This window comes from Ursus maritimus, unplaced genomic scaffold, assembly GCF_017311325.1.
Source record: "Ursus maritimus isolate PB19 unplaced genomic scaffold, ASM1731132v1 scaffold_17, whole genome shotgun sequence".
Taxonomy (NCBI): Eukaryota; Metazoa; Chordata; class Mammalia; order Carnivora; family Ursidae; genus Ursus; species Ursus maritimus.
In genome coordinates, this window is record NW_024424119.1 from 42,004,908 (window position 1) to 42,149,086 (window position 144,179).

Below are 144,179 nucleotides of genomic sequence, written 5' to 3' on the forward strand. Positions count from 1 at the left end.
ACACTGATATGTCATTACCTTTAAAAAAAAGTCTCCCGATCAGAGAAAGGATAGGGAGAGAGAAACAGTACAAAGACAATAAAGAGCCCTATGTTCCTACCTACAAACTGAGAACTAAGATTCAGTGGTTTTAAAGAATTTGCCTAAGGTTACAGAGCTATTTAGTGTGGCTGGTGTAGGGACAGTGATGTTTCTAAGCAGAGGAGGGGAGGGCAAGGAAGGCAATGACCTTTGGACTAAGTCCTCTCCAGTGATTCTAGGGTTGTTTCATGTTATGGAAGAAGAGATACAGTTCATATTTTATACTCTTCAAAAGCACTTTTTGGTGGAAAAATAAAAGGATACCTTCCATCTCTGGGCAGAGATTTCTTTTTCTTGAAGTTCCTGCAATTCACATATATTAACCTGTACCTGGTGAGGCAGTATCACCCATCCACTTATTTTTCCCAACAAATGTTTTTTGAGCAATTACTGTATGCAAGATTTTAGGTGCTGAGGATACAGTGCCCACTGAAATGACTGCCCTTTCATTTTTCCACCAAAAATGCTGTCTGCAACATCTCTAAAATCTCCCATTCAGCTCTTTCTACCCTAATGTATCTTTTTAAAAAAAGATTTATTTATTTATTTATTTGAGAAAGAGAGAGAGAGAGTGTGGGCAGGGGAAGAGGGAGAGAGAAAATCTCAAGTAGGCTCCATGCTCAGCATGAAGCCCAACGTGGGGCTCAATCCCACGACCCTGAGATCTTGACCTGAGCAGAAATCAAGAGTTGGATGCCTAACTGACTGAGCCACCCAGATGCCCCCTAATATATCGGAATTCACTTGTGAGTAAGTACTGCTTCTGGCCAACACATCTCTCCCAGTGCTCCCCTGCTCTTACCATCTAAGGTGGGACACTGCTGTTTCCCCCTCTCTGCCAACATTCTGAGAATCATCTGAATTAACACCGTAGTCAGCGCAATTAGACTTATTTAAACTCAGGAGAGACATGTTTTTCTCATGAAGTAGTGGAAAATAAAGTTAATCCAATTGCAGTCAGATTTCTAAAGTCAAGAACTGAAATGTCAAAGACAGGAAAAAAGTGTTATCCCCATGGCTACTGTGCTCCGAGCTAGGGATGACTCATGAGAGATTGTGTGTGTGTGTGTGTGTGTGTGTGTTTTATCTCCAGATCACTGACAAGTGTGTGTGTGTGTGTGTGTGTGTTTTATCTCCAGATCACTGACAAATTACTAGAACTAGAAACTTGAAAATTACAACCAGAAAATGTGGACTAATCTGAGATTTGAGTTCTCTTTGGGTGGTTTTGAAATTTTCTTGAAACATGTACAGAAGTAAAAATAAACTGCAGACATAAGGGTTCTTTTTCTTTTTTTTTTTAGTTTTCTGGTTTCCACCTTGCCATGATTAAACTATTCACAAGCAGGCTAGAAAGCTTTTCTGGAAAACAAGTTTTAAATTTCAAAATGTGAAATTTGTTAGCAAGTAAAAAAGATTTTTTTCTCTAAATCAAAAAGTTTATCTACTGAAAACAGTTTATATTTATTTCATTATTTCAAATCAGTAAGGAAACAATATATCAAATGAGGCATCTGGGGAATCAGTTTTAAAATACATCCCTCATTTACATGGTCCTCTCCTTACTGAACCAAGTTCTCTTTCCTTGTCTTCCTGGCTACTCCTTTAGTTTCCCACTGAATCTGGAAAATTCTTACCAGCCACCTTTTATGTGCCAGGCACACAGAATTAAAGAATTCTGTGGCGCTCTAGAATTAAAATTCTCAAGTACCTCATGATTGTACTGAAGAGCAGGTGGTGCAGCAATGGGGCAAATGCCAAGATGTGTGATGTGAGGGACATGATGAACGGACAGAGAAGAGCCTGTCTAACTCAGCTATTTGGGGGACTATGTCACAGTAGTGCAACTCATGTTTTGCAGGAGGAATAGGGCAGTCTAGCAGACAGAGCACAAGAGACTGCGGGCCACTGAAATTGTTCTACAAGTTCATGAATGCAGGACAGAACAGCACGGTTGGAACACAGGGCAGGTTAGTGAGCTGCGGTGGGAGGGGGGGCAGTAGGGAGAACAGTCAAGAAGAGCGTAGTCGACCATATGAAGGTTTTTACTTGTGACTCAGAGTGTGTTTTTTGTCCTCTTTGTCTTCTGATCTGTAAAATTAAAGTAACACAAACTGGCTATGTTTGAAGATAGGAAATAAATGTGATGTGTCCATGTAACTCAAATGACATGATACTTGCATGGTAAGATCTGTGGTTTCCTGGGGAGATTCTTTCAGTGTATTAAATATAATGATTTCCTGAGCTCTACTGAGTACTTCCTATATACCCAGCACAGAATCAGAGGCTGGGGAAGAGAACTAAGAGGTTGGGGAAGAGAACTAAGTTTCATTCAACGCAACATATTTATTGATCACCAAGGCTATGTAGACCATTATACTAAGGCATAGTGGGTACAAAGATGAGTAAGATACTGCCCCTACCTCCAGGAATCTTAGGACTCAAGGCACATAATAGAGGTGATGGAATGGTTCCGGTTCCTTCTATCACTTACGTCGTATGGTGAGCTTCTACTATATGAGGCTCATTGTAGTTGAAGTAGGGAAGAAAACACCCTTGTATCTACTGCATCATTTGCCATTGAACTACCTGTCTTCAAGAAGCTCATGTCAGACTGCCTAAATAATGTATATAAATAATAGAAACATAAGGAGAATTAGACAAAAAAGTTTTGTGAGAGTTTCATTCAGAGTAATTTGGACGGAGGGAAAAGGCTGAATATTTACCAAGCATCCTCTATAAAGCCAGTTTTCCAAATACAGTGTCACATTTTTCACAACCCACTAAAATAGACATCTTTATCTCCCTTTACAAATGAGGAAATGGCATAAAGTTGTTGTTAAACTTAAAGAATAACCTGCCCAAAGATAACCATTGCTAAAGGTAAAGACTTGAACGAGGCGTTTTCGGTTACATAGTCTTATTTTCTCCACTTTATCCAGGCTATGTGGAACTAAAAATAGCTCAGAGGAAGAAGTGGCATTCAAAGAACCCTGATCCTCACATTTTCATAAAGACACAGCCTTGTATCAGAGGCTTGGTTCTTCTAGTCGAAGCTGACCAATCAATCTCATTATCTGAAGAGGTCAGACTTGGATAGAAACAGAGCAGTGGACATTTCCAGACTTAGTATGTTCAGATGGTCTTGTGTGCAGACATGCGAACGCCATGGCATGAAATGTGTATGTGTCCTTTCTGGCTTGCTTGACATCATCTGGCGCCAGTCATATGGCAGGAACCCATTTGTAATCATTCCTATTTGTGTTTTGAACATTTATAATAACATTGGGTAAATGAATATTAGCCCATGCACATCATTCCTTGCCAGGAAATACATTAACAGAAATCTTCAGGACTCTAAGTACAATTTTGTTTGAGAAGACTTATCATAGTTTCTGGTATTAAAGATGTTAAGATTTGAAAGCTCGTGACATGACAGGACAGAGTGTAAGTGACTTTGGATGGAACGCCCGTCACTTAAACTGTGGACAGAACCAAGAGAGGCCTTGGCGAGAAAATAAACTTGGGATTGTAAATAACGCCTGACCTGACATTTCCCTTGTAGGGACCCCAGTAATGGGGCCCAGCTGCCAAATACGATGCTCCATTGAGTTATAAGGGAAAACAACATTTTTTCAAACTGATATTGTTGAGTTAGGATCCACGACTGAATGCCATTTGTTTTTGTACTTTATAACAATTCAAACCAGACTATTTAATGCTGAAGCCACAGAAAAACAAGCCCCACTGCCAGCCCCCACCCTTCCTCCCTCCTGATGGATCTATTCTTTTGTTCTCAAAATACAGGTTGGAAGTAGAAGCTGTTTACAGAATTTTTCTAATGGAGTTTGCAAGATGAAAAGCTCTCATAACTGAGCTTGAAGCACTAGCGATGCTTTTAATCAGTGTGTAGGATTTTAATTAATCCAGGTTGCTCCTTCTCCCAGAAGTTCAGGTGCAAGGTCCTATTCTTGCAGGGTGACTTCTGAGTGCGACTAAAAGACCCTTTCAGAAAAAAGGACAGAGAATGCAGATGCTTGTGGTGGGAGACGGAAGACTGGATTTTTATCTAGTTTCTGTTATTCTGGGATTGTGGCCTCATTGGCGAAATAAGGGGATTTGAGAAAGAATGACTTCACACTTACTGGCTATATAGGGTATTGTGAATATATGCAGAGATGTTTTGAATTGAAGCTTATCTATATGTACTCCATAATCACTGAAGTCAAAGGCTAATGTCATCGTCTGTAAATTCTACTCACAATTTTAGAATTCATACAGTCAAATCTAGACAGCTATACTTAAATGGACCATCTAGGCAATTCTGTTGCAGTGTCTTTGTTTGTGGAATAAAAGGATGGCCCTGGGGGTCTAGGCAGAGACTCTATGGATTCCAGGACAAAGTAAAAACTCCCTTGCTTGGCACCCAAGTCCCTTCATGATGTGGCCATCTGACAGCCCTCCAGATATACCTCCTGCAAGCTTTCTGCATATTCCCATGTCCTCAGTCTTGACTGCAAAAATCTATACTACTTTATGTTTTTGTACCTTCTGATAAGTTACTGCTTCTGCTTAAAATTTTCTTCTAAGTCAGAGCAACAAATAGCATGTTCTGTAGACACTGGCATTTTCTTAAGTGAAATCCATGGAGCACCAGTTTCATGAATGCTTTTCTGATGTGTTGAGCATGTGGTTTTGGGAGAACGGGAAGAGGAGCTAAGTCCCAATGATCACAAAATTAGGAAGAATGATGTTCATTCTACCAATCTCTTGAAAAACCCCAAGACAGAAAAGTATAATAAAGGTTTTGAAAATTCTTGAAAAAGAGAAATATACTTAAGCTAGCCTTTTCCTTTTTTTTTAAAGATGTATTTATTTATTTTAGAGACAGAGAGAGAGCTTGAGTAAGGGGAGGGGCAGAGGGAGAGGAAGAGAGACAATCTCAAATAGACTCCCCACTGAGTACATAGCCTGATGCAGGGCTTGATCTCATGACCCTGAGATGATGACCTGAGATGAAATCAAGAGTCGGACACTTAACTGAGCCACCCTGGTGTCCCTAAATCTACTATTTAAATAAGAACTGGCCTTCTCTGATAATGTTCTGGCCAAAGAGGGAGAGCACCATTTTGTTACTGCCAAATGGAGGTAAAAATCTAGGTTCCCCACTCGGTCCCTGTTTATAACCAAGACTGGAGGCTTATTATTACTGCTAGGCATGAATCTGGCTCCCTATGCTATTTCCATGGTAACTTCAGTGGGGGTGCCTTCACTATGCTGGGTGATGAAAGTCCTGCCTCCCCACTAGGCTTGCTCAGGCACTGTCTTGTGGGGAAGGGAATGATGGGTTGGAGTAGAAATTCAGGTCTCCCGTATGGTCCCGACTAGGATAGCTTTTCATTGGCTGGTGGGGATGACAGACCTTCTCTGATATCACCCCAGTCTTGGGTGTTAGAGTGTTTTGTTACAGAGCTGTGAGGGCAGAAATCCAGGCTGTTCCTTGCTTGGTTTTTATTGGCAATGGTGTGGGTGTGCCATACCTTTACTTGGCGTCTGGTTACTGTAGTAGATTGGTAGTTGCCTAAAATCTTTATGCCTTGCTTGTCTGTCCCTTTCCTGAGAGAAGAAGCTTCTGTTGGGGCCTTCTTTGTCTGTGTCCATTGGCATTTCCAGTTTGCTGGCTTCTTCATCTTCTAGTTTTATATATATGAGACAAAAAGAAAACCCAGAGTATTCATCATCCTATTGTTCCTTTGAGTGCTAAGGTCTCTGGCCTGTCTGCCTTCTTATCTTCAACTTTCAGAATCTTACGTGTGTTTTATGTACAATGTCTAGAGTTTTTAGTTGCTCTAATTAGGAGAAAATTGGGTCTAGTTTATCTTACTGGAGGCGAAGTCCTTTATCAATAATTGTAAACTGTCATTTTGAATGCTTACTACCTATCTCCAGGCACAATATGATATTCTTTTTTTTAAGACTTTACTTGTTTAGAGCAGTTTTAGGTACTATGATTTCTTTGTGTACATTATTTTATTTTGTCCCTATTAAACACTGGGTGAGATATCATTATCTCAATTTAATGGGTGAGGCCTGAGGTTCAGAGAGGATAAGGAACTTACACAAGCAAAAAACAAAGTCAGGATTTAAACCTAATATCTTTTCTTTTCTAAGCTGACTCTTTCAAAGTCATGCTGTTAACTCAGCTCTACATAAGACCATTGGTCTACCTCTGGAGTTTTTGGAATTCCTGATGACTAAAAGAGAAACTCAGAGAGAATAATAAAAATGGTAAGAAATCCAGGGATCAGGACACATGAAAGATAACTGAAAGAGTAAATATTGGAGAGAAAAGACTGTGTGTTCACACATCTGAACAACTTTCAGATGGATGACACATTTGAACTCTTCTGCAGGTCTCAAGAGAACATGAGCAGGACTAACGATTAAGTGTTGCAAGAATCCTGAGTTCAGTTTCATTAAAGGAAGAACAGTTACAGACGTCTAAAATGAAGATAGATTGTTTCTGGTGGCAATGAACCCCGATCCCTAAGTGAGTCCAAGCAGGAGCTGGATTAATGTCTTGTGGCTGAAAAGTATGTAGAGGTTGGCGGATATGACCTCAAAGCCCTCTCTCTTATAGCCTTTAACACAGGGTCTGCTATGTACCAGCTATGTGATATCGGACATATTACCTTTTTCTAAGCTTAACGTTTCTCTTCTGTAGAATGGGGATATCAATTATACAAGCTTCACAAGATGATTAAGAGGACTGGATGAGATGGTGGGTGTAAAGGGTTTAGTGCTGCTCCTGCCACGTAGAAAGCATAATGATGATGATGGTGGTGGTGGTGGTAATTCTGTGGGTTCCAAGGGTACTCTAGGTAGGTTCTTTGAAGGGCTCACATTTTTTTATAGAGAGATAGGTTGAGGAACTGATGAACAGTCTTAAATAATAAAAATAGATATAAGTAATGAAAGTTTTACTATACCCTACCTATTTTGAATATTTTAGTATTCTAGAACTGACCTGAACTTATCATTGGTACTTAAGATGTCTTGCATTTGGAATACACCCCTGCACAGAGCAAGTACAAAATGAGTAGCTACTCATTTATAGATGTCCAGTTATATGATAATTCAAGTTCTTCAAAATTTGTTCATCATATAAGTCAGGTAGATTCTGCCTCCACATTACTATTTGATCTTTGGCAAGCCTGTTAATATCACCTTGATTCCAACTTTCTCTTTCACAAAAGGGTGAGAAAAACTGCATCATTCAATTGGCCAACCTCTTTTCTTCCCACTGTGTGTTTCAGAGTCGCCAATCAGGGGAATTCACATTATCAGGAAACCTGCACTCCAGCCAGATTCCATTCTAATTTTGTTTCAGTTTCAGAAGCAATGATTCATGGGCCACTGCCATTCTTGCTGGGATTCACTTTCTTAGATGAATTAGCTATTCCCAGCATTTCTTCTTGCAAAATTCCTGACCCTGTGGGGGAGATGTTGGTATTACTTATTTCACTTTCCTCTTGAGAGGAAAAGGCTATAAGGAGTTTGGGAATTGGGGTTGGTTCCCAATAGACACTTTCACACTTAGATCACTTCTAATGATGAAATATTTTCCAGACAATCTGCTTGAGCATTTCCATCCATTTAAGCACTGTAGGCATCAAAGAGGTGCCTGCTTCCTTCCTAGGAGCTTTACAAGAAGTCACAGCCTTCCAATGGCAATGGGTTATGCCTGGTTGTAAGAGCTGCTTTCAACCAACTCTGTAGGTCAGGTGGAATACATCTTTGGAGAAAACTTTACTGCTATTGCCTCTCCTCCAGTGGACAACACCAATGCTTCCCAGTAACTCAAACTGAAAATATTCCCCACTCTCTCATTCCTCACCATCAATTGGTCTCTATGTCCAGTCCATTTTACTTCCTAAATTTTTCTTTTTTCTTTTTTTTTTTTTTGAATTTTCAGCTTGTCTTCACTATGAACACTTCCAGTGGTGGACTACTGCTGGGACTATTTTACAGGCCTGGAATTCAATCCCTTGGCTTCACTGTTGAGTCTTGCTGTGTTCTTCATCATCCTTCACTACTTGATGAGGCCAACATTTCAGTTATAAATCCAGGTACAATCATTTTTGTTCCCAGGAGCAAGCAGCACAGTAGCCCAGTGAAGAGTGTTTAAGTAGCTTATCACCCATGAAGCATGCAGGGATTCTCATAATCTACCCTATTCTCCTTTGTCAATTTTATTTCTCTCCAAGAACCTCTTTGCACCCAAAGTCCAAAGCACTGAACTACTGGCATTTCATCAATACTCTTTTATTCTTCTGGGTTTCTGTATTTCTATTTTCTTTGCCTATAATGCCCTTCCCCTCAAAATCCCATACATAGCAACTCATACCATTTCACCATGAAGAACTGTTTTAACTCTAACTTTTTCTGTTATACCTTCCTTGATTACCTAGGTGATTTTCCCCCCTATTTTCTCATTGTGCTTTTATAAAAATACAGTATTATGTTTATTTTATCACTATTCCCTTACAGACTATGGACACTAGAAAGAAATAAATACTATCCTTTTCTCTTTTTATGACCAGATCTGGTTCTTTATTAATGTGTTAAAATTTAATAAATACGTATTTCTTTGTGGATACCTAGCTATCTGTTACTCAGATGTGAAAGCATTTTGAGAGAAGTGACTATGCTTTTTAAGAAGGTAACAATGCATAACTGGAGACTTTGTTGGTGGCCAGACTATAAAATTGCTAGAGGTTATAAAGGTTTCATTTGAAGGTTGATTCCATGCTACCCATGGGCTTGGGTTTTAGTAAACTTTGCTTCTATATAAAGTCCTGATTGAAGCAGATTAGTCATCAAGGAAGGATTTGTAACATTTATCATTCCATTCTGTTTATGACCATGGAAGGAATATTTTGACAAAAATATATAACCAGAAGAAGTTGGGCCAAGAGTCCACCATCCCTCCTATCCCTGGAATCCCAAGTGTAGCAAATACTACTAACAGTAGAAACAAAGCTGCATTGGGCCTTCAGGTAATGGGGATCTGGGGACTTGGATCACTCACACTGGGAGGGAGAGAGCACAGGTAACTGGAATTCAGGGCTACTGTCCCTCCACATGGTGACAGCACCACTAGACACTGTGTCTTGGTGGAGAATGTAAGGAATTCTGTTGTAGCCTTGCAAAGAGGAACTAATAATAGAGAATGAGCAATAGAACAATGGAGAATAAGGAAAGGTGGATTCTAAACATGACTGATGAGCAAAGAAAATGGCAACTAGAAAAAAAAATGAGGACTTTTTCAGGTATCCTCATAGAGGGTATTATCACGCACTTCCTGGTTCTCTTGAATTTCAATACCTAAGGAGAACAGATGCACTGTGAAGAACTCTCCTGCTTTCCATTGCTCCATCCATTCTTTGTTTTCACTTCCCCCCACCAGGAGATTTGGATAATTTTTCTACTGTTAACTCAAACCCATCTCTTCCATAAAGCTTCTCTGATAATATTCCATAGACTCTAATCCACATCATTCCCCTTCCTGGCACATGGGTCATGTGGTGTGGTTCTAGGAGCATCCACCCAAAAAAACACCTTCTCCCTTGTTAATTATATGAAACTGATAAGCTTGCTTGATTTCTCAGTAGCTCAAAAACTCTGACCCAAGTTTCAATGAGAAAATACAGATTCTATATCATACAGAGGTGCAAAAGGCTTATGTCATATCCTTTTCTGATATTTGCTGCGATAGAGGTGCCAAAAGGGAAAAAACAGAGCTGGACACTTGTTAAAGGTGGAAAAACAGATTTTATTCAAGCTACTGTAGTAGAGGAGAGAGTCTCCAGTATCGACTGAGCCCAACTCCAACTAAGACAAAGGTAACTAAGTTTTTTAAGGAGGAGGACAAATAAGAATAGGGACTATGGAGAAGTGAAAAGGAGAACCAAAAAGGGGCAAGGGGCATATGTGGAACTGGAAAATGAAAGGTGGGGTAGTATAGAATTGCTGAAAATGGTCTGATGGGTTGGGACAATGTACATTTTACAGTTCGGCAGCCTTGCATTCTCTCGAGCTAAGGCTCAGCATGACTGGGATCATCTTTAGGGACATAGCCTGGTACAGATGGAAGCCAAGTTAAAAATTTAGTCAAATATCTTAACACAGTGCTTGGACAACTCCTTTGTGCTGCATGGGAATTCACGGTTTGCAGAAGGAAGAGCAGAAAATACAGAATAAATAAGGGAGGTGTTATGGGGGAGGTATGGAAGACAGAATGGTCCCCAGCGATGTCCACATCCTATTTCCTGGAACCTGTGAATATGCTATAAAAGGGAGTGTCAGAATTAGGGGAGGTGTCATGACAGAGACAGAGAGATAGAGAGATCTGAAGTCTGAAGATGCTGCTAACCTTGGTGATGGGGAAGGGGCCAGGGCAAAAAGGAATGAATGTAGCCTCCAGAAGATGTATTAGGCAAGGAAACAGATTCTCCCCTACAGCTTACAGAAGGGATACAGCCCTAGTGATACACAGATTTTAGCCCTACGAGACTCATTTCAGACTTCTGACAGCCAGAAGAGTAAGAAAATTAATTCATGTTGTTGTAAGCCACTAAAGCTTGTTTGTGTTTGTGGTCATTTGTTACAGCAGCAGTAGGATAACACGAAACAATAAACATGACCCTAAAGCTGCCCATTTCACCAGTCCTCCCAAGCCCTGGCACCACATCCTGAGGACTGTGACATCCAGGGGACTGAAGGAAAGTGTGTACACTGGAATTCTTTCCCAGGAGCACAGTTTCTTGGTAGAGCAAGAACACGGTTGATATTCACTGCCCAAGAATGTCGTGGCATTTTGCTGTGTTGCTTGCAGTTTTGATATTAATAGGAATGATCTTAATGTGATCATCATTTTATCATTTGATTGCATTTCCTTGGTGAATTAAATGACTCCCGAACTCATTGACATTTAAAGACAGAGTGCACGCTCCCCACGTTGATGTACTGAAACAGGAAAAGGTTGGGGTGATTCGTGCAGAGAAAGCTCATTTCTAAGCTATTTCAGTCGTCTTTCCACATCTGCCAATAATCTCTCTTCCAAAAGCAATATTGGCTGGGGCACTGGAAGAATGTGCTAGTCTTTTCAGACAGGCTGCAAACTACCAGCAAAGTTTACTGAGCAGCCTTGTTACTAAAGCCACAGAGATGATAATTCTTTTCCCCCCGGGGAAATCATATGTTCCTCTTCATTGTTACTTCTTGCCTCTACTGCACAGGTTCCAGTGGTCAATGCTTAGCACGCAAAGTCCTAGAAACGTGGAACTGCATATTTTATCAGCTTCCCCCCTTCCCCCCGGAGTCTCCGTTCTGTTCTGTTCCCTACCAGACCTCATTCTTTCACATTGATGTAACTGACTTACAGACTCAGGTTTTAAGTAAAATGTCAGGGTGCAAATAATTGCCATGATAATTATAACTACTGGGAATAAAGAGCATCTTATGTGCCAGGAACTATGCCAGGCATTTCGCATTTATTTCATTTATTCGACCTGAGTTTTCATGTATTCAGTCTGACATTGGCTAATGTTGTTTGCACTACTGGTTAGAGCCAAAATTGGGCTTGGAAAGCAAGAAGCTAATATTCCTAAGAGCTGGTAGTGTTTCAGGAGAGTAATGTATGCTTCTGCTCTTGTTGCCCTAAGAAATAGGGCCATTTCCTTAGTACGGAGGCGGGTGAGCGTGCCACAGTTGGCATATAGAATGAATGATGCTCAATGTTTATTGAGGAACACATGTGCACACCAACAGTTTGAGACACCCTTTGTAGAATAGGGTTTTTAAACACATGGGAGTGTGAACTCTGGAATTATACTGTCCAGTGTGGTCCTGTCTCCACCAGTTCATTCACTCATGCATTCATCTATTAACTCAACATTTATTTATCACCATTCATGAGAGCATCCATGCCTCTGATGATTGGGGCTGGTATGGGAACAAAACAAAGTTGTTTCTTTCATGAAGTTTATATTTTGGTGAAAGAAACGGGCAAAAGCAACAACAACAAAATCCACTTATATAACATAGCCCGATGGTGATAAATGCTTAGTGGAAAGTGAGGCAGGGAAGGAGACCGGTGCATCAGGGAAGGGTTCTCTGGAGGCACTGACGTTTGAGCCGAGACCCAGATGAAGTGAGAGCAGCAGTCCGTGTTTCTCTCTGGGAGAAGAGAGTTGCAGGCTGAGGAACAGCAAGTACAAAGGCAGCCCTGGTGTAGTAAAGATTCTACAGCCAGTGGCTTAGGTTGGGTTGCCCAGATTCCCTTATAAATGATTCATTAAGGAAGTGTTCTCTGGAGGAACCTACAAGGGAGTAAGGAAGATACGGGAGGAAAGTGTGAGAATTCACGTAAAGTCCTGGTCTTAGCTTGATCTTTTCTGGGGATTATACTATACTTCAAGGAGCCAGGAGGAAATAACTCCTCTGGCCTCTGTCACGACAGGCAAGAGAGCCATATCCAGGTGCACAAAGGCAGTCCTCTAAAGGTCTCTGGGGTCATTCAGAGGCTATGGCTGCCCGAGGCTGGAGGATGGGCACAGAAAACCAACAGAGGGACTCAAGGGGACATGGGTGAAGCATCAGCTGTGGCCCCTAAAGCCAGCATACTAGAGCAGAGTGAGGAAGAATAGGGCATGAAAGCTGTCAAGGAGGTGGCGAGGGACCAATCATGGAGGGACTTCGGATTTTTACTTTATCGGTAATGGGAAGCCTTGAAGATATTTTGTGCCAAAGGGTGGCATGATGTGATTTACATTTTAAAAGGATCAGTTAAGCTGCTGTGTGAATCACAGACTCAGAGGAATTAGAGCAGAAGCACCAAACACTGTTAGGAGGCTGTGGTAGAATTCTCGGGGGATTATGATCTTGGATCTGCACTGTTCAACACAGAAGCCACTGGCCAAATATGGTTACTGAGCACTTGGAATAGGGCTCATTCAAACTGACATGTGCTCTAAGTGTAAAGTACACATCAGACATCAAAGGCTTGGTAGGAAATAAACAATGTACAATACCTCACTAATATTTATTTTGTATTGATCACATGTTGAAATGATAATATTTTGCTCAAATAACTGTTCAAACAAAATATAAGTAAATGTGTTAATTATGTTATTAAAAATATGTTATTTAACTGTTTCTTTTTTACTTTTTAAATGTGGCTACTAGAAAATTTAAAATCACGTGTGTAGCTGGCATTATATCTCTGTTGGACATCTTAGTCTAGACTCAAATGGTGAAAAGTACTTACTTTTATAGATATTATACAAGTAGAGAGGATAGAATTTGCTGAAGGATAGTATGTAGGGGTCTAAAAAGTACACTGGATGATGGTGACATTTTCCAAGATGAAAACCACTGGGGCTGGGGAGCATATCGGGGATGATAGCAACTGGAATTTGGTTTTGGTCGTAAGTTGGGGATGTCTAATGGACCTTGAAATCAAGTGATAAATGGGTGGTTGGACATGAGTCTGGAGTTCCTTGGAGAGATGCAGGCTAGAGACTTAAGTATGAGAATAGTTAGTATATAAATAGTTTTTAAAGCAACTGGACCTGATGCCATCACCTAGGGAGTGTGCATAAAGAAGAGGTATGTGGACTAAAGACTGATGTAGTCAATCTTTGGAAAGATTAGGAAGTAGTGGGGATCTTAGAAATAAATCTTGCTAGTTGTCTGAACTTGGTCAATTTCCCTATTTACGGCTTTGTTTTATTACATATAAAAGGGGCCTAATAATAGTACAAGCTTCATAGAGTGGATAAGAGAAGTAAAGGGATAATCTATATTCACACCTAGCATAGTACCTGGCAAAAACTAAGATCCTAGTACTTCTTAGTTATTGTATTATTCTCCCTTTCATAGGTGTCTTACTGGATTAGTCACCGGTAGCAAAGAACTCTCCAATTCTGGGGCGTTTGTCTGTTTTTTCTAGTTTGGGAAAAATTAATATTTTTGTCTGCCCACTCTGGGAGGCACAGAGCTAGGTACCATGTTTACCCCTCTGCCTCTGCTGCCATTTGGCACTTTTTCAGATGCAGACACCATATCTAGACAGGCCTGGAATGGTATCAGTGGGAAAGCCTGCTTGGTTTCTTACAAGAACTAGAAGGAGAAGATTCAAATTCAGGACCTTGAGCCAAAGAGGTCCAGCACCGACACTGTTATGGCTGGAGAGGCAGCAGAAGTATTTTCTTGGTTGGCCCAGGAGAAATACTAGCCTAGTTAGATAAGTATCCCAAAGGCCCGTCCCTGGGATGCTAAATTGGTGAGGTGGGCAAGAGGGCGCACACTGGAATGGAGATCACCTAGGGCAACCCTCTATTGGCAACTGCAGTGCGGAGAATAAAGGCTGCCTAAAGATGTCTATGTCCTAATTCTCAACGTCTATGAATGTAGTATCTTACACGGCAAAAAGGACTTTGCAGATGGGATTAAGTTAAGGATCAACATGGGAAGTTTATTCTGGATTATGCTGGCAGGCCCAATATAATCACAAGGGCCATTATAAGAGGGAGGTAGCAGTTGCACAGAGAATCAGATGTGAAGACGAAGCTGAGGTGAGGAACAGAGAGTGAGAGGGGTTTGAATATGCATGCCTCCGGTTTTGAATAGAGAGGGAGAACTCAGTCCTGCACATCTTGATTTTAGCCCATTGAGACCCATTCTAAACTTCTGAGCTATGGAACTCTAGGATAATACAGGTGTGTTGTTTTAAGCTACCTAGTTTGTGGTCATTTGTCACAGTGGCAATGCAAAATGCAGTGACCTTTAAAAGTCATGGGCTTTGAGTCATAATTATGGTGAAATTGAGCCCACCCAGGACTCAGTTCTCTAATAATCTCACAGATCTGGAGCACAGCTAAGGAGAAATGAAACGAAAGGCTTCACAGCCATTCAAACAAATGGTATTTATAAACTACACAAAAGCCCCCAAACTTTCCTGGTGCCACAGGCCATGCACTGCTATTTTAACAAAAATTCCACCAACTTGGCCTGCCATAAAGGAGAGGAGGCATCATGTTAGAAACAGGGGGAAGAGTTGCTCAAGGAAAAATATTTGACAGCAGTGAAAGGCATAATGGCCCCCAGCCTCAAGTGCCTAAGGTGGATGGATGCGGAAGAACATCTCCCAGAGCTCATTCAGGCAGAATATTCCATGGAGGACTGATGAGAGCAACCACACACTACATATAGTAAAAGTAATAAAAATAACATAAATGCTTTTCTGAAGATCCAAGAAAACAGGGTTTTTTGGAGTGCTCAGGTACTCAAGAAAGAACTGAATATATTTTATAAGGTCTCCTGGGGGAAACAGAAAAAAATGTTAATTTGCATTTAAAAACAAACTGACCTTGTTTCTCAAAAGTGATAACCCTAATTAACCAAGAAGCCATGCTATGGGTATGGTATGGATGGCTTTCAGCTGTAATATGCATGTAAGCTAATGTATACAGATATGCATTAAGGGCTTTAAAGGTCTGTTTGTTGATGCTTGGATTTGGAATCGCTTGAGGGAAGAAAGCTGATAGACTGCAAAAGGTAGGAGGAATGGGAAATTATATAAATGTCGCTTTGTTCTATGTACCATGCATTATCTTTTGCATATATTACTTTACCTATTTCTCATTAATTAATGTGGCTGCCAATATCCTAGAGGCCTTACATAAATTGTCCCAGCTCATACTCCCCAAAAGTGGTATACTAGGGTTCAAATTTAGGTCTATTTGATTCTGAGACCTAGATGAATCTTCCATTCCATGGTAGAGCTGAAAAATATTCCTTCCCAACATTATCCCAGAAATAGTCCAGAATAAAATGATAAACTTCTGCCCAGGGTCAGCAGGTGTGTAGGAGCCTCTCTCATGGCCCATCTTGACGTATTTTAGACTGGAAAGAGGCCATGGACATCCAACCAACTCGCTTTACATGTGAGAGAACTGAAGCCCAGATGAAATTCTGACACTTCAGGTCACATGATTAAATGGAATGAGAAGTAAAACCCAGGATTACTGCTGTCCAGTACTACACATCACCTCTGCCACCCCTCAAATGGGGCATGTGTAAGGGGCAGAATTTTAGGACCCCATGGGTTTACATGGAAATTCAGGCATAATCTGCTTTGTAGAAATGAACTTCGAGGGAGTTCTAACCTGAGCCTTTTAATTTGACCACACTTCGTCGTGGGCTGGGCAGGGCTAGTGGGGACAGAGTTAGCTTCTGAGCGTTCATAGCTTTGCTTCATGCTTTTATTCCACGGGGGACAGGAATCCACAGGCAGGACGCCCGTATGGAAAGCACTTGTTTGCCTAGAGGGGTCTGTTCCCTTTGAACTTCTCTGGAGACTCTGCCCACATGTCAGAGAGAGCTGATCAAAACAGTAAACGAGGACCCTGACAAGTATTTTCAAAATTGCATGCAGATGTCTCCATTTCAGAGAATTGGAAACACAAATCTTTTTTGGATTGCTGTAGCAACAGGGGACAGACAAAACAACACGTTGCAAGAAGCTGTCCGGGGCGGTGCGGGGGGATTGATAGCAATGTGGGGGCGTGGGGCTGGGGGGTTGCAGAGTCTGGGCCAACATGTGCTGAGGCTGGAAATCCTGCCGTGGAACGTAGAGCTTGTAATCTAATGGAAACCACCGGTCTCTAGGGCACGTTCCCCTCAGTCTGAGCCCCGATGTGCGAATGTGAAAATGGGAAAGGCAGGGGGCCAGAAGTAAGGCCTGAGCTGGAAATGCTGCCTTTTTGGCTCGGTCTCCATTTGCCCAAACCAGCCCTTCAGATCCAGACCAGTAGAATACAACAATTCACATGTTCACAGCACTTTACCATTTGTAAAATGTTTTCCCGCATTTATCATCAGGGCTCTTCCTTTCACCATCTCAATTTAGCAAATGGGATCACGAGGGCCCAGGGACAGATACAGAGTTTGATTTTATTTATTTATTTATTTTTAAAGATTTTAGTTATTTATTTTTGAGAGAGAGAGAGCAGGAGCAGGAGCAGGGGTGGGGAGAGTGGGGAGGGGGGAGAGGCAGACTCTCCGCTGAGCAGAGAGCCCACAGGGACCCCACAGGGAGCCCAATGCAGGGCTTCATCTATCCAAGGACCCTGAGATCATGACCTGAGCCGAAGGCAGATGCTTAACCAACTGAGCCCTCTAGGCACCCCTAGAGTTGAGATTTGTTTCAGGTCACCCAGCAGAGCAAAGTCTTAACTTCATATTTGTTTGAATTCAAGGCCATTGCTCTTTCTACTTAGAACAAACACATGGAAGCAATGTTAAAATAGATTTTTTTTTAAAGAAGAAACTGGCAGGTAGTTTCTATAAATAAACTAATAAAATTAATAAGGAAATTAAGGGGAAGTAAAACAGAGAAGAAAATGATGTAAAAGACAGAAGTGACTATGCAAGTTTGGTATGAAAAGAAGAAAAGAATAGCAGGACTAGATCAGACTTCTTTTGGTCTGTTTTGGGGTTTTTGTTTGTTTGTTTGTTTTACTTTGTTTTGTTTTTAAATGAAATCCAGTTACCATTAGTTCCACCAGAGCCTTGGTGGAAAAAGTGTTTTAATGGTCTAAGCCGCACAGTTTGTCCTCTGGGGCAATTATGAAGTATATTATGGTAACAAAGGCTTTCCTCAGTTAAAGAGCAGCAACAGAGAGAGTTAATCTGGTTTAATCTAGGGTTTCCCAAATTTATTTAGCAGTATTAGCTTTCTCTTCAAAAGACCAATTAATATTCCATGGAATGGTATTCTCCAGAGGTCATTTTGGGGAGCTACGTATTAGGGAGTGAAAAAGCTTCCTCCAGGTTTGCCAAGAAGCTCCAGTATTGGTAGAACATTCTAAGGACTCCATATAGATCTTTCCACACCTGTCTTTAGCCAGCCAGCAAAGCCCAGAAGCTCAAAGATGGGGTCTATGGCTGGAGGGGGGGGGGACTCTCCCACTTCTCTCGGGCAAGGGAAACAGTTTCCACTGGAAACTGTGGAACTTCCAATTTCAAACTCTAAGTGATTCAGTTCAATGCCCTACAACCCAATGGAAGGGGATGTGGAAACTGATGAGAGTTTCTGACGTCTGGGCATTTGAGTCACAGGGACCGGACCTTGGTGCAGGGCCCTGTGTCTTTCTGCCCTGCATCTTCTTGCCCCTGCATCTCGCTCTGGATGTTCCGCCAACTGGGCATGATTAAATCTCAGATGTTGACAGGCGATGGGTGAAACAATTATTGCTCCATGACTATTCTGAGAACTTGATGGGTGGGATTAGAGGGGCAACTTGGTGTGGAAACTGTGCTTAGTCCAGAATAAGTTTGGGATGACAAAGCCATTTATGGATTTCAAAACGCCAGATGGACTCGCAGATGGAGTGTTTGACTGCTGGATGTGAGACCTCCCAAGATTCCAAGACAAGCAAAGGATGATTTCATCCCTTACTATACATCCAGCCATACACTGCTGGCTTGGAGCATCCAGTTTGAAGCCAGGGACAAGAGAGATATCCTCATTCAAGGTGGAATGGAAAGAGAACAGGAATTGGAGCTCAGAAGATCTGGGTTCTGCTTCTTTTTACTAGTTTATCTATGACTTCGGGCAATGACAGATTCAAATTAAACACACATTTATAGGATGCTTATTGGTGCCAGAAGTTTTCAAGATCAAAGAGGATACAGTTCTCAGATTCTGGATGATCACATTTTAGGGGGAAGGAAAAAAAAGATATGATTATTGTCTGAAGCAAAATATAAACCATTCTTTAAGGATAATAACCCAATCAATTAAAGAAGTTATGAAAAACTGGATGTGGTATCTGAGCTGATTATTAAAGGATACTGTCCAGTAGGGTCATCCGGGCCAAGGGAAGGGCAAAATCAAAGGGACAGAGGCTTGGATATAGTTAGAAACTTTGGGAGAAGTTGTGATCTGGTGGTAGGGTGTCATCGTTGTGATGGTACTCATTAATAAGTTAAGATTCTATGGAGGCATGGATGTGATGGGGAAATGGGAACCTCTGGGAAGTTTTTAACATAATTCATACTACATTTTAGAAAAAACTGCAATAAATTTCATATCTCCAGCCCCTGAAATGGATATTTTTTAAAAAATGCAAATTTCAGTCCTGACTGTCACTTTAACAAATGGTGGGGCCTTAGTCAGGTCACTTCCTTACTTCCCCTCTCCAGACTTTCGTCTGAGAGGAGAAGCTTTAGACTTTGGTTCTTTCCAGGCCAAAATCAACACAGCATAGTATCTGCTGTGGTCAAGTGGATAATGGCAAGTGAGTGACTCCCTTCTATTCCCCCTGGAATCATACCAGCCATCAGAACAAAAACCAATCTCTGAACTACTACAAGTCACCTTGCATATGGATTAATCAAGCCCAGAAAGCCAGCTCTACATTGGCGCTGTTCTTTTGTGGAGAGTGATGTCACTGTCCTCTCACCCACGCTGGTTGAGTTCTGGGCAGAGACAATCCCTGATAGCATCTTTTTATGACTCTGATGCAAAACGCATCTGCATTTTTGTTGTCCTTCAGGGACATGCTCTCATCTCAAGGCTGGATGTTCCCTTTTGAGCTACAGACTAAAAGTGCTTCCTAAATATTAATTGGAAATTTCACTGGTGGCTATCTACAGCAAAATCTTTTTCAAAAGGAATTTGTGTACAATTCCTTAAAATGTCATTGGATATTAAAGATTACTTAGTATTTTGAGGAACATCAGTGTTTAACTGTCTCTTCCAAGAACAAGAACCATAGTACGATTTTACAGAGGCTCACTGGCAAGCAAAACCCATAAATTTCCAAAGATTTTCATTGCCATTAGAGTTCTAATTTCCAAAATGTCATATGGAGCCACTGCATTCAGAAAACTCAAAGACAATGGTAAGGATATGCAACAACCCATGTGACCAAATCACTGTTTAGACTGGGCAAATTCCTTTTCTGCTCTAGATTTAAATCCCAAATTGTCATGAAAATGTGGGATTTAAACTAGGATTCAAAGCATGTGTAGGACTTGTGTAGAGACAGGTTCAGGGACAGTATACCTGACAGAAGAAACTGCAGGTTCAAAGATCAGGATGAGTCTCATTTATGTGCAGAGTACGGAAGAGAGAGAAAAATAGTGTGCAGACTGGATTAAAATCACGAATCCTGAGCATTAAACAAAAACTAGGTGTGAGCCATTAATTCAAATTCTTTTTTTTTTAAAGATTTTATTTATTTGAAAGAGAGAGAGAGAGAGAATACAAGCAGGAGGGAGGGGTAGAGGGAGAGGGAGAAGCAGACTCCCCACTGAGCAAGGAGCCCAATGCAGGACTCAATCCCAGGACCCTGGAATCATGACCTGAGCCAAAGGCAGATGCTTAACCGACTAAGTCACCCTGGCACCCCGTCAAAATTCTTAAATAACAGAATGAGTAGCTTTGATTTTTATTTCAGCTTTATTAGAGCTCCTCCATGATTATCAATCAGCTATTTTTGTGAGGTGGGTAGTATTATGCCCATGGTAAAGAGGGGGACACAGTAGCCAAGAGAGATGAATTGTGTCCAGGATCTACAAGCTGGGAGCGGTGAGGCCAGGGCAAGAGCCTAAGTCTTCAGTTTCCAGGTGTCTGGCCTCTTCAAACAGCAAGTAGTTGTTGCAAGTTCTGGTTTCAATCATCTAATACACTCTCAATGTAAACAAAGATTTTGACAAACAGCACTGAACCCCACAGAGAGATCCTGGCAAAATATACCCTGTTCTTCTCTATACACTCAACATTGTTTCTGTAGAGATAACATCAGCAGGAAAAATAAATAAATATAGCCTCCAGAAGTCATCCATAAGTCCTTCCAGAAGGCCACCTGAATTTCTGGAATGGCTCTGTTATTCTGATGTGACATTTATGAAAAGCAGTGTGAAGTTTATGGTAAGAAAATGATTTTATGTTTGCTCAAAGACCACCCCTTATTATTTTTTATTTTAAGAAAACAGACAGGAAAGCTCTGAGCATCAGGAGACCGAAATATATGGTGACTGAAGATTATTTTGCATTTTCAGTGTTTTAAATGTGCATAACTCTCCTCTCTGAGAATACTCCTTGGCAAGCCCTTGCCTCTTACAGAACAAATAACATTACAACGTAACAGTGATCCTCTAAAGAAAGGGAACAGAAATCATCCCAAACCAACCATCCTGGAATTCTTTCTTGGAGAACACCTAATCCCTAGAGTAGGTCAGATTTGATGTATATTCCATTAATTGTTTTCATGTGCTCCTAGGCGTGCTTGGTAAGAGCTCTTAAATAATCCTTGAGTACATTTTAATCAATATCTACTCTTCCAGAGGCTTTTAGAAGCTAGCAGTACCTTGATTGGTACATATACATTCTCTATACTTCAGAGAGTGTGTTGAAAGGTATAGAGTGTCCTGCAGTACTTCCCTAGGAGTAAACCTTAGCACAGGTACTGCCTGATTTCAAAGCTGTAGGATCACTGATTTTGCCAAATGCTAGCTTGAGGAAAAATGTTGAAGAATTTAGCAATCATATTTTAGAGTGATAGGTGGTAGGGAAGTCAAAGGCACCAAATAAGTTCCAAGTTATTGAACACTTTCATGCATTCTTTCCATAATTATCATCTACTGTAGATGCCCACAGTCAGACATCTCATTGGGTCCTGGAAATGGTATAACAGAAAAGTCAGGTGAATACTTGCCTTAGAAATTAAGACTATGGACTCTGAGAAACAAACTGAGGGCTTCAGAAGGGAGGGGGTGGGGGAATGGGATAGGCTGGTGAGGGGTAGTAAGGAGGGCACGTATTGCGTGGTGCACTGGGTGTTATATGCAACTAATGAATCATCGAACTTTATATCAAAAAACCAGGGATGTACTGTATGGTGAATAACATAATATAATAAAAAATATTATTATGAAAAAAAAAGAAATTTCAATCTACTGACCCAACCCAACCCAGGAATCTCTTTTGCAGTATTTCTGTTATGGGGATATCCTACATCTATTTGGATATTTCTGGAAACAAAGGTCCAACACTTACCATAATTCCCAACACATAGCTGACCCTCAATAACCTTCTTTTGATTAAGATTCAACTCTCATGGGGCTCCTGGGTGGCACAGCGGTTAAGCGTCTGCCTTCGGCTCAAGGCATGATCCCAGCGTTATGGGATCAAGCCCCACATCAGGCTCTTCCGCTATGAGCCTGCTTCTTCCTCTCCCACTCCCCCTGTTTGTGTTCCCTCTCTCGCTGGCTGTCTCTATCTCTGTCGAATAAAGAAATAAAATCTTAAAAAAAAAAGATTCAACTCTCATTTTATGTTGCATCCCATTAATTTGAACCCTCAAATAATTTTGTGAGGTGAGAATTCATTAGCCTTGTTTTGTTCTGTTTAAGATGGGGAAATGAAGATTATTTTTAAAAAATCCAAATTGTTCAGGTAAATAATCAAAGTTCCATAATGGAACTACTATAATGTGTTTAGCTGTGAGGATCAAATGAAAATAATGGAGCTGACATTGTTTGTAAAAGTGACTAATATTGTTTTATAAACAGTAAATAATGGGACTGAATTATTTTGTAAATACAAGCATAAGGACTTATCTATATCCACCTCCTGCTAAGACTTCATTTGAAACTTGACTTAACCCTCTTAAATTAAATAGCTCTTTTTCTATCAGACTAATGCTGTTCTCTAGCTATATTAATACATGATATGTTCCCTTCATAATCCTCACATAATCTCAAATTATCTTCTTTATTTACTCATTTACTTGATTTATGTATGTTCCTCCACCTCCCAAAAGCACACAACACAAGAAAGCTCCCCATGTGCAAGGATTTTTATTGTTTCGTTCGCCAGTGAATTTCCTGTCCTAGAACAGAGCCTGATTCCCTTTAGGAGTTCAAGAAAGCTTTGAAGAATGAAAAACTTCCCTGAATTCCTCAAGGAAGGCTTAAATTTGTGAACATTCTGTTTGTATACTTACGACATTTTTTTTCTCACTATAGACTCAGCTTCAACATGGCAAGGATTATGTCCCAATCATCTCTGAATCTTGTACCCAGCATGGAGCCTACCTAAAGTAACTTCACTCAGCTCATGTTTGCTAATGAGAGTATCCATCTTTCTGGCACATCTGAGAACACAGGCAAAGAGACTCAAACTGTCAATGAGTAGGCAGGCACTACCGTGGTAAGGAAGACGGAACAGAACAGCAGAACACACAGAAAGAGACAAGATAATGAAAGGGCATTGGGGTGACTGAAATCACCTCATGTAGTTCAGTTCCTTTTCCCCACACTTACTCCAGGGCTTTGGAAATTATGCTTGGGCTTTAGCCATTTTCAATAAATTATTTTAGTACTAGATTGCAGCAGACCTGAGAAGACTCCCCCCTTTTTTAACTCATCTGCTCTCCACTTTATTGAAGAGATTTTCATGTGGTTCTTATTCATTCACTGCAATGTTGTCTTGAGTATCTATCAAATTGCAGGCATTTTTGATATGGCTATCATGCAGTTATCAGAAAGGGCTCTCCAGAGGGCTTGAGAAGAGTTCCCTGACAGTACCACAGCCTGTGAAAGCCCAGAACTCTTGTCATAGTTGGTTAATTTCTGGGGGACTCACTGTCTCCCGTGTCACACTCCTGCATCCCCATGTGTGGTGTCCTGCTGCACAACTGGTTCTAATTACAGATCTGAGTCATTTTGTCAATTGTTGGGAAGACTCTTCCTCATATAAATGCATTTGTAAAGATTGGAGGACGTTTGAAGTTTTGGAGACACCTGTGGGACACCATCAAATGTACAACAGTGCAAAATGGGAGTCCTAAGAAAGGAGGGAAAGGAATAGAAAGATATTTAGAGAAACAATAGCTGAAGCCTTCTCGAATCTACACACTCGAGAAGCTCAACAAACTCCAAGAACGGTAAACACAAAGAGCCACGCATTATAATAAAACCATCAAAAGACAACGAGAGAATCTTGAAAGCAAGGAGAGAAGTAAATCATCATGTAGGAGGAATCCTCAATAGGATTAGCAGCCAATATCTCAGCAGAAGCTACAGAGACCAGAAGGCATATTCACGGAGTTGAAAGTAAAACAAACAAAACCAAACCAAACAGAAAACCCTATTAACCAAGAATTCTATATCTGGCAAAACCAGCCTTCAAAATGAAAGGAGAAATTAAAGACATTTCCAGATAAAGAAAAGCTGAATGAGTATGTCAGTAGGAGGTCCCCCTATAAGAAATGCTAAGCAGAGTTCTTCAGGTGAAAATAAAAAGGCACTAGACAGTAACTCAGGGAAAGAACGAACTCTGGTGAAAGTAACTACATGGCTAAATACACAGCATAGCCAAGTCCAATCTGGGGGCTTCTTCAGAGTTTGTCAATTTTTCTTTCATCTTTCTTTTTTTTTTTTTTAAGTTTATTTATTTAAGTAATCTCTACACCCAATGTGGGGCTCAAACTCATGACCTGAGATCAAGAATCACATGCTCTTGGAATGAGCCAGCCAGAGCCCCACCCCCTGCCGCCAGAGTTTGTCAATTTCTATTTTTTTCCCTGAAAAGGGGCTATACTTATTTCTTTGTGTACCTTGTAATTTGTGTTGCTGTTGTTGCAAACTCAACATTCTGAGTATTATATTGCAGTAACTCTGGAAATCAGATTTTCTCCCCCTCCCTAGGATTTACTGTTGTTGCTTGGTGTGGGCTGCAGTCACCCATTTGTTTAGTGACTATGCTAAACTATTTTTGTAAAGACTATTTTCCTTGTCATGTGTGGCTTCTAAAGTCCCTGTTTCATTGCCTCAGTAGTCAGTCAGACCTGCCAGAGATTTCCTAAAAATGCCTGGAACCAAAAGCCAAAAGCTAAAAGTACTATTTTGGTCTTCCTTTGCAGACTGGCTCTGAGCTGGAGCATTCCTTCAATGCTTTGCCAGTGTGTGTGCCTATAACTCTGCCCCAGCCTCCACCTTTTGCTTATGTAGAGTTCAAAAAGCAACCAGAGATGCAAGCCCAAAGTCCTCTCAGGACTTTTCAGAGTATGAATCCAGTCCTAGGCATGCACATTGCACTCTTGATCCCTGGTTTACACAGCAGACTCTCAAATCATTATATGCATGAGAATCTTCCTTCTCCGTTTCCTCTTGCTCAGGCTTTGGGTCTGTCTGCTGCTTACCCCATATGTCATCCCTCCCTCCAGGCAGCTATGGGTAATAGATCTTTAATGCTTTCAACAGATGCCACCAAAACTGAAGGGGGTGAAATAAGGGCAAGCTTCTAAAATGGTCCCTCAGAGAACTGCTAGGTAAGTAAAAATACACCATTATTTGTGGAGAAAAAAGTCTGTATTGTTTGTTTCACATTGTCCTAGCATTAGCAGCTGCACCAGAAATGTGGGCCCCTGTCCCCATGGCTGCCACCAAGCTGGGGAATGGAGGATGGTAGACGGGTAAGCCGAAGTACAAGGCTTTCTTACCAAAATCGAGCAGCCTTTCCTTCATTAAACACACGCCTGGTTGCTGTAAGATTTTTATTAAATTCCTGAGTTCTGAAAACATTTCTTCTGTCAGTGTTCACCAGCTTACAGGTTCACTCAGTGGAAGGATCAATTCTTGGAACTCCCTACTCTGCAATTTCTCATGATATTCTCAAAAATATCTACCTCTTGATTCATAATTTTCTCTTCTAAGAGTCTATCCCACTGATATACAGTGTACAAGGCAAAATGATGTTTTCCCACAGTTATTAACTGTGGCATTGTTTACAACAATAAGTGACTAAAAATAACCCCACATCCACTGGTGAAATTATGGTATATCTGCGAGATAAAGTGATTTATATCTATACAAAAAAAAATCCAGATCTCTTTATACTTATAGAGAAAGATTTCTAAGATATGCTAACTGAAAAAAGCAAGCAGCAGGACAGTGTATATAGTAGTTTATTTTGTGTGTAAATTAGGAGTGTACCTAGAAATTGTGTGTGCCTACTTTCTGTATATGTAGGATCCCTAAAAAATTAATGACAACAGTTATTTACAAAGGGGCAGTTTGGGGGTAGGAATTGTGTAGATAGGATAGAAATGGCAGAGTATCTTTGCATTGTACATACTTCATTAAATTTCTAAATGTGTGAACCACATGAATGTACTGATTACTCAAAAGACAAAGTAAACAGCCAATGACTTATTACCAGCAATATAAAATTCTAACTAGCATGCACCATCTCCAAGGCCACGCTGGATCACACCTCTGGTTCTGCTGCCTCATTTCCCCCCCATTACCTTCTGATGTAGCATGCTCCAACCACACAGCCAGATGGTATTTTTTGCCAAGATCCTAGAACTTTCCTAGTTCTTTCTCCCTCAGGGGTTTTGTACAAAATGTTTCCTCTTCTAGGCGTGTTTATTGCTCTGAGATTCACATGGGTCATATTTTCCCATCTTTTAATTCTCGAAGAGACTTTCCATTAACACTTCTGTCTGGGAGATTTTCTTCATCCCCAGCATCCTCTCTCAGAACCCTGGTTTTATTGTTCCTTCATAGTAATTACTGCAATAGACTAATACTCATTTGCTCATTTGTATTTCCCGGTTTCCCCCTACTGACCTCTAAGACATGCATCTGCCTTGCTCACTGTTGGATCTTGAGCAGTACCTGGATTAGTGTGTGAGGTGCACTAATATCAAATGGGTTGGGTGAATGAATAGGTTAAAGAGGTGGTAGCATATTCAATCCTCACATATGAGGGCACAATTTTTAAGATCACTTTCTTTGTTTCTTGGTATAGCTCCTTAGCGGTTTCATCCGTAAAATATGGCTACTGAATCTGCTGGTCCCCAAACCACCGGACGGCTACTAATTTCAGACTTCTCACAATACTCCTGACCCTTTGCTTCTACAACTAATACACATGTGAACTTGACCTTGTTCTTTCCCCTAGTAGACAGTGAGCTCCTGTTGCTGGCAAAACTGGCTCTGCTGCTGGAGTTGGAGACAGGCGTGACGCCAGTTGTCCTGAATTAGGGTCTCTTCTGACCCTGTTCTGCCACAGAGCAGCACGTAGTCCTGCGTCCTCGCCCCTCCCCTGTCTAGTCTGCCTGCAGTAAGTCTCTACCAATAGAAAACCATATTTGCATTTTTCTCTACTTTTCCTCTCATACAGGGTCCAGACAATAACAGCTTTCAAAACCCAAATTAAAAATCTGGGCCACACATAAAACCTCTGGAATCATTTGGCTCTGAATAGGGCTACAAGCATTGTCCAACAAACTGCTCAACCTAATGAATCTTAGGGAAGGCAAAAACAAAACAAAACAAAAACAGTTTAAAGTTAATACTGTTGTTTCCGAAATCCAGGGAGAGAGAGACCACATGGTTGTAGAGGGACAGGATTTAATTTCCTAGCAACCAAGCACAGGCAGGAGAGACCTGCCAAGCACCTCAGAAGACCAACATTCAGGATCCCACTAAAGTTAAGGGAGACTGGGTACAGGAGCACGCTGGCTGACACGCAAGAAGCAGTGTGACAAGACAATTTGAGACACACTGTCTTCTTTGCAGTCCAGGAGGACCCATCCCACTTCCCCTGCCTCTGGAGCTCCTTTCAGAATAGCCACTGAGGCATGCTGTTCACCGGATGGCTACTAATTTCAGACTCTAGAGACAACCACATCTAGTGCTCATGGCGCCCAGATGTCTTTTTGACAAGGTAGGATAGACCCAGTCATCAAGGGGGTGGAAATCATCACAGAATAGAATGGATGAGCCTTATGGACTTTGTCCAAGAGGTGGGCCTGCTTGAGACAAGCAGATATCTATTTCCAAACTGGCTGGCAACTTCTTTGTCTGAGAGTATTCATCTGGAAAGCAGCCCAATTCTCTGCCTCCCTACTGTTCTTTACAAGGAACTACAAATTCAAGGGCCTTGAAAAAGCAGAGGACCTTGAGAAAAGCCATCATCAATACTGGATTTTATGAAACGGCAGGAGCACAGGTTTTCGGACCTGACACATATACACATTCCAGAAGAGTGTTATTTCAAGCAAATAGATTAATTTTCTTGAGACTGTTTCTACACTGATAGAGGAAACATCTTTTTCATGCACTACTGGGAAGTTAAATTAGATCATGCTTACAAACACCTGACTCAGTGCTTTACAAAGCAATTAGCTATTTTATCCTTTCTATAATACACATATTTTCACAAACTCCTATATTTATTTATAGTGGATATTGTGAAATATTTCCAATGTAGATAAAGTGATAGATATTTGCCCCCCAAAAGGGGAGAAGGGTGTCCCCAGTGCCTCCCGAAGCTTCTAAAACTGAATTGCTGGCCAAGGCTCAAATTTCTATCTCTAAAATTTGACACCTTTTACACATTTTCCACTTCAAACTGATGTAGCATTTTAAATGAGCGTGGGCCATACAAGCATCAATCATAGTTCTGCTATCTTGAATTTTGGCATTTTAACCTTGTGGCAGTTAGTACCATCACAGGACACATCAAAAATGACACAGAATTCTCACCGCAGAACTGTGTAAAGGACTGCCCTTCAGCTTATGTTGGAAACCAACCTAACAATGATTAGATTGTAATTGTATTTCATCCAACACTCTAAATGCAAGAGGCAGGTGCATCCATAGAATTAGTCAATGAAAAGGAAATAAATAGCATTCCAGACAGAGGAAAAACATGTGGAAGGCCTATAGGATGGAACTGTCAACCCCAGGCAGCCTGATTCTGATTGAGTCCACACCCAGTCGTTGTCAGGCCATTGTCATTGCTAGGGCATCCATAGTCATTGTTAAGTCTCACTCTCCAGTGACATTGTAAGTCTGGATGCACCGAACAATGATAAAATGGGTTCAGATCAGTCTACTAGATGGGAATACTTGAATGTGCTAACAACTGGTTGTTCACACTCTGGAAGAGGCTTTGCTGGAGAGTCAGGGATGTTGATAACAATTCCCAGGATCTGGTAGCAGAGTTACAGCAGAAGTGAAGTATCATCCCAGTCTCTCTGCTGAAGAAACTTCCCAAAGAGTCAACTCCCCTAGCAGGTCTCTAGTTGCTTCCTTAAGTGCAAATGGGGATGGAGACTGGGTCTCCATTCGTTTTCAGCTTATAGTGCACTAAGGGAGAGACTGGTATGTACCTGCCCAGACCTCTGCTGGCTATGAACCAAACCTGGAGAAGAGAGAGAGCAGACAGAAAATGCCACCACCAGATACACGCATACAAACTGCAGTGAGCCTTTCAGACGCCATTTAACCTCCAGCAGCCACATGCTTTAGTACCCGCTCATCTTCCCCATCACAGGAAGAATGTCTTCCCAACTACACCGAGTCATAGCTACTGGTATCCAAGCAGAAGGTCTCAGATGCACTTTTACTTTGGAGCCAGCTGTAAAGAAATAAAAGCGAACACTTACTGTGTGCAGTGAATATGTGACAGGACTCGAATGAGGTGGCTCATTAGCGGAAGGACCACAGAACACCGCCATCGGACTGCACTGGGTTCAGATGATAGGCCTGGGTGTCTTTATCTGTAAATGAACCAAGTGATTATTTTCACTGACAAAGAAAGCAAAGATAGAGGAAGGGATCTGGGAGGAGAATAGCCAAAGATCAAAAGAGCAGAGCATGGACATTGTATATCATCAAACTAATAGGCAGGAATGCAGAGTCAGACACACTGGGCCTGACTCTGAACTCTGGATTCTACCACTTAGTGGTTTCCAACTTCAGGAAAGTCATGTATCAGCCTCCAGTCTCAGGGATTTTGGTGATGATTCAATTAGAAATTCTAAGTAGGACAAGGCCTACCACACAATAAATGATTCTGTTCTTAATATCCTTTTAATTTTTTCCACTTAATATTCCCCACTGCCCTGGGAAGTTAATATTTTCTCCATTTTTCAGATGGGAAAACTGAAGTTTGGAGAAGCTACATCATTTGGTAAAGTTCACACAACCAGTTCAGTGTGGGATTTAAAACCCGTTTTCTCTTACTTGAAAGCCCAATGTCCTTCATTATTAACATGTCACTTTTGGGCTCACATAACTGAATTGGAAAGCTGTGGATCTTTTTGGAGATTGGATTGAATTTATATTTTATGTGAAATGTCTCTGCTCAGTGGAAGGAAGGTGGAATGAGTCGATTTTCCTATTTCTAGAATTTAAAACAGACAGGCACAGTTCCCTGAGCCAGAGGAGACTTGGGACAGACAGACACATGTTTGCCTCAGAAAGAACCATCCTCCCCCCTAGGAGGGGCTATTTGGCTCATAGCCCTCTGATTTGCTGCCTCCCAGGCCTCCTGACCCACATTTACAGGAGAGAAAATCCCTGCCAGATCCCATTCCAGGGTCTGAGCTCCCCAGACAGGGTGAGATCATCCTTTCAGACCTGGCCTGCTTTAATATGTTGGAAGACGTCCTGAATGAATGAGTACGTAAATGAACAAGTGAATGACTCCATGGGAATCTATGAGCAGAGTCTATGTCAAGAAGCCATTTAAGCTCCTGTGAGATGCATTAGACTCCACAGAAGAGCAAAATCACTTATCTACCTCCTTGGTGCCAGGGTGATTCAGCAACCTGTATGTGGATTACCTCACTGACTACTGAGTTCTCCTTATTTCTGCCTTGTGCCTCCTTGGGAGACAGCACAGAGCTCAAATCTCTCTATAAACTACCTTCTGGGGATGTGTATTGTTAATGGCTAAAGAGAGACTAATGAAAATAAAAATGGATTAGAAATGAGGATGTGGTTTCAAGTCTATACTTCTTGGCTGTGTAATGAAAATAATGTAAGTTCTTTAGAGCCTCAATGACCTCATGTAATAAATGGGTATGATCAAAAAGATTCCTTACTTTGCAGTGCGTTGTGAGAATTATATAAGGCAGAGGACGAGAAAATTCTTTGTAAATGGAAACAGGTTTTAAGTCTGCCAGCTAAACTTCTGATTCACTTAACACTTTGGGCTGTGACTGATAGCTGTATCTCAATTTATTTAGTTATTGGCTTGCTCACTTAGTTTACACATGTTATTAAGAAACTGCTAGAGTCTGGGATTAAGCCTGGAAAGAATATCAGAATCTTTCCTGAAAACATCACAATTATGATACCGCCTTGGACTGTGAGATCCATGGGGGACAGGAAAATCATTTGATTTATTCTTGTGTCCCTACTCTGTCTGTGGCCCAACGTTAGCACTCAGCAATATGCCAGTTGCTTAACTGGTGTTCAGGATATATCCAAACAATCGATGTATTAAAGGCAGAACATCAAATACCTCTAGTCTGGTCCCCTCCAATCCATAACCCACATAATTGCCGGAATGATGTCTCTAAATGCAAATCAGATACATCTATGCCTTGATTAAGACCTTCCAAAGACTTTCCATGCTCCTGAGGAGACAGTCCAGATGTCTTTGTCTAATATCAGGCCCATAACTTTCCTACCCAAAGAGACCTTCTCCTGTCCGGTATGGATACTGCAGCATTGTCAACACTGCTCATAAATACCAGGGCATTGGTCCACTCCCAATCTTGTCTTTCATATCATATATAGTACATATATATGAAAAAACTTATATACACAAAGAGACGTGTCACAAGGAGTTGAGTCACACAATTATGGAGGTGCAGAAGACTCAAGATCTATAGTTGGCAAGCTGGAGACCCAGGCAAGCAGATGGTATAGCTGCGATCTGAGTTTGAAGGCCTGAGGACCAGGAGAGCAGATCTTGAAAGCTCTAGTCCAGAAGCCAGCAGGCTTGAGACCCAAGAAGAGATGATGTTCAGACAAGAAAGAATAACGTCCCAGCTCAATGCAGTCAGGCGTGAGGAGCTCCTTCTCACTCAGGCTTTTGGTCCCATCCACATTACAGAGGGTGATGTGCTTTACTTTGCCAACTCACATCTTAATCTCAGCCAGACATACACTCACAAACATACCCAGAATAATGTTTGACCAGATTTCTGGGCTTCCTGTGATACAGCCAGGGTGACACTTAAAATTAACCATCACAGGATATTTTTGAAAACAAACTTGTTTTGTGTCAGAGTTTTGACTGATGACCAGGATCTTGTTTCCTTCTGTCTCAAATTTTCCTAAAAATTAAAAGATACGTAGTATGTAGCCAAGCAGAAGCTGTTCTGTGGGACACCAGGAGCTAACATTTTCACAAAATGAAGAAAGTCCCTGGGAGACTGGTTTCACAAAATGAAAGGGGTATCTGAAACACACTGGTTCCTCAGGAAACATGAGGGATAGAGTTACTCATCACTGAAAGAATGTAAGCAGATCTTGCTCCACCATTGGAAGGGCTACTTTAGAGCAACTCTCAGTCACACGGTTCTTTTAACCCAGGACCCTGTCCAGTGACCAAGATAGAAGGTGGGCCTTCAGTATATTCCAGGGGCCACGTCTGCTTTGCTCATGACAGTATACCCGGTATAGTGCTTGACACCTTAATAATATTTGCTTAATGAAAGGTAGTGTCAATAAATGATTAACGGGCTCACCTGAAGATATTGTAGGGTAATATTTTTCTTCTTTCCCTCAATATTTGTATCAATACAAGTATTACACTCACCTAAGGGACTGACACTACTTCACTTGTGTCACACAGCCAGGAAGTAGGGGAGCCAGGACTCATACTTAGGTTCTCTGTCTTTCAATACTCACTGCTAACATAAAAACACTAATACATGCTGACCTATAAACAATCTGGGAAATATCTGCAATTTAACAATCTATTTTCTATATACAGGGTATTGAGAACTGTTGAGTCATGAGAAAATACATGGGGAAGGATGTAGAAGATGGGATTTTTATCCATGCTACAAAGAAAGAAACAAGCTCAAATGCTCATGTGTAACTAGTAAGCAAATCTGTCAATTCCAGTTAATACTTGGAATTCCAATTAATAATTGGTTTAAGTAAAATTCCAACTGATAATTTCCAAAACACCCAAGAACATGCCAAAGCCTTGCAATGTAATAGTCAACTGCTCATTATAAGCATCTCTTGCATCTAAAAAGTTAGCCATAGAAAAACTTATTAAGAATATAGACCTTGGCATCTGGGTGGCTCAGGCAGTTGAGCTTCCCACTCTTGGTTTCGGCTCAGGTCATGATCTTATGGGTCATAGGATTGAGCCCAGCTCAAGCTCCAGGCTCAGCAGGGCGTCTGCATGAAGGATTCTCTCCCTCTGCCCCTCCCCTCACTTGCATGAACTTCCTCTCTCCCTCTCTCTCTCAAATAAATAAACAAATCTTTTTTTTTTTTTTAAGTGTAGCCCGTAAGTGTTCTCATCACATTAAAAAAAAAAAAGTTAACTTTGGGCAGGGATGGATGTGTCAATTAACGTGAGGGAGGTATATATGTATGTATGTCAAATCATCACACTATACACTTTAAATACACACAGTTTTATTTGCCAGTTATACCACAATAAAGCTAAAAAATAGTTAGCCATAGGCAGAGCTTTGGAACGAAAGGGACAGAAGAAAGTGGTACTTTTTCTGCTAGTCACATCTTTCAATTTTCCTCTGGTTAAGAAAAATACCAATAGGTTGGGTAACTCAGTAGGAAAAGGGGAGTGCCACTTTGACTTAATATTTGCAAATTGCTTTAATGTTTACAAAATGTTTTCATAAGTGTTACCTTGCTCAGTTGTCACTACCCACTCAGGTGATTGATTTCCTTTCTACTAGGGGGAAGCTGAGTCAATACAGTATGAAGTGGTAGAGCTAGGATTTGAATTCAGTTGGCTGACCCTTGCTCCAGAGTTCTTTCTCCCATTCAGTATACGCCATCTTGGAAAAAGCAAGAGGAAATTATGCTTCTTTCTTTACTCTAAAACCTATTTTTAAATTAGCTTTATTGAGGTAAAACTGATATCCCCCCAAATGAACACATTTGTATATGTATAAAAATGTACACATCTATGGGTTTGGACATAAGCATACACCTATGATACCATCACCACCACCAAGATACTAAACATATCCATCACTTCCAAAACTTTCCTTGTTTTCTTGTGTCTGTGTGTATGTATGTGTTTCTTGGTAAGAATACACACTGCTGTTGAACAGCAGATCTTTAGAACTTAATCATCATGTATAACAGAAACTTTATACCCATTGAAAAACCCATCGTTTTAAAAAAATATTATTATGTTATGTTCTTCACCATACAGTACATCATCAGCTTTTGATGGAGTGTTCCATGATTCATTGTTTGCATATAACCCGGTGATGAGTATTAAGGAGGGCTCGTATTGCATGCAACACTAGGTGTTAAACGAAAAAACCCATCTTTAATTAGAGTCCAGCTGTCTGAAATAAACCCTGGCACTCTTGAATGGAGGTAAATCTATGTTTCTTAAATTACACAATGAAAATGTCACATCCTTACAAAACAATGGATTTTATCTTCTTCTAGTTAAAACTGATTTATTATCATTTTTTTTTCTTTAAGAGGTAAGGGCATGGGGAGGGGCAGAGAGAGAGAGAATCCTTTTTTTTAAAGATTTATTTATTTTTGAGAGGGGGTAGGGGAGGAGCAAAGGGAGAGAGTGAGAGAGAGAGAGTCACAAGAAGACTCTGTGCTGAGCATGCAGTCCGACATAGGGCTCTATCTCACAACCCTGAGATCATGACCTGAGCTGAAACCGAGTCAGACACTTAACCAACTGAGCCACCCAGGTGCCCTTAATTTATTAATCATTTCAACACATGTGTTTGAAGTCCACTGTGTGCTCATCTATGGGTTTGGAAGATATATTTATCAGAGTTTACCTCATTAGCTCTTAATTCAGTGCTAACCGGTGCTCTTCAGAGCCTAGCTGCCCACGTTCTGAGTGTTTTGAGATGAGCCAAATGGAGACCCTATCCTCCAGGCATAGTAGATGCTTGAAAGTAACTGGAGTGCAATGTAAGAACTGTCATGATGGAGGAGGAGTTGGAGTTAGGATGAGACTTTGACTTATGGATGTTAGGACAGGATTCTCAGGAAGAGTGATCTAAGGGGCTCCCCCAGGAAATCACAGGAAATATAGGTGGTTAAAAGGGCATCTCTCACAGATGGAACAATTTGGACAAAGATATGGCATATTGTGGGTCTTGGGAAACTCCAAGCAGAATGTTATTAAAGGAACATAAGGAAAAGGTAAAAACCCCGAGGCAATGAGATGAGGAACCAGTCATAACTATACCATAGCATGCATGTATAACAGAGTTCTGTAAGCATTTTTCCCAGAATCTTTCCACTGTTCCATTGGGAAACCAGGCTTTCTTTTAGTGTGAGGGAACTAATTTACGTGCGTTATCAGTTCTCCAAAGGGTGTTGGTGATCTTATAGCTGAGGAATGAAGAGATGTCAACGTTCTTTCCACCTAGCTTTGTTGGAACATTATTCCCACATTTAGAGAAGAGAGAAGAAAAAAAAATCCCATTGTTTAGCAATCCTGGAAGAGGAAATTAGTTCCACACTCTATCTTAGCCTTGCATTTACTTGGGATACTTTTCTTCATATGCTAGAAAAGGGGGAGGGGCACATGGCAAACTGTTCTTGGGTAACTGAATTGTTTTAGATCACCAAAATACTGATAGTTTTGTTTCAAATGGCTTCCCTCTACAAATTTGTAGAAATGCTGTTTTTGGTTTTGTTTTATTTTTGTTTTTCTTTGCCACAGAAGAAACATAGAAAATCATCCAAGGAGTATAACGGGAAGCCATGCTAGAAGAATGAAGAGAGCTTCAAGAGGTAGGAAAAGTCAGTGATGATCTTTGGCTAAACGAACCAGAGGGGAAGATTGTGCAAGCCATCAGGAGGCTCATGCTTGGGAAATTAGCTCTTCCTTTCATCAAACTCCTGGAAAATATTTAATTTTTGAAAACAAGTTGCAAGAAACTCAGTATTTCTGCCAGCAACTTAGAAAAACAAAATATTAAACTTTAGGGCTGAGAGGAATGTGAAAAGCCAGCCAGTCCAATCTCTCTCAGCGGACAGATAAGAAGAATGAAATAAAAGAAGTGGTTTGCTCAAGGTCAAACAGCCTATCTTCTCCACTCTTAACCTGGGCCCAATGTAGGATAGAACTCAAATGGAACTCCCTCCTGAGCTTCTTGCAATATGCTAATTAAACTATATATTCCCCCAAAACATAAATTACCTTTCAGTGACTACAGCAACAAAATTTTGAGAATGAGGTAGCAGAGGAGAAAAGAAGGAAAGAGAAGAGGAGGAGGAGGAGAGTAGGTGCATTTAAATTCCCACTTGGGTCAAACTAAAGTTGCTTGAGAGAATTTTTTCAAAATAACAGTAACTAAGACCCATCCCCGTTAGAAAGTTAGAGACATTCCACAATTTGTTCATCACATAACAAACTCTAATAATCCTTCATCTAGCAAAGAGGGTGGTCTTGGACTCATTCTCATGCAACCTGTGCTGAGGAATTTTGCTTGGGATAACTGGAATGTTTACAGGAACTTTGACCAACAGTGAGGTCTTGGAATGTAGTCTAAACATACAGAACAAAGATCTCACACTGGCATAGAAAACCAGTGATTTGGAGTTGGGAAGCTGGTGTTCTGGACCCTGCTCTGACACTAACACATTAGACAAGTGCCCCACACCAACCCTCTCTTTCCAGAGGCCAGGAATTCTATCTATATAATGGTAGCATTGGCCTTGGAGAACCTTAGAAACACTCTGTTGTTTTACACCATCATGCATCTACCCAAAGGATTCTCCCTGCCTGGAATATCACTATTCTTTAAAGTCATCTTTCTGACATCCTCACCCCCACTCTCTGCTCCATCCTGAATCAAGAGCTCCTCTTTAGGCCCCCACACCACTTTGTGCTTATTATTACCTTTATCACAACACTTTATAAAATATTCTGGACATTGAAAAGACATCAAATCATCCAATTAACTACCACCCAATTAAAATACACTTGAATCTATTTTTGTCACAGGATTTAAAAAATATCATCTTGAAATTACCTCTGCACCTAGCTCTCTACTTACTATCTTCAAAAAAGTTTAGAACTGAAATGGAGCTTTCATGGAGTTAATGCAATATGGTAATGAATGGGTCTTTCCTCCAAATTATAAATTGTCTTTCAGGGACTAAATGCAACAAAAAATTAAGGATAGAGTAGTGAAGCAAAAAACAGAGGTGGAGAGAAAGGACACATATCAGGAATAATGTTTAATTCATTCTCTGAAATTATTAGCACCAAACACCATCCCTGGTAGATGCTAAATATATATTTCTAAATATGATCTGAACTGCAGTCACAGTCAGGTTATCTAAAATAATGAGATTATAATAAAGGTTCAGTTCCCAAAAACCCAAGATGAAGACAACCCTTCAAGTATTCCTTTTCAATAACTTCAACGGACTTCTTTGCAACAGCTCCATGGCAAAGCCATGACATCACTGGTGGGGTTTGTGTCATTTATCTAAGCAATGTTTCAACTGAGCTCTCCCCAAACTGTAGCCAAAACAAGCTGTCTTATTCCCTGAGGCAATGGCCAAGGCTTGGAAACCCTGAGTGTACACACACATAAATCTCAAGGGGAAGAAACATGTTTAACCTTTAAAGAACTTACACATATTTCAATCTTCAAAGTTGTTTGGTTTTATGGTAAACAGGATAGGACTGTCCAGAGATATGTGAACATTTAGGGAAGGAGATGTGCATGTATGTGCTTTGGTCGAGGTAGTGGCATTCTTTGAAATATCCAGAGAGTTATGAAAGAAGACTCAGACATTCACAAGACTGCTTCTCTAGGCATGAGTTCTCATCAGTGAAAAAGGATATTTTGCATCTGCATGTAGTCCCATGATCCTAATGAGAGAAAAGGGAGTCCATTATCATTCTGTAAATCCCCCTACAGAAGAAAGAACCCTGGAATACAAACTGGAATTACCAAATGTTCCATTGACTTTCTGTGTGATCTCGAGCAGGTTGTTTTTCTCCTCTGGACTGTTTCCTTATCTGTATTTCTATAATTCAATGATAAAATATATTATCATACTATCACTTCCTCAAGGAGACTTTTTCTTTCTTCAGATTGGGACCCATTCTCTTGTTACACACTCACCAAGTATCCTACACTTCTCCTTCATACCATTTAGCACAATTCAAATAATGCATTTACTTGGATGGCTCTGCCTTTCATTTTTTAAGCCACTTGAAGTAAGGATTATATCTACTGTAGGCACCTTGCCTAGGATAGTGTTTGATTCATTGTATGCTCAATGAATATATGCTGGATTTCTGAATGAATGAGTGAATGAATGAATGAAGGAATAACAACTGCCTTTTTCCTTCCTTCATGGTAAGTCCTTCACTTATCTGATACTTTTGCTTTGGATGTCGTAAGTGTTAAAAATGCAGGTTTTGGAATTCAGCAGACATGGATTGGAGTCTTGTGCTGCTACTACCTTGACTGTGATCAGATTACTTCATCACTTCATTACTTCACTTTCTGCATTTACATATTACATATTACATATTACCCATCTCATAAGATTGTTATGAAGATAAAATAACAGACATGTTAGATTCTTGAGAATACTGGAACATAGTTCATTAAATGCGAACTATCATTACAATTTTATTATTTATTTTGTTAGAAATCCCTTGACTCTCCATTCCATTCCATTCTAGGTAAAATGCAATTATACAACCATAATGTCAAATTATTTTAAAATAAAGAAAAATGTGTAAGTGGAAACAAAATCAAACAACAAAAGATATTCATCAAAATCTCTTCAGCAAGAGGTGAAAGGAGAAGACCTCTTTTGAAATTGAAGAACCCATGTTCTTCAAAAACTGATAATGTGTTGAGAATGGGGATAAATGGTATACTTCTCCATAGTAACTACTCACAGTGTCCTCATAACTTCAGATCTACTAAAGTGAGATAGTGGCCATTTAAGGGCTTATTTTTGTCCAGAGAAAATGTGTGAGTGGTCAAACTCCATGTTAATTGTTGATGGGGACATACTGTACTGTTTGAAATGCAGTATATTGTTGACATTCTCAAAAGCCTTATCAGAACTATCAATCCATGGGAAGCCCTAGAACCAACTATAAACACATGAGAAATTTTATTATATTTAATATTTCTAAGCTGGCTAAATACAGCTTTTATTCAAGATGGTTTTATGCTTTCTACTTTTAGACTGCACCAGTCTGTGAACATAAAGTGAGGAGAAAATTAAATTACAAAACAAAATAAAAACCCTGAGTCTTATGTCTCCTTTTAAAGAACACTTAGATCTGGGTCTAGAAATGGATCAAAGTAGGGAATAAGACTTATCATTTATTTAGCAAACACATCATACCCTGAGTTCACTGGGAACATTCATGAATATCTCACTTAATCCTCACCGTGATTCTGAACAACAAGTATTACTATTCTCATTTCACAGACAGAAAGCCAAGGCCAGTGATGGGTATTAAGGAGGGCACATATTGCATGGAGCACTGGGTGTTATATGCAAACAATGAATCATGGAACATTACATCAAAAACTAATGATGTACTGTATGGTGACTAACATATCATAATAATAAAAAAAAGAAAAAAAGAAAAGCCAAGTTTCAGAAAGGCTAAGCTCAAGACTAGCTAAATAATTGCAGGACCCAGTGAAAATTAAAAATGCACGGTTCCTTGGTAAAAACTATTGGGAATTTCAAAATGGCAAAGGAGGAATATTAAACCAAGTGCAGGGACCTTCTAAGTGCTGGGTCTTATGTGACTGCACAGGACATATGCCCACGAAACTGGCTCTGGTTAAGCAACTCACCCAGTGTCACAAACCTAGTAAATGGGAGAATCAAATGTTAGTATTTAGCCATCTAAAAGCAAAGCCATGGTTTCTGCTCCTCTAAAACTCCCAACTCTGAAATGGCACCCATCACCCCATTTATTCTCTGCTTAGCTGTTTAGATTACTCTTGTTCTATTTGACAAAAAGCCTTTTGAATTTTCAAAATTTGATCTTTTTTTTTTTTGTAAAGGTTTTGAAGGTGCACTGATGGCTAAGTTGGGTAGTATCCCAATATACCATTTTCACCCTGCTCACTGATTTCCCAAGGTATATATTTATGTCAGCCAGTCCCTCTTGTGTCTTGGGCATGAATCAGATTGTCTCTGAGAATCAAAACCTACAAAAGACTTGCTCCTGGAAGCAGCCTCTCAGACAGTTATAGCTAATAAAATCCTTGCTGGATGTAAGTCACACTCTAGAGCCACACATCTTTAAAACAGAAGCGATTCGAGTGACCACTCAATCCAAATTTTATTTTGTAGTTTTTGTTTCACATCATTTTAATTATGTTTCACCACAGGTATGCTGAGACCCAGGTAAATCAATAAATAGCCCAAAGCCATACAGTAAACTAATGGCAACTCTACGAGCAGAATTCAAATATCTTAAACTAGAAACATGAGATTATTTGTAAAAAGTGAACAGTCAACATCTAGATCAACTCTCCCTCGATTAGTAAAACAGATTTTTCAAGAATCAGATGGTTTTGGAATACAGATAACTACTTTAAAAAATTCCACCGTACCTAACAGCCAAGACTATGAAGACCAGGCCTCCCACTGTACGTCTTTTACTCTGCAATGTGGAAAGATGCTGGCTGGGTCAGCTCATGTGGGGTGGCAGCCTTCAAAAACTGTAACATGAACCTGCTTGCTTGCAATCTTGACTCAGGTAGCCTGTGGGATTATACAACTTTTTCAAGACAGCTCAATATCTCTGAAATTCTCATTAACTGCTATTTGGAAAGATTTCAATTGCTGCAAAATAAACAAGACCTGAAAAAAAAGCAAGCTATCCCCTGTTCCTGAGCAAAGCTACCCATGCACACAGCTCCCTACCCACAAGAGACTGTATAGATCCAGGTAAAGAGTGGCTCATTGGATTTCTTAATATTTTATCTATTAGGAAAGCAAGCCCTGGGAATGTTTAAGATATATCTTAGTATCCTTTTCAGGTACTCTGCTATTTGGAGAAATGCCTTTGTCCCTAATGACTCTACCATAAAATGCAGACTGCATTCTCATAAGCAGCGTTGATACTAGTGAGATCGTGACTGCAGGCACATAGTAAGTTCATGTTGAGTTTTTTGTCAGATACCAACTAACGTTATGAACGTAGGAACTGATTACTTGGTTGTATCTAGTGGTCTATAATTTATACAGTGAACCTCAGGTCTAACTAACTCAGGTAAAGCCTCCTGGCAAACTACCTTCGTAAATAGTTACTGAGTTAAAACTATGCCAGCCCATGTGTTAGAATTCAGCTAGACAGTCCCAGAGAATCTAAAGCTCACCTCTTTACTATTCCCAGCACATAACTTCCCTAAGAGTTCCCAATGCTTCCAGGAAGCCCTCTGTTTTTTTTAACTCAGCATTCGACTGTACCATTCACTGGACCCTTGAATTCTAGATTGGTTTGGAAGATCATCTAGCCCAATACCTCATAAAGTGGTGTACAAGGGGGAGTAAAACGATCAACTTAAAAAAATTAGTAAAAAGCATTCAACCATGCAATGTGATAGAGTCATAATCTAAACCCAGCATTAACCCATTATTACTATAACCAAGATGGCAAAACTGATTCAACACTATAAAATCTATTAAGGTATTTTATCATATTAGCATATTTAAGGATAAAAGTAAATCTCAATAGATGCAGGAAAAAATATTCAATATAGGTTAACCTCTATTTGTAAATAACAATGTCAACTCTTAGGAGGACAGTACCTTTCTTTTTTTTCTTCTGATGCCCACTTCAGCTTTATTGAGGTATAACGGACAGACTGTGTATATTTAAACTGTAAAGTGTGATTATTTGATATACATATACATTGTTAAATGATTACAACAATTTAACTAACACACATATCACTTTGTATTGTTACCCGTGTGTGTGTGTGTGTGTGTGTGTAGTGAGAACACTTAGAACACTTGACCAATTTCAAGTATACAATATATTATTATTAACTATAGTCATCATGCTGTACATTAAGTCCCCAGAACTGAATCATCTTATGACTGGAAGTGTGTACCCTGTGACCAACATCTCCCCATTTCCTTACCCCCTACCCCTAGCAACCACCAATCTACTCTCTATTTCTTTGAATTCAACATTTTTTTTTGTTTTTGTCTTTTAGATTCTAAATATAAGTGAGGTTATATAGTATTTGTCTTTCTCTGGTTTATTTCACTTAGTATAATGTCTTCCAGTTTCATCCATGTGATCACAAATGGCAGGATTTCCTCCTTTCTCATGGCTGAATAATATTCCATTATATATAATATATATAACATATTTAAATACTATATTAATGTTATATAAATAAATAATTTGTTATATACTATAATATTATATATAATGTATCACAGTTTTCTCATCCATTCATCCATCCATGGACACTTAGATTGTTTTTATAGCTTGGCTATTATAAATAATGCTGCAATAAACGTGAGTACAGATATCTCTTTGGGATACTGATTTTGTTTCCTTCAGATATATATCCAGAAGTGAGATTGCTGGATCATGTAATTCTATGATTAATTTTTTGAGGAATGTCCATACTCTTTTCCATAATGACTGTATCAATTTACATACTACATAAGTGAAGAAACATGAAATATACATAGAAATATTCAATCTATTAAAGATATTGATTCTCTCCAAATTAATAGATTTAATGCAATACCAATCAACATCTCTGTAGAATTTTCTTGTGTGTGTGTGTGTGTGTATGTGGGAATGACAAGGTAATTCTGAAATATATATTAAAAGACAAGGAGAAACTAAGAAATTTCTGAAAGAGACAAACAAGACAGGGGAACTTGCCTAGGCATAGGGTATGACTTGTTTGAAGTTACAGTAATTAAGGCACTTTAGATTGATGGAATAAAACAGAAAGCTAAGTGATGGGACAGGCATTTACATAAAGATTATATGACAAAAATGACATTGCAGAACAATGAAGGAAAGGATGGATAATTAATAAATGGGACTGGCCACTGGAAAAATAAAAGGACATGTTTCCTCATACTATATGTAAAAATCAATTACAAAATTTAAAATCTTAGAAAAGGGGAATATATACATGACTTTGAAACATAAAAATATGAAAAAAGATACATAAGTACAAATCAAAAAGGGAAAGATTGACTAAAAGCTAATTACATCTCTTAATTTAAGAATTTCTGTTTATCAACAGCCATCACAAAGAGAGTGAAGATAGAAGCCACATGCTTGGAAAAGGTATCTGTGACATTTCATAGCAATCAAAAGTGTTAGTATCTAAAATATAAAGATTATAGAGCATGTAGCCACATGTAACAATGAACAAAGATGTGGACGGATATTTCACGAAAGCAGAAACACAATGAACAATAAATATTTGCAAAAATGCCCATTCTCATCATTTATAAAGGAAATGCCAAATAAAATATAACAATTTCATACCCTTGAGATTGGTGGAAAAAAAAAAGCCTAACAATATTGACTGTTGTAAAGGGCACACAGCAACAGCAACTCTCATATCATGCCAATGAAATTTAAATTGATCCAAACACATTGAAAATAAATTGATGTTAGCCACCAAATTTTAAAAACCCTAAATTCAGCAATTATATTTCTAGAAATATAGCCTAGGAAAAGCTTGCACATGTATAGTACTAGACATTCTATAAGAATGTTTCCAGCAACATTGATGTTACTAGTAATAAACCATGTAAAATTTCAAATTCCCATAGTCAGTAGAATGGATACTTTTTAGTATAATACTTACTCTGGAATATTATACAACAAAAATAAAGAAAAGTAAACAGTGCAATATTCAACATAGATTAATTTAAAAACATAAGACTGAAAGTAGTAACTCATGAGGAAATGCATGTAGTATGATTCCATTTGTGTATAAAACAGGTAAAGTAAACCGAGGCATATATTTGTAGAAAATCGAGTACAGAAAAACAAGGGATAGTTGATAAAAACAAAATTCAGAATAGTGGTTAACTCTGGAGGTTGGGAGAAGGATAATGGAATGCATATAGGGAAGGGCACACAGACAGCTTGAAAGGTTCTGTAATGTTCTATTTCAATTGAAGCTGAGTGGAGTAAACATGGTTGTTTCCTTAGTACTCCTTTATTCTTTCTATCTATCTATCTATCTATCTATCTATCTATCTATCTATCATCTATCTATCTATCTATCTATCATCTTCTATCTATCCTCTATCTACGCATATTAGATATATACGTTTTTCTGAGAGAGAGAGAGGTAGGTGGGAAGAGAGAGGGAGGGGGACAGGGAGAGAGAATCCCAAGCAAACTTCATGTTTAGTGTGGAGCCTGATGTGAGGCTTGATCTCACAATCCTGAGATCATGACCTGAGCTGAAATCAAGGGTCAGATGCTTAACTGACTGAGCCACCCAGGTACCCCTAGATACATTTTTGTATACAGCATATAGAATATTTCATAGGGAAAAAAAACCCCCAAAACTATTGAGTAGGAGCTTGTCAGCAAATAGAAAAATGATAACAGAAAATACAGAAAAAAGTAGTGTGAACAAAGACATCAACATGTAAAAAGCTTTTATGCATGTATGTACTTTTGAAGAATGACACCTACTTCAAGTATATGTTCTTGCGCTTAAAGTTTCAGAGTCAACTGAAAGCAGGTGAAGGCATCACTGGTTAGATATGTGCCCCTTTAGGACAGTCAACTAAAGATGAGTCCCCTTGTCTTGTTTCCCCCTTCCCAGATATCTAGGCATGTGTTAGGTACAATCTATATACTCTAATCTCAGGGGAAAGAGAACACCTTAAGAGGGGTGGAAGTGGGTTGAGGCCCAAGGAGCTATACTTTGTTTGAGGGAAGAACGTGGAACAAGATAAAGAACATCTTGCTCAGGTCGACATTAATAATGTGTCACCAGTTCTGACTGCCCTGCTTGGCACACAGTTATGCTCAATAAATATTTGGGGGAATAAATGAATGAATGGAGCCTTTGACAATGAGGCGTCCTGGGAACACGTCTCCTTTGTTAAGGCTGTCTTGTTCTCTTTTCTTTTTTTGGCTATTCTCACTGTGGCTAGAGAAACTTTATAACTTTTTTCCCCTTTTCTTTTCAGTAGCCAGTAGGGGTGGGAAGACTTGAAGAGGTCCAAGACAAACTGTGAATGGCCTTGATTTCCAATGGTCCTCACAGAGTGCTGACAGATGTCTGACATGAGAGAGAGATTGGAGAAGCTGCCAGCTGGGGCCAGGAGCCAACCTCCTTTTCTGAGGAAATCTCCATAGATGGCGGTGGGTCACATGCCACTGCATGCAAACCCTGGGCTCTTTCTTCCCTCTGCTTTACCCTTATTTGTCCGGCTCACGTCTCCTTCCATCTCCTACCTGATCATTCTCTTGTGCTTACGCTTCTTAAATGAGCCCTTTATGTGCCTTTGCTTGGGTTTATTTCCTCTTGTATTCTTTGGACCACTATTTCTCCTCTTGGCCAGGAGAATACACAAGAAACTGGGGGCATGGCTGAGGCAACATGACTTGATTATAAATCTCGTGCTTTTGAGAGTTTAATTTTTCCTCCTGTAGTCTAATTTCTCTCTCAATTTAGTTTCTTTTTAAAAAAAAATTATAATTATTCTTTAACAAAAACATAACGCAAGTTCATTATAAGCAAAATTCAGAGAGATATAAAAGATAAAAGTATTAAAATCATCCAGAGAGGGACTCCTGGGTGGCTCAGTTGGTTAAGCGGCTGACCCTTGATTTCAGCTCAGGCCATGATCTCAGGGTTGTGAGACAAAGCCCCACATTGGGGGGTCCAAGCTCAGTGGGGAGTCTGCTTGTGAATTCTCTCCCTTTCTCTCTCTGACCTTCTCCCTACTCATGGAATCTCTCTCTCTCCCTCTCTAAAATAAATATATAAATATTTTTTTAAAAAGAAAAATCATCCACATATTGCATGGTGCACTGGGTGTTATACGCAACCAATGAACCATCGAACTTTACATCAGAAACCAGGGATGTACTGTATTGTGACTAACATAATATAATAAAAAAAATTAAAAAAAAAAAAAGAAAAATCATCCAGAGATAAGAGTTGTTCCATGTATTTGGGGGATACTATTCTAGTTTCCCTCTGTTTGATTTTTACTATTATTTTTCCTGTTGGAAATTAAAGGTACCACTCATTTAATATTCTCCTTTTCTAGGTTATAACAAATATTGGAAAGAAAAACAAGGAGTCAAATGTGGGGTCAATAATAACAGAGGCTTCATAATTTCTAACTGGTGGGTGTCCGTTCTAAGGCAAGATTAGAGAATGTAGCTGACATCTGATGTTAAAGAGAGGTCCTCCTAATAACACGCTCACCATGCCTATGCCCTCAAATCCACTGTGGAAAGAATTACATCTGACTGTATTCACCTAGTCAGCTCTATGGAAAATATGCCTGCCTCACAAACAAAGAATGGAAAGCAGAGGAAAAAGGGTGAATAGTGGAACCTTGGGCTCATCTCTAGAAGGCTGACCCAAAGCACATCTGCAGGTGCTCTTAGCAGTCGGAAGCAGGAAAACCAAAGGGAAACCCAAGCTCTTCTTTCAAATCCATGAGGCACAGATAGGTGACAATTTCCAAAGTTTGGAACAAAGTAGCCTCATCCATAAAAACAAGTTTCAGTTTGTAGTAGGATCAAATCAGTTTGTAGTAGGAAGGATTTAATCAAAACAGAAACCATGCCAATCATTTTAACAGAGAGAATCTAATAGAGGGAACTGAAAAGGAAAAAGGGGAAAAAAATGAATAAATGAGATGATAAAGGAGTAACTGAAGGAGCAGGTACCAAGGTTTGAGGAACAAAGAGGAGGTTGGGATTATTCATACCTTGAAGCATAGAGGAGTGGTCTTGTGGGTGCTGGCCAGCTGGTACTGGGATATCAGGAGGCTGCAGAAGGAGCTTCATGGAGCTATGACTTTGATTTTCAAGAACAGCCTGGCTGGAACTGATCTTTCTAAGGGTACCAGACAGAACTGGTTCTTGGTGTGGGGGAAAGTCTGGAAACTAGAGCTAACTGCCGCTACACGGGGAGAAGTCACTGCTAAAGCTAGGCTGGTGAGAAAAGTTAGCAGTCCAGAAGAACAACCGCTTCATTCTCCTTCAGACCACGGCTGTTTCTAGAGCCTAATGGGAGGAGAAGTGGCAAAGGAGGGATATGATTTGTGAAGCCTAGACCCCAGAATCACAGGATGGAGCACAGATCATGGTTCTGGAGCAAAGACTCACTTAGAGATTGGGACACAGCAAATGGGTAGGAAGGTCAGTGTTTCAGCCACTCTGCAAAAACGGGATTGACCCCCACCCAACATGTGGCTGAGATGTAGAGACTGACAACATTACACACACACACCAAGGAATTTTGAAAAGGTTTATTATTCATATAATCAGCTTTCTGGAGGGAACAGAGCAGGCTCCTCAGCTGGTCTGAAAATGAGCTCCAGAGTACAGGAAAAGGCGACTAGCATGGGTTTGTTATTGTGACCCAGGAGCGGGCTGGGGTAAGCCCCCCCCCCCCCATGTGAACGGGGCTTTGATTGGTTTGAATCTACCAGTTGAATCTACCCACAGGAGGGGGCATTGGCTTTATTACCGACTTGCTCAGATACAGAGAAGACAGGGAGAGGGAAAGCTGAGACTTAAAAGCCATTGGCAAACATCAAAAAATGAAGTCAGATGCTTTATTACACTCAGAAAACAAAACAGCTACTTTTCCTCCTGAAAAGGCTGGAAGTGCTCCTGTTGGCAATCTTCACATTGAGAACATTTATGGGTACATGATGGAATGGGAGAAGGCGATGATTCTCTCTTCTAGTAATCAACTCGAATGCCTGCTGTATGTCACATCTGGGAACACAGACTCCTCATGTCATATATTCTGAGCATCTATCAGGTTATTCACTCTTCTTATCACACAGTAGTTTCTGAGAGCTGCATGCTATCCCATCTTTGGGTATTTGGATAAACTATGCTTTATACTATATCAGTTCCCAATTGACAGGCATTTCGATTGTTTCTGGGTTTCTTTTTATTTTTGAAATATGGTCTATGCTGAGAAGGCACTGATACAGCACAAGTATTTACTGAGCACTTATTAGTTGCTAGGCACAGGATTAAAAAAATAAGCACCCTCTGCCCTCCATACAGAAATGGCCCCACACAAACAGGACTGCGCTGTTGTAGCCAGAGGTAGAGGACAACAACCACAGGAGGCATTTGGTCACTTTTTCCCTTTTTCTTTAAGTAAATGATAGATTATGAATACATGCTCATTCAAAAATTTTAAGCTCTATCGGAATACATATGTGAAAAGTACAAATATCATGCTATGCTCACTGTCCTGAATTCCCATCCTTCTAGGCGCTGTGTGTTTGTGTATGTGCGTGTAAAAAGTACACACACACACACACACATACTCACACACTACATAGTACGTAAATATGTATTCATATAATTTGGAGATTCTTCAGATATGAGTGGGGCCAGAAAATAGATAAAAAGATAGAGGCATAGGTTACAAATAGTTTTAACACTTTAAAAATTTCAGTTAAGATTATATCTGAGGAATGTTCTATTTTTTGTAAAGGCTTCAGTGTTCTCAAAGGAAGAATCCTTGCAGATTAATATAACCTTTTTCCACTATTGGACATTCAGCTTTCCCATTTTTAATAACTACCAAGACTGCTACACTACAAGAACTTTAAAATAAATCTGAGCATTCTCCTAAAAATAAATTGCATCTCTCCTTTTCTTCAACAATTTTAACTTTGTTATAACCCCCCCCAAAAGAGAATACTGATTTAAATTCTCAACAAGTGTTATTCTTGAAATTATCTTGCCATGATTGGTTATTTTTTTATATTTAAAATATCTCCATTCTAATGGGGAAAATCTTTCATTCTACTGTTTTATTTTTAGTTCTTTAAACACATAGACTTCCTAATGTTAAAGATTACATTCATATTATCTGTTGATAAGACGATTTGATGTTTAAGGTGTAGAACAACAGAATTTTATTTCTTTGGCCTTTACGTTAGATTGAGCACAGCCTCTCTAACCACTTTTTAAATGACATTTTGTTTCCACAAAGAAAAAGCTAATCGGTCGAATAACTTTTCAAAGTGATTATTTATAAAACTTGAGAGCACTTCTAATTAAATGTAACACCCGAATTCACTACACTCACCTTTATATTTTACATAAAGGCGGGCCTACCAGGAAATCTGATGGGTTATTAAATAACTAGCTAAAATGGATCGAGATGAACCAGGTTGGGTTTGTATATCACCTGAGTGCCTCCATCTTTTTATGCCATTCTTTATTGGAACCTGACACTGGGTTCCACATGGGACTTGACCCCAGGACCCCAAGATCACAACCTGAGCTGAAGGCAGACACTTAACCAACTGAGCCACCCAGATACCCCTTCCTTCATTGATCTTTAAGGCAACTTGACATAGCCTGCCTTCTTAATCCTCTTCCCTGAGATATTGTTATTTTTTTTCCCAGACGAAGTTTGCACTTCCTATTACAGACTCCCATAGCATCTTGACTTCCTGCACTGGACATAACACTTGTATAATAATTTGTTTATTTCTGCTGCCTGTGCTAGACCCTAAGTCTAAACAAAAGCCATGACCATGTCTGATTTGTTGAACACTGTATCTCCAGCACATAGCACAAGGGGTGGTAGATGTCATAAACTCTCAAGTCTGTGATGAGTTATTGCTTTGTAAAAAGAAGCACAACTTTCCCTTGTACAGAAGTGTTGAGTTTTATTGAGCTGTTGTATATATTTAAAAGTACTGTAAAATTCCACTTACAATGTGGTAAGAAGCTTGATTTCAAGATAACTCACTTTTACATTTATGTAACTCAGTTGTCATTTGGATTCCCTACCTGAACCTCCTCCTTCTTCCCCCCAATTCCATGACCTATGCATTTCCATGGCTGTGGAAGTCAAAGGCCTACCCCACTATTCAACAGATACCCAGCGACTCATTCCTTGGGGCCTCATCTGCTCCCTGAGCTCCTTCTTTCCCTGGTCTCTGTTCTCTGGTAATTTGCATGATGTAAATCTTCATGAGAAACTCAGCCCTGTTTTCAGGAGCCACAAAACCCCTTTCACACAGGGCAACCATTGATCAGTGGAGTTCAGAGTTAGGATTCTTATCAGATTAATTCAAGAAATCAAGGACATCCACTCATCTTTCCTAAACTGCCTTTATTCTCTTAGCTTCTCTTACTCCAAAGAACCACAATCCATTCCTCCCCCATTCTCATGAGGAGCCATTTTGCCTTTTTTTTCCCCCTCCAAAATCCTGAAATCAGCCAACATCCAGACCCTTCGGATCTTGATTTCCATCCTAGATATGTATTAGGGAACTTTTGCCCAATAAAAGATAACTTACTCCCAAAGAAGAAACTAGTGCTAATTATTAGAACAATAACATTTTGTCAGACTAGTTACATTTACATATATTACATCTAAAATCTGGGCATGTTTACATATGTGCAGCTCAGTAATTACTGCTCTCTCTCCTTCCATAAACCACTGGGCATGCCTATGCTATCATTTGGAGAAAGCAGAGCTGGCTGGCTTCTCTTTACCCTTTCAGAATGTGAATCACAGGCAAGGTCCAGAAAACCATGCCCTGAATGCCACAGCAACTGTGAGAAGGGTGGATTTAGAAGCTTTGTGCTGAGAATTGCAAAAACAAAGAAGCACTGAAGAATGCAAGTATAAAAGTCATTAATTTTCAAACCAATAAGGACTAGTTTGGAATTTAAAAAAGCAGTTGTGAAATACAACAAATGTATGGGATACTTCCTCTAAACACACCAGAACAACTCTGCCATTTTTCCTGAACAATTGATGTAGGTAATTCAGGACAAGGTTTGTCTTAAAAAAAAAAAAAGAATGTTAACATTCCATTGAAGCATAACACAAACAGGAAAGTGCACAAATCACCAGTGCACTGCTCAATCCGTTTTCACAAATTGTGTGCACACCTGAAAGCAAGAGCCAGATGAGAGACGGAACACTGCCATTGGCTCAGTAGTCTACCTCTAATGTATGCTCCACCAAGGGTAATCACTCTCCTGGCTTCTGATACACGGCTTCTGATAAACTGATTTTGCCTGCGGTTGACCTCTATATTGATGGAATCATGCAGCATGCCCTCTTTGGGGTCTGGCTTCCTTAGCTCAACATTACGTTCATGAAATTCTTCCCTCCTATTTTTGTTTACTATCATCATCATCATTATTATTAGCTTCATAGTATAAATAGCATTTATTGAATTATAACATTGAATTCCTTATATTAGAATATATCTATCTTCTTTCTATTGTTTGCGTTTTTCTCTTTTTATTTAAAAAAATTCAAAACCACAGAAAACATAAATCATCTATAATCCCAATGCATGCACAATCCACTCTCCAGGCAGTGGAACTGACTTCAGTTGTGTCCTGCTCTACAGGTTCTAAATCCTAAATGACTTCCTCCTCCTCCTTCTCTCTCTTTTCCTCTCCTCAACATACTCCTTGGGTCATTCTCTGTTCAGTGAGATCCAGGATTATGAATGGTCCAAGCTAGATCTCCCTGTAGTTGGGGAACTGGAAGCTAAAAGAACAAGCTTCCTTCTTCCACCAGGACCATACAAACTGAGGGACAAGTTTACCATAGGAAAGAGGGTGCTGTTATCAGACACAGGGGGTTACAATCAGAATGGATGGGAGAAAAATATGGTCACCACAGTACACCATGCCCAGGGCACATTATGGCTAGTCTAGAGATGATGCCTTAGTTTGTGTCCCTAAAACAATAACCCAATGAGTTAGAGACAGAAGCTTTTAGTCAGTTCCACACCTGATGTCTAGATCTGAGGGATGTCTTTTGTTTAATATAAATACATTTTTAGCAGGATTTATGGAAATCTTGACATGACTCCAATTCAGTTGGCTAGGAAGTCAGGCTGGCACCATTACATCCACAGAAAGGAGCGGGATGAACTGTGTGTTATAGGACTAAAGCCCAAGTAGATTAGCTAACCTAGGGCAGCATCCTCAGCTTTGGCCTTGGAGAAGCCTCAATGCATGGACAGCTTCCCTGGATACCTGTGTGTCAACAAGAGTGGGGGCCTGGGCTTGTCTACTGGAGACATGCATCCAGGCTTTCCAGCCGGCAGCACTGCCAGCTGTACACATGTCTGACTACCCTATCTCATTAGAGCTCTATCTCTGAAAGATGACAGCCTTGATTAGGTGAGTGAAGGTAGGGAGAGAAGGAAGAATAATCAGAGTTTCCCTGGTATTACCATTTCTGGTAGCAGGTAGTCCTTCATTGGTGCAACTATTGCTCAGACTGCTATTTGCCCACATTTTCAGATAACCAGTTCAGGCTTTTCTTTCAATGGATGTTGTGTATCTTCTGGATGCAGAGAACTGGTAATATGTAGACCCCCTTAATACAGAGAGCTCTTGGTACTGGCTTGGAAATTTAAGTCACTGATCCCTGGGCATTTAGAGTAGAAGATTAAAATGAAAATTAGCTGTGTTAATTTTAAGAACTGTGGGATCAGGGGTGCCTGGGTGGCTTAATCATTTAAGCATCCAACTCTTGATTTCAGCTCAGGTCATGATCTCAGGGTCATGGGATCAAGCACCATGTTGGGCTCCACACTCAGTATGGAGTCTGCTTGAGATTCTCTCTCCCTCTGCCTCTTCCCCCACTTGTGTTCTCTCTCTCTAAACAAATAAATAAAATCCTTAAAAAAAAAGAATTGTGGGATCATACTATATTCAAAGGATGAGGAATACCCATTCATTCACATATCTGATAGATAGGGTAACAGTTAATTTTATGTGTCAACTTGGCTGGGTCGCAGTACCCAGACATTGGGTCTAACATTATTCTAGATGTTTCTGTTCAAGTATTTTATAGATGAGATTAACATTAAAATAAACAGAATTTGAGTAAAGCAGAGTACTGTCCATAATGTGGGTGGGCCTCATCCAATCAGTTGAAGGCCTTAAGAAAAAGAGTAACTGTTCCTGGGGAAGAGGGAATTCTGTCAGCAGACTGTATTTGGACTCAAGCTGCAATATCAACTCTTCTCTGAGTCTCCAGCCTGCCAGTTCACTCCTCAAATTTTGGTCTTGCCAGCCTCTACAATCTCTCTCCTTCCTATTTGTTCTATTTTTCTGGAGAACACTGACTCAGAGAGCAGAGAGAGTGCAAGCGAGCTGGCCTACTAAATACTCAAAACTCATCTAAGAATCCCATGAAGATCACTTCACCTCATCCTTAGAACAGGCCTGACTTAGGTACTGATATTTGTCTAATTCAACAATAAGCAGGAGGTAGAAAAATTAAATTCCTTGTTCAAGGTCTTATATCTAGTTAGGGGCAGATCTACATTCTAATTATGGGATGTGTGCTTCCAAAGTTCAAGCTCACTTCTCTATAGTGCCCCAATGCCTTTGAGGGAGACTCAACACACATTTGACTCTTACTCATTCTGCTTTACACCTGACCGTCCTGCCCACTTGCAGCAAGAGCAAATGCTGCCCACTCTCTCTACGCTCACTCACAACAACTCTGTTAACACCAGGGGCATTCTTCCCAGCTGCAACTCTGGCCTGGAGTCCGTTCACACAGCCTGGTGCTAATAGAGATTCCAGAAGCTCCTGGCTTCACTGACAACATCAGAGTCAAAAGAATGCAAAATAGAAGTAGTGAATATTTTCCAGAGGAAAATGGGCTTCTTGCTTAGCAGACCTTGTCTGACCTCTTGAGTAAGGGCAGAATGTGGGAATATGGCTGAGAGAGACAGAGCTGAGGTGCCCCAAGTTGCCATGGAAACATGGGCAGGTGTTCCACTGGAGAACTGTTAGATATTTCCTGGCCTCTCCCTTTACGTTTTTGCAAATTATCTGTACTCATCTGCTTAATGACTCATTTATTTACTCATTTGATCAGCATACATCATCGTCAGAAGCCATGTGTGGTGCTAGAGAGATGATGGAGAATAAGAAAACCCTGCTTACTAGTCACGAGAGTCTCCTTCTCTGGTGAGGAACACAGGTAAATAACCAGGCAAGACCAACACATTGTGATAGGTGTTATGAAAGAAGGAAATGTGCTACGGAGGCACAGGGAGGACACAGAAACAAATGCCATTCCATGTGTGTCTGGGAAGGCTTTTTGGAGGAGGTGACATCTAAGCTAAGACCTGAGGAAATGAAGTCTATAGTAATTGGGTGAGGATGGAAAGAATGGTTTTCTGGACGAACAGAAAATGTGCTAAGGTTGGAGGGCTGGATCTCAGAGAGCTCAGGATGGTTGCAAAGAATTCAAATGTGACTTAGGTGAGATATCCAGGGTGGGGCAGCATAGGATGAGTATTAGGAGGCCAAGCTTGGGGGAAATTGCCTGAAGCCAAATCAGCAATTTCTTGAAGTCAGATTCTGTAACAAAGTTGGGCTCAAGAAGCAATAAGGAGAAAAAAGGGGAAATAATGGAGATACAATTTGCTTTTCTCACCTGTGGGTGCTGGTATGAGTTTGCTTCCATTCCTCACTGACAGGCATCAGCTGTTGGGAGCTCACATTCCTCAGCTGTCAAACTTGAAGAGCCCTGCCTATGCATCTCAGAGGTGATTATGAAGATCAAATCAGTAGTGACCGGGAAATGGCTATGCCCTCCCTGCTCCTCCATCTCCTTGAGGTCTCCAGCTTAGGATGGAGAGACCCCTTGGTGCCCCAAGTACTTGGAGGCTTTATTCTCCAGAAGTCAAGATACCCTTTTCCTGACAGCGTTTCCCTGGAATATTCTGACTCTAACCCATTGGGCAAGGCCACCGGCCTCTTCTATTCATTCTGTTCATGAACCTGATACTCGGGCCACGTGAATTCCAAATCTGGTGTACAAAAAACAAAATGAAGCCAAAAGACAAAGTAACACGATTCGTCGGTTTGTCTGTCAGTTGGTCACCACCCCAGCACCACCAACACAAGGCTAATGAAAGAGGCCTGAGACTTGAATATGATTTCAGGCATCTGCACCTTTGCTCTCGCTGTTCCCACGGCCCACACTTCACCTTTCCGAGCAGTTTCCTAACTTTACCTGTACTCATTTGCAGGCTTCCCTCCCCTGGGAAGCCTTTCCTGACACGCTTGGTGGCCCCAGTTGGGATTCCTCCTCTAAGTGTCCACAGTAAACTATATCTCCTACATCACTTTAACCTCTAGGAACCTCTTCTTGAACTTAGAGTAAAAAAGAAGGATCACATGTTTTATTCTCTTAATTAATCTCTCAGATCCCCGTTTTCTTCCTTACTGTGTATTATTCCATTATCTTCAATACTGCACAGCACAGATTTTTTAGAGTACCCTTTCCCCTAAAAACTGTTAAAAATAAATAAGCAAAACAATGACAACAACAACAAACAAAACATGGGCTTATGAAATCCCTAAGGTTGGACTGACTTCAGTAAAGTCAGTCCAACCTCTAAAATAAAGAGGAATGGCATCAGATACAAAAGTTTTGTAAGTTTCTATTTAAATTCCAGTTAGCTAACATAATATTAGTTAGTGTGATGGTATAATACTAGTGTAATATTAGTTTCCGGTGTACAATATAGTGATTCAACACTTCCACACATTACCCAGTGCTCATCACAAGTCCTCTCCTTAATCCCCACCACCTATTTCACCCATCCCCCATTCACCTCCCCCCTGTCTGTCATTGGTTTTAATTGCCAAGTCTATTACTATGGAGATCCCTAACCGCCACTCTGATGGGCCATGCTGGCTCAACTTTCCCCAGTCTCGCTTGTCCAACTGCTGTGCCACCTGCCACGATTCTTCAAAGTTAGAGCGTGTTCACATCCTCTGAACCATGCTAGGCCAAGAGGCCCCCACCACTGGGCTCTCTGTTTGAAAAGTCCTCATGCTCTGTTCTTTCAAGTACATACCCAGATGTCTTGCAGGTTATCAGCCAGATCTGAGAACTGCGGTCAAATTGATCATGAAATCTGATATATCACCAACTTAGAATCCCTCTGTCCTTTTCTTTCCGGGAAACGACTTAAGAGAAAAGACAGGTTTTTCATGCATGTAGGGTCGGGTTGTCCTTCCCCAGTCTGATGAGGTTACACGCTCATCCTCCCAAGAGCCATGCTCTTAGTTTCCCAGCTCCCACACCTCACTCCCATCTCAGGGACTCAAGAGTGATCTACCTTTCTACTGATCAAGTGAATCCAATGTATCTATGTTTGCATCCATATTTTCAAGGTACCCTACTCTGCCCTTGCCCTCTTATTAAAAAAAAGACTGCTCTTTGTGAGTTTAAAGTGAATTCCTGGCATGTACCTTGGTGAAGAAGAAGAGGGAAAGAAAATTTCATCTCTGGCATGTGTACCACCACAATAAAATGTATGATTCTGTATTGTAATCATCTAGCTCCATGGCAGGACATGCAATTAACCTGTGGATTTGTTCGAAGCAGGACTCATATCTAGTTTATGTCCATAAGGTGCTACCTCTTATTTCTATCTATACCCACCATTTCTTAGAAGCTGCTGCAGAGCTGGAATCTAATGATTTACTTATTATTTAATGAAAGAAAGGTGAATTAATGTAATGACCTCTCCACTATCTTCTTTGAGAACCGCGCTCAAAATGAAAAAGGCTCTTTATCTGTGGCCACCAGAATTATATTCCTGAAAAAAAAATCTGACTTTTCCTTTGATAAATCCACTTACATGTTAGTCAGCTTTCTGGTTATCTTCTATTAAGAAGCAATAAACCCAGGATGGTCTAATAACAACACAAATAGATGTACTATTTACAAAGCCCTCTATAGAGTCCCAGGGTGGAAAGACCCACCATGAAGAAAAGCTGCAGTCTCCTCTTTGAAATACAGGTTAAGAAGGATATCAAAATCTTTAACACATATGTACCTACTTGTCGACAAGCAAAGTCGTGCGCACATGGTGTCCATAGGTTCTGGCTCTAGCTCTGCTGCCAACTCACTGAGTGACCCTGGAGAGGTCTCTGTCTCTCTCTCAGCTTCAGTCTCCCCTTTTCTAAAACACAGTGGCATGAACAGATTATCTCCATGCTCATCTGGAAAATTACATCCTTGTTCACCCAATTCCTTGAAGCTCGAATAGGCTGCATGCCTGTAATTACAGGTGGCATGTTGTTCTGACTTACAGGTCCTGCCCTTTACCATTTACCCTCAGGTGGCGACTTGGCCAGGGGACACTTACTCAATATTTGCCAGTATGTTGTATCCCAACCAGAAATGCAGTTATCTGATAGCTGGTACTTCGTTCTCAAAATCCTGAATAGTGGCCACTTACTGCCCCCTAGTGGTACAAAGAGGCTTCTACAGATGTCCAAAGAAAATGTCTCTGAGATGTGGACCGCACTCCTATCTTATCGTATGGATTAATGAACAAAATATGTAACATGCCGACACAGTGCCTGCTACCAAATAGCTGTTGAATAAGTGTATGTGCACCTATCTCTTCCAAAGGAAACTGGCCTCAGTTTATGGGTTTAGAAGAGCTTTTAAACATACTATGTTTGTAGAATAAGAATTTAGAGCACTTAATGCTAACAAAATCAACAGTAAATAATAGTATTTATTAAGTAACACCAAGAAATTAGAAGTGATCCAAGCAGAGAAGGGTTTAGTAAAGCAACTATGAAAAAATAATGTTCATATATTCATTCCTTCTTTTATTCATGATTCATGGAGGTGAAAAAATTGAGCAAGTATCACTTATCAGCTTCTATATGTCCAACGTTTTATGTTTCATTACATTTAATGCACAGAAAAACCTAATGGTGCAGGAGTCAGTAGCTTCATTCCACATAGGAAGAAAGTGAGGCTCAGAGAGGTAAATAATGAGCTGAATGTCCCACGGTTAACACATGGCCGCCCTCTAGAATTTAATCCCAGTCTATGCTGCTCCATGTCTTCTCCTAATGCATCACCTAGGCTTCTAGGGGTTTTAAAATGATTTCCTCCTTCTACCTGTTTTACAGATGGAGAAACTATGACTCAGAGAGATGCTATATGTCCAGTGGTGTGCTGGCAAGTGTTTACAAGCAGCTCAGGGTGGTGGTGGCAGCAGGCAGACTTAGAGTTTTTGCTAATTTCCATGCCTATTTTATTGAAAGTGGAGTTGGGAAGCAATGTGTACAATCGGGCACGTCACGGGTCTCAGGTCTTACAGCAGCATCTCACAAGTATGCACTGAGTACCATCGTGTCCTGGACTGATGTGAACAAGAGCTGAAGGGCCTGGGTCTGACTCCAGCTCCCTTCTGGTTTCTCGCCTGGACAGTACAACCTGAGAATGGCTAATGTCGCCCTGCTTACTGTCTCACCAACTGACCATGTTAGTCTCAGATTCCTCCTTTTTCCTACTGACTCTGGCTTCATGACATGAGGACATTAAATCCCAAGTGAAGTGGCAAGAAATTCATGGAGTCCGAAATGAGTGGCCATCCATCTAGAGTAATACCCCTAAGTCCAGAGAAGAAGTGCCCTACCTCCTGGCGTGGTTGCAGTCACCACCAGCCCAACCTCTGTAATATGTCTTATCCCAATGGACTGTGTGCCCCATGGTAGCAGAATGTTTGTCTTTTTTATACACATTGAACCCCCAGCACACAAAACAATGGACTGCTCCACTGTGGATACTCAATCAATACTTGATGAATAACTATTCTGGCCATTGTATTAAAATTTCACCATAAGGTGAATTCCTTACTACTCTATGATACTGGATAGCTCACTTAAACTCTCTGGTCCTATGTTCTTCCATCTTTAAAATGAAGGAAAGGTTAGTTGCAGGACTGTGGTAGAATTAAAATAATGTACATCAAGTGCTAGGTATACAATAAACAACAAAGAACAATCACTGTTTTTCCTATTAATATTATTATTTAGCCTTTGCATTTTCAAGATCCCCATAATGTAATGCAGGATGCCTGAGAGAGGTAGGTACTGATCATAGCACCTTATACACATTTGGTAGAAAATGTGACTTCATGTATCTCAGTTGATACTCATAACTTCTCTCTATTAAGGTAGGGGTCGAAAATTCTATTTTACAGATGAAAGAAAGGAGGCCTGAGCACTTAGTAGCTCCTGGGATTTTTTTCTCACCAAAACTTCTCTGCTTGGGTAACTATTCTGTGGTGTGCTTTACAGCCAAGTTTGTCCTCTTATTCGTGAAAGCTGAGATGTTGTCTCTCCTCCCCAAAGGGGCTTTGTCATTTCCCTCTGTGCTCCCACTGCATGGGACAACTACACCTACCATGGCAGTCAAGGTTGTCATTCATTCTTCCACTTGTTTAAACCAATTTAGTGACTGCCTTCTAACTGTAGGGAATTCTGTTCAGTTTTAGGTACATAGGTGCAGGTAACGCAGATAAGACTTTCTGCCCAAACAGAGCTCAGATCTAGTGAAAGAGCCAGGTATTAATTAAATAACCATAAACATACTGTATGGAAACATCTAAGTGGCTGGAATTGAGGTAGTAAAGGGTAGCCTGGAATTAGATTGACATTTTTTCTTTTTTAAGCAGAGGCAACATCATTCATTGTCTAGGAACAACAGGAATCCCTAAAGGGATTTAAGAAGAATAGTGACTTGATCAGAATTTAATTTTAAAAGAGCAGTGTCTCTGGTTTTCTGGTTCTTCGCGTTTTTGTTGGTTGGCTGGTTGTTTTTTGTTTTGTTTTGTTTTGTTCTGTTTGTGTGTGTGTGTGTGGTTTTTGTTTTTTGTTTTGTTTTGTTTTTTTAAAAGACTGTGACTATTTTCAATACTAGTTGAAGGCAAAGGTCATGTTCAGTATTCCTATAGCATCTAGCAAGGTAGCTAGCCTATAGCAGACACTTAGGGTTGTTTGCTGAAAGATGAATGAAAAACAGTAACAATTAAGATTTATTGGACATTATATTGGGCACATCTGTACATACTCTATACTCCTGCAGTGATCCATCAAAGTAGCCACTACTGGGCCAACTGAGAGCTTAGAAGACTAGCATACAGAGAGATGGTACCACTTGATAGGTGGTGAAGCCGAGATTCAAACCTGGCCTGGAATATTCTTTCATCCAGTTCTGTAATCTTCCTACAGCAATATGCCCTGACTCAGGCTATCCCCTGTGACCTCGCATGGAAGTCACTCAAGAGTGTAGACTCTTGAGTAAATGAAAGCTTTTGCTTAGTCTCCTGTCATTCTCAATTTTCCAGGCACTGGAGGTCATCCTCATCTGATACCTCTTCTTTTTAAAGAAAATTTACTTATTTATTTGAGAGAGGGAGAGAGGGAGAGAGAGAGCATGAGCAGGAGGGGCAGGGGGAGAGAGAATCTCAAGCAGACTCTGTGCTGAGTGTGGAGACGTGGGGCTCGATCTCATGACACTGAGATCAGGACCCTGAGATCATAACCTGAGATCATAACCTGAACCTAAACCAAGAGTTGGATGTTTAACTGACTGTGCCACCCTGGTGCCTCTCATCTGATACCTCTTCTGACACCGTAACCATTCTATCTGCTCAGGCATCTATTCGTCTTACTGTGGGAACTCCATCAAGTCATAATGGAAAGCCTCCTCATCAATTCCAACACCAGCCCCCAATATCTGATTATTACTGTGTTCTCATTTCTAACTCAGCTTGGGTCGAACAGCAGCGGCCCTTCATTTTTCCTTATCTAGTCATCAGAAGTCACCTATTCCAGGGTCCCAGAAGGTGACTCCCAGCTTGTAAAAGCAATCTACCCTACACCACTTTTTTCTGTTCTTCTTTTCTTTTCTCCAGCTTTATTGAGATAGAAATGACACGACATTGTATAAATTTAACATGCACACCTGTTGATTTGATAAACTTGTATGTTGCAGAAGAATTTTGTTAGCTAATACTGTAGTGTTAGCTAACACCTCCATCGTATCACATAACTACCATTTCTCTTTCTCTGGGGAGAACATTTAAAGATCTACCAATACCTTTCAAGTATAAAATATGGTATTATTAATTATAATCATCATGTCGTACATGAGCTCCCCAGAACTTCTTTATCTTATAACTGAAAATCTGTACCCTTTCACCAACATCTCCCCATTTTTCCTCACCCTCCCAGACTCCGGAAACCACCATTCTACTCTGTGTCTAGGTGTCTGACTTTTTTAGATTCCATGTACAAGTGAGATCATATAGTATTTACGCTATAGCATTTTGAATTCAAAGTGTTCTACGTTTTACAGCTCCTATTAAGAATTGCTTTGGCTGTTAGTAGGAGAAGCCCAAAAACGAATGTCACAAATAAATGAGGAGTTTTGTTATTCCTATATAACAAGAAAGCTGAAGGTAAGCAATCCAAGACTTCTAAGCAATTTCAAGATGCCAACAGGAACCCAGGCTCCTCCTGCCTTTTTGTTCAGTCCTTCTCTAGCATGTCTTGGCCACCAACATGGCTGAGCTACTTCCGATATCACAGTCATGACCTAGGCAAGAGGAAGGGGAAGGGCATAAAATAAAAGGAATATACTGGCTGACTCCTTTTAAGGACCATTTTCTGAACCCTACCAATAGCGCTGCTTGTGTCTGATTGGTTAGAATCTCGTCACATGGCCACTCCCACTTCATGTCTTATTTATTCGTTTTCCCAGTTTATGTTTTATTTATTTTTTTAATAATAATTTTTTGTTATGTGATGTTAGTCACCATACAGTAAATCCTTAGTTTTTGATGTAGTGTTCCATGATTCATTATTTGTGTATAACACCCAGTGCTCCATGCAATATGTGCCCTCCCTCCTTAATACCCATCACCAGCCTATCCCAATTTAAACTGGGTTCTTCTTATTGTCACATGGATGCAGTCATTTACTAAGTATCAAAGTGTTCCTTCTATATTAATTCATTTACTCCTCAGAACAGGACTTTTAAGAACACATGATGAATTGTAGGCATAAGGTAAGTTTTCTTCTGCCTTCTAGAGATATGGATGATGAATTGGGTCTTGAACAGATATAAACTGTTACTTATCCCAGTGTTCCTTCAACTAAGTTCTGCTTCCTCCCTCTGGCTAGGTCTTTAACAAAAGACTGCATCTCCATTTGGGATCAACATTTTAATTACACCATAATTCATTTTTTTTTTAAAGTGGAATCACATTGTCCCACAAAGCTGAGAACAAAGAGAAGCAGAAAATACCCCAAAGTACAAGAAGAGGATACAGGAAGCTAATCTCACACTGGGGATGAGGATGTTCTTTTCCCCCCTACCTTAGCCTCTAGGCCGGTAATACTTAAATGTACCCAACCGTCAGAAATCAGCTAAGAAGCTTTTGAAAACCTGTATTTCTGAACCCCGTCCAGTGTCTCTACTTTAGGAGCCTTAAGCTAGAGTCTGCTCTGCTTTTTATATGACTTTGGAGATCTCTGTGAGCCCCTCTGCTTGGAACCTGCTTTATATTTTCTGGATACATAGCCTTTGTCAGGAACACTCTATCTGCTTTGTGAATGCACAGCCCCATTGAAGCCTAATACCTGTGTGAGATAGGCAGACCTTGTTATTCCCATTTTTCAGATAATGTAACTGAGGCTTATCAGGTAAAAATCACTTAATTAAGGGCCCAAGGCTAATGGACGGTGTTTTCAGGATTCCCAATCAGGTCAGTCTGACTCTGAAGCCCATGGATTTTTCCATTCTGATATGCTGCCATGTCTGAGTCTGTCTAGCCAAGGAGGAAGAACATCCTTGAGGCATTCCAGAATCATTTCTCACCAGCATCCCCACAGACCCTGGGCTGACTAATAAATGCCTACACGAATCTGGTATCACTGATTCCCGGCACTCCTTGCCTCCCTGGTTTCCCCAGACCTGTTCCAAAGGTCCCAAAGGACTGACGAACGTCATCTACGCAGACAAACCGGGGGGGGGGGGGTGAGGGGGGGGGGGGGGGGGGGGGTTAAAGGAGGGCAAAGGGATGGGTGAGAATATGGAGCCAGGCTGGAAAATTAACGTTCCAAATAAATTTCGGTTGGCACAAAGTGATTTTTCCTTGGGCATTTTTCCTCTTCCAGTTTTGTAATTCATGTTTATTTTCAGTGAAATTCAGCCCATCTGTATCTGATTCATTCACACTTAATTCATCAGTAGACGGCTCGGTCACAGACACAGATTCCGATGTGCCTGTAGTGACGTGCCATGGAATCGGGGTCTGCCAGGAAAGCCTAGGCAAGGTGGCTTGTGAGAAGCACGTGGAAAAGCAGGTGAAGTGCTTTTGCTCCTCCCACCCCAATATGCACACCCCTCTCTTCTGTCTCCCCTCTGCTTTAGGCAGCTCTGATGATCCTCACAATTATTTTGTAACCAGGCTTGTACCCAAATCTCCTTCTCTGCTGGCTCCTTTTCGTCTGTCCATAAACATACTCACATTTCTCTCATTCTAAAACACAAAACAGACATGTTGACCCAAACAGAAAGATAACAAACAACAATGTCCTTTCCCACCTCCATTTACCCTCCAATACTTCCATACCAACTCATCAAAAGTGTGCACTCTCCGTGCCAGCCCCTATCCAGTATTTCTCATTCTTTTGTTCCATACATCTGCCTCCGGCACCTGGCTGAGACCTTCTAATGAGAGTCACCTTCTCTTTGCCAAACTCAATGACGATGTTCTGTTACTGTTTGATTAGTTTCTCTGTTGCATTTGCTGCTGTAGACAGTTTCCTCCTTCCTCACACTTTGCTATGCTGGTTTCCTCCTTCCTTCCCCCTCTCCTTCTTCCCTTCTTTTTTGGACCCACACATCTCTATCCATCCTTATTCATAAAAAAAATTACACAGACTGGAGTTTTTGGGACCAGAATATCTGGGTTCAAAGCCTGCCATGCCACTTCTAAACTGTGTGACTTCGGTCAAGTTTCTTAAGCATCTCTGTGCCTCAGTTTCCTTAAGTGAAAATCAGGGAAAATTATAGTTCTTACCTCATAGGGTTGATGTAGAGATTAATTTACTCTCCATAAAATTCTTCAAATAGCACCTAATATCATAGGTAATACTCAATAAATTTTAACTGATAGGACCAGTACTAAGCACACCCTAATGATCTGTAAATGCTTATATAGTAGGACTTATGACAGATGGTAATGTATTCTAATGAAATCATTATGATTCTTCTAAAATTAAGTTGGATGCATATTCTGCTCTATAGGAGATACTGTCCAAGCCTATAGATGTAAAAAAGCACCTATGGTTTTACTCACATAAATGCACCTGAAGATAGAAACTAAGGTTAAACCATTGCCTAATAATATAATAAAAAGAAAAGCAATGCAAAATATACAACTTACCACACTAATTACAAGAAGGCTGGAGTGGTCATATAAATATTAGTTAAAATAACATTCAACACAAAGAGCATTGCCACAGGAATATAGAGACATTTTATAATGATCTAAGGGTCAATTCATCAGAAAAATATGAACTCATATATATGTATGCACTGAATTAAAGAAAGTAATACATAAATCCACAACCAGATTTGGAAATTTTAACTCTCTTCTCACAGCATTAAAAAAAACAAACGAACAAGCAAACAAACACAAACTAGACCAAAAAAATCAGTAAAGCTATAAAAAATGTAAATGTTGTCAATCACCACTGGTCTAACTCACATTTATAGAAAACCACATCCAACAACTGCATAATAAACATTCTCTTCAATGTCATCTGTAATGTTCACCAAGATAGCCAATATGTCGGGTCACAGAAAGCCTCAATGACCTAGAAAAATTTCTTTCTTACAGACTTTATTCATTGATCACAACAAAATTAGAGTATCATAAAAGTAAGATATCTAGCAATGTATCTGATGTATGGAAATTAAACAGCACACTTCTACATAAATTATGGTCAATAGAAAAATAATGAGGGAAACTAGAAACTATTATCAACTGAATGATATTGAAAGAACACACGTCAAACACATTGTTGGAATGTACCTAAAGCAGTACTTAGAGAAAAAAAGTTTAATTAAAACATAAATTCTCTTTATCATAGAATAAAAGACATCATTAAATTTCCTACACATATTACAAACATAGTAAGATAATATTATTAACAACTTCATACCAGTATATTCAACTACTTAGGTGAAATACAAAAAAGAATCCTTGAAAAATACACAACTTAAAAACCGATACAAGTAGTAATATAAAATGTAAATAGCTCTGTATCTTTTAAATCTACGATTTTCAAAGCCTGGTCCTCAAACCGGGCTATCACCATCATGCAATACATTATTAAAATAAAAATTTTCAGCCTCATTTCAAAACTACTGAGCAGACAAACTGAGGGCTTCAGAGGGGAGGGGGGTGGGGGAATGGGATCGGCTGGTGAAAGTTTTAAGGAGGGCAGGTATTGCATGGTGCACTGGGTGTTATACGCAAGTAATGAATCATGGAACTTTACATCAAAAACTAGGGATGTACTGTATGGTGACTAACATAATATAATAAAATATTATTAAAAAAAATTCTGGAAGTGATGTTCGACTATTTGTGTTTGAAAGCCCACTAGGTAATTCTGATGCACGCCAATCTTTGACAACCACGCTTTTAAAGAAATTGAATTTACTGTCAAAAATATTCACACAAACAAATCTCAAGACCCAGCTGTTGCTACTGATAAATGCTATAAATGCTATCAAATAGTTAAGGAGTCAATAATAGTAATCACAAACTTTCAGAAAATAGGAGACCAAAGAATACTTTACCACTACTTTCATGAGGCCATTGTCCTAAGGGAAAAAATCTGAAAAAGATATTCTAAGTAAATAAAATGGAAGATCAATATCTTATCCCTCTGACCCTCCCCTTGCTTGTGCTCGCTCGTGTTTTCTCCTGCTCTCTCTTTCTCAAATAAATAAATAAAATCTTAAAAAAAAATACTGAACAAAATATTAACAAATCTAACAATACAAGGGCGCCTAGGTGGCTCAGCTGGTTAAAGATCCAACTCTTGATTTTGGCTCAGGTCATGATCTCAGGGTTATGAGATTGATCCCCACATTGGGCTCTGTCCTGGATGTGGAGCCTGCTTAAGATTCTCTCCCTCTGCCAGTCCCTGAACCATGCATGCTCTCTCTCTCAACCAATCAATCGATGAATATCGATCTAACAATACATAAAAGGGATTAAGTGACCTCTGACCCAGTAAGAAAAAGGTTATTTTCATTTTTTAAAAAAGTCAAGCAATAGAATTAATCATATAACAGAATAAAAGAGAAAAAAATTATATCTTAATAAATTCCAAAAAAATTATTTAAAAAAGTTCAATATCTATCCATGATTTAAACTTTTAACAAACTAAAAATAGAAAAAGAAACTTTTATCAATATGATAAAAGCATCTACGATAGCAATACTAACAATGGATGAACCATGAATAGCTTATAAACACATTTAAAATTCTAAGCACCATTAATCATCAGGGAAATGCACATTCAAATCCTAACAAGGTGCTACTAAAGGAATGGTAACACCAAATATTGATGAAGTTGGGGAGTAACCAGACTCTAATGCATTTCTGGTGGAAGTATAAAATGGCACAAGTACTTTGGCATAAAGTTTTGGTATTCTCTCATAAAATTTAAACATACCTCTGCTGTGTGACCTTGCAATTCTAGGTGTTTAGCCAAAGGAAATGAAAATCTATGCTTACAAAATGACTGGGAAAAATAAATGTTCACAGAAACCTTATTTATAATAGCCTAAAACTAGAATGGATAAGTAAATTGTGATAAATTCACATCATGGAATATATTAAGTAATAAAAACAACAAATTTCTTTTACACTCGGCAACATGGTCAGATTGAATAGACATGATGAGACCAAAAAGACAGACACAAGAAAATAAACTGTATGATTCCATTTACATGAATTCCTGGTATAGGCAAAACTGATCTATGGTAAAAAATAAATAAATAAATAAATAAATAAATAAATAAATAAATAAATAAAATAAAATAAAATAAAATAAAAATCAATCAATCAATCAGAGCAGTCATGCCTCTGGGGAATACTTCAACTGAAAAGGGAGGAAAAATTCTAGGTTGACAGTTTTATTCTATAGATACATATGTGGGTTGCATGGGTGGATGGATTTGTCAAACTTAATGGAATTGTAACTTAAAATTGTGCATCTCCTAGAATTAAATTTTATCTTTAAAAAATCTATGTGTTTCTTTGAACTGACAGCCAAATTGCCGGCTTGGTTGACCTTCAACAGCAAAAATGTTGATTAAAGTCTATCCTAAATGGAAAGATACTAAATGTGATGTTGTAAAGTTCCCAAAAAGTCTTTCATATGTCTATTGTGTTTGATTTTGTGCATGGTTTTTGCTGTCTTAAAGCCAGTATCAATATTTATCTGCAACTTGGGAAGCCCTTTCTTTGCCAGAAATGTTTAAGTTCTCTCTTCCTCTTGTTATAAATGGGATATACCCTACCAAACATTTTTTGGAAATGAATGAGTGTAACATGAATTTCCTGATAGCTCAACACCCCAGCTTTTCAACACTGTTAACTGTTTTCATGTGGTTAGTCTTTCATTGGTGGAGTTATGCATTTCTGAATATAAATCTCCCTTTTGGTGGACATTAAAGAGATATTTGGTTTAGTTTATATTTTCCCTCTTATCAATTTCAAAACTTATTAACCTTCTTTTTACCTTAACATTTGCTTAACAGGAAAATGCACTTGGAATCATCTGTTGGTGCCCACAAGTGGACAGATATACAAATGGGAACAATATTATTTTGCTTTTATGAAATACTGAAAGTATTGGAAAATGGGACAAGATAAGGAGAGGTAAATAAAATTCTGGTGGAATGTCTGGTGTTGATCTCTATGAAATATTATATAATTTTATGTATTCTACATAATATTATATAATAATATTCCAAAAATTGGAATTTCATTCAACACCTGCTAACTCTACAGGCCTAGCAAACTGTAATGTTCTATTATTTCAACAAGGAATTCTGAAAATGTATTGAAGTCCAAATCCTTGAAAATACAGAGACGAAAACAAAATTCTACTCAAGAAATGCAGTGTAGAGTTGGGGGACAGATATCTAAACTAATAATAGCAATCTTAATAGGATGTGACAAGTGCTAATTCACATAAAACCAGAACACTGAAACACGTTTTAGGAATGATTGTAAGTGGCAGCTAACCTAATTCTGGGAAAGTATATTCTGCAAAACTCCAGAATTCTTCTCCATTATCTTTACCTTTCCCTCCCATCACCTCCATCTTCACCTACCTTATTTCTATCTCTTTCAAGTCTCAGGTTAAATATCATGTTTTTCTCCAAAAACACCTTTTCTAAACTCTCAGACTATGGGGTATCTTTGTATATACTTTCACAGCAACACATAATCTCCTCATAACATATATCGCAATTGTAATTAAAGAATTGGGGGGTAATTATGTGTCTAACATTGAACTCATCTGTTAGAGTATAGGTATCTTGTTTTAGTCTTTGCTTTATCAGTAGCGGTTACCATGTCTTTTGGTACATACTGGATGATCAAAAGATTCTCATGTAACAAGAACAACAAAGAATGAGTTAAGTCTTGAGGAAGCAATGCTTCTCAGTGCAGGGTCTTCCAGAGATCTTTTCTTCTTTTACCTAAACTACAACATGCAGCTATTCTGTGTGTGGCTATTCTGTCAGCCATGATACCAACTAGAAGGAGCCTGCAATGGGCATGCATGCTGTGGACCAAAATTAACCCTGCGTTGCTCTAAGCTGTTAAGATTTGGGACTTGTTTGTTATAGTATCATAACTTAACTCATCCTAACTGATAGACTGGTCATATGTCAAATTCACTTCTGCCGACTAATCCAGTACTAGATATGTTCTGAGTGCTATGGAGGTGCACACAGATTAATTAAATGTGGCCCCTGGACTGCTGCACCTCACAATTTCACAGTTCCTTCTTTCTAATGAAATAGAGCTTTCCCTACATTCAGAAGAAATGCCTTATTCATATTTAATATGAAATCTTAGACATTAATGTAGTTATGAGTCATAAAGTCAGATAGATCTCAGTTAGAAAAAGTAGATGTTAACAAGTTTTCCAACCTCTCTGAAATTTAGATCTTTGCCATCGTCATTGTTAAGATGGGAATAATACTGATCACAGAGGGGTTAACTCTCATAATGAGTCTATGTCAGGCCAGGCAGTAAATAGCAGTTATTTATAATAAAATAAGTAAAGGGAGAATGTGATGTATCGTTACCGTAAAAATTTTCTATTAAGTTTTTCTTTATTAAATCACATCTTATTCATTATTAGAGAAGAACTGTGTCTTACTTGTCTTTATATATCTGATGGTTAGCACAGAGCTGGACATAGAGATGGCATATAATAAATGAATGTTGACTTGAATTCTGTAAGGATTGAGAGGAGAAGGGGAGGCATTTCCACTCTGTGGACGTCAGGGGAAATTTCAAAATGTCAAGGAGGTAGAAACATTTGAACTTAAATCTTGAAGCCTTGGCAAAATTTTGATATGCTGAAGACAGAGCATGATTGTCAGAGAAAATAGCAAAGCAAAACATGAGTTAGAACTTTCTGGGATCTGTGAAGCAAATAGTGAGTAGTTCAGTCTGGGTGCATGCGGGGCACATAAAATAAGAACTTTGCGAAAAGGCAGGCCAACATCAGTATACAGAAAGCACCTTGAAGCACATGTGAGATTTACAACAAAAAGAGCTACTGAAAGCAGCAAAAGAAGAATGAGGGGTGGAAAGAACAATGCTTCCAGAAGCCTGTTTAAGAATACAATGCTATGTGAAGTGCTTTATAATTACAATTATCCTAGGAGATAGAGAATGTTATTTTCATTTTATATAAGAAAACTGAGACTCAGAAAATAACTTGCCCAAGTTATAAGCACCCATAAATGGGAAAGACACCATTTAAATCCAACATTTTGTTTGACATCAATCTGTAGTTTTTCCATTTAAGGCCCAAACAATAAATTTCATTCCAAGATTTTTCAAATGTACAGGAAAAACAACGCAGCTCTATGGTTTCTGAGCAAGTCCAAATGAATTTCCTTAATCTATTTTTCTTAAGATGCATAATGAAAATGACTTGTGAAATGTAAAGTTTTAGAAGTATACAAGCTAATAATAGTGTTAATTAGACAAACTTTGCTTAGAACAGTGTTGTTTACATCTTCTAGTTCTCTTATCACTGAAGCACACAAAAAAGAGATTATTGACTTAATTATTTTATTTCTAATTGAATTTCCCTAAGTGCAATATTTACAAATCAAGAAGAACACTGACATCATAGAAATCCATCCCAGTGCTTATCTTTGATTTTAGGTTTTATAGGTTAAAAAGATGCCCAGGCTATAAAAGATGAAAAAGTCCAAGTGCTTGTCCCATAATGGATACCAAAACTGAGGAACATGTCAGTGGTGGGGGATATGACCTTATTAGTCCAAGAGATACAGGACATGTGCAGGGGCTTCAGATGGTTCAAACAAAATTAAAAGGACTCCTATATTCTGAGCACATAGTCTTAGTGATTCAACATTTACATTCAGAAGATGAGTCCTAGGACAGGGTAAAGAGAGGATGCCATATAATAGTAATTGTCTTTTATTAAATGTCCACCATGAACTAGATGATTTATTCATATTATTTTTAATTTTCACATCTTTTCAGGGCATATACTATTATCCCCATGTTGTAGATAAACGAAATGCGGATCAGAATACTTCCTTTCCAGTCAGTATGTGCCTAAGTGGAGATTTTTAACATACACTTTTGGAGTCATAATCCTGCATGCTTTCTATTCAACCACCTTGCCCAAGTTCCCTTCACCCATCACCTCCAGTTCTTTCCTTTAACATGGAAAGAGGAGGTGATTGCATTTGAGTATCAGTCAGCTTATTCTAGCCAAGCATGAACCCAATGGACATTGTCATCTTTCTCTTTGCTTCCCAAGCACTGAGACACATCTATAATCCCTTTTGCTCTATGGTTTATGGACACTCATTCCATTCCATTCTTGATGGAAAACTGTTGACATGGAGCTCTATTAGACATATTGTCAGTCTGATAAGACCTGAGGAAGTCCCTTCTCTCTTCATCCCTCATCCTTCTTCCTCACAGGAAGGACTGCTGTCTCGAAGATGGTAGGAATTAAGCCACTCATGAGATTAATGATGGGTAGTGTAAAAAGTCTCAGTGTACAGAATATCTCAGCATAAAAACCAAGACCATGGGCAACTGAATCTAACTTAAATGCCTGAAGGGAACATAGAAATTGATCTTTGGGCTCAGCAGGCTTTGTTTGACTGAATCTCATGGGACATTTTGCAAGTGTTATTTATCAGAAGGTGGCTCTATTTGTCAAAAGAGTTAGAGGAAAGAACAAACTTCAAAAGAATATTGGTGTTTCAAGACCTACTGAGTCAGAATAAGAAACAGAGAATAACCCTCTAAAATACAGCCCCGGACTCCTCCTCCACCTTCCCTCCTTTCTTATGTCTTTAGACACACCAGACACACACTCTCTCTTCTCTCCCCACTTGTGAGCCTCTCTGCTTTTGCTCTAGCTGTTACCTCTGCTGGGTTTGTCTTTTTCTACCGTATCGGCTTAAGCAAGTTCATACTCATTTCTTAAGGTCTTACTAAAATGCCCCTGCTCTCTGTAGCTTTCCCTATGCCATCATCACATACAATAAATCACTCCTTCATCTGTATATCCTTGGGATGCACATCCTTCCTGTCTTACAGCATCTTACATGATTTATCATTGCTTACTGTGTTTTCTTCCCTACTGAATCCCCAATTACAGTACCAGAGACCCAGTTTGTATTCACTAAAGTTTTACTGAATGTACACAACTTATATATCAGCTGTCCACTACTCACTGAGCTACTGCATCTTTACCATCAGTATCTATTTAGCCCCATACCAAGCCAGATTTGAGTACATGGTACAGAGTTCCCCAAAGATTTCTCTGGCTCAAAGTGTTAGTGAACAATGTGGACTTTGCTGAAGATCTTATCATAGAGACCTGGATACAAACATCACAAACAACTAAAACTTATTAGATAGTTCTTTTCTCTCCAAAGTTCTGTTTCCTTCCGGCCAATACTAGGATATTTTTTTTGTCCTATTCCAAGCAGCAGATAATCTTTTCAGCCTCTCTCCTCACATGATTCTCCCCCAAAGATAGTCACCAATTGAACTTTAATCTTCTTGCCTTTGTATTACTTAAAATAAATTCAGATACTCCTCTTCTTTTGACCACTCTCCCAAATTGTAGGCTTATACTTACCAGAGTGCTCACCCAAAAATGGTGGTTGTCCCCATTTTAGATGGCACATTGACTTCACCTCACCTGTGGTGCTTTATCATTTTTTTCCCCAAAGAAATATAATACTCTCTCTAAGAGTTTGGTGAATGGGACTGTCCACATTTGATTATATAAATCTTTACTGGGTTGTCTTACTCACTGGTTATTGAATCATCTCAAATTCTTGGAGATACAGAGTTTAGATAAATAATGAAATGAGTTATCACCAGAAGTGGGATTAGAAACCAATTGGCCTGTTGCTCTTGTATCTTCTTCCATATCTAGAATGGAGGAAATGGAGCCTAGATAAATAATGAAAGGGAGTATTGTCAACCATTTATTCATATTTCCTAGGTATGCTAGGTATCTCAAAAATGGGTGCTTTTCCATTGATCACCATTGTCCTGTAATATAGATTATCCCATTTTATGGATCAGAAAACTGAAGCTCAGGGTGTTGGAGTCCTTCCTTGCCTGTCTATGCCTTCCTAGGAAAAGGCACCCTTCCCACATGTGCTCTGACACAATACTTCTCCAACCCTTGTTTAAGTGCAATAGAAAACTCACTATGTAGAGGAATTTTTTTGCAAATTAACTTTTATTTGAATTAGTTTGGAAATAATATCACACTGCTCTGTAAGTCTGAACATCCATGCTTAGGTTTGTTTAAAGTGGAGGCGGCAAGAAGTGCTTGGGTTGGATTAGTGGAGGTTGTCTCAATAGGGATAAAAAAACAGGCTAAATATGCGATGCATATTTACATATCACGCTATGAGGAACAGACCCACTGAGAAAGTGATGCATTAGAAGGGTACTTTTTTTTTTTTAATGCAGTGAAGCCTCATTTGTTCTGTCATGGGGGATCCTCAGGGCCACAGGACATCAAAATTCAATATTTGGTAATGGTGGTTGGAGGACCTTTCACTGCAGTTGTATGATTTTTCTGGAGTAAACTTAAAATGTTACAGCTGGCCTATTGAGGTCATACCGAAGGGACTTTGACAAATGGTATGTGGCTTTTCTAGGAACAATCACTTCCTTGATTCTTTTCGGGGAAAACTGCTGGTAGGAAAAATCAACATGAGGATTGTTAATATTTTGCTGATGCTTATTCTGTTCAGTATGGGCAATGCAACTCAACCACTACACTGTGTGCCCTTGGGATACATACTGGAACTTACTCATCTTGATATGTCCCACTCCCCACATATTGTATGCCATATGCCTTTAATCCAGATCACCATGCCTGGCAGCCATCTGAGACTCAGTCTGGGAAGACAAGGGAGACAGCAACACTTACGGACTTTGCAGAGAAGACAATGTCAAAATTAATCTTTGAGAGAGGACAGGAGTTAAGAAGGCAAAAAAGGAAGTGAAGACAGTCATCTCAGGAAGAGAAAACTGCCTGAAAACACACCAGGGATGGCAGCAAGAGCATGGCCGTTTGTACCTGTACCTGAAACTGGGTGGGGAGCAGGTGAGGAGGACCAGGAGACAGTGCTCAGGAGCTCTCCAGAACCATGTCATGAAAGAGCCCTTTAGTCAGCAAGGGAATTTAGACTTTATCCTGAAGGCAAAGGGCAGTCACTGAGGGGTTTTCAGATGAAGATCAGATTTATGTTTTGGAAATCTGACTCTAAACAAAACAAAAAATATCTAAAACTTGTATACGGCAAAGAGTACGTGAACAAAGAAGAACAGCAAGTGAAATAAAGACTGGCAAGAAAGGTACTAAATACTCCTAATGGGAACAGGAAATTCACAGAAGTGATCTCATATACTTAGGAATCATGCTCAATCTCACTCATCACCTAGGAAATGCAAAATACAATAGCACATAATAATTTGTGCCAATCTGATCAACACATTTTAAGACATTTATAACATCTACTCCTAATGAAGGTGTATATATAGTGTTGGTGAAACTGCTACAATATTTTAGGCAAGTTATTTGGTAACATCTGCAAACATTTAAAACTTCCCAAATGCTTTGAATTGGCAGTCCCACAACTGGCCATGTATTCAACAGAATTAAAAGCCCAGCATGAAAAGATGTACATATGCTGTTCATTATTGCTTATAAAAAGCCAAACAGAACAGAAACTTAGTGAGGAATAACCTCTTTTGGTTAGTCTCCTTTTACCTTTCCAGATCTGTTCTCAGCCTCTACTACCTAAATCACAGGGGCTCCTGGCCCTCTGGCTTCTAATAGGCATCAGAAGAGAGGATCAGCAAGGGTAGACCTTGCCCCAGCTTCCTGAAGGAGCTGGTCTTGATAAGTTTCCCTGCTATGACCACAGCTCGGCCATCTTTCTCCCACAACCACACATCTTGCCAGGTTCTGATAACTATGCTCTGTCCCCCTTCCTCTCCAGACTTTGGGGTGTAATGGCTTCTCTCCCTAAATACTCGTTTCACTGAATTCTCTTTAACTCACTTTTTGAGTGTGCTGACTGTTCCCTGCTGGAACCCAACTGAAGAGGAGAAGATGGATTAGAGAAGGTAAAATTGGATAATACAGGTGAGTTGGTCCTTAGAGAATTCCTGTGTGACACACAGGAGAGAATAGGGACAAATTCTAGTGATATTTAAGGCAAATTCTAGTGACGTTATAAGACACAATAGTTTGTGTAATACACAAAGGCAATCTCTTTCACAGGCACTCCCAATGAATTATCAGCTTCCTATAGTTTAGGACACTTGGGTCAGGAAAGGAGAGCCCAAAGGAAGGAGAGGTCTTGTGTTGCCCATGAAAAACTACCAAGGGAATTTAACTTTCTTTAAATTTGCCCCATCTCTAGCCCCAGGAATATTTGTCAGTCTCCTAAAGATTCTGGAGTTCACAGAGGCAGTAGAGAGAGCCTGGGGATTTAACATTCAGGCTCTGACATCCAGCTACCTGAGTTCATGTCCTGATTCCTCTCTGTGTAGCTGTATAACCTTAGCAAGCTATGTAATCTCTGTGCCTCAGTTTCCTCATTTCTGAAATGGGGATACTACAAGCACCTCTCAGATTTAGTAGTTACGAGGATTAAATGAGTTACCACACATAAAGATTTTACAACCATGCTTGGCACATAGTAGAGACTTGATAAATACTGGTAGTCATTATTATCTACTCATCCTGGGCCACTGTGGACAGAATGGACACAGAGCGCAGCTGCAAAGACAAAAAGGAGCAAACAAAAATGAGTAATGGCCTCATTCTTTCTTTACCTATGCATGTGGTTTGAAACCCACAGCCACACAAAAAGAGAACACGTGGAAATTGTTATCCAGACAGTCTTATTTCCTTTTTTGATAGGGCTACTGAACTGATGGATTGGTGATGGCTTTGGAAGCAAGAGTCTTGATTTTAGAAAGGCATCTGACAGGGTTCTCCCCCGGCCCAGTTCAAATCTCTTCCCTTCCCAAGAAGCTCCCAGAACGCCTGCAATGGGGTTATTGTCTCACTACCTTACCCACCAGGAGCCCTATATATTGCTTCTTTGCATCACGAGGTCACTTTGCCCTTTGATAGGGTCCTTTATGCGTGTGTATGACATCCCCCCAGACTGTGAACTCCTGGAGGTCAGTGTTAGTCCAAGAGAAAGATGCTATCAAGTACATAATACAATATTATAACTGGAAATCTATACTCTTTTGCCAATATCTTTACATTTCCTTCATTCCCCTGGTCCTGGTGATCACTGCTGCATGTTTTCATGAGTTTGGCTTTTTTAGATTCCACATATAAGTGGTATAATATAGTATTTGTGTTTCTCTGTCTAGTTTATTTCACTTAGCATAATATCCTCACATTTCATTTAGGTTACTGCAAATGGCAAGAATTCCTTTTTTCTTATGGCTGAATAATACTCCATTGCATTTACATACCATGCCTTTATCCATTCATCTGCTGATGGACACTTAAGTTGTTTCCATATCTTGACTACTGTGAATAATGCTGCAATGAACAGGGGAGAGCAAGTAGCTTTTTGAGATCCTATTTTCATTTCCTTTGGATATATATCCAGAAGAAGAATTGCTGGATCATATGGAGGTTCTGTCTTTAATTTTTTTGAGGAACTTCCATACTGTTTTCCACAGTGGGCGAACCAATTTACATTCCCACCAACAGTGCACAAGGGTTCCCTTTTCTCCATATATATATTATACATTTGAAAGTGCTAGGTGAGTAGATTTTAAATGTTCTCACCACAAAAAGAGAAATGGTAATGATGTGATATGATGGAGGCATTAGCTAAATCTATGGCGGTAATTATTTTGCAATATAGAAGTGTATCAAATCAACACATTGCACACCTTAAACTTACATAATGTTATATGTCAGTTATATCTCAAAATTCCAGAAAAAAGAGAAAGGTACTACCATTATTACCAATATACAGAGATGAAGTTGGGCACAGAAGAGTGCTCAACAAAACCTCACCCAAGCTTACAAAGCTAGTAAGTGGTACAGCCAGCATCTGGCCCCAGGCAGACAAAGCTCCACACAATATTTCTAACCATTGCATTAAACAGCTTCACAGATAGGCAGTGCCTAGATGCTTGAAGCAGTTGTCTGTCACGCCCCTACGATATACCTGGTACTGGATGTAGGGCATAGAGCAGCACTTATACAATGGAGGCTTGATCTCATAGATACACCCTCTAACATAGAAACAATAATCCAATAAAAAATAAGTCATCACACCTTGTAATTAGTGCTCTGAAGGAAATGAGCAGGATGACAAAATAAAGAAGACGGGGATAGTGGAGAAGCCCTAGTGCAATACCTTGACCTAGTAAAGACTCAAAACATTTATTAATTTTAAATAGGTATGGAAAGGAACAATGTGGGGCAGCAGTTAAATGCTCTATAGTTTTATAGCTGGTCCAAAAAATGCTAATCAGTACACTGTTGTCAGTTTGGGGTGAGTGCTTACTCTGTCCAGGTTCTGAATCATTTTTAAAAATGTTATCTGGTTTAATACCTAATAGAAATTATGAGATTGGATTTTGAGATATGGAAAGGTTTGGTCAGAGTGGAAATTATAGAGAAATGCCTGCTTTCTTCTGCAAGATATTATGGAAGTCATTCATTTTAGACACCCATGAACACTGGGTTTCAAACTGAGAAGCCCAATATTTCCAAACATTACCTTCTCTTTTGCTTCTTCATTTTTCAACAATTAGCTAAAAACAAAACCATCCTGACTGGCCAGTCTCCCTTCTTGAGCCTCTCTGTTGGTTCCAAGGTATGTAAAACGTTCCAAGTGCTTGCAGCAAATGGTTTCTTACCCATATACCAAGTGATTTATGAAGAAAGGACACAATATGCTATGTCATACAACAGTCATCTTAAACATGTTCTTCCCCACTGCAGCAGGCATTACTGACAGCTTTCGGTGTCCCCTATCCTTAACTTTGACATCTCCTTAACACTTATTTCCTCAGGCTCTGAATCTCTGGGAAAGGATGTTATCTTCATCAGAAATGGACACCAGCTAATATCTTATGCAGATGTCAAACACCGATTCCAGTTAAAGTGAACGGGTCTTGCTGGGTTCTAAATGTGCACCAGGATGAATACATTCAGAAAATTAATTTTTTTAAAGATTTTTCTTATTTGAGAGAGAAGACAGAGAGAACACAAGTGGAGGAGGGGCAGAGGGAGAGAGGCTCTGAAGCAGACTCCATGCTCAGCACACAGCTGGACCCAGCGCTCGATCCTATAACCGTGAGATCACAACTTGAGCCAAAACCAAGAGTGGGACACTTAACCAACTGAGCCACCCAGGCATCCCTAGGAAGTTAATTTTTATTGGCAGGTAAACTCTTTCACATATTTTTTAAAATGCCAGTTTTTGTTCCAGAGTTGAATACTTGAAATGAGGCAGAATGGAGAACACCAAAAGAGAACAAAAAGGGGGTTAGCTCTGTAACAATAGCATGTGGGGATGGAAAAGACCTGGGTGGGGAGAGAAGTCCACGAGGAGGCCTATTTGTCAGAGCTGGCTCTGCCACTGACTGGCTGTGCCATCTTAGCCAAGTCCTTTACACATTCTGGGCCTCCTACATACTCAAGGTCTCAAGGTTTCTCTTTGAGAAGTAAGAATACGGAACTACATAAGAGGCTGAATCTGGTTACATAGAAAAGATGTGGCCTACAAACTTTTGTCATGACTTAGGATTTTTGGTTGGTTTTGATTGCTTTCTTCTTTTTTTTTCTTTTGAGTTTTTCGATAACTTTTTTTTTTTTACATAAAATCTCAATCTTATAGAAAAGTTGCAAGGCTCGTAAATATGAGACTCACCAATGGTTATGTTATCTCTGAACCATTTAAGTTGAAGAGATCACACTCCTTTACTATAATTATTTCAGTGTATTCCCTCAGAACAAGGAAGGCCATGCATATAACCACAGTACACTTAACAAAATATTTTGCACTATTGTTATACAAATTACACCTTCAACTTGGCTTCTTTTCCTTTTGATAGAATCCCATCATTTTATGAGCATTGCTCAACTTTTTAGCACATTATAAGGTTCCAGACTTTTACTTTACCATGGATATGAGTTTAGTTTAGACTCATCTTTTTAAAAATACATTTCTCATATAAGGGCAGGTGACTCATTTCTTTTGAAAAATCCTAATATATTACTGGGTTTGAACTTTTATGACCCTCTGCTGGAGGCAACTGGCTTGCTGATAATAGGGCCTTCTCAGTTTCCAGTTACCATTATTCACTAAATTCATCTCACTCACTACCTGCCTAGCTTTCTGTCTGGTGTTTGATTTTATGTCTGTAAAGGACAATAACATAGTTTAATATCCAAACTGGATGTTAATGATGGGATACTTTTGACAGTAAAAAGGAGTACAATTAGTAATTACCTTAGAGGACAAAGTGGTACAATCTCAGGCGAACTGACACTGGTGGTCTTCCTCTGTGTACGTGTAATCTTGTGATACTTCCTACTTTAACAATATGGGATATGCATCCAGCTCCTGTTGATTCATAACTGAAAATGGAAAATGAACACTGGGATCTGAGTGATACTTTACCGACGAGTTCTCTGAACAATAAAAATTAAGAGACCTCTCTGCACGACATTCTGAGAGTGTAGAATGTGAAGTTTCTTATTTTGACCTCAGTGATCTTCATGGGGACAATCACATGTCTCCCTCTTTCAGCACGGCACAATTAGTGTTAAGGCAACCAGATTCTTGGAGCAGGGCACACCTCACCATGTCCTGAACTAACTTATGAGGAGAAAGAATTTCTATTGTGTCTACCCATATTTCTGCTCTTTCCGTTGTTCTTTCTTCCTTGCTGATGCTTCAAGATTCCTTCTTTTATCACTCCTTTATAACAGATATAGAACTAATGATTGGCAGGGGCTTTTTTTTGTGTTTTTAATCCTGGAAAAATGTGCTACTTCCTTTTGGCCTTCACAGTTTCAGATGAGAAATCCAACGTTATTAGAATTAGTTTTCCTCTACAGGAGTATGCCAGCGTTCTTTGGCTGCTTTGAGGATTTGTTGTTGTTGTTGTTAATTTTCAGAAGTTTATTCATGATCCATCTTGGTGTGGATTTCTTTGAATTTTTTCTATTTGTGGTTTATTCAGCCTCTTGAACCCTGTGTTTATGTCTACTGTCAAGTTTGAGAAATTTTCAGGTTTGCCCATTTTTTAATTGGGTTGTTTGTTTTCTCATTGTTGAATCTTAATCGTTCTTTGCATATTTTGGATACCAGTACTTTATCAGATATGTGTTTTGCAAATATTTTCTCCTACTCTGTGGCTCATTTTTTTCACACTGGGAAGATGTTTTTTAAAGGACTCTATATCAATATCTAGAGATCAAAACTATAATGTCTGAGGTTGAAAAACACACCAAATGGAATTAACAGCAAATTAAACAATACAGCAGAAAAGTAAGTAAATCTGAAGATATAGAAATGGAAAATATTCAAAACAAAACACAGTAAAAATGGATAAAAAGATAAGCAGAGCATCAGTGAGATTTAGGAAGTCTTCAAGCAGCTTAACACGCATGTAATTGGAGTCTCTGAAAGTGGGAGAATGGGAAAGAAATATTTCGATAAAGGCCAAAATTTTTCTAAATGTAATAAAAGTTATCAGTGAAGAGATCTAAAAATCTCATAACCTCAAGTCCAAAAAACATGAAGTAAACAGAGCACATTCTAATCAAATTGCTTAAGACGTGATAAGGAGAAAATCTCAGAAGCCAGAGGGTTAAAAAAATGCAATAGAAAGAAATGATGATAAGAATGCCTACTGATTTCTCACTGAAAATAATGCAAGACAGAAAACAGTAAATCAATAACAAAAGTACTGAAGAGAAAGCTTTCAATCTAGATTTCTTTACCCAAGGAAAATCTTTCAAATTTGAAGACAAAATATTTTTCAGACATTATAAAAAAATAGCTGAAATACTGTGTCACCATCAGATCCATGCTACAAATGTTACAGAAAGTCCTTCAAGCCAAAGGAAAATGATACTAAATTAAAACTGAGTCTACACAAAGGAATGGCAGTGATCCCTGGAAATAGTAACTTCATGGGTAAACATAAAGAATTTTCATTATGATTTAAATTATTTTGTAAGATATTCAACTCTGTAAAGCAAAGAGAATATGATAATTTAATAATATATAACATGTGAATATTTAAAATATATGAAAACAGTAGCACAGAGGCCAGCAAGGAGAAGCTGAAGTATGCTGTTTTAGGATTCTTACACCCTGCATGAGGTACTATAATCACAGTTAAAGGTAGACTGTGATAAACTAAAGTTGTCTACTATAAACCCTAAAGTAACCTCTACAATAATACAACAGAGAGTTATAAGTAATAAGCAGAAAGGAGACAAAAATGGAATCATATCCAAAAGAGAGGTAATTTGGAGGACAAGGAAACAAACAAACAAAAAATTAGATAGAATACACACACACACACACACACACACACAAAGACAAATGTCAAGAACAGGTAGATTTAAACCCAATAATGTCAATAACCATGTGAAATATAAGTGGTCTAGATCCCCTAATTAAAGGTCAGGAATGATCAGGGTGGTTAAAAAAAGCAGGACCCAGCTATATGCTACTTACAAGAAAACTGCCCACATACAGAGACAAATGGGTTTAAGTTCAGAACATAAAGAGGGGCGCCTGGGTGGCACAGCGGTTAAGCGTCTGCCTTCGGCTCAGGGCGTGATCCCGGCGTTGTGGGATCGAGCCCCACATCAGGCTCCTCTGCTATGAGCCTGCTTCTTCCTCTCCCACTCCCCCTGCTTGTGTTCCCTCTCTCGCTGGCTGTCTCTATCGCTGTCGAATAAATAAATAAAATCTTTAAAAAAAAAAAAAAAGTTCAGAACATAAAAATTTATATACCATGCTAACAGTGTTAAAATACATACGGAGTGCTAAAATTAATGCTAACCTAGACATATTTCAGAGCAAGAAGCATTTCTAGAGGTAAAGAAGCTCACTTCATAATAAAAATATGAAGTCATCAAGAAGACATAAAATTCTAAAAAATTAGCACCAAATAACACATGATGCAAAACTTGATACACAATTGTAACTGTAAACTGTATTACTCCTCCCTTAATAACTGATAGAAAAAGTAGACACAAAATCAGTCAGAATAAATACTTTAAGATAAATATGGAGAGATAAAACTTGAACAATTCTAGCACCCAGTTTGAACGAATTGATAATCATGAAACATTCCACCCAGCATCGTCTTTCCAAATACGTTCTCATTCCAAATGCACAAAGAACTGCCACAAAGTCAGACTATATTTTGGACTATAAGTCAAATTCAATTTAAATTTAATATTTAAGTTAAATTTAAATGGATTCAAGTTAAACCAGGTATATTTTCTGACCACAATGGAATTATATTTGCTTTCATTAACAGGAAAATATGTGAAAAATCCCCAAATATTAGGAAACCAAATAATATTCAAATAGATAACAAAGAGATCAAAAAAGAACTCAAAAGTGTGGTTAGAAATTATTTGGGGATTAATAAAAAAATAACATCAAAATTCGTGGGATGCAGCTAAAACATTACTTAGGGAAAATTCTGTAGCAATAAATACCTCTTGAAAATAATAATTATCTTAGGGAAACATAATGAAATAAAAAAAAAACTAACAAAAAAACCCAATAAAACCAAAAGCTGTTTATTGAGATAATGAAATACATAAACCTATAGTCAGAATGATATGGAAGAAGTTAAGGCACATTACCAGTATCAGAAATGAGAGAAGTGATTATTTTTACAGAGTTAATAAGTATTGAAAGCTTAATAAGATAAACTATGAGTAGTTTTAGGCCAATAAATTTAACAACTTGGACAAATTAGACAATTTCTTGCAAGCAGAAAATGTCAAACTTCCTCAATAAGAAATAGATTATCTGATAGTCCTACATCGATTAAAGTGATTGAACAGATACTTAAAAACCTTTCCACAAAGAAAATTCTAGGCCTAGATTGCTTTAATGGGGAAATCTTATCATAATATTCCAGAAAATTGAAAAGGAGCACTTACTTCCCAATTCATTCTATGAGGCCAGAACTACACAGATTCCAAAATCAGATAAAGACATTACAACAAAGGAAAACTACGGAAAAGTACCTCTCATTAAATAGATGCAAAATTCTTAACAAGATTGTAGTTAATCAAATCCATGAAAAGTGAAAATGACAATACATCATGATCCACTGCGGTTTACTAGGAATTCAAGGCCAGTTCTGCATTCAAAAAAATCATTCAAGTAAGTCACCCTATCAATAGATTACAAAAGAAAAAAAGTTGGTATCTCTATAAATGGAGAACACATACTTGACAAACTCCAAAGTTCATCCTGATAAGTATCTCTTAACAAACTAAAAATAGAGGAGAATTTTATGAACCTAATAAAGTATATCTTTCAAAACTCTACAGTTAATATCATACTTAGTCACAGAAGACTGAATGCTTTCCTACTAAGACCAAGAGCAAGAAAAGGCTGTCTGCTTTCAGCTCTTCTTTTCAACATTGTACTGGTGGTGGTTGTAGCCAGTGTAATGAGGAAAGAAAAAGAAAAAGAAATAAATAAAAGGCACCCAGATTTGAAAGGAAGACCTAAATTTGTCTTTAGTCATAAATAACTAATCATCTTTGGAAAATGAAATGTAATCTACAAAAAAATCTATTATGATAATAACTGAGTTTAGCAAGACTGAAGCATACAAAATCAATGTGCAAGAATTAATAGTATTTCTACATACTAGCAACAAACAATTAGAAACTGAAATTAAAATTACCATTTATAATAGCATCAAAAATAGACACTTCAGGATAAATCTGACAAAAGATGTACAAGACAAAGTACACAGAAAATTACAAAACATTGTTGAGAGAAATCAAAGAAGATCTAAATAAATGTAGATATATTCCATGTTTATTGATTGAATGATATCCATGGGTTAAAATATCAATGATCTTCAAATTGATCTATAGAGTCAAAGCAATGCCAGTCAAAATCTCAACATGTGTTTTCCTTACTGAAATTGACAAGCTAATTCTGAAATTTACAACAAAATGCAGAAGACGTGGAATAGCCAAAACAACATTGAAAGAGCACACATTTGGATGACTTATGCCATTTGACCTCATGATTTATTATAAAACTACATTAATTGAGACAATGTGATATGGCCATCAAGATAAACAAATAGATAAATAGAACAGAACAGAGAGATCAGAAATAGACCCACACATATGGTGAATAGATTTTCAACAAAGTTGCAAAAGTAACTGAATGGAGGAAAGCTCATTTTTTTCAACAAAGGTATAGAAAAACTAGATACACACACACAAAAAATTAACTTTCATCCATACCTCACACCATCTACCAAAATTAACTTAAAATACATCACAGAACTATACGTAAAATGTAAAAATATAACATTTCTAGGAGACGATATGGAAGAAAATCTTTGTGGTCTTGTGTTACGCAAGTATTTCTTAGGTACAACAGAATAAAAGAAAAAAAATGGATAAACTGGATTTCATCAAAGTTATTAAGTTCTGCCCTCTAAAAAGTATTGTCAAGAGAATGAAAAGATACAACGTTGACTTCCAGAAAATAATTTCAAATCACGTATATGATAAAGGATCTTATCCATAATGTATAACAACCTTTCAAAACTCAGTAAGAAAACAAACTACCCAATTAAAAAATATAACAGTTTTGAAAATAATTCATCAAAGAATGTATATATCTGGTAAATAAGTACAGAAAAAAGATGCTCGGCATTATTAGTCCTAAAGAAATGAAAAATAAAATCACACTGAGATATCACTATACGTATTACCAATGGCTAAAATGAAAACAAATGACCATATCAAGTGTTGACAGTGATGTGGAAAACTTTCATACCCTTCTGCTGAGAATGTAAAGTGGTACATAAACTTTGGGAAACAGTTTGGCAATTTCTTAAAGATTTACACATATACACCTATCATATGGCCTACCCGTTTCACTTCTAGGCATCATCCAAGAGAAGTGAAAGCATATGCATATACAAAGGCTTATACACAATTTTCTTCATAACTGTATTTGTAATAGTAAAAAAAACAGAAACAACCCAAATATTCATTAAAGGGTGAATGGATAAACAAACTGTAGTGTAGCTGTACAACAGAATATTACTCAGCAACACAAAGGAATGAACTCTTGGCATACACTGAAACATGCATAAATCTTAAAATAATTATGCTGAGTGAAATATGTATGACAGAAAATATCACATACTGTAGGAGCCCATTTATATAATTTTGAAGACAACACAGACTAATGTATAGTGGTAGAAAAGAGACTAGTGGTATGGGGGGCAGGAATAGGAAAGGAATGGGCAACAGGGAGGGTTTACAACAGGAGGACGCTAGAAAACTTTGGGGAGATGACATAAATACTCATTCTCTTGACTGTGTTGATGGTTTTACAGCTGTATACATATGTCATAACCTGTGAAATAGTACACCTTAAATATGTGCAATTTATTATAGTTCAATTCTAACTCAACAGTTATTAAAATATATATCAATAAACTTGCTTAAATAAAAACAAACAATAAGAAATAAATATAACAGATGCCAAGTACATCAAAATGTAAATAAAACACATCTGCGAGACAGTACATTGAATCTAAATAAATGGAAAGCACACTATGTTCATGAATTCGAAGGCTTAATAGTGTTCAGATGCAAACTTTCCCCAAGTTCATCTGGAGATTCATTGAACAGTCTTATAGATGTATGGACTTGTGAACAGACTTTATAAGGGACTCCTAAAAATCAATAAGGAAAAGGTAGATAAAGCAACAGAGCAAAAGGCAAAAGATTTGAATGGGCACTTCACAAAAGAACAGAATGTACATGTAAAAAAGGGCACAATTTCACTAATCCTTAGAGAAATGCAAATTAAAACCATGAGACAGCTCGACATAACCAATACACTGGGACTTTTTTGTCATACTTATTTCATTCGGCGTAATTATTTTAAGATTTACCCATGTTTCAGCACATGCCAAGAGTTTAAGTAATATCCTGTTGCACAGATACACTACGATTTGTTTATTCAATTGCCCTTTGATTAATATTTGGCTTGTTTCTATCTTTTGACTATTACAAATACAGTGACGAAGAAAATCATGTGCAAAACTGTGTATGTGCACGTGCATTCATTTCTCTTGGATAATACCTAGGAGTGAAATAGGTAGGTCATATGATAGGCTGTGTACGTGTAAACCTTTAAGAAACTGCCAAACTGTTTCCCAAAGTGTATGTACCACTTTACATTCTCATCAGAGGGGTATGAAAGTTATTCTATGTTGTCAAAATAAAAGAAGACACACTAACAAAGCTGGCATGAAATAGGGTTTCTCAACCTCAGCACTCTTGAAGCTTCGGGTCACACAGTTATTTACTGTAGGAGGCTGTCCTATAAGATGTTTAGCGGCATTCCTGATCTCCACCCACAAGACACGGTAGCACTCAGCCCTCCCTCCCCACACTCCCATTTATGACATCCAAAAATGCATCCGATATTGCCAAATTCCCTTGGGAGGAGAGTAAGATCACCCCCCCACCCCTGGGGAACCATATGCACTGTTGGTAGAAATGCAAATTGGTATATTCACTTCAATAATATCTAACAAACCTGAACATATGCATAGTCTATGACCCAGATCTGGGTAGGTATTTAAACTCAAAGACACACATACAAGAATGTCCACAGAAGCCCTGTTCCTAATAGCACCAAACTGGAAACCATCTATGGTCACCAAGAAGAGAATGAAAAAATAGATAATGAGAAACAGCCGATCTCCTTGTCCCCACCACCGTTTAACCCAGTGGGGAGCATAACAGAAGCTAGCTAATAAAAAATGTGGGACAGTTCGGATGGGAAAGGTTATGCTGCAGTAATGAACAACCAAAAGATCCCAATGACTTAGAGTTTCCTATTCTCACGACAGTTCATTATGGACTGGCATGTGTCTCTGCTCATCCCAGTGACGCTGGCACACAGGCTTGTGGAGACTCTGTCTTGATAAACAGTTCCAGAAGACACTGTCATGATATAAGCACTATAGTGGACCACTGTATGATGGATAAGCATCCTTCTATGGGCCACAAGCATCCTGTCATTAAACTGGGAATTAATGTTATGCAGGGAATTAATATGATGCAGCATTTCTCAAGTTGTTTTCTGAGGTGTGTGTGTGTGTGTGTGTGTGTTCCTATTTCGAATTAGAAATTTTAATTAAAAAATGTTTTTCCCCAGATGCACCTGGGTGGCTCAGTCAGTTAAACATTCGACTCTTGATTTCGGCTCACGTCATGATCTCGGGGTTGTGCGTGTAGAGCCAGCTTAAGATTCTCTCTCTCCTTCCCCCTCTGCTCGTTCGCCTCCCTTACCCGCTAGCGCTCTGTCTCAAAAAAAAAAAAAATGTTTTTCCTCTAACATACATTTCAGACAATGCACTTTTGCAAAGACCAGAACACAAGTAACTCCCAGTATTATGTCTTGTTTTTTGCTGTTGTCACTGTACTCTTCTGGGATTGTCTGAGTGACCACCACACAAACCCCCGGTCAAACAGCATCCTATTTTTATGTTTGATTTTCAATTCTGTGATGTGTTCATAAGCATCTTCTTGTTTGAAGGCAGTACGGCCACTAGGGGGAAGCAGCTGCCAGACACAGCAGTTTCTTTACAACATGGGAAAGTTCCTCTCTCTGGGTCAGATTCTAAAGGTTTGAGCAAAATATCTAGTTCGAGCAGGGATTTTGGAGTCAAGGAAGCTGATTTTTTCCAAGCTTTTTTCAATGACTTTGAGCAAACTGCTTTGGGGCTCTCTGTGTCTCTGGGTCCCCCTAGGCACACAGTATGGTACCTAAAGAAAACAGGAGTGGTCTTTGCGTTTCTTATCCTAACCTTGCCAGTAGTTATCTTTGTAAAGTCCTTCAGTCTCCATTTTTCAACCAGACTGTGGAGCAACAGCTTCTTCATGGGCTCAGAGCTGACCTCTCCATCCAGCCAGCTCATCTTCCAGTCCTCATGAGGTAGATGCTGTGGCGGACCTTAGAGACCATTTTAAACACTAAAGCTAACTGTCAACCCCCACCCCACCTTCCAGTATGTGCAGACAAACAGATCACAATTAGATGAGCCAGGGACCTTAATAAATGCAGATGTCTTTCTTTAAATAAACAAGTAATTCTTGGGATGTAAATATAAACAGAAGCATACTTCACAATTAGAGCTGAGTGATGAGTGAGTCAGTAGAGGCTGGATTAAAGCAGTGGGTCTGCAATCAGGAAGTCCAAATCCCAGCTCTCTCGCTAATTGTTGATGTTTGGTAGATTATTTAGTCTCTAAGAGCTACAGCTTCTTCGTCTGTACAAAGAAAGTGATGATACCTAAATTTCAAAGTTGAATAAATGAGGCCTGTACCAAGTCAGTTACCTTATATAATAACTAAAGGTTCACCTTGAGAAAAAGGAGGGAGAAAAAGCAAACTTTGTGTGTTTTCTCTCTGGCACAGTGAAGTAAACGAGAGTTTTGGAGCCGTATCAAACGTGTTCAGACCCCAGTTCTGCCACCTACTGCCTGTGTGACCTTGGATCACGAAGCCATATGGAACCTCAGTTTCTTATCTGGAAACTGAAGGTACTGATGCCTGCTTTCATTGAGATCTAAAGGAAATGACAAGGGAGGTGAAGAAGCTGGCATCTAATTGGTAGACACTGAATTGATTATTACCTTCCATATCAGACTCTTTTCCAAATGCCTATGGATTAATACTATAATACCAGCTCATCATTAGCCTTCTGAAGTAGGCATTATCATTCCCATTTTATAGGCCAAGAAACTGAGGGTTCAAGGGACTTGTTTAGGGGCACAGAGCTCGAAAGGGGACAGTGTCTGGTTTCTGACAGGTTTCCTTGATCTAACGTCTCATGATGCCACTGGCTGTGCTAGAGTCGTGTTGAGCCCTGCTGACTATCAGAGCAACTAACATTCTCTTGTACAGGTGCTGTTGCCTGTGCAGTCCCTCCCGGATGCTTAGAGAGCACACATCTCATTTCCTTTGTCCATCACTTTCCCTTCCAGTGTGCGCACTGTCAACATACACCCACTAGATGGGGCCAATACCCTAGCTTTGCTTTACCTGGGCGTCCATCATCCGTGAGAATTAAAAATTTACCTCCAACATCATCAGACCTAAATCTCTACATAAATCCCAGCTTGTGAGATGCATATAGTTGTAAAGACTTTTTAAAAATATATTCAGGGTGAACTCTGGAGGCTTAGTTATCTTGCTTAAAAATGCAGACCAGGCCTCTATAAATTCACTAGCTGAGGCCCTGCTATGGTCCTGAGCAATCGCAGTGCTATGTGTGTCTCTGCTCCAGGGTGACTTGGAAATTATTAGCAGCTTTTTCGCTGCGTGTATAGATTGATGGGCCCGTGGGAGCCCACCAGTACTCGATGGCTTCTGCTTACTACTCTGTGAAAGGAGACAGAGTACAGGCTTAGCGCACAACTGATCCAAGTACAGAACAGGATACCCTAGAAGATCTGATGACTTTCTTATCCCAATTTCTCCCCCTCATAGCCTGCCACAACTGTCTACAATACTATCATTTCATGAAGGCACTGCACCCCTTTATTACTATAACAACAACGATGAACCACCTCCGTAGAGTCATAGCGTTTACAAAGCATGCCTCTCTCCATTATTTTATTTATCACACCTGAATTCACAGACTCGGGGTTATTTACTCCATTTTACAGAGGAGAAATTGAGCTCAAGAGAGTGAGTTCCTAAGAACCTACAAGCTATTTCACTAAAATGCTACAACTTCAACCCGAGATTTCTGATCATGAATGTCGTATTCATGTACTACGTGAGATAAAAACCTGTAATGCATGCTAAACAACAGATTTAGGAGAGTTACTGTACTGCTCTTCTTTTTCTCTTTTTTTTTTTTTTAAAGATTTTATTTATTTATTTGACAGAGACAGAGACAGCCAGCGAGAGAGGGAACACAAGCAGGGGGAGTGGGAGAGGAAGAAGCAGGCTCACAGCAGAGGAGCCTGATGTGGGGCTCCATCCCAGAACGCCGGGATCACGCCCTGAGCCGAAGGCAGACGCTTTAACCGCTGTGCCACCCAGGCGCCCCTTCTTTTTCTCTTCTGATTGTCTCTGAATTTCACCTCTCAATCCAGTGTCCCTTGAGGGAGAAAACAACCCTCCCTCTCTTCCTTTTTTTCCTTTGCTCCCTCCCTCCCTGGCCCCCTCCCATCTTCCATTCTAGTGCCCACACCAACAGTAAATACTGTGGTAGGCAACAGAGAAGGCACTGTCTGTGTTCCATGTACAGAATACCAGAGCTGGAAGGGATCACTGGGATTATCTCATCTAACCACCCCCTTTATATGTAAGGAAACCAAGCAGCAACGAGGAGAAATATTCCTATATGTGATGCCATGGGATTATCTCAAATGACCTACTTTTCATTAGAGCTGGTCTACACCTTGGTATCCATTAGCATGGAAACTATCTTTATGCCAACTGCATTATCCTTTAAAATAATGTCTAATTTTAAATTTCCACTAATGCAGCAGCCTCCCCACACACATATGAACAATAACCAAATAAACTTTGTACTGTGAAATCTCACCAGAGTTGAAATCTTTATGTCATCACTTTTTTTAGAGTCTAAATTAAAGCAAGTTCACCAAAATCTGAGCCGTAACTGGCCTTCTTATTTCTTGTTTTTCTCATACCCTTTGTCTTGCACACAATTCTGTTATTGAATAAATCTCAATGTATCACAGTTGCCTTTCTCCTTGCTGGATTCTCCCCTGGAGCAAAATATCCTCAAGGACAAGAATTAAATCTTAGAAATCTTTGTAACTCCAGATGCTTGTATAGTTTTTGGCGAAGAACAGATGATCAATAATTAATTGAGGAACTGAATTACATTGCATTAAACTGGACCTACACATTACAAACCACCTCCCTGGACATATACCATCAGAATTTTAAAATCCAGATGGACGTAGAAAAGACACTATTAACAGATATTTAAGGTTTAAGATTCACTGGGATATTTCAGGTTTAACAAGCCCTCTCCTTATTTTGTCCCCCAAATCCTTACTGTCTCATCAGTCAGATGAAGGCAGATGCATTGAAGATTAAGCTAGATAGAATCTGATAATTTAGTAAATATTTGCTTTAAGTAATCAAGAGTTCTGAAGAGTGTAAAATTCCTATGGGCAGCAACGGATCAGGGAATACCACCTGTAAGAGAAGGGGTAGAGCCAGGTTTTAAATGGAGGCCTGGATTTGGAGCGATGTGGAGGAGTCCCTCCCTCAGGGGCAAGTACTGTGTGCTGTAGAACCCACAGTGATACAAAAGCTAGCCTAGTGCTCAGTGAACATAGAGCCCCACCATTTTTTGAGGGAGAAAGGGCTTTAAGGTCTTCTGTTTCAATCTTCCATGTTACAGTTATAGAGACTAAGACCCAGAGAGGGGAGGTGACTTGGCCACAGTCCCCCAGTGAATGAGTGACAGAGTCAGAATCAGAGCCCAGTCTCCTGACTTTCAGCCTAGCACTCTTTTCACCACATTTCTTGAAAAATCCACTGTGCACCTGGCGATACTTTTCTTTCAGAATCCAGCCACTATTTTGATTTCTCTGCATGGCAGGCAGCCAAGAGCCTTGACTTCTCCATGTTGCCATTTTGCCCTCTGCAGAATGGGATATTAAAGTATTCACTTGGGGGACAGGTCATGGGGTTCCGTCAATAAATGTTTGTGAATTGCTCTGAGCTATTTGGGCCAGAGGGACTCCAGAAATGGGAGACCCCAGTGGTGGTGGTGGTGGTATCTGAGCCCTTTTCGAGGTCTTGCCTTTGCTCTGCAGAATTAAAGCGATGGTTTAAGTGATAAACTATTCCTTATGAGCTGTATTTGTGTTGAAAGCACAGCATGAGTCCCCTGAGCACTTCCTCTCACACAACCACAGCTATGCGCCAATCCTCCTGGGCTCAGAGATGGAACTTTGGTTAAATGCATGGAATTTATTCTTAGTTCTTTTCTTAATTACGACTTTATTTTTATTTCTCTTGCGTTCTCGGGGGGGGGGCAGTTAGAGAGAAGAGGAAAAGGAAGGAAAGAGGCAGGGAAATATGTTATAGATTCAAGGCATTTTTGTTGTTGTTATTGTTTGTTTCTGAGCTGCTTGCCAGTTCAGCAAAGTAGGGGGATTTAACAGATCTTGCAGAGATGCAAACTTCATTCTAATGAAGCCAGAGCCCAGAAGACAGGTAACAAATACAGTGAAAACATACCTTGAGGTAAGGGCAATCATTATTTGGCTAATAAGTCCCCTAGGCTAATAGAAAAAAAAGGACGGAAACTTTAATGTATTCATCATTTACTAAAGGAAGGGGGTGGACATTCAGGGTAAGAGGACTGTGTAGTCATGCTGAGGATATTTCAGCAAATTGCTATGTTCTAACCAACTCCACTGCTACTCCACGTGAGTCATGCAGCCTTCTCTCCTGTGTCCAATGTGGCATCCTCAAAACACTGAAAATCCCACTCACTCTCACGCTACGCTTTCTCTTGTTCAAAATCCAGGTCAGAACATGTCTGCTGAATGCTTATATCTATGTCCTATCTCAGCATCCCTCAATATCTGGAGCTCCTTTAAAGTATATAAATAACTTCTGTGTAGTCACATTTTCTCTTTCTCCTCTGCTTCCTCCAACCCCTCTTCCTCCTTCTCCTCCTCCTTCTGTGTCTTCTTCTTCCTCCCTGCCCCTATTTATTTTCCTTTTCCATCATGATCATTATGCCATATGATATAGAATATCACAAAGGAAAATGGACTTTGGAGGGAAAAAATCTTACTTTGAACCCTGACCTTGCTAGGGGCTAGCTGTGGGAAAGTGAGCAAATCCTGAAACGGCACAAGACATAGATATTCATCTACAAATTGGAGGAAATGATCAGTTGTCCAAAGGCTTCTTGTAAGGATAACCCAAGACAGTGAATTAAAACACCACATTGCAACCTGGGTTGGAATGAGCACTTGACAAATGTGAGTTTCCACAATCTCCTTTGACCTTGGGCTCACAGGGTGAGGACTGGGAGTTCTATCCCACATAAGCCTTTTATGGAGGATATGCATGGCCCTAGGGGAGTTCCAAGGGACATCCTCTAGGGGCTTCCACAAACCCCATTCTCTCTTTACCTCCTTTCTGTGATGCTGGGCAAATTTTACCTGAGCTCCGGTTTCTACAATCACAAAAATGGGGCTAATACCTACCTCATATATCTCTGTGGTGAGTAGCAGGTGAGCATGAAGCACTTCAAACGGTATTTGGCACACAGTAACCTTGGCTCCTACTATTTTTCCAAGATGGCCCTGAGAGGGTGAAAGTGCCATGGGACTTCAGTGGAACAAGCAGGAACACTGGACTGGCAGAGGCCATACTTTCTTCCTGACTAGACTGTGCTCCCCCTCCCTCCCTCCCTTATAACTAATCAGTACTGCATATGCACTTTGGCCCAGCTCAAGTGTTGCCTCCTCTGTGAAGCCTTCCAATTTCATCTTCGTCTTCCTGTCCACCTCTAGAAGTGGCCACCCTTTTCTCTGAGCTGCCAGGGCACTGTGTCCTTCTTTGTGTCAGTGAGCACTATATAACTGGTGCCATAAAAATGTATACTCGGGGTTCATTTTTCATGCCAGGACATTGGCTCCTAGAAGGCACAGGCCATAGCTATGATCTCTCACCTTATCTCTTGGCCCACGTTGATCTATTCAGTGGTCATGAAAGACTGGTGAATAAATGGTTATCAGTTGCAACTCAAATGTCTCAGTATAGTGATTTTTGGGATTATGTGATATTCTTTACAAATGAAGTGTCATGGGCAATGAGATGTGATGAACCATGGAAAAGAGATTTGGCCTCTTTGAAACATCCAGGAAGATATTTTAGACAGTGGTTTTGAACTTACTCAGTTCAGTCACTCAGAGTAAAGTATGATCACTGATTTGTATTAGCTCCTGTTGATACTTAAATGGCAAAGGGATATACTAAAGAAACAAAAGGAGAGGCCTGCTCATATCCTGAATTAGTTATTGAAGTTGTCAAAGTAACCCAATGTGTTGAATGCTGTCAAAGAACAGACTGAAAGAAAAACAGCTATATCTCAAATGCCCAGTGACTGAATGGGTAGAGAGGTTTCATTGTGTTGGTCATAAATAGCTTTCACAAAGTTAGAGTGCTTACTTGAACCCTACTTGAACTAGTTGGATGCTGGTGCATTCACTGCTCGGAGAATTTCTTAAAGGCTTTGGGTTGCTCCCACTTCTTGTCAAGGAATGAGCCAATTTTTATGTCTGTTTATTACTCCGTAGCCCAGCTGGACCCCAGAAGGATGGGGCTGTTGTGACCATGGAAAATAACACAAATGCACAGACACTAAAATGAAGCCAGAGATCTTCTGGAGGCTTAGATAAACATTTAGTCTCATAAATAAATACATTATCAGACCACACAAAGCACTTCCTACCCAGTCTCTTCCTCAGAAGTCACACTCCAAATAGCCTCTTTAATTCATCCAGGTTCAAACAAGGTATTTATTAATCACCCACTGGGTGACCAATCCAAGACACATGTTTCGAGAAACACAGTGGCAGAAGACATGGTCCCTTGCTACTTCTACTAATTTAGAACTGTAGGTATAGGGGCAAAATGAACACACTTAAATCAATTAGTAACAAATGCAAGCCAGGATGAAGACTACCTTGTGATACATTGGGAAACAGATTTTGCAAGGTAAGAGGTCTGAGTTCCAGAGCTACTACCAACATGCTGGATGACTGTTCATTCATTCACTCATTTGATAAACAAACAAACAAGCACTTACTATGGATCAGGTACTAAGGATAACTTGAACAAATCATTTAATTCATTTATTCATTTACTTATTCAACAAACGGTTAATGATTATATAATAGATGAGGCATTGTGCTAGGTGCTGGGGAAGGGGGCAAGATACAGTCCCTGCCCTCTGGAGTCAGGCTCCTCAGTGGTGTGTGTTTGGGTGAGGAAGGGTGGTAGATTCCTTGGTCTCTAATGTCCTTTCTGCCAAGAAAATGCTAAGCAGTGGATTGGAAGATTTTGTGGTTCATTTGCTAAGTGTCAAGTCAAGAAGATGAATGGTCACTTGTAAAAATGGAATAAACCACTGGACTTTGAGTTGCAGACTTTTGGATGGGAATCCCCTGAGAGCCTCAAAGCACAGCACTAACATGCCTATGTGTTCCTTTAAGAATGCAAGTCAATCCTGTTCATCCCCTTGTACATATACATTTCTTTATATTTTACAAGGCACTTCCATGTGGACAGTTTTATTTGCTCCACATAACAATCTTATGAAGTCAGGGGTTTAACATCCTTTTTTAAAGATAAAGAAACTGAGGCCACAAGTGGTTGGATTTACTTACTAAGGTCTGTAAGTAGAGCAGCGGCCAGAGCCTAGGTCTCTGACCTCCTATTCTGGTGCTTCTCAAATAACAACAGTACTTATTCATTTGGTATGTGTGTTTCGAGGGCTAGCTACGGCCCAGGCATTTGGCAAAGCCTGGGGAAGTCATGAAGAACCAGCCAGTAATCTCAACAATTTTACAATCGGTTTTCCTCTAACTCTAGCTCACGATTAACAGGAACTCATACTGCTTTGTAGCTTATAGTGTAGTTTCACATGCCATTTAAAGTATGGGCTACTAAGATGGAAACAGAGAGGGAGGCAAGCCATAAGAGACGCTGAACTCTAGGAAACAAACTGAGGGTTGCTGGAGGGGAGATAGGGTAACTGGGTGATGGGCATTAAGGATGGCACATGATGTGATGAGCATTGGGTGTTATATGGAACTGATGAATCACTAAATTCTAGCCCTGAAACTAACAATATAGTATATGTTAACTAAAATGAATTTAAATAAAGAATTTTAAAAAAAAAGTATGGGCTATTAAACCATAAGCTCCTTTTGGTCAAGTGCCAGGTAGGATACCTAATAGCGGATTTTCATATATTCACATCAGTTCAATTGATATTGACAGCGATGTATATAACATTATTCCTACTCACTGGCAATGAAGTATAGATTCTGAGAGACCCAAATTTATACACATGGCTAGTAGAAGATCTAGAATTTAATCCTAAGTCATTTGTCAACCAGTATTTTGTTATGTCCATTCCTTAAACAATACTCCATCCCACTGTGTCATATATAGGAGCTAGGAAAGTGATTTACCTAGAGTAGTAACTCAATCATTCATCACAGAACAAATAGATTAGACATGGATTAATTTCACCTATGAATGGGCAACACATTCACCCCCTAACATCTAACTGTCACTAAGCTGAAGACACAGCTTTCCTTGTAGACAAAAGAGTTCCATGAGAGGTTGAGATATGGGGAAAGAGAAGAAAGGAAATAGCAAAAGATGAAGGCATATTACAGAAAGACCAAAGGCTCTGGGGTCAGATCGACCTGGGTTTGATCTTAGTATTGTCACTTACTTTAGACAAGTATTTTAAGTCTCAGGTCTTAAGGGTGGGTGAGAGGATTAAGGGCAATAATATACAGTGAGCATTTAGCACAGTGCTTTGTCTACAATAAATACTCAGTAAATGCTAGCTCCTCATTCTAATGAGAGAACTATAGGAGCAAATACAAAGTGTAGTGCATATTTGGGGAGAACTTTGAAGAGGATGAAGTATCATAGGAAGAGATGAAATTGAAAGAGTAATATGGGACCAGATCTTAAAAAGCTATTAAAGCCATTCTAAGGGTTTAGTTAGGATCTATCCTCTTACTAAAGGGGTTTATAACCAGTGGGGTCTTTTATAAACATATTGTGGGGATAGGCAGAGAAGAGCCTATAAGTAGAAAAATGTTGGAAAGCTACACAAAACTGGAGTAGCATTTACAAAGATACTTTCCCCCTGATTTGCCTTCAGTAATGGCTGATGGCGAAAGTGTCTGGTGCCCAAATGAACAAACCTGAACCACTCTGAGTTTCTCCAAGATACAAATCTTTATCCACTGCATGGTTGGAAAAGGATATGTGTGTGTGTGTGTGTGTGTGTGTGTGTGTGTGTGTGTGTGTATATTATGATGGATTAGCCTTTTTGGACTGTGGCCACACCATAGAGGGCTTTCTAATCTATTTTGAGTTCTAATTGATTACAGCATTTGGAAAAATGTACAGCAAATTGCTCCGTTAATCAAGGTAAATCAAGCTGATGTCATAGATACTAAATATATGTCTTTGCAGTAATACTATTTACATGGCTGGAACTAAGGCTGCTGTCAGGATTTCCACTTGACAGCCCTGCCTTCCCAGAAGGAGCTCATGGCTTATCTCTGAAAGCACTCAGTGGTCTATTTCCGAGGCTGGGTTCCCAGGTCCTTCTTTCCACATTTAAGGAAGGGGTCTTAGGAGAAGGTGAGACTGCCTTCTTACGTACAGACTCAAAGACAGTGGGAAGGAGGCCACACCACAAAGGCCAGGACAACAGGATAGGAGATATAAAAGGCAGATGATTTCATGAAGCCAGAAGGACTCTGGCATGCCACATCCCTTGATTGATGAGGGAATTGAGGGGTAGCAGAGAACTTTGCTGAGATACATAAGATCCTAGTATGGAAGAATGTTTACGGACCATCTGGTCCTCTTGACAAAAAAGTTTATCAGAGATCATACAGCAAGTCAGTTTCAGAGCAAAGATTAAACATCGATGCTCTGACTCCTCATGCAGTGCTCTCCTTTTCATGAAAGAAAACATTACTGTTCTTTTTACTTTTCTTTTTTTCCTTCTTTTTCATTATCTTCCCTAAATATTCATCATTATCCCTGATGCTCACTGTGTGCCAGGCTGTGTCATAAGCACTCAATATTATTACAATCATGTGAGGTTAGTATTACTTTTAGTCTCATTTTAAAAATGAAGAAATGGAGACTAAAAGAAGTGAGAAAACTTAATAGAGGAAACCCTGCTAATGAGTAGCCATGGCAGGGATTCACATTTGAAAATATCTAACTCACATGCTTGTTCACTTAATCATCATGCTGAACATCACCAAGTTTCCATCATGTTTGTATACTTTTCCAACACAGTCTTGATATGGTGCTATTTGCTTTGTACACAGTATTTCAAAACTTCACAGTGATACTGAGAGGCAGAGATGTCCACTGTCCTGCAAGATGAGGTGAAGCAATTTGTTGAAAGCCACACAGCTAGGAGGTTTCAGAACAAGCCACAGACCTCATCAGTATGTCTGGGAATCTAAGAATGGAGATGAGAGACAGGAGAACTAAAACTCAGCCAGGTCCTTGAATCCTGTACCCTGATTTTGACCAAGTTCCTTTCCCTGTCTGGGTCCCAGTTAGCACATTTGTACCATGAAGATACTGAGGCTCCTAGCATGCTCTGTTATTCTAAGATCAACAGCAACAGCAACAACAAGAAAGCAGAGGGAGAAAGAATCCAAGAATACACATGCAGATCTTCTAAGACTACAAAAGATGACTGAAAGGATGTGGGGGTGAAAAAAGGGGATCAGAAAATTTATCCTCAGGTCAGTTTTAGAAGATCATCCATGGCCTGGGTGGTGCCCCATCAGGACTAGATCAAAAGCAGAACTGTGTTGCAATCAGCTGTTTGCGTACAGATGCTGGCCTCCAAATTCCCACATGGGAACATCTGGGGACAACCACTTGACAAATAAGCAGGCAATTAGGTAGCACATCCATCTGTGCCAAGAACATGGGACCACCAGCAGCGGGAGGCTGCAGCAGGGGGGAGAGGGCCATGCTGGGAAAGATACTCTTATGTCCATATGAGAGTCAGACTACTGGAGGCAGAAGAGAGATAGGATCAGGGTTAGAATTCAGCAGAGAAGATCATTTGCTTCTTGTTCTGCAGCATGGCTTCATGATCCTCAGTCCTGGATCTACATTATGATCACCTGCAGATTTTTAAATACCTGATGCCCAGGCTATGCCCCCAAATGATTCAATCAGATTCTCTTGCAACAGGGCATAAGCAACAGTGCTTCCTAAGGTTATCCCAATGTAGAGCTAAGACTGAAAAAACAGGGGCGCCTGGGTGGCACAGTGGTTAAGCGTCTGCCTTCGGCTCAGGGCGTGATCCCAGAGTCATGGGATCGAGCCCCACATCAGGCTCCTCCGCTATGAGCCTGCTTCTTCCTCTCCCACTCCCCCTGCTTGTGTTCCCTCTCTCACTGGCTGTCTCTATCTCTCTCAAATAAATAAATAAAAAATCTTTAAAAAAAAAAAAGACTGAAAAAACAATGGTCTGGTAGTCTCCAAGCCTAAACACTAAGATTGGTGACACAAAGACAGTGGTCTATGTAAAGCGATCAGCTTTATTCCACTATGCTTCTCTTTGGAATTTGTGTTTTGAGTTTATAAAATCCTCATTTCAGGAGTCTAGGACTCAAGCCAAATCCATCTACTCTGTGAAACAAATTACAAACTACTTTTACCTCTGCTACTACATGATCTTAAATAAGTTGGTTCTCTCTCCGAGATTCCATTACCTTATCTGTTTTGGAGTTGGGAAGTAAAATGTGATTATGGATATTCAAGTGTTTTAAACATGCCTGGAACATAATAGGTACTCAATAAATGTTGGTTGAACTACAGCCTAAGGTGTGCGCGTGCACGCGCGCATGTACACATACACACGGAAAAATTTGTGCAAGTCGGTTTGGGCATTATTCTTAATGCTATTTATTCTTTCCATCAGACATCACAGCCAATTAATCACCAATTTTGCAGATAGTATGCCCCCCCAAATTTTTAAGCCTGTTTCTTTCTCCCCACTCTCACTGCTAGAGTTCATACTCTCATCGTCTCTCACCTGAACCGCGGCAACAGATAAGATCTAAAAGCTCTATATCCCCAACCTTGTAGAGCTGGATGTGTTCTTTACACCACAGATAGAGGGATTCACAACAAATACCACTCTTGCTCAAAACCTTTCAGAGACTCCCTATTGGTCACAGGACAACGACCAAGCTCTTCAATATAGCATGTTAAGATTCTCCATCAGCTATTCCTGTTGATCTTCCCATACCCACATGTTTATAGTGCTCTCCTCTCCACCTCTCCTCCTCTCCCCCACCATAACCAAGTTCATATCCCAATGCTATCAATCTACTTCTATTTTCCTCTGGATGCACTTAGATGTTTTACACATCAGATCCTTTTCTTATGCTGTTTGCTCATCTCAGAATAACTTCTTGACCTTCATCCTTCACCTAGCTAACATCCACCTATTTCCTAACCTCAATTCAGGCACTACCTTCTTCAGGAAGCCTTCCCTGAATCCCCTTGCCTTGGTTTACGTCAGGTGCTGTACCTTGCATTTTCTTCTATCATAACACTTCACATTTTGCTGGAATTTTTCAACACATTTCTGTATCTCAGCCAGTAGACTGTTAGTTCTTCTATGACAAAGGCCTTCTCTGGTCCTCTTCTATATATAGTCAGGATATAGAAGATACAGATGCTACTTTGACCCACAGTAGATGCACAGTCATTTATACAACTTCAGCCCAATGAACCTGAGACACTGTAGTGAGTTTCATCCCCAAGGAAAAGGTTCTGTACTCTTTCATGGCTCCTTTTATGCCTACCCATGGGGAAAGGCCATAACTGGGAGATCTGTGTTCAAATTCTGCTGGTCAGTCAGTTCCTAATTAAGGCCAATGTCCTGAAGGCAGTCCTCTGGGAATCTTTTGCAGACAGGAATGGAGCCATGCAGGAATAGATCTCAGCCTTATTTCTTTCCTCTGAACCAAACTGGCTCTGAGTAATGCCTTTGCGATCCTGACCACATCCTCTTCTTCCATGCCAAAAAAAAGGGGCTAGAGATAAACCATAGCTCAAGCTCCAAGACTTCAGGGAAGGTGACTCGCTTGCTGGGTCAGGGCCATATTTTAGGAAGGCTCCTTCAACTCCCTTGGGTCTTAGATTAGACTGTGTCCTTCCAGTCTTATAAAAAATGGGGCTGTCAACAACACGTCAGAAAATATTAATGAGGTGGGCAAGAGATGCCCCCTGAAGGGGGAGGATTGCAGAAATTGCTGAGAAAACACTCAGGAGGATGATATTTCTAAAGATTTTGCCCTCCACTTCTAGTGACTTTCATACAAAGTTACCGCTGATTCCCCCCACTACATTGGAAATACTTAGATTCTATATTTGATTTCAAAAAATTAAGCATGATTTGAATTGGAAGGGATATTAGAGATAATCTGGGCCAATCCCAGAGCTTTTGTTTTTCCAAAGGAAAGTGGGGGATTTTGTTTTCCTGGCTGCCCAACATTTAACGTCCTCTTGTTAACCAGACTCGCATTTTCCTTTGCTGGGTCTGTGGTAGACAGAATTCGAAGATGACCCCTAAGATTCCTGCTCCTGCATACATTCCCTGTGTAAAGAACCAGTGGAATATAATGATATATCACTCTCATAATTAGATTGGCATCAGTCAACTTTGAGTTAATCAAAAGGGAGATTATCCCGGGTATGCCTGATCTAATCAGATGAGCCATTTAAGAGAAGGTAAAAGTGTCAGAGAGACACTCCTGCTGACCTTAAGGATAAAGACAACTGCCACAATGTGAGAAAAAAAGGACCATGTGGCAAGAGCCTGAAAATGGCTTCGAAGAGCTGAGAGAGATCCCTGGCCAAGATCCAGCAGGACAAGAGGGACTTTGGTCACACGACCTGAGGGAACTGAGTTCTGCCAACAACCACATGAGCTTGGAAGAGGACTCTGGGCCCCAGGTGAGACCACAGCCCTGGCTGACACCTTGATTTCAGCCTGCTGAGGCCCTGAGTAGAGACTGCAGTTATGCCGTGACTAGGTTCCGGATGTACACAAATTATGAGATAATAAAATTGTGTGGTTTTAGTTTTTAGATTTGCGGTAATTGGTTATATAGCAGTAGATGCTAATACGGGATCCATTTCTTTACTGATTATATGAACAGTACTATCTCACCTGTACCTTCAGGAATAGCATGTGTCCCAAGCTTAAGCTAAGCACTGTGTTCCATCTTCCTGTCCACAGTGATTGGCTCAAGATAGGCATGTGAGCCAAATTGCGCCTATGAGAAATCAGGCCCAGGGCTTTTGTTGGATTTGTTTAGGATACAAAAGTGCGCTCTTTTCACTGAAATTGAAGCTGAGAGCATTTAGCTCTGGAGCTGATGTCAAGCATATTGCCACCATGTGGAGTTTGGGAATGAAGCCAACATTGAGAAGAACAGATTTCAGCAATGGAGAAAAACTGATTTTTTTAATGTATTCTGAGTCCTGGATCAAGCTGAGCCTAAAGGAGAGATTACGTGTGGAAGTGTCAATGACCTGAACCTGCAACTTCCACATTTAGCCTAAGATAATTTGAGACCAGGTTTTTGTCCCACGCAATACAAAATGCTCTATCTAAAATGTGGGACAACTTGGGGCCAGAGAAGGAATATGTTGACCCAATCACACAGCTAACAAGTTACAAATATGACATAAAAGGAACCAGATCTCTTGGTGCCCAGTCAAAAGGACTCACCATTGCCTTATTGCTATGCTGAGTACCTTCCTGGGAACCACAAATTATTGATTTCCCAGGAAACGAATACAACAAAATGGCAACAACAACAACAACTATAGCTCAATAAGTGTTTGGTATGGGCCAAGCTCTTTATTATGAAGTATATACGGTATTTAATTTTACATTCCCATAAACTTTATGAATTTTGTATCTCAATTATCTCTATTTTAAAGATGACAAAATGAAGCTCAGAAATGTTTACCAATGTGAGCAAGGAAGGTCACATAGCTAATAAGTGGAGGAGCCAGAATTTAATCCTTATCTGTCTGGCTCCAAAGTCTATTCTCTTAACTATTGTGTTCATTGTTGCTAGGATTAAAGAGAAACAAAACAAACCTGGGGGATGTTTCTTTATTACTTCAAATTTATTGCAAGAATATGTCATAAAGGAGTCTTTTTTGATTAATGCAGGTCTACAAAGACTGGGTTTGTATTCCTCAGCCAATCAGCACTTCCATACTTGAAGAAATCTTTAATTCCTAACACTGGATAATATTAAGTTGCACATCTCTTATCCCTTCTTTATTTTAAAGATTATACAGGAAGTATTTTTGGAAAAAGAAAAACGCAACTTGCTAGGTGGGGAAAAAACGTTGAATTAGCAGTGGGACACTTGTATTCAAATCCCTATTCTGCCCAGAATTCCCTGTGTGATCTTGGGCAAATCAACCTCTCTCCACTGGCCTGTTTTCTGATCTATAAAATCAGGAAATTTGTTAAAATGGATGAAAAAGCTTTTGTGTGTAGAAAATGTCCTCCACTACAAAGATATTTTGGTGGGACTCTAAATATTTCAGAAACTTTTTTGCCTAAAACAACATTTACTTCAGTTTAGATCCTTTGGTGGGTTCCTGGAATATCTCTGAGATGTTCAGGTGCTGAAAAGTCGCTGTGCCCAAATTATAAAATACTTGTTAAGTACTTACCTGTTAAGATGCTTACAACATTAAATATGGCATCTTGATTGTTTATTAAATACACTTCATCAATGAGGAAACAGAGCTACAAAACAGTAATTAACTTCACTAAGGAGCAGGGCCACAGGTCCACCTGACCCCAAAGCTTATCTATCCACTCCAAGCCAAACTGCTCCCCACCTGACCCCCGCCCCATACCGGCTTCTTGAATTTTAAGTTTTATATCTTCTTGTAAGTCATCTGAAGCATGTTATGGATCAAAACATGGCACAAGTCAAAATGAAGCAAATTTTTTGGTTTCCTGAGACAATAAGGCACACAACACTGCCTAATGGGATAATGGAAGAGTTTTAAAACAATAAACAATCTTAAAATAATCTTTCTTGGCTTCCATTTTTCCTGTGTATGATAAAGGCACCTTTGTTTAAAAAAATGAACTTTATTTTCAAAAACAATTTGAGATTTACAAAAAGATACAAACATAGTACAAAGAGTTCCTGTATACCCATAACCAGTTTCCCCTATTATTAACTACTTACACTTAGTGTGGTATTTTGCTGCAAATAATGAATGTATATTGACACATTATTATAAATAAAGTCCATACTTTATTCACATTGCCTTAGTTTTTACCTACTGTCTTTTTCTGTTATAGGACCTCATCCAGGATACCACATACATTTAATCATCATGTCTCCTTAGGTTCTTTCTGGCTGTGACCATTTCTCAGACTTTCCTAGTTTTGGATAACTTTGACAATTTTGATGAGTACCGGTCAAGTATTTTGTAGAATGTCCCTAAATTGGGATTTGTCTAATGTTTTTCTCATGACTAGACTGAAGTTATGGGTTTTGAGGAGGTAAAGTGCCATTCTTGTCACGTCACATTAAAGGTAAATATGATCAACATTCCTTATTGCTGTTGTTGTTGACCTTGATTACCTGGCTCAGGTACAACTGTACCTTCTAAAGCCTATAGTTTCTACCTTCTCGGAGTTCTTCCCTTCTCTACCTGAACTCTATTCGAACACTGCTTCTCTATCAAACTATTCCAGATGGCTGGGAGATATGATCTTAGGCAACAGGATTCTATGGCAGTCTGGCGACGAGGGGTAATTTCTGGGGCATGTGATGAGGAGGATTTTTTACTTTCCTGATGGTTTTCTCCATTGTCTCCTTTGCTGTAGTACAATTAACCCAAAAGGCCACACTTTGAACCTGTTGAACAGCCAACAGTTTTGAGATGGATTATATTAGTAATAGGTTGTAATGTTTTTTTGTGGGTTTTTTTTGTTGTTGTTTTTGTTTTTGCCACAGGATAAGGAATGAGGGACTGTGGATGCTGTTTGTGCTTCCCACTCACACTACCAGGGAGAGCAGAGAGGATTTCTGCCCCTTGTTATAATATCTTATATTCACACAGGGCTTTATATTTTAAATAGCTTTTACATATTCAATCTGCACCTCCAAATTTTTTCAATAAATACTTTTTGAGTGATTGAATAAATGAGTGACTGGATGTACATTCCCAGCTCAATGTAGCACTGCAAAGTGGAAATGGTGGAGTTTAGATTTACATAGAACTGGGTTTTGACTCTTACTGAGCTTACAGAGTTTATGGACTCTGGGATCTTAAGTATGAGAGATGATTTTCACAGGCTCTCATATTTAAAGGATGGTCAAACACATCTCAAAATGAGGGACAAAGTTCAAGGCAACAACTCATGCAGAATAACTGACATTGAGATGATACCCAATACTTTTGTTACCATATAGGACTGGAACATTGATCCACAGTGTTTGAATGGATATAGTAAACAATGATTACAGTGCCCTTTAAAATAATATCACATGAACAAATCTCAAAGGGAGGGGCTGTTATTATCATCACCACTTGACAAAGGAGGGAACTGAGGCTCAGAGAGGTCAGGTAAGTTGCATGAGGGAGGAGACAGGATTTGAACTCAGTTCTCTCTGACTTCTGAACCTGTGCAGAAAGCACTAGATTATAATTATGTACTCTTTCTTCTTTTGGAGGGAATTTCCTTGCTGAAGTAACTGTAGTGCTCTGTTTGGGGACTGCTTTGGGTATGAAGCAGAGCCATCATTTTTAACAATTCAATCTACTATGGTCTAAAATACATGAGTTCCTTTCTAGAAAGAACAGAGAGGAATTAAAAATTCCCTTAAAATGGAGATCACTTTCTTCCTCTGAAGAAAAACTTAATTTACAGTCACACTGTAGAAATCACTTTAGGGTTTGTTTAACTTTTTTTTCCTTCTTCTTTGTTTCTTTCTTTAAGAGAAAAAGAGTCATAATTGCTAAGATTTATTCAGGAAACTTTTCTCTAGAGGATTCTAAACAATTTTGCAGTGTTTCTCAACCTCCTTAGCCACCCCCTTGGGGTCTCTCTAAATTGCTGTCTCATTAAAGAAGGAGTGCCCTACCCAGGGTTTTGGGGAGAACACATTCAACTATTTCTCGGATGTATCATATACATAGAGATGGGCGGGAGGGGGGATCTTCAGGCATTAGATCATCTAGTTTATTCCAACACTGGGAGGTTGTTCCTAGTTGGATATCTCAAGTACTGTGAATGGCTGCTAACCTGAAGAACTTCACATCTGTTACTTGAGGCCAGCTCTTGAGCAGCAAGACCCACTGATGAACAGGTATTGCTTTGTGTTTTGTGTTTTGGGGTTTGTGGGGTTTTTTGTTGTTGTTTTTTGTTTTTTTAGATTATTCAGGCAAGCCTTCTAGGTAGGGATAAGAAAAGCACAGAGATTATCACTCTGTACACACTATTTAGAGTGAATTATGCTGACTTTATGATCTGGTATTGAGTGGGTGCCAACACCTTGTGCTCATTCTCTGTTCCTAGCCAGTTGGAGAGAGGGGAGTTGAAGAAGAAAGAAAAAGTAGCAGGAGAAATGTGGAAAGATGGAAGAGCGTCCCCCTCTGTCCTTTCTGCCTTTGTAACCAGCACCATCCCCATCCATCTCCTAGCACAGCTCTCATTTCTTCCCCTGCACTTCCAGTGTAGCTGAGGATTTAATCTCCTCAGACAGTGGTAGAATTGGTTGCACTTTCTCTTTTATTGCATTTGCAGTGGGTGTACAACATGTCTTCATTAACTCTCCATGACATTCAGAATAGCTTGGGATAAAAAAGACACTCAATCAAAAAGGAAAAACAGTCCCCCACCCTCCCATCTCCAACCCCAAGTATCCCCTAGGGCATGTATTAATTACTGAAGATGAATGCTGGACCTTCATTCTCAGCAGGGGCTTTTAAATCGTATTGCTCTGTCAGGTTAGAAGATGGTGCTTCATCTTGCAAAATGGTAAAGAAGTCTCAACTTCTTGTGGAAGTAGCTGCTAATATTGGCTTCCATTACCGAGTGTCTACAAGGTGCCTAGTATTATTAAAGTCTTTTCGTGAATTAGCTCACAAAATCCTCACACCTGCAAGACACGTATCATCTCCATCTGCTGGATGGGGAAACTGATTCCAAACACCATGCTATTTCTAGTACAATAGGTGGCTCCCCAGGGTTCAAAACGGAGGGAGGTCTGTAGTTCTTCAAAGTGATCTGTCTTCATTGTTGAAGTTTGATAGGTTTTCAAATGCCAGCTGGTTCCAGACAAGATGAAACCATTTTTGTTTTGTTTTGTTTTGTGTTTTGTTTTGTTTTGTTTTTATCAAGCAGGGCTGTTTCGGCTGTCCACTAAGGAGGCAATGTTCAGATGGCACTGACCTGCCTTTCCTTAACTGTTGTGTTGCCAAAGTACTTTCTGGATACTCCTTTTCTCTTCCTTGTCTCACCTTTCCTGAGCAATCACCAATGTTCCATAACTGAGACTAAAGAGATACTGAGTCCAGGAGGGCAACACTTTTTTTTTTAAGATTTACTTATTTATTTGAGAGAGAAAGAGAGAGCACAGAAACAGGGGGAGGAGCAGAGGGAGAGGTAGAAAAATCCTCAAACAGACTCCCCACTGAGCATGGTGCCTGACCTGGGGCTCAATCCCAGGACCCTGAGATCATGACCTGAACTGAAATTAAGAGTCGGATGCTCATTGACCAACTGAGCCACCCAGGTGGCCCCAAAAGGGCAACACTTATGTTTTCTTGGGAACACTAGTCTCAATGTTTGCTTTCAGAATAATACTTTCTGAAAAATCCTAAATATTATCCCCCTCCCTATCTCCACTCATTATTTCAAGAAACACGTACTTGTTAAAGATTCTGAGATATCCTGTAGAAAAAAAAAAAAGAAGCAAATAAAGCAGAAAGAAAACAAAACACAAAGAAACATTTACTTTTGGTCACCAGCCTGTCTTTTCTCCTATTGAAATTTTTAAGTGTTCCCCACCCCCCAACCCTGGAAATATCTGTCACATCCTTTGGAACTATGGTTTTCTAGAGAACACCTCAGAAATCTCTATGCTAAGGGTTATCTCTATCCAAAGAGTTATCATCATAAATTCCAAAAAAAACGAGGATTTCACTGATTGTCCAGAAGGATGTACACTCTCTCTCTTCCGAAATCCTACATCATTTTACCTTTATGGCTTACAGCTTAAAGATGATAAACTATTGGCAAGAGACAGATGTGTAAAGATGAGATGGAGGTGAGCAACGTGCCCTACCTTATTCTTTTTTCTCCTGTAACTTGTTTTTCCTGATTACAAATGAATATGTGCTCATTATATAAAATTCAAACTTCAACCAATGCAGAATCCATATGCTCTACCTCGGGTTGCACTAGTGTCTAAGCCTCATCCCTCATCTCAGTGTAAACTCTCTTATAAAGGGCACATAGCCTGATGACTGGGAACATTGTAGGTGCTCAGAAAATATAAGTTGAATAGGTGAATGAGTTCTGTTTTTATTGATTTTTATTCACTCTGCAGGGAATTCCTTGTGGACAGAGAGCCCAGTCTTACTCACCTGTGCTCCTCCACACCTAACAGGGTACTTATGTACACAGACACTTGGTAAACCTCTGCTTGCTGCAATTGCTTGCCCTCTAGGAGTGTTTCCTGTGCAGACCTTGAAGGAAGGTCTCTGCAGCTAAAGCCAGGTATGCTTGTGTTTGTATTCCCATTCTGTCATATACCTGCTATTGAGTTTATTAAGAAGCTTGGTATCTGTGTCTATTAAATGGGGCCAATACTACCTGTTTTATAGAGGAGCTGTAAGGCTCACATGAGGAGATGTATGTAAATGTGCTTTATATATGCTGGAGAGTTTACTCAAGTTAGTTATTTTATGATTATAGAGAAAGTGGTCTGTTCTTGAAATAAGCCAAGTTTATTCAAATAAACAAGTATTAACTGAGTGTTCTATGCCAAAGAGAAAAATAGATAAAGAGATCATGGTAAATTGGTGTGGTAAGTGGTGACGGTCACAACTGGGGTGAGCAGAGGATGCTTTGGGGGCACAGAAAAGGGATGCTTCCTGAGGACATAAGGCTGCAGGTGAAAGAGGTGAGGCTGCAGCTGTGTTTGGAAGGAGGACCACTCCTGGCAGGGGGAAGAGCTTGTGCAAAAAACACACAGTGGATATTACATACATGTGTAGGAAACTACCACTGTTCTAACAAGGATGCCAGACAAAAGGTCCTGTGATTAACAATTGCTGACTTCCAGATCTGGAAAAGGGGAAGTCAAGGGTACTTTGTCAAGCATGTGGCCTACTGTCTAGCATGTGCTAGAGCATGGATCCCTCCCCATATGTCCTGAAGGTTGCTAGAGCTCAGAAAAAAGAAGTTACCTGACCAGAATCACACAGACAATAGGGGTCAGAGCCAGGATTACAACTCTGGTCTAGACCAAATGGCCCCAACCATCACACTTCCAGCCTAATGCATCTGTCCTCATCTACCCTAGATTGAAGAGAAGAAGGAATGAGAATACCTTTAGTATAATAAACCCCTCTTTTGTGGGGGGCTAGTGAAGGATGCTCAGGGTTTGAGCTGGGTCTTTTGTTCTGAATGGCCAAGGTAAGTCAATCCTGGCTGCTATGGAAGTAGGGACCCATGAAACCTGGCTGGCTAGTTGTAATTAATCACTGCAAGGCAGCAGAGGAGGAGCCCAAGCTGTTAGAACACCCAGGAGGCTGTGGTTGCAGGGTTCCAACAATTGACATTTGCAACTCAGTGTCTCCACAGGAGACTGGAGCTTTGGAAACTCCAGAACTCAGCAAAGATTCTGAGGCTTGGGAGCCTTGTCCTTTTGGCCACCTTACCCCAAGGAGCTCTCCAAGCCCATGACATTTGGGGGATTGTCAGAGTTTTGGGCTGCCAGAGAAAGGCCCTATCTCAGAAGCCAAAGTCATCAACGGAAAGGGAATTGACTGAGCAGGTTTTTCAGAGGCTGGAAGAGAAACTATTTCGAAAATCTGTTTTGACTTTTGCAGACACTGCCTTTCCCTGTGGCCCCATAATTGAGTGGGGCTGGCGATACTTATTCATCTCTTAGTCTATGGCTGAGTCACCCCCTCCCTCCTTCTCATCAAAATGTTATGAGTATGCAGAGGAAAGGTGTTTATTGAACAGTCTCAGTCCATTTTAGGGTGGCAGTGATGTAGGGGGTTATGGTTGTTCTCCTCAAGGGAATTCCAGAACAGTCCTGCACCTAGTAACTGAGTAAGAAAAACATCAGTTTGTAAGTAACAGATGTAGATGACTTAGGTTTTCTTTTGGTGGTGAGGGGGGGAGGGTAAAATCTATTTGGGCAGCAAATAAGACAACAATGTTCCTTCCACTGGTCAGGATCTCTGTGAAGGTTAAGCAAATACCTATAAAGGTACCCAGCAAATACTTGGGGTACCAAGTGCTCCATATCTTCATGTATGTATGTGCTTTCTGGTTTTGCCACTTTTTTTTTTTAAGATTTATTTTTTTTAGAGAGAGCATGCAAGTATGAGTGGGAGGAGGCAGGAGGGGCAGAGAGAGAGAGAGAGAGAATCTCAAGCAGATTCCCTGCTGAGTGTGGTGCCTAATGCAAGTCTCAATCTCAGGACTCTGAGATCATGACCTGAGCCAAAACCAGGAGTCTGACGCTCAACCGACTGAGCCACCCAGGCGCCTCTTGCGTTCCTTTGTATTCCTGACTTTCCTCCTTACCCAGCTCCTCTCCTCTGATTCTATTTGCAAGTCCAGACTAAGTCCTATGAGAATATCGCTGTTGGTACAGATGATATAATGAATCTAATCAAATCACTTATGCCTCTGGGCTCTCCGGTTAAAAAGAAACCCCTTGCAGCTGTACAGCACCATACACTTTACCAAGTATCCTCAGGTTCCCTATCTCATTCACTCTGCACTTCAATCTTGTGAAGTAAATAGATAAATGGTATTATCCCCATTTTACTAAAGCTGAGATCCAAGAGCAGCTATAAGTCTGGCTGTTTCTTATTTTGTGCTGCTCTGAATTTTAGTTTGGGATATATCTATCTACCTACTTGTCATCAGTACTGTGATAGCCCACAGAGCCTTCAAACTCAGCATCACCTCTCATCCCTTGCTCTTTCCCCTCTAGTGTTTCCTGGGTCTTCTGGTTCAGCAGAAAGCCTCTGCTATTCATCCAATCATCCATGAGAGAGATCTTTCCTTCCCTCTGCAGACCCACATCCAACCAGTTACCATCTCTTACAGATTCCTTCCCTTTTTTTTTTTTTTTATAATCTTGTACATCTAACTCCATTGCTTCCATGCCAGTCCAAGCCATCATCATCATCAGCCTCCTGACCAACCTCTGTATATTGAGTTTGGTCCTGCCTGGTCCATTCTTTATACAACAGACTGAATGCTCTTTGTAACATCAAAGTCTGATCATATCACTTTCCCCATCCTATAAGTTAAAACTTTCAGTGGTTTCATGGGTCTAAAGGGGTAAATTCATATATTAGATTATTTGTGATCTGACTACTATCAATTATTTATGATTTGAATAGTGGTAGTAGTTATTCTATTCTAGTCTCATTGTTATTGGACTTCCATGTTATCCCATTTTACACTTCAACCCACACCATGAGACTCTTGTGTTTTAACCAGATTGAAATTTCTCCTACTTGAATCCATGCCTCACTCATCTGTGTTCCCCACTTCTTATCTGGCTGATCACCTATGTGCTCTCAGGTTTCACACTGCCTCTTCTGAAAAGTCTTCCTTGAGTACCTTCCAAGTTGTCTCCTCTAGGTTTCCATACTATTTTTGTACTTCCCTATACTATGGCACTCATTCCATTACAGTGTTTTTGGTGTTTATTTCACTTTGTATTTTCTCTGTATCCTCTGAGTGCAGAGTCTGTGCCTTATTCAACTTCAGCTCCAAAGGCTCTAGTGACAGCCTTGCACACTGCAGATCTCTGATGAATACCTGCGAGGTGAGTAACCATCTCAGTAACCTGTCTGAGATCTTCCACTCAGAGCAAAGGAGCTGCTACTCAAACCCAAATCTTGTTTCTCCAAGTCAAGTACTGCACAGAGGAAAAACCAACCAAACAGACAAAAAAACAAAGCAAACAAACAAAAAAACCCAAGTGGCCACATTGTAGGAATGATGAGAATTCATTCTTCTCTGTTGATGGACAGGTATAGCACTTAATTTGTAATATACTGACATAGAGGGGACTACTTAAATGCCTTCTATGAAGAAAGCTTTCCTGGCTCTCAGCTTGTCTCCACCACCTCCCTACTGTCTTCTCTCACTGTTCTCTTGCGGACCCATTCTGCCTGCACTCCTCCATTGTCTTTGACTCTCTTGGGAGAGGAGAAAGAAGTTCCCAAGAAGCGCTGTGGTTCCTGCTTTTTGTTTTCCCTTGAAAGGTAAAGGAAGTGCGGGTCCCACTAACCAGCTCACTCTCAACTATCCCTCATCATGCCCCCTACCTCACCAAGGGAAATGCAAGTAAATTAGGCGTTTGATGTCTGCAAAATCAAATAAATTTGGTGTCTGTAAAACCAAAGACTTGGAGCAGTACTTTTCTCCTTCATCATATGCTTCCACCAGTGTTTACTTAGCTAGAAATTGTAACTAAAACAGCCCTTCATTACCCCAGAGAGGACAACAGAATCCCAAAAGGAACATCACTGCCAACAAACCTGGTATTAAATTTCAAGACTGTTGTGAAGAAGTTGCCCATTTCCTTAAGAAGAAAACTGAGACCGGGGGAGAAAGAATATGTCTAAAGCTACTCAGTAAGAGAGCCACAGAACTAGAATTCAGGTCTGTGGGTTCCTTATTCATGCTCGTTTCAGCTTTTCTAACAATACTGAGGATACCCGAGGCTGAAAAGCCAGAAAAATGAATTCCACTTACTCTGGATCCAGAGGTAGTTAGCATCCCAGTAAGCTTTTGAGGGGTTTGGAAATTTGACTACGTTTTGAGGGATGGGATGTTCCATTAATCATGGAAACCAATAATATGCCTTCATTTGACCAATTTTTTCAGAGCCAACCCTGAATGTCCACTATTTTCCATTACATTCATAATCTCTCCCTCTCAGGGAAGAGAAAAATAAAGCAAGCAAGGGGGAGAAAAGGCAGCAGGGTGACTCCATGCATGTGTTTCACTGTGGCACAGTGGATGGGCTGGTTTAAATTTGTCAGTTGCTGGCTCGGGTTCCCTGTGCCCTGTCTCTGAAGAGTGTTCCTGTTGAATTTTAAATGGGAGTAAAATTAGGTCTCCACATAGGACCTCTCATACTTTTATTTCCTTGGGTGTTCCTGTATGGCACACGAAGATGGAAAGCAATACTGTGCATCTGACACTACTGAGAGCCCATTATGCTCTGAAGAAGAAATTACTCACTGCCTCTGTGTTATTAGTTGAAACACACCTAAAGCCTGGCCACGCAGATGTCAATGCTGGGCATTTGGAGGCTTTAAAACATATCAGGAAAGAAAACTTAGGCTATAAGGAGTCTTACCACTGATTTAGACCAATCTCCTTTTTTTTTTAAAGGGGGGGGTGCAGTGGGGAGAAAATTAAAAGGCAGAGTAGGGAGGTAACATGGTCCAAGGTCATACAGTGAGTGACCAACAAATAAAGGATGGATATACCTGTTTCCTAGCTAAGTTTTACTAATGACGCTGAATGCTGCTGTGGCTGGTTGCAGAGGGTCTGTGAACAGAACAGGGCTTGGTCCTTTCTCTGTCACTGTTTTCCATGCCAAGGTATAATCTATAAGCCCTTTTGTGGTAGACCTCCCAGAGCCCATTCTGCCACTCTTCGAGGGTCTGCCCCTTCACTGTCACCTCACAATGAGGGCAACCTCTGCCATTTCCCTTGGACTTTCTTCACAGAGCTGCACTTTAGTTGGGTCACTGAAAGCCTCTTTCCTTCAAGCAAGAGACTGAGGCAGTGCTTATATTTTAATACTTTTTTGGAACTTTCACCCCAAAGGAGAAGTGAGGGGAAGGGAAGTGAGGTGGGTACAAAGGAAAAACAAATACAAGACGACAAATTACTGGGCTCTCCACTTCACAAGAACATCCAGCTGATGGCTAGCTCATGGAAGATGTCTCAGGAGAGGCAGTAGAGAATTACTATGTATTACGACAGTTACCCAGGATTGAGCCCAGAGGAAAGGAAAGCAATTTATCTGTTTAGTTTCTGTCTTCTGCTCTATCTCATTGGTCATAACATTCTCCAAAGAAGTTAGCTCTCCAACACTTCCAGTCAGCATCCCCAACCCTGCAGAGTCAGTACAACAATCTACAGATCTGTGGTATCAGAAGCCATGCAGCATCCTGGTCCTTGCCCATGGGGAAGGCCCAGGCAGTCAGGCGCCAGGAGAGGAGGTGACAGAAGAATCCAGGAAATGCTAGCTCAGATCACCGTCTGAAGCAGATCTACATGCCAATGTCAACTATCATTAGAAGCTTCTGCGTACACCAAATGCAGAATGCTGAAGCCCATAACTTAAAGAGAGGCCTTGAGAAATTTTTCTATTTGAATCCTATGCTTTTCCAAAATACATCAACTGTGCATTGACCTTTCCGCCCTTCAGTTCAGCTATCCCTCTGTTCTCTCATTCTCCATCTCTCCCTTCTTTCTCCTCTACATTCCTATTTCCATAGATAAAACTCTTAATCTCAGTGATTAAAAGATGTACGGATCCATCCCTCACCACCACTGCCAAAACTAAGAAAAACTGAAGGGAAAGATTGAGGGTAGGTTTTAGAGGGCCTATCTTTTTTTAAAGTTTCTATTTAAATTCCAGTTAACATACACTGTAACATTAGTTTCATGTGTACAATGTAGTGATTCAGCATTTCCATCTATCAGCTGGTGCTCCCCACAACAAGTGCTCTCCTCCCCCCTCTACTTCCCCTCTGGTAACCATCAGTTTGTTCTCTACAGTTAAGAGTCTGTTTCTTGGTTTGCCTCTATCTCAATTTTTCCTTTTAGAGGATCTTGAAAACCAAGTTTAGGAGCTTGGACAAGGTCAGTCTCTAGTGAAGAGTGTGCCGTACTTCTGCTCAAAGCAATTCTCACCCCACTGCCCATACTGTGTATCCTTTTTCTTCTCCCCTCTAATCCAAGACCTATCTATTGTTCAAGATAACCTAATTTTACCACTTCTGTTTTTCATCCATGCTTTCATTTATGAGATGCTCAGTAGTTACTGAACTAAATTCTAGGTACAGGGTGAGTTCCTGAGAATAGAATGGCATCCTGATGCTATTTAAGTCTAGCAGGGAAAACTGTCAAGACCAGAAAATTACAATTTCCTGTGAAAAGTGCTAGGATGTACGGGATGCTAGGTGCCTACACAACGGGCCCCTGCATTGTATGGGAAAAGATTTAGAAACGACTCCTCTGGAAAAATGGCATACAATGTATGTAATGAAGGTGAGAAGGGGTTAAACCTCGATCCATGCAGAGGAAGCTATGTGTAGTATCTGGGAGGTGAGAGTGAGCTCTGTTTCTGAGACCTCAATGTGAACTGACCAAATGAAATGCTTAGAGTATGAGAGGTGTGGTAATAATCAGTGTCCAAGATGATCCCCGATGATTTTAGTCTCCTGGTATTTATTTATACTCTTGTGTAGTTTCCTCCTGCATTAAATAGGGTGAATCTGTGTAATCACTAAAATATTTTGGAAATGATAATGTGTGACTTCCAAGGCCAAGGCAAAAAGACCTTGTAGCTTATACCTTGCCCTTTCTTGGATAGCTCAGTCTGAGGGCACGCCAGCTGCCATGTCATGGGAACACTCAACTAGTCCTACGGAGACAACCACACAGTGAAGAACTGAGGTCTCCTGCCAACAATGAGCATTCGCTTGCCAGGCATATGAGTCAGTTCTATTGGAAGTAGATCCTCTACTCCCAGGCAAGCTTTTAGACAACTGCAACCTCAGATGACATCTCGTCTGTGACCTCAAGAGAATCCTGAACCAGAACTCCCCAGCCGAGCTGCTCCTGACCCATGGAAAGTGTGTGAGACAATAAATATTTGTTGTTTTAAGACATACAATTTTGGGGCAATTTATTACACAGCAATAGACAACTGATATAAGAGAAAAGGTGATATGCACTAGGACTGAGGAAGTAGACATCATACAGGGATTTACAGGGCCTGTTAAGATGTTGGGACTTACAGAAAAATAGTGAATCATTAATGGGGTTTAAGCAGGGGAATGATGTCATCAGGTTCATATTCCTGCAGATTCTTTGAGATAACTGTGTTCTTAAACTTCTCTTTCTTACATGGTGCTGAACACAATGCTTTACATTAAACATGACAAATGTAAATTTCAACTGAAGAATGATGGATTGCAGACAGTATAAGATCTCTCAGTAGCAGCAAGAAAGGACGATCTCTGGTTCCCAAACTAAGTAAAATTGATGAAATACAGCTCCAACATGCCCCCACTCCCCACCAAGCCCATATTCATGGACGGGTGAAGTGAAATGCCTGCTGTCAAGCATGTTCAATGCAGTCTCTTTATAATACGGGGGGCGGGGGGTAGGAAGAACATCTACCTAACAGACATATCATAATATAACATGATTTTTCCAAATACATTTATATTCTTGGTGTGGGAGTTAGAGTAATGATTTGACCCCAAAATGTCAAAATATGTGAAATAAAACTATAGAATCATATAGTCCAAGAGTCATAAAAAGACTGTAGAAGTAATTTAGTCCAACTTCCCACCCAATGCTGGATTCATCTATAGAAAGACTAATCACAGCACCTATAATTTACTGAGTATTAATTGTTAGGCATCCTGCTAAAACCTTTACTAACATCACCTGATTGATCACTGAGGCACATTAAGAGGTACTTATTATTACCAATTTTTTAAATAAATAAATAACCAAGCCAAGATTTAGAAAGCCTAGGTCAGTTCTCCTTAAACTCCAATGTGCGTACAAATGGCCTGGGGACCTTGTTAAAATACAGATCCTGACTCAGTAGATATGGCGTGAAACCCAAGTTTCTGCGTTTCTAACAGGCACCTGAGTGATGATAGCACAGGCAGGTAAATACCACGAAAGTTTCAAGGGAAGGATGTGGTAGATTTAAAGTTTCTTCCACCTAACTTCAAAGAGTAAGTTCTTAACACTAACAAATGCATCTCCACCCCACTGGAATGGTGATTATCCGTTCCTACTCAAATGCTTCAATTTGCTTGGAGTCCTCTACTTCACAAGGTGGCTCCCACTTCCAATTCTGAATAGCTATAAATTTAAGGTTCTTTCTTGTGCTGAATCAAATTCTGTACCCATGGAACTTCCGTGGACAACTTGTTGAACCATTACCAAAGAAACACTTTATGATTTGATTATTGTTCCTTCCGAGTTCTCCATTCATCAGGGAGCCATGGAGAGACGGGGAGAATCTGGATACCAACATACCTCTTGAACCCATAACATTCATTAATGAATAACTGGATAAATGATGGGGCCAGAAGCACCTGGGTGGCTCAGTCAGTTAAGACTCTTGATTCCTACTCAGGTCATGATCTCAGGGTCGTGAGACTGAGCCCCACCCTCCTGGGGGTGGGCTCCACGTTCAGTGTGGAGTCTGTTTGAGACTCTCTCTCCCCCTCTTCCCATCCCCTCCCCATGCTCACACTCTCTCTCAAAAAAAAAAAAAAAGATGGGGCCAGAGGCATACTATTCTAGAACAAGTCCAAACTTTTACTACCTGAATCAGATCTAAAATAATAGTAATGTAGAAGACAGAGCCAATTGTAACCGGAACCAATTTTCCTTTTTCACATGATTTCCAGTCACCAGTATGAATACAGCCTTGAACATACTGATAAATAAAATATATCATGAGTCATATTAATTAGATCCCTCCAATTACCCATATTGGTCAGTTCAATCTACTCTTTCTTCCATTCGTATAGAATAAGGTGTAACAAGTTGCCCACAGAAAATGTGTTATGGCTCTGTGGACCAAAAATATAAGCTATGAATGGTGAGAGTAACTTTCCTATAAACTGGCTGTGTGCTCTCAAATACTAAGCTAAATTATTTAGTCTCAAGGAGAACACAATAATATATACAAAAGTCACTGAGCTGGGAGTCAGAAAACTTGAGTTCTAATACCGTCTCTAAATCCAATTTCTTTGTGTTTTCATCTAACCATCTACGAAAAGAGCGGTTAGCTGGAATCAGATCAAATGGTCACCCATTTCTCTTCCAGGTCAGAAATTCTAGGTGTTAGTTTCACAGAGTGCAAGCAAAGCCTTGGGTTCCAAAGCCGAAAGGCATCAAGCATCTCATAACCTAGTACCAAACTGTCAATTACTTTTCTTCATTTTCTAATAGCAGCAGGAAAAAAAAAATCAGGGTTGTTAGAAAATGAAACAGTGATGTCTACAGAGGGTTCTAATCTGTTACTCACTTTTTCAGGACAGGATGTATTTCTCTCAAAAGCCAGCCGAGGTAAAAGATTCACAGACGGATGGTGGCAATTCATGCCGCCTTGCCACTCAGTTCAGAACGTACTGAATTAATAGATACTTGGAAACCTTTCTCAGTTCCATAGTCCCGGCTCACAAATAGGAATTACGAGGTTTTTGACATCCTGCTGATATTATATTGTTTCTTGATGTTCCTTGGGTAAATTTCTTTAAGTGTCTATCCTCAGCTGAAATGATATCTTATAATTTTTTCCATCAATAATCCTTAGTAACTTGTAAGAAGATGGCCCCTAAAACTCTGCCATCTACCATTGGGAGACCAAGTTTCCATTTCAGTGATAAACCACAAGAATTTTAGAAGCTATGGGCCAACTTTTATGGAGGTTTCTTGTTAATATTACTCATGATATATTTTCCCCCTATTACTCCAAAGCCATATCCCTTTCAACGACTGGAAAGAGTGTGTATTGTCTGAGCTTAGTGTCTGTAGAGGCAGAGGCTTGGGGAAAATAAGGGTTCTTGGGTGTAGATTCAGCACCAGGAAAGTGCTCTGATTATAGAATGGCAGAATCAGACTTTAGAGAGTGACAGGCAAAGAGAAAAGGAGGAGCTCACGTTTATCGACATCAGCTCTGTGCCAGGCACATGCAAGTACCTTACCTGTATTTACTGGTTTAAGTCCTGAGAGGGAGCCATTTATTAACTCTGCTTTCCAAGTGAAGAAATTAAGTGGGACTGCAAGAGTTTAAACGACATGCCCAAATTCACACAGCTAGCAAGGAACAGAGAACGAGTGGCTCCAAAAAGTCTTATGTGACCTAGAATCTAAACTCTTTTCAACACTCCTAGCCGTGCTGCTTACTTGTTAAGTTACCTTGGATGAGTTATTTAACACAGCAGAAACTCTACTTCCTCATCTATTTAAAAAAGAGAGAGAGAGAGAAAGAGATAGAGTGAGTGAACGTAGGGTGCTTTTGATGCTTTTACCCAGAATGAACAGAGTCTCTAGCAATATACAAGCCCATTAAAAACTGTAAACATTGAAGTCATCAATGTATCACTACTGCAGCATGCTGCTCTTTTAAGTACATATATACACACATACATACACACAATGCTAAGGCAAAGGAGGAAGAGAGGGGAAGAAGAAAAATAATGCCATTTTCCCCTTGAACTGTGTGCTGACATGCATTTTGATTTTTGTGGTCACGAGGGTAACCCTTTAGGACTCCACCATATGCTTCTCGGACCACAGTCAGGATGAAGGGGAGCAACCTTCACAAATGGTTTTGCCTTTGTCTTCCCTCCAATTACATTCTCTCCTCCCCACTTCTTAATCTGGCCTCCTTGTTCTCTCTTATCTCTGAAACCTTCATCTTGAGAGATGTGGCCTAGGGAGGCATGAAAGGAGTGGTCAAGGGGATGGATGTTACCAGCCAGATGCCTGTGGTCGAGGAGAGGCCCCACTCAATGACAATACAAAGGAGTCAACGGGTTGTATACAGTTATCCAGAATTACCCAAATTTAGATTCCTGAGCTGCCAGGGCCGCCAGTGTTGAACATAACTACATAGAACTCTAGGGCCTGTAGAGATCATCTAGTATCCTTGGTCCATTTAACAGACAAGAAGACCAAGGCACAAGGCAAGGGACTCTGAGCACCAGGGAGTGAAGGCCAAGGCTGTTCTGGTGGTCAGTCTCCTCTTCACACAGACTGGTGCCTCAGTCCCTACATCATCTTCTGTTAGGAGATACATCATAGCGACTGCAGGGACTTCCAGCTGTCACTTTTGTCTCTGTTCTCTCTACCCCCAGGTTCCTGACATGGGAGTTCCAAAAGATATTCATCACTCTTACTGTCTTTATCCACTTTAAAACCATCAAACTTTTCCCAAAACAGGTTACTCTCTTTTTCCGATCCTGAATTTCAACCCTGGAATATTCTTCAGTAAGAACTCAAATGAGGGAAGTTAACTGAAAACAAATATTCTTCAGACTTACAAACTTATAAAACTTATACACATATATATGCTTTTTGGTGCACAGGTGTGTGTGTGTGTGTGTGTGTGTGTGTGTGTGTGTGTGTGGTATTCTACAACATACTTTCTATCAGCAACTGACTTGCTTTTGAACATTGTACAAGCAGGTCTGCATTTTTCTCTCAGACTTCTAGCCCATTAGGATGAGAGGGTTTTGTTAGATTACTCTGAGTTTTCATTTTACCTTAGAAGTCCAGGCTGTCTCTGAGCTGGCTGCTGTATTTCTGAGTGATATTTTTTACAACCTAGCACCTTGGCTTATCAAATATACAAACCAAGTTAGGGTATACATTTTAGGGAGCTCCAACTCAAGTTCTGCATAATTGTGATCGTTCTTTTTTATTTTACTTTTTTTTATAGTTTTGAAGTCCCAGGATCAAATGCCTTGGAGAAGTTATATTTAAAAAAAAAAAAAAAGCTAATGAATTCATTTATTCCGTTTGGAAATCTTTGTGTTTTCGTTGGTGGTATTCTTCACCCCACCCCCTCTTTGGAGATCAAAAGCTCCTCTTTTGGACCAAGGGACAAATCAGGTTTTAGAAATTGCCACACTTTCTCCACCCTCCCTCCAAACAGGCGGCAGCTTGGGCTTTTTGGATCTTGGCAGTTGTGTTCCCCCTTTGTCCCCGAGGTGGTCCAGGGGAGGACCCAGGCCATTGTCCCAGGCTCCAACCTTTGTTGGATTCTTGAGAAAGGACTGCTAAGGCAGACACAAGGCCGGCTTTCAAGTTTTCCCGCCTCGAAAACTCTATTGAGGCGTTTTGTGTGGTTACTTGTGGGGGTCAGGCTTCTGATCTGACCCCTCGCATCCCAGGGTAATTAGAGCATGCAGAACAGCACCTCCTTCCTGGCTAATTGGCTCTCTCAATGAACCTTTCAGAGAGGAAGTTTGTCTATGACTCACTTGCCCTCCACAGCACACTTCAGGCCCCAGCACACTCATCTGTCTAGGTGATGGGACAGAGATTTAGGAAGCGATTAGAACTGGGATCAAACAAGGCCCTGATTGCCCTATTAGCAATGGGGCCCATTAACTCTTTCAGAGCTGTCTACCACCCTGGTGGGAAACTGAATGCAACTGAAAGCACTTTCTCAGGCTTGGTGATGCTAACATGTTTATAATGTATTTCCAGAAAGTATGGTAACTCCTGGGATCTACCTGGGAATCAATTAGCATGGTATAAAAACAGCAACATTTAGCTTGACATAACAAACACCTTAGGAAAAGACAGAAAGATGCCAGGGAAGGGAGTTGAAGTAGAAAATAGTTATTTTAATAAATCATGATACAATGGTGGCAGGAATCGGGTATAGGGAGGCAATAAGGATTCTGTTCTCTGACTGTCACTATAGTCACCAGCTCTATGAAGCTTCGTGCAGTTAATTCAAGGAAGCAAGTGTGAAGGCTCCTCAACAGCCCTAGACACAAGACCTCCCTGGACACAATTCTTGTGGACTGCCCCCAAGCCAGGCCACTCCATCTGGTAATGGCCACATTACATTTCCTGCTGGAAAGAGTAAGGATTCTTAGCAGGCTCCAGTGCAGACAAATTAGGTCTTGGTTTTGTAGGTCATCTCTTGTTTTTCATGAATGATTTACCTCCTACTTTCCTGGCTGATGCCCAGGTCATTCACAGACTGTAACTTGAATCTTCCCTGACAGGTTGTGACTTTTAGGAGTTCTTAAGTGGTGAGTTATGTGAGCAAGGAATGCTAAATGTTAAAAATAAAGACAAACACCAAGCTATTAATGCCGCTTACTTTAAGAATAGCAAGGAAGGATGGAGGAGTGAGGGGGTAGGAGAAGGGTACTTTTTCTTCACACAGTTTTGAGAATATACTTCCTATGGTAATAAGTTTTAATTTTGAAAATGTGAAAAAGAAGTCAAGCAGAGAAGGCAATTATCATACAGTCTCATTTAATGTGGAACATAAGGAATAGCATGAAAGACATTAGGAGAAGGAAGGGGAAAATGAAGGAATGGAAATCAGAGGGGGAGACGAACCACGAGAAACTATGGACTCCAGGAAACAAACTGAGGGTTTCAGAAGGGAGGGGGGGGAGGGATGGGTTAGCCTAGTGATGAGGATTAAGGAGGGCACATATTGCAATGAGCACTGGGTGTTGCACGCAAACAATGAATCATGGAACACTACATCAAAAACTAATGAAGTACTGTATAGTGACTAACAATAAAAAATAAAATAAAAATGTGTTTATATATTTTTCGTAAGGAGAACATATAAGTTGGCTTTTATCTCGGCTTTTTTATTTGATGCATCTTTGTCACATGGATTAGTTAAGTATGAGATTTTGCTAATGAAAAAAACTCTTATTTAAGAGTTCATATAGGTCAGCCTATATATATTTGCATATTGAATCTCAGCTCTACCACTTACTGGCTGGATAGTTTGGGATAATTTATTCAATTTCACCAAAGATCCAAGATCTTCATCTGCTAAATGGAGATATTTTGTAAATATCTTAGTGGTTTGCCATATGGACTAAAAATATAAAAAGACAATGCATATTCAGTGTCCAGTACCACACTGAACACCAGGGGATGGCTTTGTCAATGGAGTGAATGCTGGTGTTGTCATTGTAGTTCAGGGAGCTCTGTTCCAGGAGAATTAAGTCACGATCACCCAACGGGAGAGTCTGCATTCTATGCCCTCTGACTTCAAGCTCGCTTTCCTCTCAGGACCCCACGTGGGTCCCTCTATTAATCTTTATTCAGAGGTTTAAGGGAGCATGTTTGCTTTACTGTCTCCATTTTATAAAAGAAGAAACAAAAGAAAAATGTTATAACTGGCTCAAATCATCCAGAACTCTCTTCATAGCCTAACAGTATTGTTCACTCAGAAATCCTACTGTTTTTGCAACAGAAAAAAGTGGTATTGTTAGGGTACCACAGATGATTTCCCCATTCTGGATTATGGTATTCTTGTGATTTTTTTCACTGTGGGATTTTAACAAATTGAATCCACTGGTGGAAATGGTTTGATTTCTCTCTCCTGCATCATGAGCTCCTTGACAGCACACATTATTCTCTGTATACAGTGCCTGACACTTGTCATAACCTTTGAATGGGCAACGATAAAAAAACTGTGAAAAAAAATAAAAATGAATATCCACAAATATATGCAGATGATTTTCCCAATTAGATGTTAAATGTTAATGGTGAGACACAATGTTCTTCATTCTTATATCCTAAGCAACATGTGCTGTGCCTGGGGCACAGTAGGACTCAATAAATGCTTGCTGAATGCTACTCAATAAATGAATTCTAGCTACTATTTGAAAAACTTAAAAAAAAAAAGGGGGGGAGAAGAAGGAGGAGAAGGAGGAGGAGGAGGAAGAGAAACTTCAAGGAACCACCACTTCATTTGCTGACTGCAAGGCATGTCCTTGGGTAAACACCCAAAGAGAGAGAGAGCCAGACTTTGAATCCTTTAGACAATAGGAAAAGAAAAGGAGGGAAGAGGAGGGAATAGGGAGACACAAAAGGAGAAGGAGGAAGATATGCAGAAAAGATGGAGAAAAAAAGAGGACAGGAAGAAAGAAGTAAGTTTTATGCTCCTAAATCCTGTCTTATGAATAGTGCATACAAGGGGCGGGAACACAAATGAGGCTTGGCTTATAAAGAAACAAGACAAAGGGTCAGAATTTTCTGAATTAACAAGAGTGGTGTTTGTAGCACACTTGGGAGAGTATGTAACAAGACTTCTATTTTCAGGCCTCACTATGAATTCATGCCAATTTTATACAAGATGCACAACAGCTTCCTGCTATTTTCTCTCTTCACATACACACATGGGCGTACACTGTTTATCTTCACACGTATGTGTTTTAGAGGTAGCAGTGTCTGCTAAAAACTCTTATGTTTCACACTCAAGGTTCATAGTCTGGTGAAAAGACCAGAACTGAAACCTGTTGTTTCCTCCCTGCCCGTTTAGTAAGGGCTGTGCATTCTGCGGCTGCTTAGAAGCGGAGTCTGTGTTAGAAAGCACACGGGCCTGGGGTCAGGAGACCGGGATTCCAGTCCTTTGAGTTGTGGCACCCCTTACTTGACCTGGACCTATTCCTTTTCTCTTACAACATCAGTTTTGCTCTCGTGGGAAGAATCCTAAACAAAAAATCTTCAAGGTTTCTTAAATTTTGACATCTGTTGTCTTCTTTCCCTGACTACTTTGGCCTTGAAAATGAGGTGCCCTATGGGGCTGGTCATCTACTGTTTATTGAGTGTGTTGTTAGGGTTCATGCAAAGGGCTTTATGTGCAATATCTCATTTAATCCTCACATCAACTCTACAAGAGGGTATTGCCTTTCGATTTTATAGATAAGGGCCAGAATCTCAGAGAACTAAGTTTTGATCATATTCCTTTATTGTAACTTTTGAGATGGCCCTACGTAAAGGAGTACCTTGATAGGATCTTCACAAGCAGGGACGCTATACAGATACCAGATGGCTGCCTTTCTTCCTTTCAAGCTCCCTACTATATGGTAGGTACTTTTGGAATACCAAGCCACATAAATAATAGCAATGAGCCATTTGCTGATTTCCTTTCCTTAGAGAAACTGTCAAGAGGGAAGTCCATAGGCTGGGAAGTAGGAGATACAGATTTTCTTTCTTTCCATAAAATCTGTTTATCCCTGAGGAAAAACACTTCTTTCTCTTGGATTCAGTCATTCCAACTGCAAATGAGGGAGAAAGAGGAATATGGCATTGATCTGGATAGTGCATTGAATAAGAGCACACCAAAGCTTTGGTGCTTAGGTTAAATTCTAAGCCCCTCCTTTCTAGATCTACGCCCTTTTGCAAGTTATTTAACTTCACTCAAACTCAGTTATATTAGCTGTAAGTTGGGAATAACATGAATTTTCTCCCTGCAATTTTCTTGTGAGTATTGAGTGAACTCAGGCATGTGAAAAAAGTAGAATGGTGCCTGGTAAAGTACAAATTAACTATTATTCTCTTGATGAAAGTGTGAATAACATGGGTAGAAGAGTTGATTTCTAAAAACTCTCCCTAATGCCATTTAAGAGTAGATTCTGTGTATAGATATTGAACCCTGATCTCTGAGTCTAGTTATACCTCGAGGAAGGGCATTCTTGGAGGAGGGCTCAGCAGGTACACAGGATGGAAGCAAGAGCCAAACTCATGCTGGGAAGCACAAACAGCTCTATATAGTTGGAACACTGGGCGGGTACGTATGCTGTGGGGATGGAGACTCAGTGAGAAGAGAGACTGGGAAAATAAGCAGTGAGGGAATCATGGAGCACCCTAGATAGCAGGTAACAAAGGAAGGGCTATATCCTGAAAGCAGTGGGGGCCAGAGAAGTGTCAAGATGAAGTTAGCATTGTAAAGTGAAGAAAGGCAGTGACATACATATGTCTACGGAGCACTTGCTCAGCTAATAAGCTGGTTTTATTTAGATCATGTGTTGATTTTGGGAATGATTTGGGAGGTTAGGCTTGAATGAGTGATGAGGTGTCCTGGGGGCGCTCCCAAACCACTTCTTGGCACTGCCACTGGTGGGATTCAGAGGAAAGAGAGAGAAGCTGGACCCTTGGAGGCCTGCAAAGAGGCTTCTGTGGTTACCTGTGGAGGGATGCTGTGAGCTGGACTCGGGCAGTGGCCATGGGCATGTGGAGGGACAAGTCCTAGTCCATGGTGAGGTTGGAAGGGCAGCCTCTCTAGAGCTTGGCTGCCAGTTTGGACGTCATCCTTTGGTTCAGAAACCCGATCGCTGAGACTCTGCCCACCCCAGGGGCTGCTCTGTGAACCCAAGGCCCAGCATAACACAAAGGACAATGAGCTCAGTTCCTGGGCCCCTGGGGACCACTGCTTGCAGAAGGAGAACAGGCATGCCAGGTAGGAGTCTCTCAAACACTCTTCCTCCTCCACCCCTTGATTTCGGGAATGCACAGAGAACCACTGTGGTTTGGATGTGAGACATGGAGCACAGCAGCCAAATGAAGTCAGGCTGTCCGTCTGTTCTAAATTTAACTCCTTAACCACGTTTGGGCACAGTACCTTGTCTGAGGTTGTTTTCTCCCCCAAATGTATAATGTCAGGGTGTGCCAGGGAGGGATGCGGGCAATGACGGCAGTGGGCCTAGGAGAAAATACGAGCAGCCCCTACAGCCAATCTGATTAGCGCCTACACTCCCAATTGCATCCTCCACCCTGAAACCTTACTTGGTCACCAATGACTGGCTACAGGCAAGCCGCCTTCTTCAAATAGATTTTGACAAAATTACCATTTCAGAGTCTCTGTGCATAAGTGTGATTCAGTGCTGCTTTCCTTAACTTCTTTTAGAGGCATAAAATTTGGAAAATATTAATAATTGCTATTTTAGGCATTCTTCACGTAGAAGGCACAGAGCTAAGCATTCTCTATTTGTTATCTCACTTAATCCTCGCAGCAACCCTATGAATTAAATACTATTATTAGCTTCTTTATACAGATTGGGGAAAAAAACTTACTCTGATTAAGTAACGTGCCCAAGGCCTCACAGCTAGCCAATAAAAAGAATCTAGACTTGAATTCAATATTATCTCAAACCAAATGGTACTGCACAGATTCCTCAGTGTAGAGAAGTACCTGCACAGATCAGCTGAGCCAGCCTGCTACTTACGGAGAGGTAAAATANAATATCATGGGGGGGGGGAGGCGCCTGGGTGGCTCAGTAAGTTGAATGTCCAGCTCTTGATTTCGGCTTAGGTCATGATCTCAGTGTCCTGAGTTCGAGCCCCACGTGGCTTGATTCTCTCCCTCTGCTCCTCTCCCTGCTCGTATGCTCTCTCTCTCTCAAAATATATAGAATAAAATAAAATAAAATAAAATAAAATAAAATAAAATAAAATAAAATATCATCAGCCCATTACAGAGAGAGAGAGAGAAATAAAATAAAATAAAATAAAATAAAATAAAATAAAATAAAATAAAATAAAATAAAATAAAATAAAATAAAATAAAATAAAATAAAATAAAATAAAATAAAATAAAATAAAATAAAATAAAATAAAATAAAATAAAATAAAATAAAATAAAATAAAATAAAATAAAATAAAATAAAATAAAATAAAATAAAATAAAATAAAATAAAATAAAATAAAATAAAATAAAATAAAATAAAATAAAATAAAATAAAATAAAATAAAATAAAATAAAATAAAATAAAATTATATAGAATAAAATAAAATAAAATAAAATAAAATAAAATAAAATAAAATAAAATAAAATAAAATATCATCAGCCCATTACAGAGAGAGAGAGAGAGAGAGAAGGGGGACCACAGATTAGTCGTGTGCCCTAAATCTCACAAGAAGTGAGCAAGTACTGGAACCAGGATGCCTATCTCCAAGAAAATGATCCAGAATTAAGAGCCAGTTTGCTGTCAGATATTAAAAACAAGACAAAACAAAAACAAAACTTTGTATTTTGAACTACTTTTAAACTTACTAAAAAGTTGTAAAACTAGAACACAGTTTCCATATATCCTGTAACCAACCTCCCCCAATGTTAATATACTATATAACTATAGTACAACCATCAGAACCAGAAAATTAACATTGGTACAACACCATTAACTAAACTCAAGGCTTTACTGAAATGTCATGTTTTCCACTCATGTTTTTTTCCTGTTCCAGAATTCTATCAAGATCCCACATTACAGTTAGTCATTATTTCTTTTTAGCTCCTAAAGACTGTAACAATTCTTCAGTCTTTGTCTTTCACAACTCTGACACCTTCAAAGAGTACTAGTCAGTTATTTTGTGGAAAGTCCCTCAGTTTGTGTTTGTCTAGTGTTTCCACATGATTGGACTGAGGGTAATACATTTGGGGCATGAATGTCACCAAAATGATGCTATATCCTCCTTAGTGCATCTTATCGTTGGGTTTATGCTATCTGTGTGTCTTACTGCTGGTGATGTGATGCTACCCTTGATCACCTGGAGAAGGTGGTTTCTGCTGGGTTGCTCCACTATAAAGCTGCTCTCCCCTCTGCCCCTGCATTTGGCAAGTATCTTGGGAACTATATCTCTGAGACTCTATCTATCCTGTTTCTCTCCAATCTTTCATGGACTGATTTTAGCATTCATTAGTAAAACTTGTATGCAGCAAGCATACCTGTGCTGTTTGCTTACTGTTCAGTATCAATTTCTTCCCTTCCATTTGTATTAATGTGAATTCCATTGTAAGGAAGGACTATCCATTCAGTCTCATCTATGTATACAATCAAATATTTTTAAATCCTCATGAACTCACGGATATTTATTTTATTCATGGATTTTATTTTATTCTAATCCAACACTATCATTTTCTATTTTGTTGCTCAAAGTATTCAGCTTTGTCTATAAGAAGCCCTTGTGGGTTTGCTGCTAGATATCTTTTTTTTTTTTTTTTAAGATTTTATTTATTTGACAGAGAGACACAGCGAGAGAGGGAACACAAGCAGGGGGAGTGGGAGAGGGAGAAGCAGGCTTCCCACTGAGCAGGGAGCCCCATGCAGGGCTCAGATCCCAGGACCCTGGGATCATGACCTGAGCCAAAGGCAGACGCTTAATGACTGAGCCACCCAGGCACCCCTGCTGCTAGATTATCTTGAATCGCAGTGCTTAATGTTCTTTTCATTAATTGAAGCAGCTGCCTAAAACAGAAATAGGAATTATTTCTTGGTTCCTCTTTTCCTCTTACTTCTTACACTCTCTTCCACCTTCATCTTGTTTCCAAAGTCTGATAGTCTCAGTTCCAAAATGTCTTAAATCTCTCCTCATGGCCTCTACCCAGTTTGGGATCCTTCACTTCTCATCTAAACCACTACAGCATTTTGGTCTTGTTCTTTTCAGTCCCTTCCTCATTGCCCTCCCCCCAACTAAACCATTTTTCACTTGGCAGATGAAATAATGTGCTGATAACATGAAGATCAGATCATTCCCCTACAAAGGCTCCTGCTTGCTCAAGCTAAGGAGCACCAGTTCCTAGCTTGACTGGCAAGACCAACCACGATCTGGCCCGTCAACTTCTTCCTTCCCGTCTACTGGTCCTCCATCTGTTTTGTGATCCCACCTCTAGGTTCCTCACCTTTCCCACAATAGGGCATACCGTTTCATCTTTCTGTGCTGTTGCACATGCTATTGATTTTGCTTAGAATGGCCTTAATCTTGAAGAACAGATAATAAAGGGGTTTACTCTCATTAGTGCTCTCTCTATTAATCTTGCAGATGTCTTTAAGACCCCAACTCAGAGCTGGTTTGCAATTTATGGAACCAATGCTGGAATTCCTCACTCAACAGATATCCATTTATTCAAAGGCCCCTCAACTATTTACACAAATTCTTGGACATCTAATTTATACCTTCTGGAGGAATGAGAAGGGGGTTTTGTGGAATGAATATTTTTAAATATTCTATGTGAGCTTCAATCTTGTGGCAGAGTAAGCAGAACTGTGGACTGTGATGGAGGTTAAATCCATCTTTTGTGAGTTGATTCCTTCTCCTTTTGTGGACTAACACCACCACACCACTGTCATTATCACCTTATCATCAACATCGTTGCCTCACTATCACTACCAACACCAAAAGTTCAATGTACTACTGTGATCACCATCAGCAATAAATTTGCACTAGCATGACTTCTGCCCTCATCAAACCCAACAACAAAACTAAGCAACCAGTATCTCACCACTACCATCACCATCAGCACCATTAACCACCACACCACAAAACCAGCAAGAACTAGCCTTTCCTAATTGTCAAGAGATCTTATATACACACACATATATATAATTATATATAATTTTATATATATTATAGATCTTATATACACACATATTATATATATATATATATATATATAAAATTTGTTTTATGTATGAAGAAACCTCAGCATGAGGAAATTAAGTAATTTGTTTAAGATATCCTGATTGGTAAAAAAAAAAAAAAAAAAAAGAAAGAAAGAAAGAAAGAAAGAAAGAAAGAAAAAAGAAAAAAAGATTATTTTACTGGTAAGTGCTGGAAAGGATAGAAATGTTAGATACAAGTACTGAGTGAATTTAAAGTCAACTCTCATATTATACAAGTGGAACGAAAACTGAAGACAAGAGGCTGAGAATGGCCCGAATCCTGCCCTTACTCTTGAACTACGTTCACCGTGCTACACAGACCTATTTTCCCCCTCTGGACTTGAGCATTATCTTTAGATTTTTTTCTTATTGCACAGTTTTTGTCTTTTTTTTTTTTTTTTAGCATCTCATTCAGGCATGTATTTACCAAATAACAGACCAAAGCAAAATGAGCACAGATCCCCAGAAAAAGACTTAAAAGGTAGCAAGAATGATTGTCCTTCCCAAAAACCCAAAACTAAACTTGACAATAAATCAATTTTTTATTTTCATTCACTTGAATCCATCCCATTAACACTGTGTGAATTTTTTTTTAAAGGTTTTATTTATTTATTTGAGAGAGAGAGAGAGAGAGACAGCGAGAGAGGGAACACAAGCAGGGGGGTTGGGAGAGGAAGAAGCAGGCTTCCAGCGGAGGAGCCTGACGTGGGGCTCGATCCCAGAATGCCAGGATCACACCCTGAGTTGAAGGCAGACGCTTAACAACTGAGCCACCCAGGTGCCCCTACACTGTGTGAATTTAATGTGCTGTCTCAGAATGAACATGGAGGCATCACTTAGTCCCCCAACTGTAGCTCAGCAGCCAAAAAGGACTTCTGAGTCCATGACTGGGGAGAAAGATAAAGTCTTCCAGTATGGTTGACACAGACGGAGAAGCAATGAAGCGGAGAAATGAAAGATGGTAGCGCCAGAGGGCAGAGGTAAATTTGGAGAATCCCTTCAATCTCAATGGTGAGAAAAGGTTTGGACTTGAATGACATGGATTAGTTGTATATTTGAGGAATGAAATGGTTTGTAGCTTCTGAATGGTTTTCTTCCTCAGGTGAGGCATAGCCAGGTCTATGGGAGAAGGAGGCAAAGCTACCACAAATTAAAATGAGTTTAGAACTGGGGCTTCTGGGAATTAAATAGGTAGTGTGGGTTGGCCACAGATCCTCTAGTTAGGTTTCTGAGACATTTTGCTGGGCAGGTTACGAAATTCTGACAACACCCCACCCCTCCTCCTTTTGTAAATTCTGGGCCATGCATACTTCTCCCTCTTTGCACTCACTCTTTCTAATGTGCCGGTTCTTCTGGACCCTGAAGTCACAATTGAGGCTAAAGTTAAGACTTAATTTCCTACTCTAGATTAACCAGGAACACCTGGTCTACCATGTAGTGCTCCCTCATTTCTATATCCCTATTAGAGTATTAATGATTACAGACGATAGTAGAAAATACACCAAAGTAGAGACAGAAGGCTAGGACTTGGTTCTAAAACATACATGAAATGACAGAAACAAGAATCTACACACAATGTCTCATACTGATTTTGAGTCTTATTCAATGTTACAGTTATTAATAGCTCAATCAGCTGTGCTTATAGCTTTCTTGTCCGTGTTTCTCCATCTAACTTCAACATTTCCTTCCAGGAAACTTTACTGGTTCCTCATCTTGCTACCACCCACCAAAACCCTGCCTCAGTATTTTGGTCAAACTTTGTACTAAGTCTGTCATTAAGATAGTCAATGAGTATTTCTATGACTCTATTATACCACCAGTACAGGGAGGAAGGAAGGAAGGCATGGAGGGAAGGAGGGAGGAAGGCAAACCAGGCAGACATAGTTTGCTCTTTTCAATGAGGTTATAGTAGGAAGAGGAAATCAAATAATAATGAACAACTACAAAAATTCAAAGTATCCCAAGCATTGTGAAACAGAAGCACAGACAAATTTTTACTTGGAGACCTAACCTGGTTGGGAGACCACAATGGCTTTTTCCATAGTCACATTTAGACTGAGAGATGAAGGACGAGTAGATTTCAGCCACACAAAAAGATAAAAATGCATTCTAGAAAGAGCCAAAAAGCCATGGGTAAGCCCAACAAATGAGAGAGAAAATTGGGGAAACTTGAGCTGTGGTTGTAGAACTATGAGGGTTAGGGAGAGTGCTAAGAGTTGCAGGAGGACACTAGGCAAGGTGTAGGACAGACAGGACATACAGGCTCAGCAAAGGACATTAGACTCCAATCTGGCGCTGTAATTGTGTTTAGGGGTTCTGTGTTTAGTACATCCTTGCACATAATAGCTTCCTAATAAATGCAAAGTTAGATGAGCTGTGAGAGGCATCAGTTGACCGAGAAGAATCCAGTGAAGTGCTGCTCTTTGTTCATTCCTCACAAAGGTTCCTCTGCTGTAACAGAGGTCTTACAGGGAATAGGAATGTAACTGAACCTCAGTTCTCTCATCTGTTAAACGAGGCATTATGACAATCCCAAGAAGTACTGCATGAAAATCACCTGGTTCCTAGTAGGTACTGAATAAGTTGTAACATTTGTCTCCCTCCCATGCTTTTAGATTTAGAATAATCACTGATTGTGTCATCTAATATAACAGAATCATAAATTATAAGATTCAACCAGAAGATTCCCCAAGCAGAATGTCAAAATTAAAAAAACATATCACTAATAATTATACACATATTATCATACATAATTATATGTATTTTATATATTTTATATATAATTTATTTATATACACAATGGAGAGGAGTAGAAGGAAGCAAAGGAGCATTCATTAAAAGCTCAGGGGAACATACGGTCTTGTCATTTATATGTAGAAAAAGAACAACTTGGAACCCAATAATGCTTCAGACAGAATTCCAACACTAAATGCTCTAATTCTAATGGCCTCTTCTAGTTGAATTGCTTTGTTTCCATTAGGCCTGTAAAATCTGGCTTTTCTCGTATCCAATCCCTTAGCAAATCATTCTGATTTTATCCTCTGAATCTCTCTCGACCCACTTGTTCTCCTCTCCATCTATTTGCTGTTGTCACTATCCAGGGTCTCATGACCTTTCCCTAGTCTCTCCACTTCATGTTTTTCCTCTCAATCTATTGCTCTACTTTGCCTGGTGAATCTTTCCATATCCCACACTGGTCTTTACCAAAATTAGTCTGTGCTATAGAAGAGGTTACAAAGCCTCCTAGGCCTGAAATCCCAGACCCTTCGCAACTGTTTATGTTTTGCCCTGCCAACATTATCAGGTGCTGGTCTTCTTTCCTTTCCCTAAACTTGAGCCAAAGTAACAGACACACAGATCGACAAAACAAAATAGAAAACTCAAAAATTAACCTAAACTTTAACCAAATTATTGCCTTTGTTTCTTAAACTTGCTCTTTTTTTAATAATAATTTTTTATTATATTATGTTAGTCACCATACAGTACATCCCTAGTTTTTTATGTAAACTTCCATAATTCATTACTTGTGTATAACACCCAGTGCACCATGCAATAATAAACCTGCTCTTTTGATCAAACAGCTCCCTCTGCCTGGATTCCTCCCTGCCCCCCACCTCAAACTCAGCTTCCTTTACATCCTCAGCTCAAATGTCTCTTCTTCCATGAAGACTCCAAGGATTATCCAACCTTACCCCAAATACCACCCTGAACTTTCCAGCTAGAAATGTCATCCAAAGTCTTTTTCTTTCTCATACACAGTGTTGGGTTATCCATTTATTTAAAAAATTCATCTGTGACCATTTCTTGTTTCTGATTTTACACTATGATCCCCTAGAGGACAGGAGCTACATCTCATTCCTCACATCATCCCCAGTGCCTAGCATGGTGCTTGACACACAAGAGCTCAATATCTCTTGTGGGAATGAATCGGTTATTCTGAGTCCTTTCGGTAAATTGCAGTAAAGAGAAAGTCTGTGAAGAGAGCTGAAGCTAGTTCTGACAGATACAAGAATAATCCCCAAATAATGGTAATTCATAACATAATATAGACAGAGAAACGAGAAACCCAGAGAGGGTTTTCTCCCTTAATGTTTATCTTTGGAGGCCTCATGTGCATTATGGCTATGAGAGTCTTGGTCTTGCTCAAAATTGTTTTGTTTTTCTTCTTTTTCCTGGCCCTCCCCCACCTCACTTTCTTTTTACAGTTCTTAAAAAGTTGAGAATGGTTTATCTTAGCATTTGTAAGTTTATTTGTGGATGCAATTGCGAAGCTCATCATGTCAGTTTTATGAGAAGTCTGAGTCCATTGTCCTTAGAAAACGAAAATGATTAACAGTGATTTGTTTTGTTACCCAATTGTTTAAATTATAATAACTCCCCATCAAGGTTTTTTAAGTACAGCTGTGTTTATGGATTAAGATCTACTGACTCAAATATTTACAGTGTTCCAAAAATTACGAGAACATACAGTGTCAGGAATTTTCCATAGGCTGCTCCCTTGAGCTGGAGTGGGTTTCTGTTCAACTTGAAGAGAAGACTTTAGACAATTTCAAAGGCCATGAACAGGTCTATGTAATTGCATCCCCAGAGAGGCACCAAATGGAATAGCTCTGGAGAAGGGAAACACTGGCCAACATGGCCACATTCAGTCATCCATGGTGGTATTAAACGAGCAGGCAATAGAGTGCTGGAGTCCCTAAGATTATGAAGGACAGACACTACTAGCCTATAAAATCTAGCCTGTTGCTTTTACTTAATTCTATATTGCTTCAAGATGCCTCTGCCTTAATATACTTAAAGTTCAACTGGCCCAGAACCATTTTCTAGTTCTATGACCTGAGACAATGTACTTCATCTTTCTGGACTTTCTGTCCTTACCTATGGAACAAGGGTATTTGTGGGAACATGAAGAGATAGCATGACGTACACATGTTCAATGAACACTCATTGACTTCCTTCTCCTTTAAGCCAGATTCTATCCTTGGAAATATTGGCTTAGAAGTGGCATTTTTTTCCCCAGAGGAAGCTTTTAAAGGGTACAAAGAATATTGTCTTGGCACATGGAAATGAGAGTTCCAGCTTGTCTCTGTGGGTCACCTTGACATGTTAGTTAATCCACTTTTCCTCTCTTGATCCCATCATGTTATCTGTTTACTTCTTGTGCTCAGTGATAGGCTTCTTTATGGCTGGGAGTATGCCTTATATGGCCTTGTATGCTGTGTCACAGTGCAAAGTCTATCGTTAAGACCTAAAAAGGGGTTTGTTGAAGAAGCTGAGAGAAGGAAGAAGGGAGAAAGGAAAATGCAAAGGAAGAAAAGGGAGGAAAGAGAGAATGAAGAAAACAATCTACAAATATGGAATAAGCGAATTTTTCCTAATCCATAGGATAGTTTACAGATTGAGAGAGAAAACACACACAAGCATGCACCCACACACACACACATAACACAAAACTGAATGGTAAAATCAAAAAATAACCTACCAACATTTTTATTGTACTTAGTTTAAATACCACTTTCACATCTACTATCTAATTTGATCCTAAAAAGTCCCTTGAACTAGGTTGGACAGGGATAATCACCCACACTCAATGAGGGGTTAAACTGATTCTCAGATCATTTGAACTATTCACCCAGGGTTATATGGTAAACTGTGGATCGGCACTATGGCCCCTATTTCCCAACTTGAAATGCAGAGCTCTAGCTAATACACTATACAACTAAGATGCACTGTGGAAATTCAGGGGAAAAAAACACATAAATTTAAACTAAAATAATGAGAAAGAAAACAGTGAGGAATTACAACATGTTAGATGAATTAGTTATCAAAGTGTTAATGGTCTAGAAAGGGAATTAAATTCATATAAAAATTTCCAAAGTAACTAGCAGAACATAATACTTCTAAAACACTAGACAGATGCTAACTGGTACTGTTTGTAGTATTTTGATAAAGGGTAGACAGGAAGCCATTTGAGGTCAGACATGCCTGCTTTTCAGTACCAGCTCAGCTACTTATCCATTCTGTGATCCTGAATCATGTGAACTTTGAGTCTTGGTTTTTCAGTCTGTAAGTGGAATTGATAATACCTGCCTCATACAGCAGCTATGAAGCTGAAATGTAATAATCTATGGAAAACATAATGCATGTTAATAATATGGCCATTACTATGGAAGGGAGAAATATTATCTTTGAAAACCTCCTTGCATTTCTGGGGTGAAGACAGATTCTGTTCTGCCACACTATCATTCTAGTTGAGACCTATGCCTTGTCCTGGCATTCTCTCCATAGCTTTATAAGGACAAGCATAGTCCCTGACAATCCACCTGACAAGAGATGTAGTCCTGAAGAATGCTGAAATGTGAGTAACCCTCTCATGGGAACATTCTGTGCCTGGCTGCAAGAATGGGCTTACAGGATGGTGTGGAGGCTTGTCAAACCCCGCTGGCACCAAGTGCCTCATCTTTCTGGAGACACTCTTACCCCGGAGTTCTAGCCAACATCCTAGCCCTTTTCTGGATGCCTTTTGTATCAACCTGTGTCTGCTTCTGAATTCTTTATGAAAGTGAGACCCACCTCAAAAATTCATTCGTTCATCTGTTGCGTTAATCATTCATTTATCCAAACCATCCTGACTGCCCCCACGTGCCTGGTTCCATGCTGATTTTATAGATCAATGATGAATTTAAGGCAAGGGTCACTGAAACCTCATCCTAACAGCTAAGGCCCTGAAGACAACCCGGTTAAAGGAAAGGTTGAGACCTGAGTGAAAGAGATCTGAATCTGAATGTTCGTAACATCTCTGTGGGCCTCAATTTCCTCATCTTGTAAAAAGAGGTGATCTCTTCTCTTAAGGGTTTCTGGAAAGATTATAGAGAGATGTGTTTAATGTACCCAGCAGATAATAAATATTCATCACATGTCTCTTTTTCCTTGACATAACTTTTCAGAGGAAAAGAGAAGTGGTTGACAAAAAGTCTAAAGAGTTGGCTAAGAAATTAATCTCTCATTTGGCATGTGCACAATTATTTTTGAATGAATGACTGAAAGAGTGAAAGTCTCCAAGGCTCTTATTGTGTCTTTACTTCTTTGTCTTCTTCAGCACTTCTACAAAATCACTGAATAAATGTTGAATTGTGGAGACTTCATATATCTTGAGAACCAAGGAATTACATTATTTTCGATAGATAAGGGTCCATAGAAATGGTCCACGAAGTCCCCATTTTTTCAGGCAGGATCCACATGACATACTTAGAAAGGACAATTTAGGAGACGTTAATGAAGAGATGATTTACAAAGGAATGATTAGAGAAGAGGGAGAAGAGGGGTGAGAAGAGGGAACAGTGTTACTAAAGGCTTGAGAAAGCAGACTACGGTTGTAGGAGATAGGCTCTGACAGGGGCTGTGGTCTCTAGATGAAGGACTAACCACTGTTCACTTGTGGCCTGACAGGGAGTGAAGAATGAAAATCTCAATCTCCACCATCTCCCTTTCTTCAGTCTCTTCCAGTGCCTCCCATTGGCGAAACCCAACCAACTATCGGTGGGCAAGGGACCTCATTGATACAGCACACAGAGGTCAGTGTGTTAGGTCAGAGAGCAGAAGGGAAAAGGGAAAAGGATGGTGGTGCACACAAAGAATGGTCAACAGACACATCATAACTGAGAGCAAACTGAAGCCTGGGGAAGAATGGTGACTTGCCCACATGAAGAAGTCTCATTTGTAGAGGTGAGATGACAACTGCGCTTCTCCAGAGCAGTTACTTTGTGGCAGGCACTATCCACATGTTTTCACTTGTATTAATTAACTGACTGAATTCTTACATCAATCTGTGAAGCAGCACTCATAGCCCCCAAGTGAAACTGAAATATTCCACATTAAGCTGTTCTTGATCCAGTTACATAAAATGCCAGAAGCATTTAATCAGAGCTCATGAAATGTTGATAGAGGAGGAAAAACTGGAGTAGAGTGGAGAATGAAATCCAAAATTCCAAACCTCTTCATCTGCTAGAGGGCTGGGCATTAGTCACCTAATGGAGCTGGAGTAGACAGAACAAGGGTTCCCCAAAGATGTCTGTGTCCTAATCCCTGGATCATGTGACTGTATTACATTTCGTGGCAAAAGAGACATTGCAGATGTGCCTACAATTATAGGAAGATTATTCCGGTTTATCCAGCTGGCTTTTTAGTGACATGAGCCCTTAAAAGCTGAGAACCTTCCCCAGCTAGAAGCAGAAGACTTGTGGAGGAAGGGTAAGTCAAAGAGATTTCAAGCACAAGAACGGTCCAAAAACAGTTGCTTGATCTGTGGTCCAACCACATGCAAGGGCTAGAAAGAGGCCTCTAGGAACTAAAGGTGGCTGACACCTGAACAAATTCTTCCTTACAGCCTCCTGATAATGGCCCAAACCAGCCAATGCCTTGATTTCAGCCTCTTGAGACCTGGAACACAGAAACAGCTGAGTCTACACAGATGTCTGACCTAGAGAACAATGACATAATAACTGTGTGTTTTTTTAATCTATGTTTGTGGCAGTTCGTCATGGCAGCAATATAAAAATTAATACAGGGGTACATGTAACTTGCATTGGATCCCCAGGAGCTCTGAGTTCTGTGGTCCCATTCTTTTTCAAGCTCCTCATTGTACAGGAGTCTATGCTACGTATTCCTGCTAAACATTGCTTGGACCCACTAGAGTAGCCCAGATTTAAAGAAAAAATTGACAACACTACATGTTGATGAGCATGTGGAGCAACTCAAACTCTCATACACTATTCATGGGAATAAAAAATGGTACAACTGGGACACCTGGGGGGGGGGTGTCAGCCGGTTGAGTATCAGACTCTTGGTTTCAGCTCAGGTCATGATCTCAGGGTCCTGGGGATTGAGCCCTGAGCTGGGCTCCATGCTCAGTGGGGACTCTGCTAGGGATTCTCTCCCCCCACCCAAATAAATAAATAAATCTTTAAAAAATTTTTAAATAGTACAACCACTTTGGAAATATTTGTGGAAATTTCTTATAGAATTAAACATATGTGTATACTGTGAACCAGTAATCATACTCTTTGGCATTGACCCAAGAAAAATTAAAACACATGTCCACACAACAACTTTTACATGGATATTCACAGAAGTTTTATTCAAAATAGCTAAAAACTGGGAACAGCCCAGGTTTACATTAACAGAAGAATGGAAGAATAAACTGTGACAAGTTCATACTATAGAATACTATATGGAATTTCCAGGATAGGCAAATCCATAGAAATAAAGCAGAATAGAACAGTGGTTTCCAGAGACTGGGGGCAGAACGGAAAGGGAATGAGGAGTGACTGCTAATGCATACAGGATTTCTTTTGGTAGCGTTAAAATGTTCTGGAATTAGATGGTGGTGATGGGTACATAGCCTTGTGAGTATAGTAAAACACACTGATTGATGCAATTTAAAAAAGTGATTTATAGTATATCAATTATATCTCTATTTAAAAAAACAGCAAAAAAGAACAAATTACAGATACATAACAACATAGGTAAATCTCAAATATTTATGCAGCGTGTAAGCAGCTGTACACAAAAGTAGATACTTTATAATTCTGCTGATATTAAAGTCTGGAAAAGGCAAAATTAAATTATGGTGGAAACAATTCAGAAGAGTGGTGGCTTCTAGGATGATAGGGGTGGAGACTGACGATGGAGGGCCATGAGAAAACTTTCTGGTGTGATGGTAATGTTTTATATCTTGATAGGAGTTCGCCTTTGTCAAACCTCATCAAATGGCGCACTTAAGATCTGTGCATCCGTTGCATGTGAGTTTCACCCCATAAACAAACAAACAAACAAATACTGAACTCCAATAAATGATATACAGGCTAAAGATTTCGAGGGGAACGCAATTTAATTTATAATGCATAGAAAAAAACCACTGGTGTCAGTTAAACAGAGGGATGAATGGATATGTTATAAAGCAAGTGTACTAAGATGCTAATTGTAGAATCTAGAACACAGGCATATGGTATTTACTATAAAGTTTTTATAACATTCCTTTATGTTTGAAATGTTCAGAGTAAAATGTTAGGGAAAAAACACTGCTTGGTCTCTACTAGAATATCTATAATGATAGGGTACTTATCTCGTAAGATAGTCTATAGTACTGTTTATCAGTTTTTGATGTCAGAATCGCTTTCCAGATATCCACATTTTGCTCTACTTCCATCCAGTGGTCTTTGTTGCATCTTCTGGGCCCACAGAGAAAGTCTAATCCCTAAACCCTTCAGAGGCTATCTGACGTAGTGTAGGAATATGGGTTATGGAGTGTGCAAGAGCTGGTTCTGCCCCTTGGGCCTTGCTACTGTAAGCGTTGTTCTTCTATCAGCAGCATAGACACCACTCGGGAACTTGTTAAAAATGCAGAATCTAAGGGCGCCTGGGTGGCTCAGTCGGTTAAATGTCTGACTCTTGATTCTGGCTCAGGTCATGACCGCAGGGTCATGAGACTGAGCCCTCTTGCCCCTACCCCCACCTCTCTCTTTCTCTCTCTCAAAACAAAAAAAAAAAAGCAGAATTGCAGGCCTCATTCCAGACATACTGAATCAGAATCTGCTATTTAACAGGATCCTCAGGCATCTGAATGCAAGTCAAAGTTTAAGGACTTAGCCAGGACAATCAGGCAAAAATACAAATGGGGCTTGTGCCAGGGTAGTAGCACTAAGGGAAGAGTGAATTCAACAGAACGGAGACACATTTAGGACAGATAAGTTATAAAACTAAATTAATTGAGTAAGAGTGATGAAGAATAACGGGAGTCAAAAATGGTCCAGGGAAGTCTGTAGTGTGAGTGGCTGGGTATGTAAAGAGAATCTGGACCTGAAGTGTACATAAATCTGCTGCTTTCGTAGACATGAAGACAACGCCAGACTCACAGGAATATGGCAGTCCTTAGCTGCTATGCCTTTTGAGCTTTACTTTGATATCTCCTCCAAGTATAAAACCTGCTTTTCCCAGTCTGGTGCTTTTATGAGAAAAACTCTTGGGACCCGCTCTGTCACAGATTTGGCCTTGTTTTGCTCATCCAAACAGTGCTTTTTGAATGAATAATATGGCTTCCCTTCTACTTCCTGCCTCCTCCTTCCAATTACATAAGCACAACCACCAGTGTTTTAAGCATTTGGTTTTTTTTTTTTTTTAAAGGTATAGATTAATTCATCAATATTTCTAAATGAGGCTTTTACATGACAGAATGTCTGCCCAGGGACTAGAGTTCTGCTTTCTAAATACTGATGACCTTGGTTACCAGGACTTCCTGGAGGGTCTTTTGTTTTGATGTTGTTCTAATGAGCACACAACACTACTTTCCAGCTCAGAGCAAATGTCCAGTAACATGTCCCATCCTCACCCTTCATAAGCCCTTTACCAATTCTGGAACTTTTATTAACTCTAATGGTTCTTGCTGTTGGTCAATGTTCCCTCTGAGCATGCTGGGAGCTCAACTAATTGGGTCCACTTCATTGTGACCTGAAATAGCACTGGGGAGAGCAGCAACTTAGGGCTGATACCTAGTTATCTCATCCTTCAAGATTCAGCTCAAATAGTTCAAATAATATATGTTTAGGGAAGTCCTCTCTAACTTCCCTACCTACCTCTAAAAATGTGGCTCAAGCAGTTAGGAATCTCCTGGTTTATGTATACACTTCTATTCTACTTGTAGAGGGGAAAAATATATACATAAAACTAATGGCTGGCACAATAATTTTTCCTGGAGTGGGAAATGTTTTGTCTATCAAAGTACCTGATTAACATCTTGGGGTGGAAAGTGAGACCCTGGGGGCATGGTTAGAAAGAGTCAGGAAATACAAGTTATGCATAATCGTTCAGTATTGAAAAGTCAGTGAAGTTGAGGGATAGAAGAGAGGGGAAGTGAGAGGAAATGGGCAATGTGGTGAGAGAGTGGAGACTGAATCCTGGGCACATCTGAAGCCTGAACTCAGGTCACCTGAATACCAGTAACTGATGACACAATTACAGTCGTCTACCTCTGCCTGGACAAGAAAGGCCATGAGAAGTCTTTATGGAAATGGCACCATGAACATGCACACACATGTGTAAGTGCAATAGCTCACTTACCCAAAGATAACTATTTGTAACACAGCCCATATGACCTAGGGATAGACAGTGAAAGGCTTCTGAGAAACTGACATAAAAAGTATGTAACAGTGTCTGGGTGGCTCAGTTGGTTAAGCATCTGATTCTTCATTTTGTCTTAGGGCATGATCTCATGGGTTGTGAGATCAAGTTTGAAGATTCTCTCCCTCTGCCCCTCACCTTATAAACTAACTCTCTCTCTTTCCCAAATAAATAAATCTTTAATATATATATGACAACCCCCAATAATAATGCATCTCTATTACTGACAGAGCTTGCACAAGGCATCAGGAACTTTGCAAAAAGTTTCTCCTCATGCAATATGTCTTAAAATATTTGCAAAATTTGCATGCATTCTTCCCACATCCCTGATACGGAAAGAGAATCTTGGAAGGCTAGATGGATACTAAGCTCTCTGAGTAAGAATATGGTAGAGCTTTGCACTAGAACTCTTGATTCTGAAAAGCCTATTCTTCACCAAGTATTCTTAACAGAATACACCTTCCTATGGATAACTGAAAGTGCCTAGTAAACCAAGTCTTTGTCTTTTAACCATAAAATGGCCCCTTGGGTTCCAGGTAGAGCTTATTTACTCTTATATCATATAAAAATTTAATGATGTGTAGCTATTGAGTTCATTTATTAAAACATTCCAAACTAAAAAGTCAACGAAGAATAGCAGTAAGGGAATCTAAAAGGCAGATTCACTGACAACCTCAACTAGTGTTGGGGAACTAGGCACCAATGTGTGAGGACAAAAAGAACAGAAACAAAACAAAAACACACAACTCAAACAAACAGAAACAATCCATGTAAGAAAACTGAACTCTCAGTCAAGCAGTTAGAGTCACTGTACTCTGGTAGGCAATATTGCTAGGAAGAGTGTTAAAAAGAAATCATGCTACTATAGTTCCCATTTTGAAGTAACATGAAAGAATAAAATGTATTTCTGGGGACAGTAATCCAACACAAATGGCTAAAATAACAGTGTGTGATGAAACAGCCTACTATGGAGAGAGACTTAAGTATTCACCCTGCTTTCCATGTATTAGTATTCTGGCCTGGGACCTCACCATCCTGTGTCATTTTGCTCCTCTCTAAATATTATACTACATGTATCTATTTCTCAGGGTCCTTGGGAAGAGGAAATTGATGACACATCGAACATGCTTGGCCCATAGATTATGTTCAACACAACAATATTAAATTACATTGAAAGACAGCTTTTGTGCCCAAATGGAAAAGTTGTGGTATTTGGAAGAGT